This window comes from Somniosus microcephalus, chromosome 2, assembly GCF_052327205.1.
Source record: "Somniosus microcephalus isolate GS21.2 chromosome 2, FLI_Smic_1.0, whole genome shotgun sequence".
Classification (NCBI taxonomy): Eukaryota; Metazoa; Chordata; class Chondrichthyes; order Squaliformes; family Somniosidae; genus Somniosus; species Somniosus microcephalus.
In genome coordinates, this window is record NC_140988.1 from 41,951,607 (window position 1) to 42,095,785 (window position 144,179).

General features: G+C 44.9%; 2 protein-coding genes across 16 annotated transcripts; one reads left to right on the forward strand and one right to left on the reverse strand.

Moving 5' to 3' along the window:
- Positions 1-10,820: 10,820 nt before the first annotated feature.
- LOC147122671 (short coiled-coil protein) lies at positions 10,821-33,331 on the forward strand. Of its 11 annotated transcripts, none has more exons than XM_086008787.1 (5): positions 10,821-10,835; positions 16,136-16,207; positions 28,056-28,113; positions 31,186-31,269; positions 32,571-33,331. In XM_086008787.1, the coding sequence occupies exons 2-5, from the start codon at positions 16,193-16,195 to the stop codon at positions 32,711-32,713; spliced, it is 300 nt and encodes a 99-aa protein (XP_085864913.1). In that variant the 5' UTR covers positions 10,821-10,835; positions 16,136-16,192; the 3' UTR covers positions 32,714-33,331. The 11 variants fall into 11 exon arrangements, with proteins under 11 accessions (XP_085864913.1, XP_085864867.1, XP_085864895.1 ...); XM_086008769.1 differs by lacking the exon at positions 10,821-10,835 and adding an exon at positions 11,831-11,902; XM_086008759.1 differs by lacking the exon at positions 10,821-10,835 and adding an exon at positions 12,026-12,115.
- Positions 33,332-53,240: 19,909 nt separating this feature from the next.
- Positions 53,241-100,563, reverse strand: LOC147122672 (calnexin-like). 5 transcript variants are annotated; one of them, XM_086008852.1, is made up of 16 exons: positions 100,372-100,516; positions 95,884-96,047; positions 93,525-93,696; positions 92,469-92,542; positions 92,249-92,307; positions 89,265-89,406; positions 87,350-87,431; positions 72,641-72,833; positions 70,798-70,987; positions 70,501-70,614; positions 69,440-69,596; positions 67,388-67,603; positions 61,964-62,083; positions 60,423-60,552; positions 58,432-58,532; positions 53,241-54,467 (listed from the first exon to the last, which is right to left on the reverse strand). In XM_086008852.1, the coding sequence occupies exons 3-16, from the start codon at positions 93,681-93,683 to the stop codon at positions 54,387-54,389; spliced, it is 1,818 nt and encodes a 605-aa protein (XP_085864978.1). In that variant the 5' UTR covers positions 93,684-93,696; positions 95,884-96,047; positions 100,372-100,516; the 3' UTR covers positions 53,241-54,386. The 5 variants fall into 5 exon arrangements, with proteins under 5 accessions (XP_085864978.1, XP_085864983.1, XP_085864986.1 ...); XM_086008857.1 differs by lacking the exon at positions 95,884-96,047 and having other exon boundaries at positions 100,468-100,563; XM_086008860.1 differs by lacking the exon at positions 95,884-96,047 and having other exon boundaries at positions 58,432-58,529; positions 100,372-100,517.
- Between the last annotated feature and the right edge of the window lie 43,616 nt (positions 100,564-144,179).

Genomic DNA, 144,179 nt, shown 5'->3' on the forward strand with positions numbered 1-144,179 from the left:
TAGGCATTATGGGCTGTCGCTGTACCATGTGTACTCCTGTCACTTCAATACCGAGGGGCTCAAACCAATCTCTGCCCAGCAGGCTTGTGCCCTGCCCCACCACCACATAAAGTGGAAGTGTGTCCTTGACTGCCTGATACTTAACTTCCACATGAATCATACCCAGCACCTGGAGTTGAGCTTGGGACCACTGCCGTAGCACGCCACTGACCTGAGCCATCGCCGGGGGTTCACTTGGCCACAGCCTATTGTAAGTCTCTTCATTTATCAATGAACATGCTGAGCCTGAATCCACCTCCATGCAGAGTGGTGCCCCATTCATGATCACATTTGCCATGTATCCCCACCGTCTGTGGGGTAGCTGCTCAGCTTCCGTGGTATACACTGTGTACTCATCGTTGTCCTCCAGTGTCAGGGTGTGTGTCTGCGATGCTTGTGTTGGCTCTGCTGCAGCAGCCTGAGCTTTCTTTATGCAGACACGAGCTATGTGTCCTCTTTTCTTACAGAAATGGCATACCGCTGACACAAATTTGCATGTAGTGGAACCACGGAGAGCCCCACAGCGGAAACATTTTCTTCCTGTCTCTTTAGTTGCCTCCATGTCTCTCGCAGCAGCAGCTGCATGTGTGGTCTTGTGCACCTCCTCGGCGGCCTGAGATGGTGCTGCCTCTGTACGGAGCATACGTGTGTGTTCATCGATGCAGCCTCTGCTGCTAAAGCCTTCTCCTCGGCCAGTCGGAACGTCAGGGCCTTCTCCGCTAACAGCTGTCTCTGCAATGCCGAGTCCAGCACTCCACACACAATCCGATCACGGAGCATATTGTCTAAATGGTCACCAAAATTACAATGTAATGAGCGTTTCCTCAACTCAGCAATGTAACTTGAAATAGATTGTCCAGGCTGTTGTTTACAATTGTGAAAATGGAAACGCTGCACAATCTCTGAAGGTTTTTGGTTAAAATGTTTCTGCAGCTTCTCAAATCAGCATAATCCACCTCACTAGGTTTATGAGGAGCCACCAATGAACGCAGGACGGAGTAAGTAGCAGCTCCGCATACACTTAGCAACACTGAGCGCTTCTTCTCTTCTTTGTCAATATTATTGGCCTCAAAGAAACACCCCAGTCTTTCTGCGTATTCCTCCCATGAACTGTCCTTATCCCCAGAGAACTCTTCAATACGTCCCAAGGTCATCATAGTTTTAATGTGCACTGTCCCTTTAAGATCCACGGACTTTTTTCTTTTTTAAAAAAATTCTTTTTCTCCTCCGGCCAGAGTTACGGTAGCTACACCCACGGTAGTTGCCTGGCCCACACAATACTCTGTCCGCCGTCTACGTCGCAGCTAGCCAACTATCAAAATGCCGTTGATGTTGCTAGCTGAGTGGCCCGCTCGTCGCAATTTCCAATATCACGGCTGTAGGTTCGCATGTCTATCTCCGTCCTTCTAGAGAGTTCAACAGCCGCCTCGTCGCCAGTATTGCATCTTGACCGAACAGTAATGAATAGAGGAGACGGAATGTACCTTTTACTATTTACTGAGTAAGTGGGTGGACATTACAGCACATTGTCTGCATGCAGAACCTGAAACTGGAAGTGAAAGACAAAGTAAAACCGAGCCCCCCAGCACCCCCTTCAGGTAACACCCGGGAACTGGGACAAAATTAATTGAAGCAAAACTCAAAACACAACAATCTCATTGTAACATACAAAATTCTTACAGGGCTCGATAGGGTAGATGCAGGGAGGATGTTTCCCCTGGTTGGGGAGTCTAGAACCAGGGTTCAAAGTCTCAGAATAAGGGGTCGGCCATTTAGGACTGAGATGAGGAGAAATTTCTTCACTCAGAGGGTGGTGAATCCTTGGAATTCTCTACCCCAGAGGGCTGTGGAGGCTCAGTCATTGAGTATATTCAAGACAGAGATCGATAGATTTTTGGATATTAAGGGAATCAAGGGATATGGGGATAGTGCAGGAAAGTGGAGATGAGGTAGAAGATCAGCCATGATTTTATTGAATGGCAAAGCAGGCTCCAAGGGCCAAATGGCCTACTCCTGCTCCTATTTCTTATGTTCCTATGTGAAGAGGAACTGAGCAGGCAAGACAGTTTTTTCATCTTCTCTGCTGGACTTCGGGCCTTGTGGCTCCTGCTGGAGATCAACAGCTAGAAGGCTCTGAGACTTCTGGCCTGTCAGACCAACAATTACGCTCCTGATTCTTTTCCAGTTCCCGGTGCAAGGCCCTGCCGCCTACGGAGGAGTGGACCTGTGACAGGGGTGCACTCAGGCCATGGCTATGGCCTGGCACAGCAAAATTGGGCACAGAGGAGCCTTTGCTAAACACGTTCTTCACCTGGCATGAGGGGTGTGAGACAAGATCAGCTCTTCAGTTTCAAGATGGTTTATGCAGTCATGGAGTAGCTTTTGAACCACAATAAAAAAGGGTGTGAGTCTATTCTTAGTGCAATAGCTCAACCCTTACACCTTCATGCCCAGTGCTAGCTGGCAACTGCATCTGCGTTGTGCTGTATATTTATATCTCAATGCAAACCTTTCCCCAAAGGCTGTAATATATACTGGACAGTGCTCCCTTTATTACCTGACAGATGCATCAAGAGGCATTAATTTGGGATGAGACCAATGTTCCCTCTAATCTGAGCGGCTGCGCGGCCTCGCAGTAATGGGAAAGGTCCCGCGCAGGCCGCTCACTGGCTTTTTAATTGTAAGTACTGTGAGAGCGCAGAAATTTAAAGGGACCGTGCAGTAAAAGAAACAGGCTGTGCAGAACAAAGCGTAGCTTTCGGGGATCACTGTGTGCGACTCACTGATTTTGGTTCAAAAGTAAATGTAGCTTTCGGGGATCACTGTGTGCGACTCACTGATTTTGGTTCAAAAGTAAATGTAGCTTTCGGGGATCACTGTGTGCGACTCACTGATTTTGGTTCAAAAGTAAATGTAGCTTTCGGGGATCACTGTGTGCGACTCACTGATTGTGGTTCAAAAGTAAATGTAACTGTTATGTTTCAGGCACAGGGTACCAGGGCAGTCCCCTCAGAAGCCTATCTTAAGTCCTTCGTTCACTTCTGGGTCAAAATCTCAAGAGAAAGACTGCAAAGTATTGCACTGCATAATTGGCAGATGTTTGTTAAGTAAATATACATATGAAGTACATTTGCCTGTATTATATTTTCTACTAAAATTAGTGCATGCGGCTAAAGCGGTGTCACCATAGCTACGCTTGTGCCTGGTCAGTGATTTTTATTGGACAACATTGTGCTAGGAAAGCTATTACAAAACCTTAGTCCAGATTTTCCACTTGACTTATGCAGACTCCATCAAAGTACTGATTGCCTGTTCCTGTGCCAACAGTAAAGCAGTCGCTTGGCTTGGAACTGGAGCCGGTGCAGCCATCTAACGACATGTTCCTGATGGGAGATATCCAGTTTCTGCTCCATAGCAGGAGATGGGATTTAACTAGTCCTTTTATGATCAAGTGCTGTTTGTTTTTTTGATGGGCAGAATTCATCACAAAATTATTTTGAGAGAAGCTGCACTGGTTCCCCACTTCTGGCAATTTGCATAGTAAGTGACTTCATGGATATATGATGTTTTTCCAGGGAGGAAGGGGCACAGCCAGAAGTTGTGGTCTATGTGGGAACCAATGACATAGGAAGGAAAAGGGTTGAGGTCCTGCAGCCAGAGTTTCAGGAGCTAGGGAGGAATTTAAAAAGCAGGAGTTCCAAGATTGTGATCTCTGGATTACTCCCAGTGCCACACACTAGTGAGTATAGGAATAGTAGGATAAAACAGGTTAACGCATGGCTGGAGAAATGGTACAGGAGGGAGGGCTTCAGATTTCTTGGGCATTGGGACCAGTTCTGGGGCAGGAGGGACCTGTTCAAGGTGTATGGATTGCACCTCAACAGAGCTAGGACCAATATCCTCACAGGAAGGTTAACTAGCATTGTGGGGGGGGGGGGTGTTAAACTAATTTGGCAGGGGAATGGGAACCAGGATGAAACATTAGAGAGGAGAAACGAGGTACACAGAGTCAGCAGCCTTCCACCAGCCATGCTGCAACCACTGGGGTAGCACTGTGTTACATCACTAGGATAGACAACAGCAGACGCAAGACACTCACTAAGGGAATGCACAAGGGAGATTAGTTGATTTTTTGATGTAATATTGGATGCATATATGGATAATGTTGGATTGTAAATTTTGCTTTGTGGTGGCTTTTATTTCAGCATTGTGGCCAAGAGGATGCTATGATGATCAGTAACAGAGGGAAGGTAAGGTGTGGGACAAATGTTGAAATAGGAATTGGGGTTGTGTTCACTGGTACCGCAGCCGGATGATTTGATCCCGCATATCCCGGCCAGAAAGGGGCCGTTTGGGTTGCCTCCTTCCCTCCGCTTCCTCCTCTTCTGCTTTTTCCTCTTCTGCTTCTTCCTCTTCCCTCTGCGAGCAGCTTGTCCCCTTTGCTGCCTCTGCTTCATCTCCATGTGATGTTGCAGCTCAAGGAGGACGGCAACTAGAGCCCCCGGGATTGTGAGCAAGTGGTGTTCTCAGAGGTCTTCCTTTAACATCCAAAGCCTTGCAAGCATCCAGCAGCACTCCCTGCACTCCTTGCACACTTTTAACAACTTTTTTAATGTATTGCACCAAGCCACTATGCCAATAAAATGTAAATACAAGTCCAAAAGCTGAAATTGAAACTTATCTGAAAGATGTGTGTTTCCCTTTAAGAAGTGCTGGCAGTGTCTCTATAGTACTGTAGCATGCATGTTCTTCTGTGCGTAGTTTGGAGAGGGCGGTATGGAGAGTGGTGGCGTCCAAAATCGCTGTCGTGCGTCAATTCAGGCATTGCACACCAATTGACGTTACAATCTGTATATTTATGTGTGAGAGGTGAGCGCAGGCAACGGCAGCACTAATGACCTGTACAAAATGGTGGCCGCCATGTTCCGTGCTGGAAGCAGGCGGAAGTGAGGCGGCGACCAATTTTTCAACAAAACCGGCCTTAATGGCCAAGCTACACCCCTGAATTTCACGGCCATTAATAGTAAAAGGGTAGTCAAAGGAAGGGTAGGGCCGATTAGGGTCCAAAAAGGAGATCATCTTGTGGAAGCAGAGAGCAAGGCTGATGTACTAAATGAATACTTTGCATTTGTCTTCACTAGAGAAGAAGTTGCTGCCAATGTAGCAGTAAAGGAGGCAGTAGTGATATTGGATAGGATAAAAATAAAGAGGATGTATGTAAAAGTTTGGCAGTCCTCAAAGTAGAAAAGCCACCAGATGGGATGCATCGTAGGTTACTGAGGGTGAAAATTGCTAAGGCTCTGGCCACAATCTTCCAATCCTCCTTGGATATGGGGGTGGTGCTGGAGAACCGGAGGATTGCAAATATTACACCGCTGTTCAAAAAAGAGGAGAGGGAGAAACCTGGCAACTACAGGCCAATCTGCCTAACATCATTGGTGGGGAAACCTTTAGAGACAATAATTCGGGACAAAATTAATTGGCATTTGGGTCAATAAATGAAAGTCAGCACGATTTGTTAAAGGCAAATCGTGTTTGACTAACTTGATCAAGTTCTTTGATGAAATAATGGAGAGGGTTGATTAGGATAGTGCGGTCAATGTTGTGAATATGGACTTTCAAATGGCATTTGACAAAGTACCACATAATAGACTTGTTAGCAAAATTAAAGCCCATGGGGGGATTAAAGGGTCAGTGCCAGCATGGATACAAAATTGGCTAAGGGATAGAAAGCAGAGAGTAGTGGTGAACAGTTGTTTTTCAGACTGGAGTAAAGTATACACTGGGGTCGGTATTTGGACCACTACTCTTTTTGATATATATTAATGACCTGGACTTGGGTATACAGGACATAATTTTAAAGTTTGCTGATGATATGAAACTCGGAAATGTAGCAAACAATGAGGAGGGTAGTAACAAACTTCAGGAGGACATAGACAGACTGGTAAAATGGGCAGACATGTGGCGGATGAAATTCATCGCAGAGAAGTGTGAAGTGATAAATTTTGCTAGGAAGAACGAGGAAAGGCAATATAAACTAAATGGTACAATTTTAAAGGGGGTGCAGGAATAGAGAGACTTGGGGTTGTATGTACACAAATCATTGAAGCTGGCAGGACAAGTTGAGAAGGCTGTTTAAAAAGCCTATGGGATCCTTGGCTTTATTAACAGAGGCGTAGGGCTCGATTTTAATTCCAGAGGCGGGTTGGAGTCGGGTTGCATGGTGGGCAGGTTCGGGAGCCGCTTCCGGTGGGAACAGCTGCAGAGTTGCAATTTTTATTCAAGTACCTTGTTAATTTCATGGAGGCGCGCTGACCGGTCCAATGAGTGGGATCGGGTCGGCTGGCCGCCTCTGATGACGTCACAATAGCTGCTCCTTTTAAAGCTGCCTTTCCATTGTGGTTTCCTACACTTCTTTTCACAGCTATGACTTCTTCCAGAGGCAAGGCAGCTCCTCGGTTTAATGATGAGTCCCTCCAAGTTCTGTTGATTCTGTCAGAGCGCGCGGGGAGATTCTCTTCCCTCCTGATGGCCGGAGGAAGCCTCCTCAGCAGAGCAAGGCAGCCTGGATGCGCATTGCTCAGGAGGTGAGCGTAAGGTGCATTTATGCACACTCATGGATCCAGTGCTGCAAAAGGTTTAATGATCTTGTGAGAACATCAAAAGTGAGTATCCCATCTCACTTGCCTTCACTCTGCTTCCCTTCTCTTCTCATCACCTGCACGCTGCTTTGGAAGCCTCCCCCTTCACATCTCACCTTACACTTACTTCCCTTGCACCCTTTCCTATTCATCTCTGTCTCTGCACTGAATCACTTCAGCATCCTGCCTGTGCACCCTTTAGACTCACACTCACTGTCATGCAGTGACAACAACTAACAATGCACAGGGAGCTAGCTTCCTCTTGGCACCTTACCCTATCTTCGTCTCACTCAAATCTCCTATGGTAGGGATTAATCACACTCACTCCATCACTGTGGCTGAAACACCGCTTGTGTCTCTCCTTGCTGGAAAAGATAGCCCACAATAAGGAGAGAGCAATGACTGGAGGAGGAACATCTACCCTAACAACATTGACCAGTGCTGAGGAGGCTGCAAACGAGATTGTTGGAGGTGGCGAGGACCTGGAAGTAGGTGATGGAGAGACGGGCACACTAGAGGAAGCTGGTGACATAATAGAGTTTCATCCCTCTCAGAATGCAATGGTATATGATGTTCATAGAGAATCGCTTTGTATCATCTGCTCAAAAGAATGTGTTTGCTACATCAATATCAGATGTCTAATTCAAGCCTTTACTCTCCCACAGGACCATCGAGCGCCCCCCTCCCCACGATCCAGGATGAAGACCCGAACATCTCCTCAGAGGAACCTGAAGCCTCTGAGGGACCAGCATCACCAGAACTCAGCGCACCCAGCACCAGCGCAGCAACGCACACCTCGGTAGGGCCATCGCAAGTTAGAGTAGTGTTGCCACCTGGTCTATCACAGCACACAAGTGAGCATCAGCAGATGGTGGAGACAGCGACAGCAGTGGAGAGTCCTCGTTGGAGGTCGCAGGACTCTCCTAGCTCTGCTGAGCTGCATGCAGACGCTGTGCCTCTGGGGCCATCCAGAAAAAGAGCAGTTCGTGAAATACAGGAACAAGTGCAGGTGTCTATGGAAGGGTTTGCCTCCAGGGTTAGTGCAAGTGTGGAGAGAATGTAGGAGTCCATCTCTAACATCAGCACTGCAGGGGTGGAGGCAATGGTGCATGAACGCACCACCATGGATAGGATGGCAACCTCCGTGGAAAGGATGGCTACCTCAGTGGAAAGGATGGCTACGGCCATGGAGGAAATAAGTCGTCAGTGTTAGGAAAACATGGTGACTGTTCAGAATAGACTGATATCTCTGGAGGAGCGATGGGCAGCTATTGAGCAGAGAGACCAAAGTTTCATGGACGTCCTTTTGAGGAGGACTGCCAGTGCAGATATGGGTCCTCATGGCCCCCCTGAAGTGCATCAAGGTGCTCTCCTGCCACTTGCCAGCACTGAGGTGCGGCTGACCCATGAGAGGGATGTTGTTGTCAGGACAGAAGGAAGTGTGGGCTCCTCTCAAAGCACTCGCAGGCCATGCCACTACGGAGCCCTCGGTCAGAGACCCACTTTGCAGAGACAACTGAGATGGTCGTTTCAGCCCCTGCATAGCCGCAGGAAGAGCAGACTGTTGAAGAGCCCTCCCAGGCTCCCAAACCCAGAGGACGCCCGCCAAAGGCGTCTAAGCAGGAGCAACATGCTAGTCAGCAAGGTGCCTCTACATCTGCTGAAGCCACAGGGGAAGCACCACGTAGAAGCATGTGTAAGAGAAAAGGTAAGCACCTATAGTCACAAGGGGACTCACTTGGGTGATGTTTCTTTTTTTTCTGCATGTTGTTGGTATATTTTGTCATGTGTTAAAGAGAAATTATGGCAAACAGTTGATTGTGTGGCCTATGTTAACTGCCGTACCTACCTGTCCCACCGGTTGGAGATGGGTCAGTTTGGGAGCAGTTAAACAGACACTCAGGAAAATTGGGTGGGGGCGGGATGGAGGTGGGATTTTTCCAACAGACCTGCCTCCAAACCCACCCCCTCAGGGCTATTAAAATCGAGCCCATAGAGTACAAAGCAAGGAAGTTATGCTAAACCTTTATAAATCACTGGTTAGGCCTCAGCTGGATTATTGTGTTCAATTCTGGGCACCACACTTTAGGAAGGATGTCAAGGCCTTAGAGAGGGTGCAGGAGAGATTTACTGGAGTGGTACCAAGGATGAGGGACGTCCGTTATGTGGAGAGACTGGAGAATCTGTGGCTGTTCTCCTTAGAGCAGAGAAGATTAAGAGATTTGATAGAGGTGTTCAAAATCATGAACGGTTTTGATCGAGTAAATAAGGAGAAATTGTTTCCATTGGCAGAAGGGTCGGTAACCAGAGGACAGAGATTTCAAGTGATTTGCAAAAGAACCAGAGGTGACATGAGGAAACATTATTTTACATAGTGAGTTGTTGTGATCTGGAATGCCCTGTCTGAAAGGGTGGTGGAAGCTGATTCAATAGTAACATTCAAAAGAGAATTGTATAAATACTTGAAGGGTAAAAATTTACAGGGCTGTGGGGATAGAGCAGGGGACTGGGATTAATTGGATAGTTCTCCCAAAGAGCCTCCTTCTGTGCTGTATCATTCTATAATTCTCTGATATTAAAATTAAAGAGAAATGATGGGAATATATCAGACAACACATTTACCACCATTTGCTCCTTAGCAATGCTGGGCACAAGGGGTGCAATTGATTAAACTCCACAGACCCACAACATGGAATTACAAAAAAAATTCTGTCCATTTTCGGCTGACCCAGAGGCCACTGGTTGTGTGCAGCCATTTTCTGAGCTGCTCCCAGTCGGGCTTTGCAGTAGATGCATGGGTGTCTGCCAAAATTATTTAATTGACTTTAAATTTGGTTGTGTTCAGAGTTGCGTCCTTGAGGCAGACAGAACTCCGTCCCCACCTTATTTCCCCTGGTATCATAGCCGAGCAGGAAATTATTCCAAAGATTAATTGGCTTACTGCCTTCAAAGGCTCTTCAGCCTACTTGATGTGTATGTGCCCAGTGCCATGCCATCTGCAGTAGAGTCATTTTGTATGTGACTCTGTTAGTCTTGCAGGCTTCTGCCCCCTAAGGGGAAAAATAGGTCAAAAACATGGCCCCAAATCAATCTGATGGTTGGGAAAAGTAATTCCAGAGGGTGATGTCAAGAGTAATATGTTTATCTCATCTTAACATTTTTATTTTAATAATTGTCTGCTTGGCTGACCACAAATCTAAAATGCTATTTTATGTCTTTATTCCCCTTACATCTTATTATGCCCCTGGGCTAGTACTTATTAGCGTTAAATTGAAGTAGAACAATAAATGAGCATCAAAATTAAGAAAATAATTATGATTAATATTTTTGCAGGCAGAATAGTCTGATGACAGAATGTCATCTAGTAAGGGCAGAAGCTGATCTGAGAAGTCACTGATTACTGTTTTCATGGAAAAATGGATGAAAGTGTGGAATTTGATTTGCAAAACAAATTCCCAAATTTCATGTAATAAAAACACAGTATGACTTGTCAGTGTAAACCAGTGGCCCTGCTGATGGGGTTGGCACCATAGCTTTTGAAACTAGCCTATCTATGACAGCAGAATAGTCACTTGTGTTTCAAAATGCTGCTCTTTTTCATGTTAATAAGTAACTATATCATAAAATCTAATATTTAAAGGAATGAATAGAAGCAAGAATATTTCAACACAATATATGCATTGTTCAGGTAGGGTCTGGTTGAAACAAATGTGATTAAAGGGATATGTGAACTGAGCAGGCACATGGGATTGGGACTACTGTTGCTGTGGAGGATAAATATCAACAGACTGGTCGGGCTGTTTCCATGTAGTCATTTCGATGTAAAATAACCAACTATTTAGTGTTTATGATGGCATATTCCCCGAGTTTTAACTTTTAATTTTGTTTTACTTTACCAAAAGATCATTTTTGGAGTAAATAAATTCGTACAAAATGAATACTTGTTTATCATGAATTTTAAATTACCAGTGTCAATTATCCAACTTAATAAAGACAGGGGGAATGAACGCTAAGGGAGGAGACCAAATGTTTAAAGTACAGTTTTTTTGCTTAGTTAAGCATTTTCTAAGTCATTAACTTTATGCTTTATCCTTAAACAATTTCCGGAAGAGCTAAACCCCGTGCAGAAGATCAGGTATCAAGTAAAGGGAGCAGGTTAGGTTTCAATTATTCAGTTCTAAACACCCATTCGGTTGAAATAAGACCGGCAGATCTTTAGCAAGTCATTTCTGGCTCGGGTTTAGTGGTTAGAACATTGTTCGCTGTCCGGTCAAACTTTGGAAGAGTGATATGGATCAAGCTGAGAGTCCAGAAGAGGACGGCGCGTTCACCACCATTTCTTTAGCTGATGATTCGGGTAAAGTCGAGTTAATGAGTAACTGGTAACTCAAAGTATAGGGGAAATGGATCAGCTTTAGTGGTTGTTTACATTTTCTTTCTGATGCTTCGAAAATTAATTAATATGTGGTTTGGTGGTTTTTTTTAATCGGTCCATTTTGCTTGCATTAGATATAGGGCGGTCTGCACATTTAGTGTAGAAATCATTAGTTCCAAGAATCAGATCAAAAATGACAAGAAAAATAAATTAAAAATGCATCGTATTCTCTTGTAACCACCTGTTTCTGTAACAATTTTGATGCAGTTAAGTGTGCTTCTCCTTGTATTGGTGACCCAGATGATGATGATGAGACTGTGTTTAGGCCTCACTTTAGCTGCTCTTGGTATTTAACCGAGCAGCAATGCTCATGACAACCTTTTGACTTAAGTCAACTGTCCTTCCCCCCCCCCCCCCCCAAAATTATATTCACACGACTTTAATTGTGAAGATATAGGTGGAAAATTATTTAGTTTGTTGGGGGGAAATATTGTCTTTTTTTAGTGTGGGTTAGTTGGGAGAAATGTTTGGGGTGTTGCAGTCGTGACGTGATAATGTATTTGTCTAACTTTGGTTCCAAACTGTAACCGGGTTGAGTTAACTTGATGGGAGGGGAAAAAATGTTGCTTTTTCATTTAAAAACAATTAAAATCAAAATTAATAGTTTGTAAACTCATGAGCTGTGTTTCTTTTTTAAAAAAAAGTGGCATCCAGTTAATCATCTCTGAGTAAGTTTGGCTTTTCAATGTAAAGTATGCTTGTGCCACGTTTTTCATTACAGTTGGACTTTACTGGCTAGAAGAAAAGTTTCCGAAAAGCGTGCTCTGTTTTTCTGGCTGAGTATCTGGTGCGTTTTGCAGTGAAGAGGAAGCCTGTCTCTTACCCAGATGAATGTGTGTGTGTGTGTCTGCCTTTGCCTTCCTGTTTGTGCGACTCTCCCTCTGGTGGCCAGTCCCTGGAAATCTTTCGCTTTCTCAATCTGTACCGACTCGACATTTTATTTTTCCACACCCCTCCCATTCGAACACCGATCCGGCAATACCTGGTGCCCCCCCAGAAGGTAAGCGTCCGCTTCGTGTCGCCCTCCCGGCTAGGCAGCAGTAGGCCCTCACTGTTCGCTCCCGACCTAAACGCATCCCTCTCCTCTTCCTCCTCCTTCCCCCGCCTTCTGCAGGAGCGGCTCTTTAAAAATGCCGGTAGTGCTGTGGGTAGGGTAGGCCTTATTCAGCCTGCAGACCCAGAGGGAAAATCCGATACAGGCAAACCTCCTAGAAGGATATGGGTTATGTAGAATGCAAGACCCGCCTGCGATCTCTAAAGAGAGAGAGCAGTCCTGTCGGATCTGAACAGTGGCTGAGGATTTAAACTGGTTGCTGTGTGTCTTCCCCAAATACCTATGTTTTATGTATGTTCTAGTTTCAATGGTTATGTAAAAGGAAAACCATGTCTGGTTTTAAAAACCTGGTACAGTTAAATCCTGGCCCTATTTTATTTTAAATTTAACAAAAAAAAATACATGTTCTTGCTGACAGTTTGAACACCTGATAGTGTGTAGTGTTTTATTAAAACCTGGAAATTGGGTGTTCAGTCAGCTTATCCAGTGAGCAGCTGAGCCATACAGACCAAATAAGGCCCCAGGCTCCATTCTCTGTCTGTGCTGTGAGTTGATCTCGGCCAAGTCAATACAATTGGTCTCAACTCCTGGGACAGGGAGGAAAAATCGGCCATTGCTAGTGCCTGGAAGTGCATTTGGACAAGAGCCTCCAACACTCACTTACCTTAAAGGCACACGTAAGTAACTGTGCAGGAGGCACCCAGTGCCTATAGAGCACCATCCCCATCAAGAGTTCATACTATCATGAGTGGTGGGAGGTGGGGTGGGGCTGGTGGCGGGGCAGAGAGAGAGAGGAAAAGGGGATCCAAAAAAAATCATACTGGAAATTTTACAGGGATATGTGTAGTATGCTAGCTTTGCCACCTGTGGTGTTGGGATTAGAAAGAGCAAGAAATTCCTGAGATCCTTTGAAATTTCCAGTGCCCAACTAGGAACTTTCAGCGTCGACTCGTCCTCCATGTGGCCCTCCATGGCTGACATGTTCTAGCCAAATGTATGATTATACAGTCGAACATTGCAAATCTGAAAGCTAATCTGAACAGACCAGTAATCTGCCCCCTGCTGACTTTATGCCCAGTACATCCCTTCCCAATGGTGGCTGGTTCCTGCTAGTTTTTTGGGCTGTTATACTTTCCTAATATTCCCTCATTGCCCACTCCCTCAAATGTCCAATTCTGGCTGTAAATTTTTCAAACTATCTTCCTCCACTGTCATTCTGGTTCTAGAATTTGTGGCAAGCAGAAACATATCAGGACTCAATCGATCTATTCCTTAAGGATTGAAGGGAACCGTCTCCTGAGTATTCTCTTCAGAATAAACAGAAAATAGGCATTTTCTCAGCAAATCAGTTATTTTCATGCTTCCTATATGTTTGTAGTACAAAATAAATGCTTTGCAAGTTATATGTTCAAGATAATCAACAAACTTAAGCAGTCTAATCCATCAAGCTAGAGGGTGTGTTTTATGCTAAATTAATAATTCAAAATGAAATTAGTTTTCAATATTTTTGCAACATGCTTTAGTACTGAAGAACTCCTGTACCATATATAAATGCTAGACTTTATATACAGACCTCCCCATCTTCCTTGCATGTAGTACTGTACAGTCTTTCCAAGATTTCTCCATTTTAAGTTGTTAACTCTGTGTTTTCTCTGATACTCCTACCGATGAATGAATTAACCTAATCACCCTATTCTAAAATAAACAAGCAATGCAAAGTTTCACTTGTCACACATTCTATAATGGAAACTTGACATTTCTAATTGGCAGCTAATTAGGTGTTAGCTCTCTACATAAATGCATTTGAACAGATTTAACATTAGCAGAGGTTCCATTTTAAAAACCAGGACTCCTGTGTTCCTGGATGACCCCGAGCTTCCGGTCGCCTGTCATTTTAATTCACCGCCCCATTCCCACTCAGACCTCACCGTACTCGGGCTCTTACATTGTTCCACGGAAACCCAGCGTAAGCTCGAGGAACAGCACCTCATCTTCCGATTAGGCACTTTACAGCCTTCCGGACTCAATATCAAGTTCAACAATTTCAGATCATAACCTCAGCCCTTATTACATTTTTGCATATTTTTTTATCCACATCTTTGTTTTGGCCCTTCACCCCCCCCCCCCTTTCTCTCTCCCACATGGCAGCTGTCTCTCATTCTGCCAGCGCATTTCACACCTAATCTAGAGCCGTCTTTTGTCTCCACTAGTCCTATCACCATCTCGTCTCGTTTTGAATACCTCTTAATGTCTCTTCACTTCTCTTTTGTTCTCTCATCCCCATTTCCCAGCCCCCAAACTGGCCTCTTAATCTGTTTCATTTCCTGTGCTTTTTCAGTCTTGACGAAGGGTTTCGACCGGAAACATTGACTCTGTTTCTCTCTCCACGGATGTTGCCTGGCCTGCTGAGCTTTTCCAGCATTTTCTGTTGTTATTTCGGATTTCCAGTATCCGCAGTATTTTGCTATCCTCCTGTGTTCCTGTCAGCTTACTGACCTGATTTTGTTTTATACTAGGGGGGAATAGCGCCACTGAATACTACTTTCTTTCCAGTGTGAACTTGTGGGCAATGGTTTCCCTGACTGTCTGAGCTGTTGCCTGGCAGGAGAGGCATTAAAATTACTACTGATTTTTTTTTTTTTAAAGGTTTTCGCAACCAGTTTTGGTGGAGCAGCTAGCGAAGGGATTAACATTGTTTTATGGAGGAGGACAGAGAGGCGTTTGCGAGACACATGTGGGAGGGTGGAAGCAGTGGTCAGTTTCCTAGCAGCAGAATGTGGGAATGGTAGCTGTTCAGTGACTCAGACAAACGGCTCAATGATATGGATTCAAGCGGACTCAAATTTCAGGCAAAATTAGCATTTAAGTTTGATGTCCATGTCACTTTTGGATAGTTGCTGTAATAGCTTTTCCAGTTGTATTTCTAAACTTGTGATACTATTTTTGTAGATAACATAATCTCTACACAAAACCCCAATCTGATTCCAGAAGAGTAAATGTAACATTTATATAAATATTATTTTGCTATGTGTTGTTTTTTGTTTAAAACTTGTACCTGTGAGGAGGAATCATAACTTTAATCAGTTGACCAGCCTATTCTGCCCTGCTGTGTCAGATCCTGAAGCTGGAATAGCCACTTGCTGGCAGTTCTGCTGCAGGCATCAGCAGAACAACTTTCTTTTCCGTGTAAGAGCTGATGTAGTCGATCTCTAGTAGGCAGTTGGTGAGCAATTTTAAAAAGTTGTGATTTTTCTTTTACTTCACTGCTAGTTGATTCACTTTACTCTCCCATCTGAGAGAAGTATTTTATAAAATACTTTTATTACCTTCTGAATAGATTAGGTTTCTGTTGCCACTTTGCTTATAGAGCCAAGGAGCTATATTGATTAGCACTTGTATGATTTCAGCTCCTATTTGGTTTTGAAAAGTGAATTTTTGAATAAGCAAAATCCACTATTTATATTTTATTTTTAAAAATAACATTTTCCCACCCCTTTTTTTGTGGAGGTGTTGACTCATGTCGGTATGGCTCCCTGAGAGATGGCAGACTTTTGGTAACTTCCCAGCTGGCATTCTTCATGGTTTGAGCCTAGGCAGAGTGTGTTGACAGGCTTTTTGACGTTAGCTGAATAATCCTGTTGTCACCCGATACCTCTAAACACACACTTTCCAGCAGGAGTCATTGGGTAGTGATCAGGAGTGGGGACTGTTGTTAATTCTTTCCCCTCCCTAATTTATGGGTGCTCGCTTCAACTGCTGTTCCAACTGATACTGGGTAACGGCACTCCCACCACTGCTTAGTGCAGAGATCTGATAATTTAGCAGAGACTAGGGATTAAACCTGGGACTTTCCTCCTCTGTATGGCCTGTAGCTATACACGGTGGTATATTTACCAACTGAGCATTTAGAGGAGCTGATGTAAAATCATTTGTATCCAAAAAGATTTTTTTTTTCTTTCCTTTTAGTGGATTCTGGATCAACCATCTCTGATTCAAAACTCGACAGTGAACTGTTCACAATGAATGCAGATATGGAAGGTATGATATAAAGTCTACATTGGGCTGCTATTGTTTTCAAAGTGCAATCCTCTCCTCTTGTAATTTACTTCCCCAATGAGAAATGCATTTACTAGTGATTCATTCATCCATGCATATTCTTGCAAGGGTGAAAGGAGAGGGGGGAAAGGAAATTCATTCAAAGCCAGCTGATATCCTGTGGCATTCACTGACAAAAAAAAATTACCTTTCTGTGACCGCGTCATCAATCTGACCCCAGCATGGACACTGATCCATGGAGTTGTCGGTGGAGGGAAAGATTGAGTGGGAAGTCAGAACTAGCAGCTAGCTAGTGAACCTGTGGGCAGTTACAGTGAGCGGAAGAGGTCAGCGAGAGAGAAAGAGACTGGTGACCTTGAGCTCCCAAAGCCAACAACACCTATGACTTTGAGCCAGTGAGTTCCAGGCAGAAGCAAGCCTCTAGATCATCTACCTCTGTAGGGGGTGGCTAAAGGTTCTTATTGATCAATTGGTACAAGTGTAATGGTGCCATGATGATTGGTCCAATCAGATCACTAGAAGGCAACATACCTGAATGGGCCGATGGAAGAAAAACAGACTTGCATTTATATTTTATCTCCTAGAAATGTCTCTGTGATTGACATACTATTCATTACTTTGCAGTGGCTGTTATGTAGACCAACACAGTAAGGAATTTTGCACTTCACAGGATCAGATAAACAGCAATGTTGGTTGAAGGAGGAATTTTGCCAAGACACTCCTTGCTCTACATAAGAAATAGGAGGAGGAGGTGAAATAGGAGGAAGTGTAGGCCATATGGCTTCTGGTGCCTATGCCACCATTCAGTAAGATCATGGCTGATCTTCTACATCAACTCAATTTTCCTGCCCTATCCCTTGGTTCCCTTAGTGTCCAAAAATCTATTGAGCTCAGTCTTGAATATACTCAACGACTGAGCATCCACAGCCCTCTAGGGTAGAGAATTCCAAAGATTCACAACCCTCTGAGTGAAGACATTTCTTCTCATCTTGGTCCTAAATGGTTGACCCCGTATCCTGAGACTACAACCCCTAGTTCCAGACTCTCCAGCCAGAGGAAACAGCCTCTCGGAATCTACCCTGTCAAGCTCGCTTAAGAACTTTATATATTTCAATGAGTTCATCTCTCATTCTTCTGAACCCCATAGAATATAGGTCCATTCTACTCAATCTCTCCTCATAGAACAACTCTCTCATCCCAGGAATCAATCTAGTAAACCTTTGTTGCACCCCTTCCTAAGGCAAATATATCCTTTCTTGGGTAAGGAGACCAAAACATAGTGTGGTCTCACCAAAGCTCTATATAATTGTAGCAAGACTTCCTTACTCTTATACTCCAAACCCTTGCAATAAAGGCTAACATACCATTTGTCTTCCTAATTGCTTGCTGTACCTGCATATTAACTTTCTGTGATTTGTGTACAAGAACACCCAAATCCCTCTGAATACCAACATTTACTAGTCTCTCAACTTTTATTTAAAAAAATTCTGCTTTTCTATTCTTCCTACCAAAGTGAATAATTTAATATTCCCCCACATTATATTCCATCTGCCAGCTTTTTGTCCAATCACTTAACTGGTCTCTATCCCTTGGCAGCCTTTTTGCATCCTCCTCATAGCTTACTTTCCCACCTAGCTTTGTATCATCAGCATACTTGAATATATTCCACTCAGTCCCCTCACCTAAGTAATTGATTTAGATTTGTAAATAGCTGAGGCGCAAGCACTGATCCTTGTGGCACTCCACTAGTTACAACCTCCCAACCTGAAAATAACCCGTTTATTCCTACTCTCTGTTTTCTGTCTGTAAACCAATTCTCAATCCATGTTAATATATTACCCCCAATCCCACGAGCACTTAATCTTGTGTTAAAATCGCCCTGGCTCTTAACTGTCCGAAAGCTGCCATGATCGCAACATCTGCAATTTTTGTGTAGCACCTTCTGAAAATCCAAATATACTACATCCACTGGTTCCCCCTTATCTACCCTGTCAGTTACACTTTCAAAAAAATTCTTAATCGATATTTCAAACATGATTTCCTTTTCATAAAACTGTGTTACTTTGCCTAATATGATTTTCTAAGTGTCCTGTTATCACATCCCTAATAATAATAGATTTTAGCATTTTCCCTACTATTGATGTCAGGCTAATTGGCCTATAGTTCCCTGTTTTCTCTCTCCCTCTTTTCTTGAACAGTGGGGTTACATTTGCTACCTCCCAATCCATGTGGACTGATCTAGATCTAGAATCTAGGGAATTCTGGAAGATCAAAACCAATGCATTCACTATCTCTGTACCTACCTCTTAAAACCCTAGGATGTAGGCCACCAGGTTCAGGGGATTTGTCACCTTTTAGTCCCAATAATTTCTCAAGTATTATTTCTTTACTAATAATTACTTTACTAATAATTACTTTAAGTTCCTCACTCTCATTAGACCCTTGGTTACCCACTATTTCCAGTATGTTTTTTGTGTCTTCTACTGTGAAGACAGATACAAAATATTTGTTTAACATCTGTGCCATTTCCTTATTCACCATTGTAATTTCTCATGTTTCTGCCTCTAAGGGACCCAAGTTTACTTTCGCTAATCTCTTCCTTTTTACATACTTGTAGAAGCTCTTACAATCTGTTTTTATATTTCTTGCTAGTTTACTCTCATTCGATTTTTCTCCCTCTTTATCAATTTCTTGGTCATCCGTTGCTGATTTTTAAAGCCCTCCCAATCCTTAGGCTTGCTACTCGCCCCCCCCCCCCCCCCCACGCGAATAGGCTGCCTCCAATTCCATGTGCTCTCATAGGACATAGAAACAGGAGTAGGGTATTCAACCCTTCAAGCTTGTTCCGCCATACAATGAGATCATGGCTGATCTGCGACCTAACTCCATATACCTGCCTTTGGCCCATATCCCTTAATACCTTTGGTTAACAAAATGCTGTCAGTCTCAGATTTTAAATTAACAATTGATCTATTGCCATTTACGGAAGAGAGTTTCAAGCTTCTACCACCCTTTGTGTGTAGAAGTGTTTCCTTATTTCACTCCTGAAATATCTGGCTCTAATTTTTAGACTATGCCCCCTAGTCCTAGAATCCCCAACCAGCGGAAATAGTTTCTCTCTATCTACCCTATCTGTTCCCCTTAATATCTTGAGAACTTCGATCAGTTCACCCCTTAACCTTCTAAAATCTAGGGATTATAACCCTGATTTGTGTAATCTCTCCTCGTAACTTAACCCTTGAAGTCTGGGTATCATTCTGGTAAACCTACGCTGTACTCCCTCCAAGGCCAGTATATTCTTCCTAAGGTGTGGTGCCCAGAACTGCTCGCAGTACTCCAGGTGTGGTCTAACCAGGGTTTTGTATAGCTGCAGCATAACTTCTACCCCCTTGTATTCTAGGCCTCTAGATATATAGGCCAGCATTCCATTAGCCTTTTTGATTATTTTCTGTACCTGTTCATGACATTTTAATGGACCTCCACTGTTTTTAGCTTTTCACCATTTAGAAAGTACCCTGTTCTATCCTTTTTAGGTCCAAAGTGGATGGCCTCACATTTGCCTATATTGAAATCCATTTGCCACAGTTTTGCCCATTCACTTAGTCTATCAATATCCCTTTGTAATTTTATGCTTTCATCCACACTGTCTACAATGCCGCCTATCATTGTGTCATCGGTAAATTTGGATATATGACTTTCTATGCCATCATCTAAGTCATTAATAAATACTGTGAATAGTTGAGGCCCCAACACAGATCCCTGTGGGACACCACTAGTCAGAACCTGTCAATTATCCCTACTGCCTGTCTCCTGGGACTAAAAGCTGATAAATCCACAGGGCCTGATAATCTGCATCCCAGAGTACTAAAAGTGGTAGCCATGGAAATAGTGGATGCATTGGTTGTCATCTTCCAAAATTCTATAGATTATGGAACAGTTCTTGCAGACTGGAGGGTGGCAAATGTAATCCCACTATTTAAAAAAGGAGGGAGAGAGAAAACAGGGAACTACAGACCGGTTAGCCTAACATCAGTAGTAGGGAAAATGCTAGAGTCTATTATAAAGGATGTGATAACAGGACACTTAGAAAATATCAACGGGATTAGACAAAGTCAACATGGATTTATGAAAGGAAAATCGTGTTTGACAAACCTACTGGAGTTTTTTGAGGATGTAACTGGTAGAATAGATAAGGGAGAACCAGTGGATGTGGTATATTTGGATTTTCAGAAGGCCTTTGATAAAGTCCCACATAAGAGGTTAGTGTGCACAATTAAAGCACATGGGATTGGGGGTAATATACTGGCATGGATTGAAAATTGGTTAACAGACAGGAAACAGAGTAGGAATAAATGGGTCTTATTTGGGGTGGCAGGCGGTGACTAGTGGGGTACCGCAGGGATCAGTGCTTGGGCCCCAGCTATTCACAATATATATCAATGATTTGGATGAGGGAACCAAATGTAATGTTTCCAAGTTTGCTGACGACATGAAACTAGGTGGGATTGTTAGTTGTGAGGAGGATGCAAAGAGGCTTCAAGGCGATTTAGACAAGTTGAGTGAGTGAGCAAATACATGGCAGATGCAGTATAACGTGGATAAATGTGAAGTTATCTACTTCGGTAGGAAAAACAGAAAGGTAGAGTATTATTTAAATGGTGATAGATTAGGAAATGTTGATGTACAAAGGGATCTGGGTGTCCTTGTACACCAATCACTGAAAGCAAACATGCAGGTGCAGCAAGCAGTTAGGAAGGCAAATGGTATGTTGGCCTTCGTTGGAGAATGAAGTAGTTGACTCCGAGACTAGGGTCCTGAATTTAAATAAAGGAAACTACGATGGTCTGAGGCGCGAGTTGGGTAGGAATGATTGGGGAATGTCACTCAAAGGGTTGATGGTGGATAGGCAATGGCAAACATTCAAAGACCGCATGGATGAACTACAGAATTTGTTCATCCCAGGTTGGCATAAAAATAAAACAAAAAAGGTGACTCAACCGTGGCTAACAAGGGAAATTAGGGATAGCATAAGATCCAAGGAGAGGACTTTTAAATTGGCCAGAAAAAGCAGTAAACCTGAGGATTGGGAGCAGTTTAGGATTCAACAAAGGAGGACAAGGGGATTAATTAAGAAGGGGAAAATAGAATATGAGAGTAAGCTTGCAGGGAACATAAAAACTGACTGTAAAAGCTTTTATAGATATGTGAAGAGAAAAAGATTGGTGAAGTCAAGCGTAGGTCCCTTGCAGTCAGAATCAGGGAAATTTATAATGGGGAACAAAGAAATGGCAGACCAATTAAATACATATTTTAGTTCTGTCTTCACAAAGGAGGACACAAATAACCTCCCAGAGATGTCGAGGAACATAGGGCCTGATGAAAGGGAGGAACTGAAAGAAATCAGTATTTGTAGGGAAATGGTGTTAGGGAAATTGATGGGATTGAAGGCCGATAAATCCCCAGGGCCTGATAATCTACATCCTAGGGTATTTAAGGAAGTGGCCCTAGAAATAGTAGATGCATTGCTGATCATCTTCCAACATTCGATGGAATCTAGAACAGTACCCATGGATTGGAGGGTAGCTAATGTTACCCCACTATTCAAAAAAGGTGGTAGAGAGAAAACGGGGAATTACAGACTGGTAAGCCTGACATCGGTAGTGGGGAAAATGCTAGAGTCCATTATAAAAGATGTAATAGCAGAGCACTTGGAAAACAATGACAGGATCGGACAAAGTTAACATGGATTTACAAAAGGTAAATCGTGCTTGACTAATCTACTGGAATTTTTTGAGGATGTAACTGGTAAAATAGATGAGGGAGAACCAGTGGATGTGGTGTATTTGGACTTTCAGAAGGCTTTCGATAAGGTCCCGCATAAGAGATTAGCATGTAAAGTTAAGGCACATGGGATTGGGGGCATGGTGTTGACTTGGATGGAGAACTGGTTGGCAGAGAGAAAGCAAAGAGTTGGAATAAACGGGTCTTTTTCCGAGTGGCAGGCAGTGACTAGTGGGGTACCGCAGGGATCGGTCCTTGGACCCCAGCTATTCACAATATAAATGATCTAGACAAGGGAACTAGATGTAATATCTCCAAATTTGCAGACGACACAAAGCTGGGTGGGCGTGTGTGCTGTGAGGAGGATGCCGAGAAACTCCAGGATGATTTGGACAGGTTGGGTGATTGGGCAGAAGCATGGCAGATGCAATATAATGTGGATAAATGCGAGGCTATCCACTTTGGTTTCAAAAACAGGAAGGTAGATTATTATCTGAATGGCAATAGATTGGGAGAAGGGGAAATGCAACGAGACCTGGGTGTCCTTGTGCACCAGTCGCTGAAGGTAAGCATGCAGGTGCAGCAAGTGGTTAAGAAGGCAAATGGTATGTTGGCCTTTGTAGCGAGAGGGTTTGAGTACAGGAACAAGGATGTCTTGCTCCAGTTGTACAGGGCCTTGGTGAGACCACACCTTGAGTATTGTGTGCAGTTTTGGTCGCCTTATCTGAGGAAGGATGTTCTTGCCATGGAAGGAGTTCAGCAAAGATTCACCAGGCTGATACCTGGGATGGCAGGAATGACGTATGAGGAGAGATTGGGTCGATTGGGCTTGTACTCGCTGGAGTTTAGAAGAATGAGAGGGGATCTCATTGAAACTTATAAAATTCTGACAGGACTGGACAGACTAGATGCAGGAAGGATGTTCCCGATGGTTGGGGAGTCCAGAACCAGGGGTCACAGTCTAAGGATAAGGGGTAGGCCATTTAGGACAGAAATGAGGAGGAATTTCTTCACCCAGAGAGTGGTGAACCTGTGGGATTCTCTACCACAGAAGGCAGTAGAGGCCAATTCATTAAATATATTCAAGAAGGAGTTGGATATATTTCTTAAGGCTAAAGGGATCAAGGGGTATGGGGAGAAAGCAGGGACCGGGTACTGAATTTGGATGATCAGCCATGATCGCATTGAATGGCGGAGCAGGCTCGAGGGACCGAATGGCCTACTCCTGCTCCTATCTTCTATATTTCTAAGTTACAAGAGGATTTGAGTACAGGAGCAAGGATGTCTTACTACAGTTATACAGGGCCTTGGCGAGACCACACCTGGAGTACTGTGTAGTTTTGGTCTCCTTACCTAAGAAAGGATATACTTGCCATAGAGGGAGTGCAGCAACGGTTCACCAGACTGATTCCTGGGATGGCAGGACTGTCGTATGAGGAGAGATTGGGTCGACTAGGCCTGTATTCACTAGAGTTTAGAAGAATGAGAGGGGATCTCATTGAAACGTATAAAATTCTGACAGGGCTAGACAGACTGGATGCAGGGAGGATGTTTCCCCTGGCTGGGGGGGGGTCTAGAACGAGGGGTCACAGTCTCAGGATACAGAGTAGGACATTTAGGACTGAGATGAGGAGAAATTTCTTCACTCAGTGTGGTGAACCTGTGGAATTCTCTACCACAGAAGGCTGTGGAGGCCAAGTCACTGAATATATTTAAGAAGGAGATAGATAGATTTCTAGATGCAAAAGGCATCAAGGGGTATGGGGAGAGAGTGGGAATATGGTATTGAGATAGAGGATCAACCATGATCATATTGAATGGCGGAGCAGGCTCGAAGGGCCGAATGGCCTACTCCTGCTCCTGTTTTTCTAAGATTTTATGTTTCTATGCTCAGCCAATTCCCTAACCAGGTCAATGATTTGCCCTCAGTTCTGTGGGCTTCTACCTTAGTTAGCAGTCTCTTATGTGGGACTTTATCAAATGCCTTCTGGAAGTCCATATAAATAACATCCATAGACGTTCCCCTGTCCACTACTTTAGTCACCTCCTCAAAAAATTCAATGAAGTTTGTCAGGCATGACCTACATTTCACAAATCCGTGCTGGCTCTCTCTGATCAACTGAGAATTTTTGGTGTTCAGTCACCCTATCATTAATTATAGACTCTAGCAATTTCCCGACAACAGATGTTCGGCTAATTGGTCAAGAATTCCCTGGTTTCCCCCTCTCACCATTAAATAGCAGAGTGACATGCACCATTCTCCAATCTAAAGGAATGGTTCCTGAATCAAGAGAACTTTGCAGATGCCCTAACTATAATCTTCCAATGTGCTTACCTACTTCCTTTAAAACCCTGGGATGGAAACCATCTGGTACTGGGGATTTGTCACTCTTTAGTGCAATTACTTTCTTCATTACTTGCGTTAATTTTATTGAGTCCCTGTCCCTGATTCAATATTAGTTTCCTTGGGATTTCCAGCATGCTATCCTCTTTTACTGTAAATACTGACACAAAGTAACTATTCAACATGTCCACCATTTCCTTATTATCATTGACAATATCACCAATATCAGTTTTTAAGGGGCCCACATTGCTCCTGACTACCCTCTTTTTCCTAATATAATTGTAAAAATTCTTGGTATTGATTTTGATATCCCTTACAAGTTTCCTTTCATACTCCCTTTTTGTAGCTCTTACTATCTGTTTTGTGACCCTTTGCTGTTCTTTATATCTTTCCCATTTGCCAGGATCTGTGCTACGTTTTGCATTTTTGGATGCTTTTTCCTTTAGTTTTATTTTGTCCCTCACCTCTTTAGTCGTCCATGGCTGGGTTTTCTTGGCAAGTAAAGCCCTTGCGCCTCAGGGGTATAAACTGGTTCTGTATCACATTAAATTCTTTTTGGAACAACTCCCACTGATCTTCTGTCATTTTACCCATTCACAGAGTTGCCCAGTTTACTGTGGACAGTCTCTGCCTCATCCCATTGAAGTCGGCTGTACCTAAATCTAGAATCTTAGCTGTTTCGCGTTTCTCCCTTTCAAGTGCTATTTTGAACGTGACCGTGTTATTGGATAAATGTTCACGCACTGTTAGGTTGTTAACTAAATCTGGCTCATTACTAAATCTAATATGGCTTGCCCCCTTGTTGCCTCTGGGACATATTGTTGTAGAAAACTATCCCGGACACACTCAAGAAATTCACTACCTTTCTGACAGGTGCTAGTCTGTTTATCCCAATCTATATGAAAGTTAAAACCACTCTGCTGTTGCTACACGCTTGTCTAATCTCTGCATTTATACAATCTAGCACTTCACAGCTGCTACCAGGGGGCCTATACATAGCTCCCACTACAGTCTTAAATCCTTTCCTGTTTCTTAATTCTACCCATAAATTCTACCCATAAAGTCTCCACTGCCTGTTTACCTCTCTTTATATCCTCTCTTCTCATTGAAGTGATTTCATCCTTAAACACTAAGGCTACTCCTCCCACTCTGCCATTTTCCCTATCTTTCCTGTAGACCTTACAACCTGGCACAGGAAACTCTTTTTTACCCGGGACCGGCGTGGTGCCGGTTGATCAAAAAGTCCGGATTACAGAGAGGTATACTTACTAAGGTACGAGAGCCCCGTACACGGCCACAGATCCAGGCGTCCCTGTTGCATGGCAACAGTTGCAGGAACCCCGGTTACATGGCCACAGATCCAGGAACCCCGGTTACACAGCCACTAATATGAAGTAAAACTTACCTGAACCTACTCCTGAATTTTGACGGTTAAGAGATTTCCGGTTATTTAGGTGCCGGTAAAAAGAGAGTTTCCTGTATATTTAATTCCCAGTCCTGACCGTCTTCCAGCCATGTCTCAGTAATGGCTACCATGTCATACCCTCCAATTTGAATTCGCGCCTGCAGTTCATTCAATTTATTCCTTATACTCTGTGCGTTTGTACAAAGAACGCTTACTTGGGCCACACACCCTAGCCTGTCCTTCAGCTCTAATGTTTTACTCGCTTGTTTCTTACTTCTCTCTCCTGGTTTAATTGCTTTACATCTTTCAGTTTTCCCTTTAGCTGTAGTGCCTAAAGCACAATTTCTGACTGTTACTCTACTCTCTTTTTGTTTGTTTTTGAACTACTATTTGTACTACAATTTCCAACTGAGCCCTCCCCCCTCCATTTACTAGTTTAAAGCTCTTGTGACTGCCCTGTTTATCCTTTCCGCTAGGACCTTGGTCCCAGACCGGTTCAGTGGAGCCTGTCCCAACGGTACAGTTCCTTTCTGTCCCAAAACTGGTGCCAGTGCCCCATGAAATGGAACCCCTCTTTCCCACTCCACTCCTTTAGCCACGTGTTCCATTCCCTAATCAGTTTATTCCTATACCAATTTGCACATGGCTCAGGTAATAATCCGGATATTATAACCCTTGAGGTCCTGTTCTTTAATTTAGCTCCTAGTTCCTGGTACTCCCTAAACAGGACCTCTTGTCTACTCTTCCCTATGTTGTTGGTCCCAACATGGACCACAACGATCAGATCCTCCTCCTCCCTCTCCAATATTCTTTCAAGCTGGTTCAAGATGTCCCTCACCCTGGCACCAGGTAGGCAACATACCATGTGGGACTCTCGATTCTGCTTATAAAGGATGCTATCTGTCCCCCTAATCATAGCATCCCCTACACTACATTATGCTTCCTCTCCTCCTCCTCCTCCCCTCCTGCTCCAAAGTGCTTCTGACAGTCTTTATCCTTATCCTCACAGGTAGCAAGTACATTGTACTTGTTGAATAGGATCAGTTTCTGTGGATCCTCGTTCCCTTTCTTACCTGGGTTCCCCTTACTCTGCACACTATCGGGCACACCAACCCCGTTCTGATCCTGCATCTCTCTACGAGGTGTGACCGTGGTCTGGAGCAAACTGTCCAGCTACTCCTCCTCCTCCTCCATTATGTGTCAGTGTCTCCAACTGTCACTCTAGCTCAATGACTCTGAGCTGGAGAGATTCAAGACAGAGACATCTGCTGCAGACATGTTCACTTGGACAGTCTCGCTGTCCACAATCTCCCACATATTGCAGTCTAGACACACAATCTGCTCTGCCATATCTTAGTCTAACCTTATTTTATTTATTTAATTGGTTAAAGTCTTTATTCAAGATTATTTATAGTTAATTAGTTTAACTAGTTAATTTATTAGTTTAATAAAGTGTGTTATAGTTTCCCGCTCTTAATTTAAGCCACTGTCCTAGCTTAGAGAGAAGGAAAAAAAAGTGTGGAATGCCTTCTGGAAGTTCAAAGACACTCCCTTATCTACCACATTAGTTACCTCCTCCAAAAATTCAACTAGGTTCATTAGACATGACTTGCCCTTTACAAATCTACGCTGGCTCTCTGATCAGTTCATGTTTTTTCAAGTGCTAAGTCACTCTGACCCTAATAACAGATTCTAGTAACTTCCCCAAAACTGATGTTGGATTAATAGGCCTATAATTTTGTAGCTCACCTCTCTTACCCTTCTTAAATTTAATGGAGTGACATTTGTCAATTTTCCAATCCAAGAGGACAATTCCTAAATCGAGAGAGTTTTGGCAGATCGTGACTACAGCATCTACAATTTTCTCACCTTTTTTTAATACTCAGGTCCTGGAGTTTTGTCTTTCTTTAGTCTCATTATTTTCTCCATTACCATTTTTTAAACTTGTATTAAATCTAGTGAGATCCTTCCCTTGATGTATTTTTACTTTTCCTCGTATCTCTGGTATTGTATCCTCATCCTCTACTGTGAAGACCGACACCAAGTATTTAGCAAGTCTGCCATTTCTTGACTTTTTTCAAATACAAAATCGGACCTTTCCCCGATGTGTACAGTTATGTTAATGCTCTATTTTCCAGAACTATTAATGGGGCACAGATGACAGCAAGGGAACCAGCACGTATTACAGATCTACTTCCAATGGAAGCAGTTCTGTAATATAAATGGAGTATAAGGCTTATGACCAAGTGAGCTTGATAAGATCCAACGTTTTTGGCTATTTATTTTGGTGTCTTTTATAGTTCCTTTTGGATAGCTGTATAGTGTGGATGGAGCCTATGGAATACTATCAAATTGGAGGTAGGAGCCTCAAATAGAGTTTTAAGTACTATTAATTACCCTAATTCAACTATTTTACTTGGAAACATTAATGAGAATAGGATATCTGAATTCATAATCAAAAACATGTGGAGTACCTATGGAAGAATAATTCCTAAAATATTTTGAACGAGATGTATCACGGGATTGGGGGTAATATTCTGGCATGGGTGGAGGATTGGCTCTCTAACAGAAAGCAGAGAGTTGGGATAAATGGTTCGTTCTCAGATTGGCAACCAGTAACTAGTGGTGTTCCGCAGGGGTCAGTGCTGGGTCCCCAACTCTTTACAATCTATATTAACGATTTGGAGGAGGGGACCGAGTGTAACATATCAAAGTTTGCAGATGATACAAAGATGGGACGGAAAGTAGTGAGTGAGGGGGACATAAAAAACCTGCAAAGGGACATAGACAGGCTAAGTAAGTGGGCAGAGATTTGGCAGATGGAATACAATACTGGAAAGTGTGAGGTTATGCACTTTGGCAGGAAAAATCATAGAGCAAGTTATTATCTTAATGGCAAGAAACTGGAAAGTACTGAAGTACAAAGGGATCTGGGGGTCCTGGTGCACGAAACTCAAAAAGTTAGTATGCAGGTGCAGCAAGTGATCAAGAAGGTCAATGGAATGTTGGCTTTTATTGCTAGGGGGATGGAATATAAAAACAGGGAGGTATTGCTGCAGTTGTACAAGGTATTGGTGAGACCGCACCTGGAATACTGCATACAGTTTTGGTGTCCATACTTAAGAAAAGACATACTTGCTCTCGAGTCAGTACAAAGAAGGTTCACTCGGTTAATCCCAGGGATGAGGGGGTGGTCATATGAGGAGAGGTTGAGTAGATTGGGACTCTACTCATTGGAGTTCAGAAGAATGAGAGGCGATCTTATTGAAACATATAAGATTGTGAAGGGGCTTGATCGGGTGGATGCGGTGAGGATGTTCCCAATGATGAGTGAAACTAGAACTAGGGGGCATAATCTTAGAATAAGGGGCTGCTCTTTCAAAACTGAGATGAGGAGAAACTTCTTCACTCAGAGGGTGGTAGGTTTGTGGAATTTGCTGCCCCAGAAAGCTGTGGAAGCTACATCATTAAATAAATTTAAAACAGAAATAGATAGTTTCCTAGAAGTAAAGGGAATTAAGGGTTACGGGGAGCGGGCAGGAAATTGGACATGAGTCTAGGTTCGGAATGGTCATGGCCCTGTGGGTAGTGGAGTGGGCCCAGGGGCCGTGTAGCCTGGTTCTGCTCCTACTGTGTTCTAATTCTGTGTTAGATTTCAGGAGATGGTTTTATTCCTGTTCCTGGCTGGGGTGGAGATCGCCTTTACAGAAGGTAAGTACTGTAGAAAATATAGGGACAGAGTGATCTCCTGGAAGAATTTCGATCGCCTAGATGGGTCGGAGAGGAATTTCCCAGATTTTTTTCTCCCAAATTGGCCATTGGGTCTTTATCTGATTTTTCGCCTCTCCCGGGAGATCACATGGGTTCGGGTGGATGCACAGTGATAGAAGATTTGAGGTTAGGATCAGATCAGCCATGATCTTATTGAATGGTGGAGCAGGCTCGAGGGGCCGATTGGCCTACTCCTGCTCCTATTTCTTATGTTCTTATGTAAAAAGGCATCTAAATGAAAAGTGCTACACCTGTTTGAGCAGGCCAACCGCCAATCTGCTGTGAGGCCTCTGCTATTGCTGTTGTAGAGCTGACTGTTAAGATGTGTGTGAGAGCAGCCCAGAGTGACTCTCTTTACTTTCCCTTTCTGTGGGGAAAATTTTAACTTCTTCCTTCTCCACCTCAAATGGCATTCTTGAGAATGGAAGCTTATAGTTGACATGAACTTATGTGCTGGACCCTAATTTTAAACTCTTCTTGTAGCTTTACAAATTCCTTCATCAGAAAAATAAATTCTTAGATACAACACAGAAGTAGATGTGCTGTAGGCACTGAACCTAGTGTAAAATAAATAAGGTCTGAGAATGTGGCACAAGGCTATAACACTTTGTGTGGGGTTTGAATGATTGATTGAGGAATCATCTGAGTGTTGCAGCCTTCAACACACTTCCAAATTTTTATATAACCTTTTTTTAATATAAAAATGTCATGACATGACCACTAAAGTGTAGTGTGGGTCCTTGTGTGATGGAGTATGTGTGGATGCCATTGTTGCATTGTGATCTTTTTAATGGGGTTAATTGACTCGTACAGTACTGCTGTAACAACTAAAGTATTCATTTTGACTTTAAATAAACGTGGCGAGGAAGTGTTGTAACTTTTAATGTCATAGCTATGAAGGTCAGTGCTTCAGTCTTTCTATTAATAGGGCCAATTGATGTCTGAGCACCTCTGCTCCCAGTGAATTTGAAATTGTAGCCATGTATTCAGGGAGGTATGTAAGAGAATACTGACCAGAAAGCAGGTACTTCTAATTGTGAGGGAAATTTGGAATAAGTCACACGGGGTCATTCTTGCACACATCTTAATGTCCAGACCAAGAGCTGCATTCTTGGGAATCCTTTCATCCAGTCAGTACTTGAAACCTATCACCTCATGTGCAGTGATTGTTGCTATGTGGGCAAAAGAAGTGTGGGAGAAAACTTCAACTTTTTTTGAGGCAGTGCAACCCAGTAATTAATGCTCGGCCTCGTCCACTTCAAGCAATCTCGTCTATGCTGAGGAATGTATGATACATAGGCCCAAATAATTAGCAATTGTTCACTTAGTATAAGTGAAGTTTTTCTCCAAACCTGCCACAGTAGTATCATCTATACGAAGGAATGTAGCTAACGGCTAATAGCTACCATTTACACTTATTAGCTGCCTCTTGGCCTAGCATATTATAAGACTTTGGCTTTCACCTTGAAAGCATCCTAACTGATAGCTATAGAGTTGTTCATAATTAAAAAGGGGGGAGGAAAAGAATGAAGGCAACATTTATTTTTAAACTGGCTTTTAATGTGTTGGACAGTGGTTTTTTGAGCCTGTTCTACTTCATGTTTTCAGAGTCATGTGTTTTTGATTTTTAACGTTATGTAATCTTTCCATCAATTCTAGTAATTGACCCCGAGAACCAAGTGGAATTAGAAGAGAAAACACGACTGATTAATCAGGTTTTGGAACTTCAACACACTTTAGAAGGTAAATGAATTTGTTTAAATGCTGAAGTGAATGCTTTTTATACCTATGGATAGGTGCTACCTATCTGCTTGTAATCGGCAGGAGTCTTGTGTGTAAAGTTTTGTTCTCTCACCTTGCCGTCTCAGGATTGTGATCTCTGGCCTCTGTGATTTTTGGCCTTTCTATTACTTTCTGTTCCTCTCCAGCAAGACAAAGTGAGACAAGAGACTACACGTGCAAAAACCACAATCAAGTGGTCTGTAAAGAAAAAGGGGGTAAACTGGATAAGAGAAGAATATTTTAACGCCACTTGGCTATCTCTAGCTTGTGCGTCAATGTTTGTAACCATTTGTTCTTAATGCAAAGGAACACCTCCAATATACAGCTTGAGACTTTGTCACATCTGAGGATTTATCCAATGTAGGTGGTTGTGATTATGGTACAAAATTGACATTCCAAGATAAATGTAGAAATATTTCTACTTGTGCATCCTTTGGTAAAATAGAAGGCACTGTGGCGGAGCCACCAAGAGACTCAGGGCAATTAGTAATAATCCCTTTAACTACAGTGTAGTGCAGCTGTGGACTGCACCTTTAAACTGTCTGTTAACTATACTGTATGTACTCCTGCACTCTGTGTGATGATGTCATGACGCCGATCACGTGACCGCCAGTGGCGCGAAGAACGCGATGACGTCAGCTTCCAGAACCTTCCAGCAGTCGTCGAGTGCCTTGCAACCTGAACAGACCTGTGTACATCTTCTCCTGTAGTTTACTAGCTAACTTCATTGTTTATTAAACTTTGTTATTTTGATTCACTGAGTCGAACTCCATTATTTGGATAGGAACCTCCGTTCCTACAGCACTGTATTTGACAGAGCTCCAATGGACAGTTGATATTGCAGTGAGTCTGACTGTGTGTTTTACTAATGTTCTTTGGCAGCCAAATGGAGAGCAAAATTCACAGTTAACTGTTGACATCACCTGAGACTAGTGGAAATTGGAGACCACAAAATGGAGAAACCATATGAATGGAGTGACTTGGGGGTTTCTCTTTTTCTTTTTTGGAAAAAGAAGAACCTTTGGCATTGTTGCTTTCATTTTTATTCTTGCCTTTCTCTTCCTTCCCTTCCTAGCTGAAATGTGAAAAATACTGGTTTCATTTTATAATCTGTGTAGTTTGGCTGGGTAGAATTGGCAAAGTTTACTTCTGTACCAGTTTAAAAATATCGGTTGGTACTGTTGAACTGAGATTCCATAATTTACTGTGTTTTATATTCCAGTGATCAAGTAAGCCTTAGTATTGTTCTTTTGCTTACTCAGAGTTGTCTGCACGTGTGGATGCTGTAAAAGAAGAGAATCTGAAACTAAAGTCTGAAAATCAAGTTCTTGGACAGTACATAGAAAATCTCATGTCCGCTTCTAGTGTTTTCCAGACAACAGACACAAAAAGCAAACGAAAGTAAGGACCAGTTTGATTTGGTCATCAGATTTGGCAGTATGTCCATTAAATGTTCTCTTTCTAGAATGCCATGATCTGCTTCAGTTTCTTGGATGTTATGATTAGTAAAACATGACTGGCCTGGAATAAACACTTGTTAAAACTGTTGCATCTTTTTTTCCTTTTTAAATTGACCTCCATGGCCTGAATTCATCCAAAGATACATTTTAGAAAACTTTATTGAACATAGCTTGTTGCCCCTTGTTAACATGTTTACACTTGGTAATGTGTTGTAACGTAATCCTTCAAACCCAGTAACCTCAAAATGGTTCCATGATTAACTTGACATTTGTTTGGAGGGGCAGTCTATAAAGGGCTGCTGCAGCTTTAATACTGATTCCAGGATTTCCGTACAATTTGTATGTTGCTGTTGCCCCTAGTTTTAACTTGACCTAGACGCAAGGTATATAGTTTAAGAAAAAAGTGCAATATAATAACACTAGAAAAGTGAATTGTCTTAACTTTGTATATGCTGATCAGCAAATGCCTTCTTTGTGTATAGTGATATGCCTATAATCCTACATTTTCCGATATGTATTTGACATAATAAAACATTAGCTTATTTTTTTAAGCTACAAGGTTACGGTGTCTATTTGAATTCAAACTAAATGCATGATGTTGTTCCCAAGAGGTGCTGTTTAAAATTTCTTTTGCCCCCTTTTTCCAACTTCCCACCACCACCAAAGGGAAAAACCCTGAACAATTAAACGTTTCATTGTTTCTGGCTGAATTTGAGGCAGATATCTTTTACTGCATCACCAAGTTAAAGTTTGAGGAATGCAATAGTTTATTAAACAATCTAGTGGATCCCCTGTGGTATTTCCCTGGAGAGGGTGCACAAAAGATTTACAAGGATGTTACCAGAGCTGCGAAGTTATACCATTAGGAAAGGATGAACCGGCTGCGACTCTTTTTTTCTTGAAATGAGAAGGCTGAGGGGGTGACCTAATAGAGGTCTTTAAAATGATGACGGTTTTGACAAAGTAGACACAGTTTGAGTGTTTCCACTTGTGGTGAAGAGCAAAACTAGAGGTTGTCAATATAAAATAGTCACCAAGAAATTAAATCATGAATTTAGAAGAAACTTCTTTACCCAGAGAGTGGTGAGAATGTGGAACTCGCTACCGCAGGGAGTGGTTGAAGTGAATAGTATAGATGTATTTAAGGGGAAGCTATCTCCGCATATGAGGGAGAAGGGAATAGAGGGTTATGTTGATAGAGTTGGATGGGAGGGGGCTCGAGTGGAGCATAAATGCTGGCATGGACTGCTTTGGCTGAATGGCCTGTTTCTGTGCTGTATATTTATCTGACCTTGAGGCTACGGCTTCTCACACAGGCCTCCAATGGAAAACATTTATCACCGGTATTTCAAACATCGAAATGCAATTATATAGGCAAATTTAATAATTTTCTTGTAAATTTGTGCCTTTCACACCAACTGTTACAAATCATATTTCCAATAATAAGTGCTCAGTGGAGAAGCCAAGATGGCGGCCAAAAAAGTATTTGGTGGGAGTTGATTGGTTTGTCTTGTTTTTGATGTATTGGTAGCTATTGCTGACTGCCCGTTTTTAATTTTGTCGTTTTTCAGTTTCATAGTTTTGTGGCTTCCATTCCTGTTTGCCATTTGTTTGGTAGATTTCCTACTTGTTCAGTTGCAATTTGTTGCTGTTTTATGATTGATGCAATGTGACAAATTTGCATATAGACATGTGATGTATATTATTTCACAGCTGGGACTTTGGTTTGTAGCCATGTCTGACCTGCCCACCTTAAATGAACTGAGTTTAGGACATCCGAATTCAGTTACTGCCAGCTGTTGTTTAAAGCTCAAAGTTGCACTAAATTAGCAAACCCACTCAATGAACGACAAGGATTGAGAAATTAAAGAGATAGGCCTTGAATTTCCGCTTTGGGTGCAGTTGGGAAATTGCATCCAAAATGCATTTGAAATGGTGCTGTTTTTCCGATTTGAAGTTATGGTTCAAGTTTCTACCCAAACTCATTTGCATACTGCCGAAGGTAAAATTTCCCATGAATCAGCGGAACAGAGCAGTGTAAACCAGCATGATCGATTAGTGACTGAGAGCACTGGGGGAGGGGGTCATATAAAAGCCACTCTATTTTCTTCAGTGTGAGGCTGAAGACTAAAAGGTAAGAGGACACTCCTCTCTCTTTCACTCTCTGTAAAAAAATGCCATGTGGCCTGACTTATCTGATTTGATTTTTAATGCATTAGTTTTAAGAGCCATAGTGAGTGATTTCAATTTGAGCAGGGTGCAAATTAATTTACTTTCTCTGCATTGGCTACTTTACTGAACTATATATGCCAAGCAGTCTGAAAGTATATTATAATTTTCGCGTCCTGCAGATGACTGACACAGGATGGTCACGAGGGCATATAACTGTGGATGGGGACCTCCAGACCCTAATCGATGAGATCAAGGCATAGCGAGGGAGCCTGGTTGCCTTGTCTGGGGTCCAGCTCTCACTGGCATTGAGGAGGCATGTCTGGTAGGAGGTGGCGGAGGCACCGAGTGGGTCCACGGTGATCCCCAGGACGGCAGACTAATGCCGAAAGAAATTTAATGACCTGACCAGGTCAGGGAAGGTGTGAAATTTATTTCCATTCCTTCTGCCATGCCTGATCTGGAAGACTGTAGTGAAGTGACCAGACCAACAATCTGTTGGAGAGGACTGAACCCTTATTCCAATTATGTGCACAGCAGTAGCTTGCTGGAATTACTTGTTGCACATTTGATCTTTTCCTTTTTGTATTTGCAAGCCAAGCAAGCGCACAATGCCCAGGAAAAGACAGAGTGGCATCCCAAGCCTCAGGGTGTTGATTCTTCTCTCCCATCGCCGCCGCCCCCCCCCCCACCCACCCCACCCCCCCCCCCACACCCCACCCCCCCACCCACCCACACCCCACCCCCCACCACACCCCCACCACCCCACCACACCCCTACCCCCCCCACCACACCCCTACCCCCCTGTGGTCCATTATCAGAGCAGATCTGCTCTGGCAAACCGTTTCTGGCAAATATGGTCCGTAGGACTGCAATCGTTTTCTCTGTAGTGGTTGAAGACATCTTTATCACCTCAGGCCACTTTGAATGAGCATCCACTGCTATTAAGAACATTGAGTCCATGAATGGACCAGCAAAATCAATGTGCACCCGTTGCCATGGAGAGGAGGGCCACTCCCATGGGTGTAGAGGGGCATGTGGTGGTGCATTTTGGACCTTCTGACATCCTAAGCAGCTCTTAGTTAGGTCTTCGATTTGTTGATTGATTCCCGGTTTCACACATAAGCCCTAGCAAGGCTTTTCATTTTCACTCCCCCCAGATGACCTTCATGTAGCTCCTTTAGTACTTTCTCCCTTAACTTGGGTGGAATCACCACTCTGGATCCACACATCACTGTCCCCTGGCATACTGACAGCTGTTCTCTTCTGGATGAGAATGCTGGCAACAGTGAGTCGCCATGTGTTGGCCATCCCCTCACCGTCAATTCATATACCCGTGACAGCATCGGATCATTGCGGGTCTCCTCTATATCCGCGTTTGTTACTGGCAATCGTTCAATTATCGACGAATAAAATATCTCGATAGGGTCCACTGCTGGTGCTTCCTCCACCGTAGGCAGTGGCAGGCGCGATAGCCCATCAGCGTTCCCATGCTGTTTCGTGCCTTTATATTCTATTTCATATTGGTTCGCCCCTAGAAACAGGGACCATCTTTGTAACCGCTGTGCAGTCATTACTGGCACGCCCTTCTTAGGATTAAAGATGGAGACAAGTGGTTGTTGGTCAGTCAGCAAAGTGAACTTCTGCCCATGCAGATAATGGTTGAATTTTTTTACTCCCCATACTAGGCTGAGGGCCTCCCTGTCAATCTGGGCGCAGTTGCGCTCGGCTGAGGTTAGTGACTGAGACGCAAAGGCCACTGGCCTCTCCAACCCGTCTGGGAATTTGTGCGACAGCACCGCTCCAATGCCATAGGGTGATGCATCACATGCCAAACGAATTGGTAGTGCTGGGTTGAAATGGGCCAACACCTCCTTTGATGTGATCAATTCTTTACACTTCTGGAAAGCTCGTCTACGTTCGTCATCCCACTTCCATGGTACCCCTATTTGCAGTAGGGTGTTTAGCGGGTGTAGTACCGTAGACAAATTTGGTAAGAACTTGTGGTAATAGTTTACCAGCCTGAGGAACGACCTCAGTTGTGACACATTTTCGGGTGCTGGAGCCTTGACTACTGCCTCAATCTTGTCAGGGGACTTATGTAACCCCTCTTCATCGATGACGTGGCCGCAATACGAGATCTGTTTCTGGAAAAACTCGCACTTGTGGCGATTAGCTCGTAGCCCATATTCCTTTTAATCTGGCGAGCACCTTCTCCAAGTTAGCGAGGTGATCACCGTCATTTTCGCCCGTGACCAAGATGTCGTCCAAATAACACTGGGTCCCTGGAATCCCTTGCAGGACCTGATCCATCGCCCTTTGCCAGATAGCCGGAGCCGAGGCTACTCCAAACACCAGCCTGTTGTATTGATAGAGACCTTTATGGGTGTTGATCGTAAGGTAATGTTTCGAAGCTTCTACCTCCATTTGCAAGTACGCCTGGGCTAGATCAATTTTGGTGAAGCGTTTACCACCAGATAGCGAGGCGAAAATATCCTCAATTCGTGGAAGCAAATATTGCACCGTGTGAAGGACTGGGTTCAGTGTCACCTTAAAATCCCCACAGATGCGGATCTTCTTTGGTTCCCCAGGCGTATTACTCAACGACCTCTTCATTACAGGGATGATGGGTGTAGCCCACTCACTCCAGTCCACTTTGGACAGTACTCCTGAACGTTCCAACCCTTCCAGCTCTGCTTCAACCGCTGGTCTGATCGCATAAGGCACTGGTCTGGCCTTCAGAAACTTTGGGCTTGCATTATCCTCTATTTTAATTGTTGCTGTTATTCCTTTTAGTGTTCCTAGTCCCTCCTGGAACACTTCTTTTGCATCAGTTAGCATTTTTGACAGTCGTCCAGGTGTGACGTCGTCATCCTTTTTGGCCTCCACCTTCAATGCCTGTATGGAATGCCAATCTAAATGTATCTTCCGGATCCACTCACGTCCTAGCAGTGGTGGTCCTCCATTTGGCAATACATATATATCCATTTTAGGTATTTCCTGACCTTTATATGTCACTTTCACCCTTATTTTTCCTTTGGGGTAGACTTTTTGCCCCGTATATGTCTTCAAGACAATCTCTGTAGCTTTCAAGGGTATGTGTGAAAATAGCCGCTTGTAGTCTCTTTGATTTATGACTAAGAGCTGACCCTGTGTCCAATTCCATTTCCACTTGGACTCCGTCTATCTTGAGTGTAACCCAGATAGTCTGGTGATCCTCTATTTCGGTTACATTATGTAGTTTCAGACAACCCAGTTCCTTGCTTCCGGAGTCTGTGTCACTTTTCTGTTCGTCTGAACCACTGTCCATCACCTGGTGTACCTTTTTGTACTTCTCCTATGGAGATTTCTTACTGTTGGTTTTCTTCCCAGACCTGCAGACTCTTGCTATGTGTCCTGCTTTCCCACACTGTCTGCACACTTAGTCCTTGAACCAACAATCTTTCTGGTCATGTGTTCTGCCGCAGCGATAGCACTTCCCTGTTCCATAGGTCCATTTCGTTGGTGCCGTATTCTTGCGGTCTCCGTTGTATCTCTGCAGCGCCCCTTGCGGCTGCTTCGTGTGATACTGCCATATTGAAAGCTTTGTCCAGCGTAAGGTCCTTTTCGGATAGAAGCCGTTTCTGGGTTCCTTCACTTTGTAGCCCACACACAAACTTGTCCCTTAACGTGTCTGCTAGTCCTGCTCCAAACTGGCAGTATTTCGATAGCTTGCGCAGTTCTGTTAGGTACTCAGCATTGCTTTCGTCTTTGTGTTGGTTCCTTTTATGGAACTTAAATCATTCTGCTATCAGCAGCGGTGTGGGGCTTAAGTGGTCCTGTAGGATTTCTACTATGCTTCCAAAATCCTTGTTTACTGGCTCTCTGAGGTTATTAGATTTCGCAGTAACCCATAAGTTTTTGCACCCATGGAATTTAACAGAACCAGTGCTTTATTAGCATCTGGCACTTCATTCGCCCTGCAGTACACCTCAATACGTTCCACATATGTCGCCCAATCTTCGACTTCATTGTCGAACGTAGAGATACTGCCACTCTTCGGCATCCTTGGTTGTGCGTTAACTATCCCCAATGGCGCCTCCCGCGCTTCCCCTTCTTCTCCGCTGACACAAAATGGCGTCTCCCGCACTTTCCTTCCTTCCCGCGCTCGCCCGTCTTCTCCGCTGCAACTTTGCAAAATGGCGTCTCCCGCGTTCTTCCTTCTTCGCGGCTCAATGGCGTCTCCCCTTGCTTCGGCCCGCGGACCCTGATCAGCCCGTGATCCCTGGCTGTGCTCTGCGCGTTCTTCTCTTGATATTTGTCGACGGCGCTCGGTCTCGAACCCGGCTGTTTCTTACCCTCTCTCTCTCTCTGGTTTGCAGTATTTTTCCTCGATGCTGCTCGGTGATCAATCCCCGGCTGCGCCCTGCTCTCTTCACCCTCTTACCCCATCGACGCTGCCCGGCTCTCTCTCTTTGCCGTCGGTCGGCTCCAGCCGCCGCTGCTTGGGAAGGGTCTGCTCTGGACCTGTCGTTGGTCTCTTACTGCTCGTTGTGGCTGGGGAACCAAGCCCGGCTCTCCACAGCCTCCCCAGCGAAGTTGGATCTCTGCCTGACTGCTGGGCGGTTGCTTGCGGTCGACGCCCGTGTTCCTGGACTCGACTATTTTTTGTTTTTTTTTTGTTTAATGTTGCAGGTAGATTCGCATCAATACTCGTCGCCACTGTTAGATCCGTGGTTCAGTGGCTAAAGAATTACACGGATGCTGTACAGAAACAAACAACAGGTCTTTACTGCAGGAGAGTCATCTCTAGACTGGAGTACAGAGGCATACGCACAGCTTATATACCGGTGTGGTTACTGCCGGTACTACAGTATACAGGAGCTGTAAAAAGTAGTTCTGACAAGGGGAGGGGAGGAGAGAGGGGAGGGGAGGAGGGGGGAGGGAGGGGGGAGGGAGAGGGGGAGGGAGAGGGGGAGGGAGAGGGGGAGGGAGAGGGGGAGGGAGAGGGGGAGGGAGAGGGGGAGGGAGAGGGGGAGGGAGGGGAGAGGGAAGAGGGGAGGGGGGGGGGAAGAGGGAAGAGGGGAAGAGGGGAGGGGGGGGGAAGAGGGAAGAGGGGAGGGGGGAAGAGGGGAAGAGGGGAGGGGGGGGGAAGAGGGGAGGGGGGATAGGGAAGAGGGGGGGAGAGGGGAGAGGGGAGGGGGGGGAGGGGGGAGGGAGAGGGGAGGGGGGGAGGGGGGAGGGAGGGGAGGGGGGAGGGGGGAGGGGGGAGGGAGGGAGGGGGGGGGGAGGGGAGAGGAGAGAGGGAGAGGGGGAGAGGAGAGGAGGGGGGGAGAGGGGGGAAGAGGGGAGGAGGGGGGAGGGAGAGGAGGGGGAGGGGGAGGGAGAGGAGGGGGGAGGGGAGGGGGGGGAGAGAGGGGAGGGGAGGGGGGGGGAGAGAGGGGGGGAGAGGGGAGGGGAGGGGGGAGAGGGGGAGGGGGAGGAGGAGGGGGAGGGAGGGGGAGGGGGAGGGAGGGGAGGAGGGGGAGGGGGCGGAGAGGGGAGGGGAGAGAGGGGAGGGGAGAGGGGGAGAGGGGGAGGAGAGGGAGGGGGAAGAGGGAGAGGGGGGAGAGTGGAGGGGGAGGGAGGGGGGAGAGGGGAGGGGAGAGGGGAGGGGAGGGGGGAGGAGGGGGGGGGGAGAGGGGAGGGGGGGGAGGGGGGGGAGGAGGAGCGGAGGGGAGGAGGAGAGGGGGAGGAGGAGGGGGGGAGGGGAGAGGGCAGGGGGGAGGGGAGAGAGAGGAGGGGAGGGGGGAGAGAGAGGAGGGAGGGGGGAGAGAGAGGAGGGGAGGGGGGAGGGGGGAGAGAGGGTGAGAGGGGGGGTGAGAGGGGGGGAGAGAGGGGGGGAGAGAGGGGGGGAGGGGAGTTGGGAGCAATGTTCCCCTTTTTTTTTGGGGTGCGCGGCCCATTCAGTTTTGCACATGTGCAGACTTCAACATTGCAAAAGCCGATCCCGTGCTGCATGGGACCGGCAGAGAGCCGCGTGGCCACGCAGCTTATCGGAAACATTGGTCGGGGGTGGGAAGAGTCGGAGATCAGGGGGGGTCGGAGATGGGGGTGGCGGTGATCGTGATCGTGGGGAGAGTGTCAGTGATTTGGTGGGGCGGGGGGGGAAGATCGTGGAGTTGGGAGGATTGTTTACAGGTTGGCCTGCAGGAAACACTCCTGCTCCTCCTGGCCCATAAACAGTGCTGTAAAGGTACTTGCCTGATGGATCCAGCCCTCCTTTTATCTGTCGAGTTCCCCAAGGCCCCATAGTTTAATTTTATTGTTTGCACGTTTATAATATTTTTGAATAATTGTTAGCTATTTGTTTGCACTTTTCTAAAGTTATTTTTTGAATGGCTGGGAGTTTCTTGTTTGCATAATTGTTGAAGTTTCATCTTTGCACACTCGAGGCTAAAATTTTTGACTCATCGTTGAAGTTTCATCTTTGCAATTTCTTAATGTTGAATAATTTTTGAACACTAAAATAATCCTGGCCACTCTGTGGGGAGTACTGCAGTATGCCCCCAGATCTGTCCACGCTCTTCACGACCTGCCTGGAAGAGACATGGGCCTCATTTAAATTTCAACTCCGCCTCAGTATGTGGCACCTGAAATAGTGTCATCAGCCATGGCAGTAGGGATAGGACTTATTCTCAGCTAGCCAACCATCAGGTCGATCACCTTTCCTGAATATGCGGGCTATGTTGGAGTTCATCACTATGAAGGTATCGTGGGTTGATCCTGCACGTGCATGACATTCATGTGCAGGATTTGCAGACGGTTTATCACACACTACCCGAACATTAAAGGAATGGAACCCCTTCCCGTTCAGTAGCTCTGAGTCCTGTGACCTTCAGGAAGGCTGAAATCACATGACTATATGGGTGCATGTGCACCAAAAGAGAGTGCAATTTGACGACCCTCCTCAAATGGGCGCAAGCGGCAGAAACATGTCTACCTTGCACTCAACAATTCCCCATAGCAGCATAGCCAAGATCAGAAGCTCACCACCTTTGGTAATGGGGTGCAGGATTCCAAGTATGCAAGTGGTACAGTTGGAAGACTGCATAGAAAATTTAAAATCTGACTTGGTGTGTGAAACAAGAGTGTTCAGTTCCTCCAGCACTGGTATCTATCACATCTCTGAACACAGTTGCCCAAACTTTCAAATGTTATAGTGGCGGGGGGGGGGTTAAGATGATAACAAAACACAGACAAAAAACATTTTGTTTTTCATACAGACCCCAGCATCTGCAACATTTGACCCCTTGTGACCCCACCTCATTGTTCTTTGATGTAATGTTTTCCTGACTGACCTGTTTGGACACCATTCACACCTTTGATTGCTGTGATTATCTCTCTGCCGAGGTGTGATAAATGGCAGTTGGAAAGATTACCTGTAAACATGACATTATTTTCTGACTATATAAGCTGTGTCTTTATGCATTTCTCCACTTCACCTGACGAAGGAGCAGCGCTCCGAAAGCTTGTGATTTCAAATAAAGCTGTTGGACTATAACCTGGCGGTGTGACTTCTTACATTTATCCATTTACACCTCAAAGTATAATACTTTTAAGTTACAAAGTTACCCTGGGTATTTCCTAAAGCAAACGATTTACACAGAAAGTTCTGTTGTGATTTCGTTGGCTGCATCAGTCTGATTGCAACATTTGCTTGCTGTGGTGTTGAACAAATATCTTATAAGATAGCCTATGTACTTGAACTTGATTAAAAGATTTTTTTTAAATTTAAACGAGGAAGCTGCTGCACAAGAGGTTTAAAGAGGATTTTAAATTTGGTCTGGAGCTGGGAAGTGTGACCTTCTTTACGATATGCTTATGGCACAACATGCAGTTACATCATAATGTAAAGACATTAAAAATACTGGCGAGTTTTGATTCCTGGACCTCCAGACTTTCTGGTAGCAAACTCGAGGCTCAGCTACAGTAAACTCAGTGTAGACCAGTAGGTTTACACTTGTAGTACCATTGACTCCATCAGGAGTTGACAGAACTACTGCACCTCTAAATGTACCATTCCCAGTTGTAGCTGTGTAACCAGCACAATTGTGAATTTTCCCCTGTGCCACGTACTATTTTCCAACCACGCAGACAGGCACATGGTCTGCTACCTGGCTACTAGAAGGTAGGCGAGTGTATACAGAAGGGACTTGCCCTCCATTTTATAAGTAGGTGGATGGTACTGTACATTAGGTCAGTGTTGCAGAGCATGGACAAATGCAGTATTTGAATCCCACTCTGTTTAGTTTTCATGGTGTGAATTGCTTCAGGTACAGCCTGGGAATAGACAATTCACCTATTCTTGAGTCTAGGCATAAGAGCAGGTGGATGAATATTTTGGAACAAGATACAAAATGTATTGTGGGAATCCTACCTAAATAGCTTTATAAACAATTAAACAAATTGCATCCCTCGTTCACCCGTGTTGAAGTCTTGAATGAATGCTTTCTTTTGCCTCCTTCGGTAAGATTGGACTACGAGTGCCTTTCATGTCCGCAGGATGTCACAAAGCACTTTACAACAAATGAATTCATTTTGAAGTATGGTTACTTCTTTTTCAGGGAAATGTGGCATCTCAATTTGCACGCAGAAAATTCCCACAAACAGCAATGAAATAACTGACTGTTTAGTCTTTATGGTGTTAGTTGAAGGATAAATTTTTGGCCAGGACACCAGAAGAACTCCCCTGCTCTTTAAATAATGTTAAGGGGTCTTTTTACATCCACTTGAGCAGGTGGTTGGGGTCTTAGTTGAATGTCTCGTCCAAAAGAAGGTACTTCTGATGATGTAACATCAACAATTTGCATTTATGTAGTGCCTTTAACATAGTAGAATGTCCCAAGGCGCTTCACACTAGTATTATTTGACAGAGCCACGTAAGATATTAAGACAGATGACCAAAAGCTTGGTCGAAGAGGCAGGTTTTAAGGAGCATCGTAAAAGGAGGGTAGAGAGGGATTTACCGAGTTTAGGGCCTACTCAGCTGAAAGCACGGCCAATGGTGGAGCAATTAAAATTGTGGATGAGCAAGAGGCCAGAATTGGAGGAGCACAGAGATCTGGGAGGGTTGTAGGGCTTGAGGAGATTAGAGATAGGAATGAGGCCAATGCGTGCTTTGAAAACAAGGATGAGAATTTTAAAATTGAGGCGGTACCCGACAGGTCACGAAGGATGAAGAGGGATAGTTTACCACGGGTACAGTTGCATAGGATTTCATTGGTGACTTTGAGAAGGGCTGCTTCAATGCTGTGGCAGGAGCAGAAACCTGATTAGAGGGGTTCAAACATGGAGTTGCGGGAAAGATGGGTATGGATTTGGAGGTATCAACACGTTCAAGGACTTGAGGGAAAAGTGAGGTTGGAGAGGAAGGCGAGGTTGGAGATGGGGTGGTACACTGTTGCACTGAAGGGTCAGCCTAGATTATGTGCTCACGTGCTGGAGTGGGGCTTAAAACCATGACCTGTTGACAGAGGCAAGAGTGCTACCAGTGAGCCAAGGCAGAGAGAGCCCAGGATATAGAGAATTGTGGGTGTAGTACATGCCCTATCATTTCATAATGTGAACACATCATTAACCTCTAGACGAGAAGAATTAATGCAATGACCCTCAGTAGGACATTCTCTGAAGGCTTCATCCACTGTGGGTCTCAAATCATTCTGAAGAAATTAATCAGTTTGCAACTATTATGTGATAATTCACAAATGAATCTCTTATATTCACTAGTGTAAATCTGCTCCTGCTCTGTGCAATTCTGTTTTTACCCATAGAATACATAATTGATTACAGGAAACTTTCGATTTACCGGCACCTAAATAACCGGAAATCTCGGTTAACCGGCAAAATTCAGGAGTAGGTTCAGGTAACTTTTATTACTTGCCTTCCTCCATCTGTTGCTGTGCAAGGGTGTGGCTGCAGCTGTTGCTAAGCTACAGAGATGCTTGCAACTTGTGGCCATTGTTCTGAACCTGTTGCTAAGCAACAGGGTTTGTTGCTTTATACGGAGCGCTCAGCTCTATCTTTTACTATAGCTTTCGGTTATCCGGAATTTTTGATGAACCGGCACGTCGGTCCCATCCGTGCCGGATAAAAAAAAAGTTTCCTGTAGTTAACTAATATGGAAAGCCTTATAAAATCACATCACTGCACATGGTGAAATTGTGATAGGGCAACAAATTGTTAAGATTGCACCAAGTCTTACAAAAATCATTTTGTATTATGACTGACACTATATGCAGGATTTAATTATGCAGCTCCCCCAGAGCCTTCAGCCATCGCTCTGGAATTCTCTTCCTAAACCCCTCCATCTTGCATCTTGAACTATGTCTTGAGTAATCACCCTGATTTATTCCAAATGCTTGCCTCCATTGGCAGGCAGTTGAAGTGATCACTTTGGAATACATGCAACCAGTTGAATATAGCACCCAATTAAATATAGTAAATTGAGAAGTTATTTTTACTGGCCTATGTAGTTCTCCTCTTCCTGTGTTATAATACAGCTGCTTTTCCAATTAGAAAAATTTGTTGCCAAGCTGTGGATATTTTTACACTTTCAGAACTACCAAAGATTCCAAGAAAAAAAAACTAGGGTATTTCTATGCTAATAAAAATAAAACCCTTCAGTAATTGTGTAAATATTGCTACAGACTGGTCTCATAGTATTATTTAAAGTGGCTAAACTCTTGGCATTTCCAGCCACAGTATCCTCTTAATAATCTTGAACCATGAGCACTACTGAAGAGATCATTTAAACATGCTGCTTCTAAACAAAAAAAAACCTGACCTTGTTTAGATTGGCAAACATTTACATTTATTTTTTAGTTTGGAGACCTTTTGCTCAACAGAAAAAATACTTTTATTGTTTTGTGATTTGTTAAATAAACAAAAACAGACTGTTCATTAAAAAAAAAGTTTTAAATGTTTAGAGTGTCAGGGAAAGAGGCAACCAGCAGTCACTTTCCTAATCAATAGCTCAGAACAGCTTTGGCAGACACCTGGGAGCAGGACTGTAACTCACCTCCAGCCACAGATGGTACATGGTCTGGGGACAAAAAAAGGGCAAAATAGTACTTCATAAATGCATTTAAATTAAGCCAACCAGTTATTGCAGCCAAACTTGGAGATTGCTTTTTCCTCAAACTGTTAGCCAGTAATTGTCAGATTTGTTTTGCTTCCATGCAGTGCTGCAGGTTGGTAATTTAGTGGGTAAATTTAATCAGTGTGAAATATGACATTTCTGAATTAGAAAATTTTAAGTGCAGCAAAAATACAATGGGCCAGAACTTCGGGTCCCCATGGGCGAGTACGCGCTGGGTGCTCATGCATAGGCCCAACGAAAGTGCCGGTTTCGTGCATGCACGGGAAACCGGAACTTCCGTTCCCTTACAGGAAGGGGTTCACAGGTCGAACGCGCGTGCCAGAGAGGCAGCACGTACGCCTGGAACTTACGTTTTTTTTTTAAAGCAGGTTTCTCCGGAAGGGTAAGTCTCCAGGAGCTACGCTTCTAAAAAGCAGGCGCAAGGTTTATTATTTTTAAATACTTTAAAGAAAGGCAAGTTTATTTTTAGCCCCGTTAGGAACTGTAATTAATTTTCAAAAATTTAAATTGTTTAAAAGTTTTTATATAATTCAGTTATTTTAAGTGATTTTTTTGGTAATTTATTTGAAATTTGTTATGTTTTGGGGCTGAATTGTATTCATAGATTTGACAGGTCTTCCTGTCAAATCTATGAATACAGATTCACTGCTGCCATTGGCTCTCCGTGGCCCACGTGATCCCAGGGGACGCTTCGAACTAACTGCGCCCCTGGATACGCAAGCACTGCGCGCTGGCAGTTGGAGCAGGCCCAGGATCGGAATCCCACGCGGGCCCACAGCACAACGGCCGGCGCGCTAGGTAAGTGTAGGTCGGAGGCTTGCACCCGCGGGAAGCCTCCGACCCGAATTTCTGGGCCAATAACCACAATTTAATAAATTTAAAAATCCCTATACATCAAGATCAAACAGAAAAAGGGAACAGGAGGACAAGAGCTTGATTTGTAGAGGATTTATTCTAAAAAGAGATAATTCTATTAACAAGGTAAGGAATCAGGCTTTCTTCTGAAGTCAGTTATTTTTCACCCAACAGAATACTCGAACAGTACCAATCTAGAAATGTATACGTTTTGGTGTGGTGCAGACTTGCAAACAGAACCGTCTTCTGATGCGTGCGCCATCCATGACTTATAAATCTGAACAATAACATTTGATTTTTAAAAAAGTATTGCTCCAGATAGCAACATTACAAATGCTTTACAAGGTAAATGCTCCTTCAATCCACACAAGGAATTATGCATAGTGCTGGATGTCAGAAAATCAATAGTATTCGGAGATAGAAAGAATTCCAATATTAAAGTAGGAATATGTGGTGAGCCAAAGAATGTGCTATTCTTAGATCATGTAAGATTGATCTAGTCCTATAACTTGCTCTATTGTTGATACCAAGACTACTGCAAATTAAAAACTTGTCACTAGAAGTTATGCTTTCAAACTACAGGTACATCAGCATTTGTTCACATCAATCTGAAATTACATAGTGACAATGGGTAAATATCCTAGGGACTGACATTAAGTTAAAAGGGAAAGCCCTATAGTGACAGCTGTTCCCCATGATGCAAATATATGCAATGGTGAGGGCTATGGCTGTCAACCTCACAAATACAATGTAGATTATTGAGGCATTACCATCTTGAACATTTCCTTTTGTCATAATGTGCTTAGGTATCTTATACCTCACTTACTTTATAGTGCTTCCTTCAGTAGGAGGATCACGGTCAAGGAGCAACTCTGCAAAGCATGCCAATGTTAGCAGAGACATCAGGACTCCCTTGGGGGTGGGGAGGCATTTGCCCTTGATGCCCCTGAACACTGGGAACTGCCAACTGCAGATCTAAACCTCACCCATTATGTAGGTTGCTTCTACTTTGATTCTGACTGGGTGGACAGCTTTCAGATCAATGTGGTTTTCATCTCGTTTATCCTCTTAACCGAATGTACAAGAAACACACATGGGTAGTGGAAGAAGTTCTCTAACATTAGTGGAATTTCATATCCAAGTAGAACATGAAACCTCCTGCCCTTTGGAAACCCAACAGGAATAGAAAACTTCCTTACCTTAAAGTCTGATTACGTTCACAAGCCACCTCCTTTGGTTGTGTTGGTAATAAGATATTCAGATGAGACAGTTAAGGAGTGCAGGAAAACCAACATGCAGCACCACAGTAGTTGTAGTTTTGATTTCACAACTCTGCGGAGTTGCTGAGGTGTTGATTATAATAGTTTTCCCCATAAAGGAACCAGGATGTGTTGATACTTTGCTGAATGGCCTCCACTGCATGATCCAATTTTCAGTTTAGGCCAAAAGGTGTGTAACAAGTTGTTTAACCTCTATATAATTAAAAGTGGTATGTGTGTCTCCATGTTTAAAGATTGTAAGGAATCAAATATGTTGCTGTTTGGTCCACACAAACTATATAGTATAAACCAATCAGATCCCCATTGATCCAAGCTAGCTATATGACATTAGAGTAAATTAGGTCATGCAAAATTATCCCCCTACCCCCACAAGTTGTTAGCAATGATTCCAAACAGGCCAGCAACAACTTGTATTTATATAGCGCCTTTAACGTAGGAAAGAGTCCCAAGGCACTTCACAGGAGTATTGCAAGACAAAAAAATTTGGCACCGAGCCACATCAGGAGAAATTAGAGCAGGACCAAAAGCTTGGTCAAAGTAGGAGGTTTTAAGGAGCATCTTAAAAGGAGGAAAGAAAGGTGGAGAGGTTTAGGCAGGGAATTTCAGAGCTTAGGGCCTAGGCAACAGAAGGCACGGCCACCAATGGTTGAGTGATTATAATCAGGTATGCTCAAGAGGGCAGAATTAGTGGCGTGCAGATAGCTCTGGCTGGGTGGGGGGGGGCAGGGGGTTGTGGGGCTGAAGGAGATTAGAGATAGGGAGGGGTGAGGCCATGGAGGGATTTGAAAACAAGGATGAGAATTTTGAAATCGAGGCGATGCTTAACCAGGAGCCAATGTAGGTCAGCGAGCACAGGGGTGATGGGTGAACCGGACTTGGAGAGAGTTAGGACGCGGGCAGCCGAGTTTTGGATGACTTCAAGTTTACATACGGTGGAACGTGGGAGGCCAGCCTGGAGTGCGTTGAAGTCAAGTCTAGAGGTAACAAAGGCATGGATGAGCATTTGAGCAGCGGATGAGCGGAGGCAAGGGCAGAGGTGGATATAGGCGGTCTTAGTTATGCTGCGGATATGTGGTCGGAAGCTCATTTCAGGGTCAATTATGACACCAAGGTTGTGAACAGTGTGGTTCAGCCTCAGACAGACGTTGGGGAGAGGGATGGAGTCAGTGGCTAGGGAACAGAGTTTGTGGCAGGGACCGAAAACAATGGCTTCAGTCTTCCCAATATGGAGAACATTTCTGCTCATCCAAAATTGGATGTCGGACAAGCAGATTGACAATTTAGAGACCATGGAGGGGTCGAGAGAAGTGGTGGTGAGGTAGAGCTGGGCATCGTCAGAGTACATGTGGAAACTGACGCTGTGTTTTCAGATGATGTCGCCAAGGGGCAACATGTAGACGAGAAATAGGAGGGGCCAAAATACATCCTTGGGGGACACCAGAGGTAACGATGCGGGAGCGGGAAGAGAAGCCATTGCAGGTGATTCTCTGGCTACGATTAGATAGATAAGAATGGAACCAGGCGAGTACAGTCCCACCCAGCTGGACGACGGTGGAGAGGCGTTGGAGTGGTCAACCGTGTCAAAGGCTGCAGACGAGTCAAGGAGGACGAGGAGGGGTAGTTTACTTTTGTCACAGTCACAAAGGATGTCATTTGTAACTTTAGAGAGCGCTGCTTTGGTACTGTGGCAGGGGCGGAAACCTGATTGGAGGGATTCAAACATGGAGTTGCGGGAAAGATGGGCACTGATTTGGGAGGCGACAACACATTGAAGAACTTGAGAGGAAAGGGAGGTTGAAGATGGGGCAGTAGTTTGCAAGGATGGAGGGGTCAAGGGTTGTTGTTGTTGTTTTTTTTTTTTTTTTTTTTTAAAAAGGGGGGGGGGGGGGGGGGTGACAACAGCAGATTTGAGGGAAGGGGGACAGTACCTAAGGAGAACCGTTAACAATGTCAGCTAACATGGGAGCCAGAAACAGAAGTTGGGTGGGAATAGGGTCGAGGGAGCAGGAAGTGGGTCTCATGGACAAGATAAGCGCAGAGATGTCATGAGGGGAGATCAGAGAACGATGAGAGTTCAGGGCTAGGGCAAGGAAGGGAAGGGAAGGGAAGTGGCAGAGGCAGCTGAATGGATTTTCTCAATCTTAGAGACAAAGAAGTCCATGAGCTCCTCACACTTGTTGTTAGAGGTGGGGGTGGAAGAGACAGGGGAGATGGATTTAAGAAGTTAGTAGTGGAGAATAGAAGCCGGGGTTTATCTTTGCATTCCAGAATGATTCTGGAATAGTGAGCAATTTTGGCAGACGAGCAGGACCTGATAATGCTTTAAATGGTCTAGCTAGATCTGGTGGTGAATGGCTAAACCAGTTGTCCACCATATCCGTTCAAGTCTGCGTCCCTTGGACTTAAGGAAGCGAAGAGGAGAGCCGTACCGGGGGAACGGCCAGGGTGAAAGTAATTGTTTTAATAGGGACTAGGGCATCAAAGGGGGTGGTGAGGGTGTGGTTGACAAGATCAGTAGCTGCAGAAATGTCATGAATGGAGGGCAAAAGGCTGGACAGTTGGGATTTCATAAGTGCAGTTGTAAGAGGTGGGAGAGAATTTTTTTCAGGGGTGGACACAGAAGGAAGTAGGGTTGTGGGGGAGTGCAATGCAGAAGTGGTCAGATGGCCTCATCTGTGATAGATACAATGGGAGTAGCGAGGCCACGAGAGATGGCAAGGTTGAGGGGGGTGGCCGCGAATATGCTTTGACATCGTAAAAGCTTTCCCACCCAAAATCTTTCTTCCACCTATGACCTTCAGTTGCCACAGAACTTCCTCCCTTTTCCAGCTGCAGGCCTCACCCTGGAACTCCCTACCAAATAGCATCGGCAGTGTACCTTCACCACATGGACTGCCATGGTGCAAGACGAAGGCTCACCAACACTTTCTCAAGGACAAATAGGGATGGGCAATAAATGCCAGCCTTGCTAGTGACACCCATATCCCGAGAATGAATTAAAAAAAACCACTGTACTCCATCCCTCTTCACCTACATGTCACTCAAAGGGTTGACGGTGGATAGGCAATGGCAAACATTCAAAGATCACATGGATGAACTACAGAATTTGTTCATCCCAGTTTGGCATAAAAATAAAACAAAAAAGGTGACTCAACCGTGGCTAACAAGGGAAATTAGGGATAGCATAAGATCCAAGGAGAGGACATAAATTGGCCAGAAAAAGCAGTAAACTTGAAGATTGGGAGCAGTTTAGGATTCAACAAAGGGATTAATTAAGGGGAAAATAGAATATGAGAGTAAGCTTTCAGGGAACATAAAAACTGACTGTAAAAGCTTTTATAGATATGTGAAGAGAAAAAGATTGGTGAAGTCAAGCGTAGGTCCCTTGCAGTCAGAATCAGGGGAATTTATAATGGGGAACAAAGAAATGGCAGACCTCCCAGAGGTGTCGGGGAACATAGGGTCTGATGAAAGGGAGGAACTGAAAGAAATCAGTATTTGTAGGGAAATGGTGTTAGGGAAATTGATGGGATTGAAGGCCGATAAATCCCCAGGGCCTGATAATCTACATCCTAGGGTACTTAAGGAAGTGGCCCTAGAAATAGTAGATGCATTGCTGATCATCTTCCAACATTCGATGGAATCTGGAACGGTACCCATGGATTGGAGGGTAGCTAATGTTACCCCACTATTCAAAAAAGGTGGTAGAGAGAAAACAGGGAATTACAGACCGGTAAGCCCGACATCGGTAGTGGGGAAAATGCTAGAGTCCATTATAAAAGATGTAATGGCAGAGCTCTTGGAAAACAGTGACAGGATCAGACAAAGTCAACATGGATTTACAAAAGGTAAATCATGCTTGACTAATCTACTGGAATTTTGAGGATGTAACTGGTAAAATAGATAAGGGAGAACCAGTGGATGCGGTGTATTTGGACTTTCAGGTGGCTTTCGAGAAGGTCCCGCATAAGAGATTAGCGTGTAAAGTTAAGGCACATGGGATTGGGGGCAAGGTACTGACTTGGATAGAGAACTGGTTGGCAGACAGAAAGCAAAAAGAGTTGGAATAAACAGGTCTTTTTCCGAGTGGCAGGCAGTGACTAGTGGGGTACCGCAGGGATCGGTCCTTGGACCCCAGCTATTCACAATATATATTAATGATCTAGACAAGGGAACTAGATGTAATGTCTCCAAATTTGCAGATGACACAAAGCTGGGTGGGCGTGTGCTGTGAGGAGGATGCCGAGAAACTCCAGGATGATTTGGACAGGTTGGGTGATTATATTGCATTTGCCATGCTTCTGCCCAATGTGGATAAATGTGAGGTTATCCACTTTGATGCCAAAAACAGGAAGGCAGATTATCTGAATGGCAATAGGTTGGGAGAAGGGGAAGTGCAACGAGACCTGGGTGTCCTTGTGCACCAGTCGCTGAAGGTAAGCATGCAGGTGCAGCAGGCGGTTAAGAAGGCAAATAGTATGTTGGCCTTCGTAGCGAGGGTTTGAGTACAGGAACAAGGATGTCCTGCTGCAGTTGTACAGGGCCTTGGCGAGACCACATCTTAAGTATTGTGTGCAGTTTTGGTCACCTTATCGGAGGAAGGATGTTCTTGCCATGGAAGGAGTTCAGCGAAGATTCACCAGGCTGATACCTAGGATGGCAGGCATGACGTATGAGGAGAGATTGGGTCGATTGGGCTTGTACTCGTTCGAGTTTAGATGAGAGGGGATCTCATTGAAACTTATAAAATTAACCATCACTCATCAAAAGTTTACTGGAGGAAGTAAATCTAAAGAAAGGAATCAAATGCAACTTACAGATAGGCATCAACTAGGCAGGTGTGCAACAGGGAGTTGTAACAGGGCATTAAGGAATGGGTGCAGCAAGAAAACACAATGAAGGATTAGAAATGCAAGAAAAAAAGATAGTACTTGCAAGTTGGATTCCAGGTGAGATTTCTGCATCAGCTCCTTATTCCACAATGCCAGATTCACAAAATACAAGTCAGTCATTACACTTGAGGATTTAATACTTAGTCAACACAGAAACTTCCATTATATTAAATATTTATTTCAAAGAGCAATTGTACATTTTGCAAACATCAGTGTAAACAGGGATTATGCTAACCCAGAGTAACATTAAAACTATAAAACTCCAGAAAATTCAGTACACTCCACACCATTCATCTCCTGAATTGCAGCCATTTGGTTCGTTAAATCATTCATCTCTGCATTCATAATAATGAAACTCAGACAGAAGATGACTTAGGAATGTCACTGCACTGTAATACAAATTATTTACCAAACACACACATGCACACACAAAAATCATCCCATCAGGGAAGAGAGAATTTCTCACCATTAAACTGACAATATGGAGTGCAGATCATACGAGATGTTTTAAGTTGGTGGTAAACTTAAAATGCAATACAGCTATTTGAACCACATTGGAAAGGGAAAAAAAAAATACACCACCCGTGTGTGTACCTGAACAATAATATATAATGTACAAAGAAATTCAGTGCATCTTTTTGTTTTGCTACAACAATACAATCCGGTAGAGACCTATTTCGGGAAGAAAGCATTGGCACCAATGAAAAAAGAGTTGTGCTAAAAGCTGCATCATTTGAATTAATTTATATATGTACATTGGAATTATCTTCAGTATTGTGTTTTATCATACTAATTTTTCCTTCCCCCATACTGGGGCTGAAAACTTGAACTGAATAACAACAAATATCACAGTCATAAAACATGCCAATGCTTCTCCCCTTTCAATACAAATGTCACCATATAACTGTAATTAGCTTTCATTTTATAATATTTGTACTTTTACCCTGGTTAACACTTCTTTCACAAAAGTTATCAAATACTTGCTACAACTTTCCTTGCAATACTAGAATATGCCTTCACAACGGGTCATTTGGTGTTAGGACGCATTCTGATACTCCTAAAGTTAAAAACCAACAACATCTTCAAAGCGATTTTTTTTTCTTGCCAGGAAGACTAAGAGGTTTGTAAATGAAGCAGGGAAGAGAAGAGTAGTATGGAGGCGAAGATTAGATAGGTACTTGGAATAGAGGTTGATTATCACCTCAGCCATCAGCGGAGTAATCTGCATGCTGTCAGGAAGTACAGAGGGTGGTACGCCCACCTGGAAAAGGAGAATGCCTCCGTTTGATCGGTATTAGGGAATTTACTCCTTTCTCACTTTTTTCTTACGGATCAGTTTTGTGGGGCAGTCACCCGAGCCAGCACCTTCATCAGCTTCTTTCATCTGAAAAATAAAAGCAGAACTTATTACAAAAGGAGCAAGTGGTTGTTTTGGTAGACACCATCATCTAGTATCGTGCACCTCCTCTCGGCTCAACATACAGCAGTACTGGCATCAGAATCAGTACTGTACCCCCAAGTACTTATTTAAAAAAACACAATGTTCTTTTCCACCTCTATATACACCAAGGATGTGTCCTAGCTTTTAAATAGGGGATAGGATTAGGTGATGACACAAAATAATATTTATTCACTTCATTATTATAGTTTTAACCAGTGTGCTGGAGAGATCGAATACACATTTTTCTTCCTTCACTAGTCCTCCTTCAAGCCACATGCAACTGCAGCTAGCATACTCCAAAGTGAAGCCATCTTCCCGATTGCAAACTCCCATACTGTTTGTGGACCGATTTCAGATGTGCTTTGTTTGTTCTAACTTTCTTATCCTAGATCATTTCTCATATTCTAGATCACTCATGGATGAATCGCAACTCAACACACCTTCTAGAGACAATGTTTATCCTTGCCTTGAGATCAAAGTAAACTTTTGGTAATGCACATGGGAAGGGGACAGCAAATCCCTTCTGCCAATTGGGTTTAGCTACTTCATGCCTTCACAAGGTGTCACTCCAGTCTTCAAAACCAATAGAAAATCAAGATACAGCTGGTTTCAAATTTAATATATCGAATGAATTTATTTTAAAAAATGAAGCAAAGTGGTAATATAAATGCAAACTGTATATAGAAATCAGAGGTCATTCAACTGGAGCAGTATCTATATCACAGACCGAGAAGGTGGTCACCATAAACATCATTTACCACCTCCTACCAACTTTCACTTTTTCATTTTTCATTTTTTGGATATTTCAGGCAAGCAGATCTGAAATTTTGGGTGACCAAGGCAGACTCCTTTAAGTAGGCATTGCTGGATCAGCATTCACACACCAAAATCCCATCCACTCAGAAGCCCCTCCACATCTTAACCCCATAAAACATGATTAATGTTGGTTGGGACACTATATAAAATAATCCAGTTACAGAAAGTCATGTACTCATTGGAAGCTGAAATCAGGAGAATTTAAAAAAAGAATCAGAGTTCCCTTCCTGGCCTTCTGCCAGTCACTGGCCAGAACATAAACAAAACTCTCCATATAATAGGCAGCACAAAAGAAAACACACTTCACCGTAACTAAATATAGTAACTCAAAACTAGTGACACAACCAAAGCCTACTGGATTATGACTCAGTGGGCAACTGCAGTACACCCAAACACTACTGCCATTCCCAGAAACAAGCCTTTATATAGCACCTTTAATTAATGTAGTAAAACGACTCAAAGCGTTTCTCAAGACCACTCACATGCCAAGCCACACTCGTTAGCATATTTCACAACCCACACTGCACTCTGTATACTACATAGTCATTCCTCACTTTTGTTTGCATACACATTAAAATTGACCTAGATAGTTGGTATTTTTCTTCCCCACATGTCAAGACTAAACTTTTTCCAAAATCCTGACATGCATCCTGAATATAATGTGCTGTGAAGGCAGATACAAATAATTTAGTTTTAAACCTTGTCTTATCAGATCCAAATGGGCAGATTTTAATGGGCCAGAAATTCCAGGCCAGAAGCGTGAGTGCGGTCGGCTTACTCACGCTTCTGGCTGTTGGAAATGCCGGCATTCAGCATGAACAGCGCATGCGGGGAACGCCGGCATTTCCAGACCTCGAGCGCGTGCGACTGCACAGGCAGCGCTTGCGCAGTGAACTTCGTGGATTTCATTCATGAAATCCGTGAGGTTAAGTCCTTAGAAGTTACACTGAAAAAAAGCAAGTGTAAAGTGGTTCATTGGCTGCGGAGGAAGATATATTTTATCGTGGAGCTTTTGAAATGCAATATTTTTGTTTGGGAAAGGGAGGGAAGTTATTTTAAGAAATTTTAAGTAAGTTTTAAAGTTAAAAATTTTTTTTTTTTTTTTTTTAAAAAAAAGGGTTTTCAGAACGGTAGGTAGAAGGAGCAATTGTGGCTGTGTGAATGGAATGTGAGAATGAGTTATGTATGTATGTCCACATATATTCCTTTACGTATATGTATGTATGTTTTATATTCCTTTACTATGAATGTATGTTTTTAATTATGATTTTCCAGTAAGTTACTTTCTCTGAAAGTCATAATTAAATACATTCATACACATAAGTAAAGGAATATATACATAACACGCAAAGGAATATATACAGACATACATACTTTCAGAAGCTCCACGATAAGAAATATCTTCCTCTGCAGCCTCTGTAGCAACTGTACCCATGCTTTTTTCATGTGTAAGTTGTAATGACTGGACCTCACTGAAAGCATTAATGAAAGCGGCGAATTATACTGCGCACGCGCTGCCTGTGCAGTCGCACGCGTTCTGCCTCTGAACCCCTTCATTCAGAGGACAGGAAATGCCGGTTTTCCCCACATGCACTGTGCATGCTGAAAACCGGCATTTCATCCGGCCAGATGCGTAAGTACCCCGACCGTACTAGCGCATTTGGAAGGGAATTATTGGGCCAACATTTCACATGTCAATAAAATAAAAAATTTAACACTTGCACGACTTGCCCCCTCGCATCTGCGACTGAGGGTCCAAGGAGGTGCATTGCGCAAGAGGTCATCATCGCACGTATCCTCACACTGTTCCCTTTGGGGAACTGTATGAAGTGGTGGAAGGATTTATGGCCGTGATTGACGCTCATTCCGTGACCGTAACCATCTTTGAACCAGCCATTAGGGTGGTTAGTCCTATGGCGGGAGGGTTTTACGGGCTCCCACAACCCATCTGAGGGGGGGGGGGGGGGGGCCCACCAACACCCACGGACGCAAGTATCCCGCTGGATGTCCACCCAGAGTTTAAAGTTGGAGCTCCGACTCCACTTGCCGGGACTGTCTGGAGTGGGGTTCAAAACCCTACTCCTTCTGGCCCAGCGGCGGGGATGCTTACTGCTACGCAAAAGGCCCACTCCGCACAAAAGGTGACACCCATACGTTTCCTGCGCCTTTTCCCTCCCCGTGACTGGAGCCCTATGCTGCCATTTCACGTAGCTAATCGGATTGGGCGTTTGTCATAGCGGTAGGATCCCCGCCGCTGGGCCAGATCAGGGTAGGGTTTCGAACCCCGCTCCAGACAGTCCCGGCAAGTGGAGTCGGAGCTCCGGCTCTAAATTCTGGGTTGACATCCAGTGGGATATTTGCGTCCGTGGGTGTGGGTGGCCCCCCCTCCTTGTATAGCTTGTGGGAGCCCGTAAAACCCTCCCGCCATAGGACTAACCGCCCTAATGGCTGGTTCAAAGATGGTTACGGTCACGGAATGAGCGTTAATCACGGCCATAAATCCTTCCACCACTTCATACAGTTCCCCAAAGGGAACAGTGTGAAGACACGTATGACGACGACATTGCTAAATAAATAAATGGAATTAAAAAAATTCTTTTAGGGCTTTTAAAAGTCTTTAAATTGCTTTAATTCTCTTTAAAACTACTTCAGATTACTCAAAATAATGTAAACATTTTAAAAAGTTTATAAAAGTTACCAAAATCTTCAAAAAACTTCCAAAAACCTATTTAAACTGCCGCTTTGCATGTAAAAAAGCAAAGCAGCTTGACAGAAACATTGGGGGCGTGTCCAGTGAAACTGAGACCTCAAGGGGCGTGTCTCACTTACACTGCACGCTCCTGGGTCCGCGCTGGCTGCACTCCTGGGCGGCGTGACGTCATACGCTGCCCGGGAATGTGCTTTCAATTTCTCCAAGTTCAGGCGTCCCAGAAGCTGATCGGCAGGAGCGCGGGGTAAGTGCAAATACAGGGCTTGCACGCGCTGCAAGCCCCGTTCTGGAATTTCTGGCCCAATAAATAGTTACTTACTCTTCAGAGCATCATGTACTCATCAAAAAAAGACAGCATTCATTTGAACAAAAAATATTAACCTCATCCTCCGAAGCAGATTTTGATTTATTGGCCTCTTCATCCTCCTCATCTTCTTGACTGCCTTCTCCAATGTTATCATCTCCACTTGCTTTCTCATCTTCTATACAAAAAAGTAGAGAGTTAAATTAAAAGCCAGTAGACCGGTACAAAAAGTAATAAAAAAGGCTAATGGAATGTTGACTTTTCTCTCAAGGGGGGGCTGAAGTACAAAGGGGAGGAAATTATGCTTCAATTGTGGAGACTCTTGGTCAGACCCTATCTGGAGTACTGCGTTCAGTTTTGGGTATCACACTACAGGCCTTGGGGGGGGGGGGGGGGGGGGGGGGTGTATTGTAGATTTACAAGAATTAAACCAGGGTTTAGAGAGTTAAATTAGGAGGACAGGTTGCATAAACTTAGCTTGTACTCCCTCGAATATAGGAGATTGAGGAGTGACCTGGTCGGGGGCTTAAAATGTTAAAAGGATTGGATAGGGTAGATACGGAGAATCTATTTCCTCATGTGGGGGTAATCAAGATCAAGAACATAATCTTAAAATTAGAGCTAGACCGTACAGGAGTGAAGTTAGGAAGCACTTTTTCCACACAAGGGATAGTAGAAATTTTGAACTCAGTTTGTCTGAAATTCATCTGTATTAGCAGATACTTTAATAAGTTTAAAATAAATAAGTCAACACCATAACTAAAACATGGAGAGGCATTTCAGTTGAGTGCATTAAATATTTTTATATACAGTGTCTTTTTTTGTTGTTTTTTGCACTGATCCAGCAGATGGCCAGGCCTGTTTTACCATTATCTAGAGGGACACTGGAGGCAGATCATGTTGGCAAATACAAAAATAGGAGCCAGATATCTTTTTTTGTAAAGAAGCAGATTATACATGATATTTTTTGAACTCTGGAACTAGTCAGATGGTTCTGTCTTGTTCTGCATGTTCTTGATTAAAAATTGTGAAAACAAAATCAGAAATAGATCATCTATTCCCTTTTCTCATTAGTGAGCTTTCGTACTGAAGTTTGTCTCTTTAGTTCCCGTCAACAATCCATGTTAAAAGGAAGTGTACTGTGTAACAGGAAAAAGGCTCAACACATGAGGGCAGACCTCCGAATTATAGTCCCGAAATTGCAAAGTGAGGTGATGCTGCCCATAATGGAGATGGAGATGGAGGGGGGGTTTAAGGGAGGGAATTCCAGAGTGGCTGAAAGCACAGCCACCATTGGTGGGACAAAGGGAGCATGGGATACACGAGGCTAGTCAGAGGAAATGCAGAGATTGAGTGGTGGGGCGGGCATTGTAGGGCTGGAGGAGGTTACGGAGATAGGGAGGGGTGAAGCCATGGAAGGATTTGATTAAGAATTTTAAATTTGAGGCACTTTATAATGTAGCTCAGTGAGAAAAGGGGAGATGGAGGAGCAGGACTTGTTGTAGGTTCGGATGTGGGCAGCAGAGTTTTAGATGAGCTAAAGTTTAAGGGTGGTGCAGGTTTGAAGGCCATCCAGGAGAACATTGGAACAGTCAACAAGTACAGATGTGGATTTCAGCAGCAGATGGGTTGAGGCAAGGGTGGAGACAGGCAATGTTAGAGGTGGAAGTAGGCGGTGTTTATGATAGAGGGATAGGTCAGAAGCTCAGCTCCAATAGGATGTAGAAGTTGCAAACAGCCTATTTCAATCTGATAGTGCCCACGGAGGGTATAGAATCGGTGGCGTGAATTGAAGAAAATGGCTTTGGTGTTCCCAATCTTTAACTGGAGGAAAATGCAGCCCATCCAAGAATGGATGTTGGACAGGCAATCTGACAACACAGAAGCAGTGGAAGAGCTGAGAGGTGATGGAGAGATAGAACTGTGTGTCGTTAGTGTATGCATGGAAGCAGATATTGGAGGATCCACTGTAATGCCAAATCTATGTGATGTCCCCATTAGGAATCCTATCGGAAATTATTCCCCTCATACAACTTAAAAAGAAAGGAAATAGAGATGCTGTTTTTACCTTTTGTAAGATTACATTCTTCCTTCTCATCCATCACTTCCTCCTGCTCTTCATCCTCCTGATCCTGCTCTTCTCTGACATCAGGTTGCATAGCATCAGTCTTCTTATACTCAGCTGCATCATCAGGTTTCTAAAGCAGTGTTGTATAATTTATGTTACAGCTTGGTATCTCTTAAATTAAGATCAAACTCAGAAACCTTTGTATTTCTTGCATAAATCCAGTTCAGTCATATTTAGTCAGTTGGAGAGACAACATTCAGGAGGACATGGCCAAAACTGCTGAATACTCAAGGAGAGTTCCAAAAGGTGGCCCAGATATATACAATACTATGAGGTTTTGAGAAAATTCTTTACTATAAACACAATGGCCCAGTAATTCCGGTCCCAACGCGAGAGTACGGATGGGGTACTCGCGCGTGGGCCCGTTGGAAGTGCCGGATTTCAGCATGCGCAGAAAACCGGCATTTCCTCTCCTCTGAACCAAGGGGTTAAGAGGCGATTCCCTTGCGACGTTTGAGGCAGCGCGTACGCGTTGAACTTCGTTTTTTTTGACAGGTTTGTCCGTGCGCGAAGGCCTCCACTTTTTACGAATGTAAAAAGCAGACGTAAGGACTTCGTTTTAAAAGGTAAGTGGTTTAATAATTAAAGTTAGAAATTTTTTTCCACAGGTTATTATTTTTAAAGAATTTACAGTAAGGTAAGTGTATTTTTGGACCCGATTTCTTGAAAAAAATGTTTTGGCAGAAATTTGAATAATTGTTTAAAGTAGTTTTTTAAAGTTATTAATAGTTAATTTAATTATTGGAATGTTTAACTTTTATTTAAAGTTTAAGTAGTGTTTTGGACTTTGAGTTTGACAGGTCTTATGTCTAACTCATGAATGGACTTTTGTAAACTCCCATTGGTTGCCCAGTGCTCACGTGATCCCAGCCGGCTCATCGCACTAAGTACGCCGCTGGATCACGCACGCACGCCGGGAGCTGAACCGGGCCACAGACCGGAAATCCACGCAGGCCCAGTCTTCAAATGTCAGCGCGATATGTAAGTGTAGGTCGGGGGCTTGCACCCGCGGGAAGCCCCCGACCCGAATTTCTGGGCCATTGAAAACATTATATTTCATTACATTTTGATATTCGTCCTCCAGTTTTCTCTCTTCAGAAGACCTTTCCCTTGTAAAGTTAGAGTTCCACACATGGCAGGCACATTTTAGCATTTGCCCAATTGGGCAGAGACAGCAAGTGGTGGCAGACTATATGACCGTGGGGCCATTGCAACAGATGCTTATGCACATTTCCAGCAGGGCTTCCTGGGTAACAAAATTGGGAGTGGGAACCCTGTCCAATTTTTCTTTCATAATCCAGTGAGCGTGAGGGTTGCCGAGATGAAGCCTAATACCTCACCCAGGCAGAGACCAGCTAAGTCAGCAGTATCCAGGGATCAAACTTGGGGCCTTCCTAATCTGCGAAGCTTAGCTACTCACTGCCTGAAATCAGACGAATCACCGGAGAGCAAACTACAAAAGCTTTCAAGCATTTTCTTACCTTGCTTGGCCAGCAGAACAGCACAATTAGCCCTAAAGGTAAAACAGCGGTCAGGATGTAAATAATCCAGAGCCAAGGACGCTCTTCTGCAGCAGTTGTCAACTGACCCAACACACCAGGCTGAAAAGAAAGTGATAAATCTCCTCAATCAGACCAAGCCAGCTTCAGTATTTCAACCTGATATACATGAGGAATGACTTATGGAAATATCAGGATCACTGCAGGTAAACTACACCACATGGTTATACCTCCATGCAAATATGTAGTAAGGATTAACCTGGTTGCATCTGTGGTGCAGTCAGGTCAATTCAGTTTTAAAGTAGCCTTTAAAACGGATTTGTTTTACCAGTGGCACGCGCTTTAAAAAAAACTTGCCTCCAAAATGGATGGTGGGAGGCAGGAGAAAGAAATAGAAAAGTAAAAACACGTTAGATTAGGCAGGGAAAAAAAGTAAAATTTAAAAAAAAAACTAAGGGGGGAAAAAAACCTAAAAATTGTTTAGTTGTATAGTTAGTATTAGAATAATAAAACTACCCCTGATGAGTGCCTTTAACATTGGGATTTTGTTTTTGAGTTCATACAGTGCGACACAAAGTAAATAATAGATATACCAGTTGAACTCAGACAGGAATTTCCCTGACCCATCAACAATCCAAGAGTTAAAAATGCTGTCATTTGATGCATTTAAGAGAAAACAAAAATTGGAACATAAGAAAATCTTGAAATGCAATTGAGAAGATAGTGGGCATCCATGAAAAGCAGTCAACAGCTCATAAATGAATAAATACAAGAACATTGTAATCAATAAAGCTGCAAAAATAAATTGTTACTACAAAAAAATTTGGGTATCATTCTGTGGCACCACATCATTTTGTATTATTTTAATGATTGACTATATCTTAAACATATGGAATTAAAATGTGAAGCACTTAAGCTGAACCTCAAGGTGAGAAGGTAGATTAATGTTATTGTGCTTTATTATCCAGAACCATCTACTTGTAGCTGAAGAGTGCACTGAAACAGCCACTGGTGATCAGGAAAACCAAGACATGACGATCACAACTAATGACTTACATTTGCACTATAAAAAAATACACAGTATAAAATATTTATGTAAGGAAAATGATTTTTCCACCCACTTTTCAAAGCCTGACCCTTTAATAACAATGTTTCTTCCCCAGACACACGCACTCATTTAAAGTATGTGCCACATTTTCAGGCGTTGACAATCCACAGATGCCAATGAGATTGATCAGGAAATACTCACTCCAGCTGCATATTTCAAGCGTTTTTGGGAGTTTTACATTATGTATCGGCTAGGATTTTTTTATTTTCTCTGCTAACCAACACCAAATATGAGCTGGTACATATTTACAAGTAGAACCACAGCTCCCATGTAATGCACAGAATTGGAGCAAAAATTAAATAATTTCTGCTTCAGGCTAATTTTAGGCTTTACTGTCTACTTGTTTGTGCAAATCTAGCAGAGAACAGCATGCTTACTGCCTGCCCACAGTTTTACAGGGTCAGATCATTTGAGTAATTAAATCATAGCTAGCTGCACAACTTTAGCTTGTGTAAGAAGCTAGTCTAATAGGAATGTGCAAAATCTAGTCAGCAGCTCAAATTTTAAAAAGGTATGGGCACAATGAAACATAAAAAGTTACATATGGGTATAAATATTATTTCAGCCTGGATAAAGCTTCAAATTGAATTTTAAAGATTGGCCAGCTTTTGCCAAGGATCAGGTTGGGATGGGAAAGAAGTGAGTCAAAACCCAAAGTGAAAGCTCAAAACAGGTTCAACTGGGGGAAAAAATTGAGCATTACAGTAGCCAACACCTGCTCAGCAAAATGGAATTGCTGCTGTATGAAGTGGGTGCGAGGAGGGTTACTCATTTTGGCACTTCAGGGCACCCTACCCAGAAGACAGCAGTGCACAATTCCTGGGAGCATGTGGTCACAAAGTTTAACACGGGGTGCGTTACCTGCAGAACCTGGGAATAGACGCAGAAAACATGTACATTGAGGAATCTAGCAAGGAAAGATGACCACAGACAGCATCATATATTGGGCAGCTGACACAGGATTGGATGCCACAAAGTGTTGTCCAACTTGCAAATTTACAGCTGACTCAGAGACCACTCGTAGCTCTTTCATTGCATCTCATACATACCCATACATCAGTAGGGCACACCTTCAAGTGGCAATGTACAATTGAAAGAATTGATCACGCACATCCAAGGATATCACACCAGAAGCTGTTGTATCACAACCTAGTTGCATCCAGGTTGGCCTGCAGGTTTTGCGCATCGGTCACTGCTTGGTCAACTGGTATGTCGGATCACAAAATTTAATCTAATATTTCTACTACACTGATGCATTTATGGGGTGATCTCATTGAAATATAAAATTCTTAAAGGGCTAGACAGGGTGAATGCTTCCCCTGGCTGGGGAGTCTAGAACTAGGGGTCAGCCATTTAGGACCAAGATGAGAAGAAATTTAAAGGATTATGAATCTTTGGAATTCTCTACTCCAGAGAGCTGTGGAGGCTCAGGTCATTGAGTATATTCAAGACAGAGGTCGATAGATTTTGGATACTAAGGGAATAAGGGATATGGGAAAACAGATTAAAGTGTAGGACGGTACAAGAGCAGTGGTCTACATTCAAGGAGACATTTCACATCTTTCAAGATAAATATATTCCACTGAGGAAAAAGGGGAGTAAAAGAAAAGACAGCCATCCGTGGCTTAGCAAAGTAATAAAGGATAGTATTCGACTGAAAACAAGGGCATATAAATTAGCCAAATCTAGTGGGAGGATAGAAGATTGGGAAGCATTTAAAAGCCAGCAAACAATAACTAAAAGATTAATTGAGAAAGGGAAGATAGATTATGAAAGTAAACTAGCAAAAAATATAAAAACAGATAGCAAGAGTTTGTACAGCTATATAAAAAGAAAAAGGGTGGCTAAAGTGAACGTTGGTCCCTTAGAGGATGGGACTGGGAAACTAGTGGTGGGGAACATGGAGATGGCAAAGACGCTGAACAAATATTTTGTCTCAGTCTTTACAGTAGAGGACACTAAAAATATCCCAACACTGGACAAACAGGGGGCAAGGGGGGGGGGGGGGGGCTGGAAGGGAGCTAAACACGATTAAAATCACTAAGGAGATGGTACTCAGTAAAATAATGGGACTTAAGGCGGATAAATCCCCCGGACCTGATGGCCTACATCCTAGGGTCTTGAGAGAAGTGGCGGTAGGGATTGTGGATGCATTGGTGATCATTTTCCAGAACTCCCTGGACTCAGGAAAGGTCCCGGCAGATTGGAAAACTGTTAGATTAACACCCTTATTTAAGAAGGGAAGTAGACAAAAAGCTGGAAACTATAGACCAGCTAGCCTAACATCTGTGGTTGGCAAAATGTTGGAGTCCATTATTAAGGAAACAGTAACAGAGCATTTGGATAAACATAATTTAATAGGACAGAGTCAGCATGGTTTTACGAAGGGGAAGTCATGTTTGACAAATTTGCTCGAATTCTTTGAGGATGTAACATACAGGGTGGATAAAGGGGAACCAGTGGATGTAGTGTATTTGGACTTCCAAAAGGCATTTGACAAGGTTCCACACAAAAGATTACTGATCAAGATAAAATATCACGGGATTGGGGGTAATATACTGGCATGGGTGGAAGATTGGCTATCTAACAGAAAACAAGAGTTGGGGTAAATGGTTCATTCTCGGGCTGGCAATCAGTAACTAGTGGTGTTCCGCAGGGGTCAGTGCTGGGACCCCAACTCTTTACAATCTATATTAACGATTTGGAGGAAGGGACCGAGTGCAACATATCCAAGTTTGCTGACGATACAAAGATGGGAGGGAAAGCAGTGAGTGAGGAGGACATAAAAAACCTGCAAAAGGACATAGACAGGCTAAGTGAGTGGGCAGAGATTTGGCAGATGCAATATAATGTTGGAAAGTGTGAGGTTATGCACTTTGGCAGAAAAAATCAAAGAGCAAGTTATATCTAAATGGAGAGAAACTGCAAAGTGCTACAGTACAAAGGGATCTGGGGGTCCTGGTGCATGAAACACAAAAAGTTAGTATGCAGGTGATCAGGAAGGCCAATGGAATCTTGGCTTTTATTGCAAGGGGGATGGAGTATAAAAACAGGGAAGTCTTGCTGCAGTTATACAGGGTATTAGTGAGGCCACACCTGGAATACTGCGTGCAGTTTTGGTTTCCATATTTAAGAAAAGATATACAGGTAGACTATCCTTTATCCGAAAACCTCGGGACCAGCCGTGTTTCGGTTTTTGGAGAATTTCGGAAGGTGGGTCGGCGGGGGGTGGGGGGGGGGGGGGGGGGGGGGAGGGGGAGGGGGTCGGCGCTGGCGGCGGGGGTCGGGGCCGGCGGTCCGCGGGGGGTCGTGCGCACGACTTACGCTGACGCTCAGCGTAAGTCGGGGCCGGCGGGGGGGGGGGGGGGGGTCGTGCGCACGACTTACGCTGAACGAAAAAACCTTCGGTTTTTAGAGGGTTTCGGTTTTCGGAAGTTCGGATAAAGGGTAGTCTACCTGTACTTGCTCTCGAGGCGGTTCAGAGAAGGTTCACTCGGTTGATTCCAGAGATGAGGGGGTTGATGTATGAGGAAAGGTTGAGTAGGTTGGGACTCTACTCATTGGAGTTCAGAAGAATGAGAGGCGATCTTATCGAAACATAAGATTGTGAGGGGGCTTGATCGGGTGGATGTGGTGAGGATGTTTCCACTGATGGGGTTGGTGAGGATGTTTCCACTGATGGGTGAGGCTAGAACTAGGGGGCATAATCTTAGAATAAGGGGCTGCCCTTTCAAAACTGAGATAAGGAGAAACTTCTTCACTCAGAGGGTAGTAAATCTATGGAATTTGCTACCCCAGAGAGCTGTGGAAGCTGCAACATTAAATAAATTTAAAATGGAGATAGACATTTTCCTAGCAGATAAGGGAATTAGGGGTTACGGGGAGAGGGCAGGGAAGTGGACGCGAGTCTAGATTCAGATCAGCCATGATCCTATTGAATGGCGGAGCAGGCCCAAGGGGCTGTATGGCCTACTCCTGCTCCTATTTCTTATGTTCTTATGTAGTGCGGGAAGGTGGAGTTGGGGTAAAAGATCAGCCATAATCTTATTAAATGGAGGAGCAGGCTCAAGGGAGACGAATGGCCTACTCCTGCTCCTATTTCTTATGTCATGTTCTACCTAGCCTTGATAGCATCAGTCAGTATCCTCTCTCCCGAAATGAAAATCTGTGATGCAGGAGGTTTCGAAAGCTGTGGTTGTACAAAGAATGGGAGTGTAAGTAAAAAGTTAATTACTTTACAATGAATGTACCTCTCAATAACCCAAGTTAACATATTTCATAACGTATTGGCAAGATACCTCATTTGCAGTAGCCACCATCTTCTTCAGCCCCCATCCATCAGCTGCCCACTGATCAGACACTTTCCTCTCGGCACAGATGATAAAGTTATCAAATAAGATGTCAGAAGTCATGGACCATAGTTCCAGACCAAGAGCAACGATTGGAGTCATCGCGTAAGGTTGCAAATCCTCAAAATAATTAGGATTTTGGATTTTCCTTGGATTCCATACACCCTGTGCAAAAAAAAAATACAAAAAGGCTATCCAAGCTGTTCTTTTACCTCCACATTTATCTTATGTTGTTATCCCGTGTCCCTTCATCTTATTCTTTAGAATAGTGAAACAGGGTAGTGAAGCTTTCCTTCTTACTATCTGCAGAGATGGCAAGAAGGACAATCCAGTTTGCCTTGTACTCGTGCCAGATCCAATTCCACACCTAAAGTAGGGTACTCCTTAAACCAGACTTTCAACTGGGAAACTGCTAGAGTTATAACTTTCCTATTCTTGTGGCAGTGTTCATATCCCTGCAACAACAACTTTGGCTTCTTCCCACACCACAAGTAGGTCCATCCAATCTTCAAACCAAGTTTGTTGAAATAATCCTACAATTTCCTCTCTCAAGCTGCCACTCAGCAATGAGACATTGGCCTCAATTTTCACAGGTGGGCCTGGTAGGGCCAGTGCAAAACTCCCCCTGCATTGATGCTAATATTACATCACAGTGCCGATAAAGTCCTTAAGTAGGCCCCTGCCGGCTTTTAGCAGGAGCCTCATCAAGGGCCTGAACTGGTGTCATTAATATTATGGTGTCCGGGAACGCGGAGGGTTGTAGGCGTGATTTTGAATTAAGATTTTTATTCCTTCGCTTGACCCTTTACTGCCGATCTGGGCCGGGGGGGGGGGGGGGTGTAAAAATGGATGCCATTGAGTCTCTAGGACCCAAAACACTGAAGCAGATGTGGGATTTTCAGGCTATAGCTATACATTAACTGGTCAGAGTGTGAAGTGCAGGTAAAAAGATAAGACATACTGTGCAGAGCTTTCTCCCCAGCTTTTTAAAAAAAATATATAAAATGTTGAGGGTCTCAGTATTCACTTTCTTATAACATTAAAAAAAATATAATGCCTTGGAGAACCAATGGGCTTTCTGAACATTGTGTTTAAAATGTGGTTTCCCAATGGACTAGAGTTATACTTTGTTGATGCAAAACCCAAATTGTGTGAAACAGCCTTCTAGAGGTGGTCTCACACTGTTTGACTTTAGTGCTCTCAAAATCAAAATCCTGGTCTGACTCCCAAGAGGCTGATCATTTTGTACACCTAATCTGTTTTGACCAGTTTGTTTTGCATGGACACAAAAGTGGTTGTACAACTGCAGCCTTAGATACAGGGTTATGATGCAATATACATAAATGGGTGAATTTTGGCAGAAGAGTCACAAAAACCCTGTAAACTGAAATTCATACCCATAGAGTCAAATAGATGACATCAACTACATAGATTAAGATTAGGCAACATTAAAAATAAAATTCTAGCCTGGCCCTGCTCCCTAGGAGGCCGTGAAAAGTAGAAAAAGAATCAAAGAAAATGGCAATTCTTCCCATCATCTCAAAACTGGTGCTAGCTTTTGCATAGGAGCTATCTACTCAGAATTAGAGTAAGGGAATAAGATAAGTATTTGCAAAGGAATATAAAATACAGAGAAAGGAGCAGGCAAATTGAATTATTTTCTGTATTTTTTACATTATTTTCCAAATACTTATCCTATTCCTTTTTATGTTATACTTTTTGCCACAATTGATACTTGTGGTAAAGCATTCCATGGCAGGAGTTTAGATATAGAACAAGAGGGGATTACATAATAGGGTGCAACCATCCTTCCAGCAGCACATATCCAACATCCTAATTCATCACAGCCCCAGTTCCCCTTCTCCATGCCATTCTGTCCATATAAATGAATGCCTCTTACTACTTCACCTCCCCAGCTACATTATTAACTTTAATACTCAGGTTTCATGGTTACAAGTACTTGCTGTAGTGCCAGACAACCTGAAGACTTCCTTTGAGTACCTGGTAGTTGGGATTTTCAATCATAGGTGGCTTCCATTTTCCTTTGTATTTAGGATTGCTCATCATAGGTGGTTCCCATACTCCACACCCAGGTGCAGTTTCACACTTTGGATTGGGAATCTGGGGAGCTTCCCACTCACCGTCCATTTCTTCATCCCTGAAAAGGAAATGACATTCTGAATGCATTACCCATACACATTACTGTAATTCCATGTTAATTTGCCAACTTCAAAAATAACAGAACTGAAGAAAAAAAGTACAGGTCTACACATCAAAAATAGTGCACAAAACCTTTAACCATCATGGGATTGCATCACGGGCCGCAAGTTCTGGATTTCGCACATATGCAACCGCATGCGGAAATCCGGAACTTGCAGGGCATTTCAAAGGGATTACGATGGCCATCACAGACACTGCAATTTCAGGGCCAATAACTTTAATCTATTCCTAAAGCTCTAAAGACTGCAGAAAATTAGTTCACTAAAGAATTCTCCTGGAAAAACCCACATTTCTTCCTAGATGTTACTATACACTGGCAGTCACCAAAACTATTGTGCTGCAATATATATGCATTGTTTCTAATGTCTGAACAACAGTCATGTTTATATCAATGGTATCAGCAGTAAACACCTGCTGGATAGGATATTTGACCAACAGGTAATCATATACATGATCCCATCATTTGTATTTCAGTCATTAAGTCAGCTGACCATATTTAATTGGCACCCATCTATGCAGCCTGCATATTTATTGGCTGGCTATATATTATGTTTAAAAGCAAGATTTATATCACTTTTCATGGCAGATACTCTCAATTACTTTTAAATAAATAGTATACAAAACAAAAAAAAACACAAGTTCAACCCATATTTTCACAAACATACATAAATTCACTACATTATTAATGAACTAGTTATTTTAAATCAAACAGAACATGGAAGTGGAAGGGCCACAACTTTAAGTGCTTGATCACTTTGGAAAAACATATATGATTATAAATGTGTACAACAGGACCTACACTTTCAGAATTAATAATCCAAACAAAACTTTAAAAAAATTACCAGTCCTCTGGTTTCTCTGCACTGGGATCAGGGACATACTCTGCTTCATCATGAAGCCATCCCTCTGGTTTAACAGCATCTGGATCAATTATCTTTGCTGGAGCATCTTCATCCCTGAAAGAAGATCCTTTATTTTGAAGTTGTAACTGTAGAAGTATTCAAAATTATGAAATATATAATACAAGTCCGCATTGATAAAATGCAGATAGTTTATGACACCACGTATTCCAAACTAAAGATATCAAAATAAACATTAAATGAAAGCATTGCAAAAGTTCCCCGTAAGATGGTACTCACCAGTCTTCAGGCTTGAGTGCATCAGGGTCAGGGATCTTTGGTTTTTCATCCCAGTCTTCAGGCTTACTGTCATTAGGGTCATCTATTTCTTTAGGTGGATTAATAGGTGGAGTCATATCCTCCAGCAAATTCCCTTTACTAACAAGAGTTTGGTCAATCAGCATCTCAAAGCTGTTATCTGGATTCAGCACTGACAGAAAATAAAAAAAGGCTGTTGTTAATTTAAAGAGGTGGTACCCTAGGCTCATTCAACAATGATCATGTAATGCTCCAAGCACATTCTTCTCCATAGCTGCAGTCAACATTTCAGAACCATATCTAAAAAAAGATTTGCTTGGGCAATAAATCATTACACGAGAGATATTTTTATGTACCATTTTTGATACTTTATGATGCAGACATCAAGGTAAAAATACTCAACGCATTGCCATTTTTGAAATGTGTGCATGTTCCGCTGCCAATGTCCATTTCCTTGGCCACAGGGACACGCACAAAACAATTATCTTCAATTTGACCTTTCTCTTCCTAGGCAACAATCTCTCCTCTGTTGGGCTCTTGGCCACCTCAACTGCCCAGTTTGGATCAGAAGCTCACGGAGCACAATTAGTATGCATATCATAAATTAACAAACCACATTCATCTTTGGGAAATTTGGAGACACATTTAAATGATTTAAAATCAATTTCTTTAGATTGCCAGAATGTACAGGAAACTTTCTGGTATCCGGCACTGACGGGACCAAGCTGGTGCTGTCCCATCAAAACTGCCGTAGAAACCAGCGCTAATGTTAAAACATACAGAGCTTCTGAGCTCCGTGTGAAGCAACAAACCCTGTTGCTTAGCAACAGCTTCAAAACAGTCGGCGCAGCTTGCAAGCATCTCTGTAGTGAAGCAACAGCTTCAGCTAGACGCTTGCAGAGCCAGGACTGCAGAAGAAAAGCTATGAAAAGTAAAAAAAACTTCTAAACATACTCCTGAATTTTGCCGGTGGATAGAGCTTTCCAGACATTTAACCCCGGTTAAACGAAAGTTTCCTGTATATCTAAAAGGCTATGATTCAATCAGCCTGCAAAACTATTGTACTTCATTTTTGTTGCTGAAATTATGCACATGCAGAGCATGCTGCACTTCATCAGAACATGGACTACACAGGAAGCATCAGAAGGTACATCAAACAGCATAATTTCTTTAAAAAAATCATCTAGCATGTGAAGTTCAGTGAATGCTGTATCTTTCAAGTGAAGCTTCAACTGGAGTACTTTGTGAAGTTTCATAATGGAGAAAGATTAATTCGGTATGGCACCCACAATGAATGGATTATGATTTTGTCACGTGTAGATCATCAATAAATCCTCTCAATATTCCTACTGTATCTTGGTCATCAAATGGTCTACTTACTTTTGACACATTTGCAACAGAATACATATTAAAAGATACACAACTACAAATACCAAAGAGAATATTTTGCTGAATCAAAAGGTAACAATATCTGGAAATTTCAGATGAGGTGGTCAGCTATTTCAGTGTCCCAGATGATCGTTTAGTTAAATGTATGTAGCACACATCGTGCAGTGATGCACGATCATAGTAAAAAGCATAATACAAAGTCTTTATGAATACAATAAAACTGATGATCTGCAATACTCCATTCATGTTTTGTAGGGCAATAAAGTCAATTAGTTAAATACTCAAGTTTCCTTTACATTTTTTCCCAAACACCACTCTGTCTATTCAATTTCAAAAATGTGCAATTTAAATTCTGATCTAGACAAGATAGGAGAAAAATGATTATGGAGAAAATGCTTGGATAATCAGTGCAAGTCAGCAAAACTGAATACAATACCTAGAGTATACAAATGCGTGATCTTGTCTGTGTAGAACTTCTTGAGGTCTACATCAGGGCGTTTAGCATGCTTTTCCTCATACTCTCCAGTTACAGGGTTCTTGTGTCGGAAGATGAAGTGCAGTTTGTAGTCTTCACCACATTTGTCTGGCCCAAACATAATGGAGTAAGGAGTTTTGTCAAAGAATTCTTCCTGGAAAAGATAAAAGTGCTGATGTTGTAACAGTGGCTATTAATATTGCAACCCTTCCTCCATACTGGCATAGACTGTTAACTGGATCTGATATGACCGATGTTAACACAGAGCCCCACCTCCCACTACATCACCCTCAAAATATTAGATAAAGTACTGGTGCCCACTGGCCTTTAGTAAATCAGGAACTCCGCACCCTATGTTAAAGATGTGAGAAAGAACATCGTACAGTGACCAGTTCTTTAAATTGTGAAGTATTTTGGTAACAAAATGAACATTAACATTTTCAATACAATATTACTGTTGCCACTTTACAGGCTGACCAAACTAGCATCTTATGAAACACTAGCTGGTTGTTTTGCCACAGTTGGTAGATAGTTATACATAGAATATATATTACTGGAATATCACATTTAGAACCAAGATATTCTCATGTTGTAAATACCTTGCTCAAAAGCCAAAACAAAATAATTCACTGGAGTACAATAAAGACAAGTTTAATGTAGAAATAGTAGTCAAAGTTTTATATGGTAGACAGGATGTTTTTATTGCTAATTATAAAAATATCAATATGGCTATTTCCAAGGACATGGAGAGAAATAAGAATATTGAACAACTGCAGAAAGCCTGGATTAGAGAGTAGTGTAACCAGATAAGACATTAGACAGCTTTGAGATAAAAGTTGCAAAGAGAACATATACAATTGATTTATGGTAGTTTGTGTAGAATCTGGTGGCATGTTTAGGTGACTTAAAAAAAAAAAATGGGCCGGAATTCGCTGAAAAAAAATAACGGCATTAGAACAACGCATGTTGTTATTGGCGTGCAAATCGGCCAGCAACTTGTGGCCAGATGAGATACCCAGTGAATTTCAAATCGCCACAAGTTGGTGGACAACTCGCGCTGCTCTGCTTTCAGCTTCGCAAAAACAGCATCTCGCCCTTAACCTCTGCGAGTTTCATGAAATTGCTGCATTTGCACATTAATTGCCCATTAAACCCACCACAGAAAGTTAAGTCAAGTCTAGTAATTAATAGCGCAAGCATTTAACGACTGTCATTCAACCTCTCTGGTCCAGAAAGTGAAGCGTGGAGTCTCATTCCTTCAGGTAGTGAATTGTTGTTGGAGATTTGAGTCAAGTTTTACATTTTTCTTGTTTTTCCTTTGTCTTCCCCCCGCCTCTCAATCGAATCTCTCTTTCCTTCTCTACCTGTACTTGATTTGACATTTAATTCACTCTCCTTCTCAGTGCTACCTATAGTTATTTCTCAATCTTTAAATCTCATTGGTTATACACGGTTAGTTCCATCATTCACCAAGATCCCAGATGCCCTGTTGCAGTTATCAGCTTGCACTTCCAGGTCAACAAAATTGAGCTGACAGGTGCAGGAAAAAGTCCCACTTAACTGGGCACGAGATGCCCTGTTCCAGCAAACTCTGGCCCAATGTCTTATTACATTTGATATTGAGCAACTGTAGGTAGCCAAAATGAGAATACAGTGTAACCAGATCCTATGATAATGTAAATGTACTCTTCAGGCATAATACATGGACCAGAACAGCACAAGGTTTTAGATAAATAGAAATTGATAACAGTACTGTGTGTCAGAATTTCAGGATATGGTATATGAGCAGTGTGGCAATTAAGCCAGGAAGAGGGGAGATACAAAGTAGACTGAATGGTGATACTATTAAGAAATTCTAAACTGACCAGTAACACCATGTCAGAGAGTAAAATGATACAGAATCTTCATGCTTTGAACAGCTGTATTCACATTCCACTAAAAGTAAACCCATGTCACCACCCTATCAGGCAGTGCATTCCAAATCCTAACCACTCAATTGTGCAAGAAGTTTTTCCCCTCATATTACCTCTGGTTCTTTTGCCAATCACCTTAAATCTGTGCCCGCTGGTTATTGAACCTTCAACCATTGGAAACAGTTTCTCATTATTTACTCTATCTAAACCCTTCATGATTTTGAACAGCTCTATCAAATCTCCTCTTAGCCTTCTCTGCTCCAAGGAGAACAACCCCAGCTTCTCTTGTCTATCCACATAACTGTAATCCCTCATCCTTGGGACCATTCTAGTAAAGCTCTTTTGCACCCTCTCCAAAGCATTCACGTCCTTCCTAAAGCGTGGTGCCCTGAATTGAACACAACACTCAAGCTGGGGCCGAACTACTGTTTTATATAAGTTTATATTAGAAAAACTACCTGGCTTTTGTACTCTATGCCTTCTATTTATAAAGCCCAGGATCGCATCGGCTAGAAATTCGATTGCCCTGAAAACAGGAGCAGGGATCGCGATGCAGGATCAACCCATGCCTGTTCAAAGTAATGCAGGCAGCATGCCAACTTTGCACTGCCTGCTGATTAGAATCAGAGAATGGCTACAGCACAGAAGGAGGCCATTCGGCCGGCTCTCTGCAAGAGCACTTCAGCTAGTCCCACTCCCCCACCCTTTCCCTGTAGCCCTGCAAATTTTTTCCTTCAGGTACCTGTCCAATTCCCTTTTGAAAGCCACAATTGAGTCTGCCTCCACCACCCTTTCAGGCAGTGCATTCCAGATCCTAACCGCTCGCTGTGTAAAAAAAAAAATTAAAAATTTTTTTTTCCTCATGTCCCCTTTGGTTCTTTTACCAATCACCTTGAATCTGTGTCCTCTGGTTCTCGACCCTTCCGCCAATGGGAACAGTTTCTCTCTCTATTCTGTCTGGACCCCTCATGATTTTGAATACCTCTATCAAATCTCCTCTCAACCTCCTCTGCTCAAAGGAGAACAGCCCCAGCTTCTCCAGTCTATCCACGTAACTGAAGTCCCTCATCCCTGGAATCATTCTCGTAAATCTTTTCTGCACCCTCTCCAAGGCCTTCACATCCTTCCTAAAGTGTGGTGCTCAGAATTGGACACAATACTCCAGTTGAGGCCAAACCAATGTTTTATAAAAGGTTCATCATAACTTCCTTGTTTTTGTACTCTATGCCTCTATTTATGAAGCCAAGGATCCCATATGCTTTTTTAACCGCTTTCTCAACCTGCCCTGCCAGCTTCAACGATTTGTGCCCATATACCCCCAGGTCTCTGTTCATGCACCCCCTTTAGAATTGTACCTTTAAGTTTATACTGCCTCTCCTCGTTCTTCCTACCAAAATGTATCACTTCGCACTTTTCTGCATTAAATTTCACCAACCTGTCTATGACTGCTTGAAGTCTATCACTATCCTCCTCACTGTTCACTATACTGCAAAGTTTTGGGTCATCTGCAAAATTATGAAATTGTGCCCTGTACACCAAAGTCCAAGTCATTAATATATATCAAAAAAAGCAGTGGTCCTAGTACCGATCCCTGAGGAACACCACTTCCTCCAGTCTGAAAAACAACCGTTCACCACTACTCTGTTTCCTGTCACTTAGCCAACTTTGTATCCATGCTGCCACTGTCCCTTTTATTTCATGGGCTTCAACTATGCTGGTAAGCCTATTACGTGGCACTTTATCAAATGCCTTTTGGAAGTCCGTATACACCATGTCAACCGCATTGCCCTCTTCAAAAAAACTCGATCAAGTTAGTTAAACACGATTTGCCTTTAACAAATCCGTGCTGGCTTTCCTTAATTAATCCACACTTGTCCAAGTGACTATTGACTCCTTCCAGGTGAAACAGCGATTTACTTTTACTTCTTGCAATTTAGTATACTGTATTTGCTGCTCACGATGCGGTCTCCTCTACATTGGGGAGACCAAATGCAGATTGGGTGACCGCTTTGCGGAACACCTCCGAGCTTCCGGTTGCCTGTCACTTTAATTCTCCGCTCCACTCCCACTTAGACCTCACCGTCCTCGGCCCCTTACACTGTTCCAGTGAAGCTCAGCGTAAGCTCGAAAAACAGTACCTCATCTTTCAATTAGGCACTTTACAACCTTCTGGACTCGACATCGAGTTCAACAATTTCAGACCACAACCTCTGCCCCGATCTTTTTTTTCCTCTCCCTCACATGGCAGCTGTCGATCATTCTGCCATCGCCATTTACACTTCATCTAGAGCCATCTTTTGTTTCTTAACTTGTCCCATTACCATAATTCCTTTTGTCCCTTAATCTCTCCAGCCTTCCATTCCTATCACAGACCTTCCCTTTTGTTCTTTCCTCCTCTCCCCCCTTTCCCTGCCCCTACACTTGCTTAAAAACTTGTTCCATCTCCAGCTTTTCCCAGTTCTGATGAAGGGTCATCGACCTGAAACATTAACTCTGTTTCTCTCTCCACAGATGCTGCCTGACCTGCTGAGTATTTCCAGCATTTTCTGTTTTTATTTCAGATTTCCAGCATCTGCAGTATTTTGCTTTAAATTTTTTACTATCAACTTTGTCCCCGATTATCATTTCCAAAAACTTCCCCACTACAGAGGTTGAACTGACTGGCCTATAGTTGCTGGGTTTATCCTTACACCATTTTTTGAACAAGGATGTAACATTTGCAATTCTCCAGTCCTCTGGCACTACCCAAGTATCTAAGGAGGATTGGAAGGTTATGGCCAGTACCTCCGCGATTTCCTCCTTAACCTCCCTCATCATCCTTGGATGCAAACCATCCAGTCCTGGTGACTTATCTACTTTAAGTTCAGACAGCCTTTCTAGTACCTCCTCTATATCAATTTTTCTCTCATCCAGTATCTCCACTACCTCCTCTTTCACTAGGACTTCGGCAGCATCTTCTTCCTTGGTAAAGACAGATGCAAAGTACTCATTTAGTACCTCAGCCATGCCCACTGCCTCCATGCGTAGGTCTCCTTTTTGGGCCCTAATCAGCCCCACCCCTCCTCTTACTGCCCGTTTATTACTTATATATGCCTATTAGAAGACTTTTGAATTCCCTTTTATATGTTAGCTGCCAATCTATTCTCATACTCTCTCTTTGCCCCTCTTATTTTCTTTCACTTCCCTTCTGAACTTTCTATATTCAGCCAGATTTTCACTTGTATTCTCAACCTGACATTTATCATACACGCCTCTTTCTGCTTCATCTTACTCTCTATCTCTTTCGTCATCCAGGGAGCTCTGGCTTTAGTAGTCCTACTTTTCCCCCTCATGGGAATGTACCTCGACTGTACCTGAACCATCTCCTCTTTAAAAAGCAGCCCATTGTTCGATGACAGTTTTGCCTGCCAATCTTGGATTCCAATTTACCTGGGCCAGATCCGTTCAACCCACTGAAATTTGCCTTCTTCCAATTAAGTATTTTTACTCTAGCTTGCTCCATCCTTTTCCATAGCTAATCTAAACCTTATGATACAATGATCACTGTTCCCTAAATGTTCTCCTACTGACACTTGCTCCACCCCATTCCCCAGAATCAGATCCAGCAACGCCTGCTTCCTTGTTGGGCCGGAAACATACTGATCAAGTTCTCCTGAACACTTCAAAATTGCTTCCCCATCTCTGCCCTTTACACTATTATTATCGCAGTCTATATTAGGATCATTGAAGTCCCCCATTACTACTAATCTATAGTTCTATAAATTAACATATGGCATGCAGCCTAGCGCTGAATGCGCTGCTGAGTGGCTACACGCTCAGCAGGGAACCCAAGTTTGTGCGAGGCTAGCACCAATTAAAGCTAGCCTGCACTTCTTAAGGCAGTCTGCACCTCTTAAAAGGGAGATGCATTCTGGCTGTAGCAGGTGATTCAACTGCCTGGGCAACAGAATCGGAACAGGAAAAAGAACTATTTTTGGCACAACAGGGGAGAGAGCAGGCTACAAGGTTCTCGGATGCAGCACTGGAGGCCTTGGTGCAGGAGGTGGACAGAAGGAGTGGTCTGGTTCCCACAGGGAGCTAGGAGGCCCTCCAGGCAAATTCAGAAAAGGCAATGGGAGCAGACTGCCATTGGGGTCAATGGCAGCAGTGTAGCCCCGAGGGCCTGGATGCAGTACAGGAGAAGTTTAATGACCTCACACGAGTGGTCAACGTCAGTGAATTCATCTTCAAATGCCATATCCCACCAACTTCACCACTAACCTTACACACTGCTCAATGCACTACACCCTCATTACTCACCTACCAACAATCTCTACCAAACACAGCTCATACCTCACATTCATAGCTTCACCTCACCCACTTACCACTGCTGCAAGCCTCACACCCACATCTCACAGCCTGCACCCAGTCAGCTATTCAACCATGACAGACACATCGCCCAAACACATTGCACCACACTCACAGCCCTTTCTCTTGCAGGACAAGGTGGCTAACAACCGGAGGCAACGGGACCTAACCAGCTGGGGGCAGGCGTGCCTGCATAACCTTACCCCGATGGAGGAGACAGTGCTGGCCATTATTGGCCACAGGCTCAGCGATGGCCCTCCTATCGGTGGGGCTGAAACAATAGAAGATGGTATCCTCATACATAACCCTCCTTCTCACATCCCATTTCCTCCTCATCCCACAATCGCTTATGATTTACAAGCTTTGCACCCCCCCCCCCATTTCCCTTACCACAACCGTACCCATGTTCCTTCACATAGCCAAGAATTGCCACCTGGCCAGGCACTAGAAGAGCAGGAAACTGAAGAGCAACAAGACACTGATGAAAACACAGCACCGTCACGTGATTTCACACTTGCAGCACCAGCTCAGATACGGACACTCCGCGTACGTTAGAGGAGGCATCTGCACGTGGTAGTCACCGGGCACGAGTGGCCTGCAGCCAGGGGAGGGGGGCAAAAAGGGTAGTGCAGGTGTCAGCTCCCCGGAGGGCGAGGTGATACGAGTTCTGCTGCAGAGGAGTCCTCAATGGGGTGGCTTTCAGAAGAAGGCTGATGGGTATGCACAACGAAATGCTTGTTGTATTGCCAGAAAGCCCGAGTGCATTGTCAAGGAGCATGGAGGAGTCCGGCAGCAACTTAGCACAGGGCTTTGTGCAGAGCTTGGAGCCCATGATTTCCAGCATGGAAGTGATAGGCAACTCCATTAGCTAGCACATTTGTAGACTCAACCATCATGCAGCGTCTGATGGCCAATGTCTCAGCTTCCATTGCAGCACAAGCAGAACTCACCCAACCTCCGAGTACTGCAGTGGAAGCTCAGACTTTTGTCATGCAAGCTCAGATTGCTCTCATGCATGGTCAGCTTGCTGCCTCGCAAGCTCAGACTGCTGCCATCGTGGCTGTACTTAGTGTGGAAAGTGGCTTGTAGGGTGTCACAGCAATCCAGCAATCTGTCCTCCAACAGATTACTAGGATTGCTGAGGCGCCGTCCCAGGGGAGTGGCATGGCTCCGTGGAGCATGAACCTGCTGTCATCTCTCAGGATAACGGCATTCGTCCTTCCACCATTGCCACTCTGCCAGTGCCCTTGCTGTTGCCCGTCAGCCAGCTCAGACTGCTGCCGCTTGAGGTCGTCCTCCAAGGCCATCTGCAGTTTTCCCCACTGGAAGTCAGCAGACTTCCACCAGCCATGTTGCAGCCACTGAGGTAGCATTCGTAGGAGCACTAGGATAGGCTAAGGCACACTGGGAATGCACAACAGTCATTAGTTGACTTTGTTATGTAATATTGGATGAATTGATGTATAAAGTTGGTTTGGAACGTTTCTTTTGGCTTTTATTTTAGCCTTGTGGCCAAGAGGACGCTGTGATGGTCCAGAACAGAGAGATGGCAAGGTGTGTGACTGTTGTACAATGGGGATTTGGGGTCGTGTGCAGTAGAACTGTAGTTGAACGAGGCAATCACGGACAGCTCGGCTGGAGACAGGATGTGCTGGTTGCCTCCTCCTCTACGAGCAGTCATCCTCTTCTTTGCTGCCTCTGCTCCATCACCCTGTCATGCTACAGACCAAGGCGGATGGCAACGACAGCACCCATGACTGGGAGCAAGTGGTCTGACCAGAACCCTTGAAGTCAGAACCAAGGCCTTCTCCACTTGCAGCACCACTTCCTGTCGCCTCACCAACATTAAACAACTCTGGAAAGCACCAAACATTTCTACAAACTTACACAGAACCAGTAGAAATTGATCAGCAACTAACCAGAGAGTGGTTGATGATCCCTTTAAATATTGCTGGTGTGGGGTCCTTGCCGCTGAACACATGTTCAGCTGTGCGAGGTTAAGACAGGGTGTTAGCTCCAGCGTGGAGGACGAAAATGGCAGTGCTGGTGTCCAATCTCAGCGTCACAATCTGCCTACTCTACATACTTCTGGCACCCACTCCCAATGCCCGCCCTAACCAAAATGGCATCTGGTGCAGCCCGCACCAGAAGTGTGCGTGCGCGGACACCATTTGACATAGAATGGCACCCGTAGTGCTAAGAAAAACAGGCGCCATGGAGACAAATTTTTAGCCCTATATGCTTTATTAACCTGTCTTGCCACCTTCAAAGATTTGGGCACAAACACCCTCAGGTCTCTGTCCCTGCACCCCCTTTAAAACTACCATTTAGCTTGTATTGTCTCTCCTCATCCTGCCTACCAAAATGCATCACCTCACACTTTTCTGCACTGAATTTTATCTACCATGTGTCCGCCCATTCCAACAGCCTGTCTATGTACTCTTGAAGTCTACTACTATCTTCCTCACTGTTTGCCACAATTCCAAGTTTTGTCTCATCTGCAAATATCAAAATTGTGCCCTGTACCCCCAGGTACAAGTCATTAATGTATATCAAAAACAGCAGTGGTCCTAGTACTGAACCCTGGGGATCACCACTGTATACCTCCCTCCAGTCCAAAAAACAGCCAGTCACCAGAACTCTGTTTTCTATCCCTTAGCCAATTTTTGATCCATGCTGCTACTGCCCCTTTATCCCATGGGCTTCAATTTTGCTAACAAGCCTATTGTGTGGTACTTTATCAAACGTTATTTGAAAGTCCATATACACAACATCAACTGCATAGCCCTCATCCACCATGTTTGTTACTTCATCAAAAAACTCAAATCAAGTTAATCAAACATGATTTGCCCTTAACAAATTTGTGCTGGCTCTCCTTTATTTGTCCATAATACTTGTCCAAGTGGCTGTTAATTTTCTCCCAGATTACTGTTCCTAAAAGCTTCCCCAGCACTGACAGTAAACTGACTGTCCTGTAATTGCTAGGTTTATCCTTTCCCCCTTTTTTAAAAAAAAGTGTAACATTTGCAATCCTCCAGCACCACCTTTATATTGAAGGGTGATTGGCAGAATGTGGCCAGCAAACTCCACAATTTTACCTCGACTCCCCTCAGCAACCTAGGAAGCATCCATCCGGATTGGGTGACTTATCCACCAAGTATTTGTGGAAACAGTTTAATTAGTAGCTTTCTTGACCGCCTTCATCTATTTTTATTATCTCATCCAATATCCCAACAACCTCCTTGTTTACCGTAGCTTTGGCAAAGTCCTTTTCTTGGTAAACACTGATGCAAAGTACTCATTTAATATCTCAGCCATGTCTTCTGCTTCCACCAATAGATCTCCATTTTGATCCCTGATCAGCCCCACTGCTCCTCTCTCAACCCTTTTACTGTTAATATTCCTATAGAAGACCTTTTTATTCCCTTTTAGTTGCCAATCTATTCTCGTACTGGCTCTTTGCCCCTCATTCCTTTTTTACTTCTCCCCTGTACTTTTTATATTAAGCCCGATTGTCACTTGTATTCTCAACCTGACATCTGTCATACATCCCCTTGTTCTACTTCAATTCCAGCCAATGACTGGTAAAGACGATCCATGACTAAATTGTACAGTCCAGATTGCAACAGTATGCTGCAGTATCAACAAATGGATTATCCACTTCCGCCAATAAGCAATCTGCCGAGTCACTGCAAAGGTCAACACCAAGGCAAGGAATACATCTTGGTACAGTTTCAGCATCAGCAGTTCAGATTTAACAGAATCCGACAAAATACAGATACATCACTGATGAGGTGAAATTTGTAATACTGTATGCATTAATTACATCCTATCTTCAAATAACAATATCAGTGTTGAAAAGGGTTCAGAAAGAATTAAGACAACACTGGAATTAAAATTCTTCAGTAATGGAGATTGAGGCCTCCTTCCGATCATTTTTCCATTGCTATCTGGATTAGATAGGACCACTACAACATTTTTCAGTAGCTGTCTTCCCTAACCATCATCTAAGGGCTCTACAAGATTTCACACAGGGTACCAGTTGTGCATGTTCTTTCTGTAAATCTTTTAGTGGTGCCCAATCAAATTATGCACTATCTTGAAAATACAAACCATTAGTGTCTACATGCACGGTCTATAAATAATTTTAATTTTGACAGATTCACAAAAAACAAAGGGGGTGAAAAGTGTTCTCTTCTGGCTTATTGCATACGTGGTATAGTACCGAGGGGAGTCAGCTTTTTTTGTATTCATTCGAGTTGTGGGTGTTGTGTATGTAATATGTGTGCTACTTTGAACCTATGGACAGGACTGCACTACTTGTAGGGCGTAGTGATACGCAGTACCACTCCTGGCCATAGGGGTATAAATAGTACTGTGGGTACTGATCTCCCCTCAGTTCCCGCCTGTGGGCCTGAAGTAAAGACCTACGTGTAGTCCCTACCTCCAACCAGTAAAGACCTGTTTTATTGTTACTGATTAAGTCTGAGTATTAATTACTTGAACTCACAGACTTAACACTGGCGACGAGTCAGGTTCTTACCCTGCGGCAGTTATTCCACGGCGGTTGAAGAGAGGTTTCAAACCTCACCACCCCACTGGAAGCGACAGGCATTAGGACCCTGAAGCCTCCATCAGCTTGTGAACCGGAGTAGAAGACAGGACTGGGGAAGAGAGGTGTACAGGGCGATAGCGATCGGCAGATAAGGGCCGGGCCGCTTTCAAGTGCGAGGCGCAGCCGGGCCATCGATCGCATCCGCTGATAAGGACCGCACTCGGGCGATCGCGGCGAAGATAAGGGCCGCACTCGGGGGCTGAAGGGAGACGGCGTCGGGGGACGGGTGAAGACCGCCAAGCGCGGGAAAACCGCCATTTTGTGGGCGGAGGACGACGGCAAGAGCGGGAAGCCGCCATCTTTGATAACAAGTAAAGAAAATAAAATCTGAGAAATTGCAAATCTACAATGCCTAAACACGGGAATATTAGCACCTTTGATAGTGACCTCGAAGATTGGGCCATATATGTTGAAAGAGTAAAAAATTATTGTAAGGCCAATAAAATTCGTGACCAAGATAAAGCTCTAACATTATTAAATTTAATGGGTGCGAAGACATACGGGCAATTGAAACACCTGTTATCACCAGATGAACCGGCGGATATGACGTTCGATGATATTGTTACTGTCCTGAAAGATCATCTAAACCCCACGCCGCTGATGCTAGCGGAACGATTTAAATTTTACGACAGAAGGCAGCTACAGCATGAAAGCAATGCTGAATATTTGCTGGAATTGTGTAAATTAGCGAAATATTGCCAGTTTGGAACGGGACTGACAGATGCACTACGAGACAAATTTGTGTGTGGTTTATTTAAACAGGATACACAAAAGCGACTGCTCGAGGAGAATGAGCTGACGCTTGAGAAGGCGGTCACTATGGCAGCAGCACACGAAGCCGCAGCGAGAGGCACGGCAGTAATGCAGCTACGGTCACCGGAGCTCAGTGCACACAAATTGGGTGTGAGTTCTGTTAAATGTTATCGTTGTGGAAAGACAACGCATGATCAGAACCAGTGTTGGTTTAAAAACCAAGAATGCAGAACATGTGGTAAGCTTGGACATATAGCTAGAGTATGCAGGTCAGGGAAGAAGACCAGCAACAAGAAGTCACCGCAAGGAAAATACGCAAAGGTACACAAGGTGACCGAACAGGAGTCCGATTCAGACGCTAGCAGTAATGAACTGGCTAGCTTAAGAGTACTCAACGCTGGTAAGGGTGCAGACCTCCAGACAATTTGGGTTACTCTTCAGATAGAAGGAGTCCAAGTAAAAATGGAATTGGACACTGGATCGGCATTGTCGGTCATGAATAAGAAAGATTACAGAAGGTTATTCCAACATATTCCCCTACAGGATACGGAGAATATATTGACAACCTACACGGGGCAGAGAGTGCACCCCATCGGGACAATAAAGGTTGCAGTGGCCAACAAGGGCGAAGGAAGTCAAATAATGGACTTATATGTGCTACCGGAGGGAGGTCCACCACTACTAGGCCGGGAGTGGTTTAGAAACATAAATATGGACTGGCATTCGCTAAAAGCCATAAAGAGTGAGAACTCGGTGCAGATAATCAGCCCAGACTCTAGAACTGATGATGGTAAGACCAACCCATGTGCAAAAGACAAAGTTTCAGCACAGAATTCCACTGAGCAACAACAACATAGTTTAACAGAGAATTCTGAGTCTGTCAAGTCTACTGATATGCACATTTTTGAGGGACACTGGGCTCGAACTCAACTCCATTTCAAACTACAACAGCAATTAGAACAAATGATTCGCCGTTTTGAGCAAGAGATGAATGAAATAAAAAAGTTCTTTGTTACAGAGTGGGAGAATCTGGAAAGGCAACAGAAGCAACTGATGGAGAAAATGGAGCAGGAGCACACCAACCATCTGCGCGAGGAGGCCGAACGAATCAAAGCTGATTCAGGTTCTGAAGGTGCGTGCCATAATCTGGTGTCAGAAGAGTTAACGGTCAGCCAACTCCTTCATATGCTGAGGGACAAGACTCTGAAATGGGAAAAACTTGAACACGAGCTGCGATCTTCAAAGGAAAAGGGTTCGGAGCTCTCAAAAGTCATTGAGATGGCTGATGTGATGACACAGACTGAAACGACTGCAACAGAGCAGCCATTGGATGCCAAAAGTATGCTGACTCACGTCAATGTAGAACAACAGACCGCTGAAACAGCTGCTCCGGTAGAGGGATTGCATAGTCCGATCAGTCAATCTCCAAAGGAAGTTGAAGTATTAAAATCACAAATGAGGTCACTAGTAAACGACTTGCTGAAAGCCCAGAAAAAGCTGGATGCAGAGGTACACATGAAGAAGTCTCTTCAGGAAAGGTGTCTGGATTTGGAACAAGAGCTGGCTAACGTCCAGCTGGGTATGGAGGAAATAGACGACCCTCTCACTGGTCCAGCTCAGGACGACACCGAATATTACCATGACCTGGTGGACGACACCGAATATTACGATGTCCTGTCCTGCCCAGCTTGTAACTTCGACTCCCAAAGTGCAGAAATCATGGAGGAGCACCAAAAGTCTACGGAACATCGGGAGAAGCTGGCTCTACGACGGAAACAGGAGGAAGAGAAGGAGGAACTGCGCATGCAGCTGGCAGCTGTGGCAGCTGACAATGGAGCCCAGAGAGTCTCCAAGAAGCAGAAAAGGAAAAGTAAAAACAGAAGATGACCCATCTGAACCATTATCACCTCTACCAGATCACACACGTGGTCCCTCCGAACGGAGCCAATTCAGTTTGGAAGTTCAAACTGTTAAATCCATGGAAGGACTATTGAATGAGTCACTCCAGCAACGTGAACCGACTACACCACAGAGATTGAATCTGTGAACTGTTTTCCGCAGAGACTGAATCTGTGATCTGTTTTGACATGAAGTTATCTATGTTATTCTGTTATGTAAACCTGAAGTTATATATGTATATATGTTATTACGTTATGTTAAATGGGGAGATGACTATAAAGCTAAGAAGGGAGGAATGTTGTGTATGTAATATGTGTGCTACTTTGAACCTATGGACAGGACTGCACTACTTGTAGGGCGTAGTGATACGCAGTACCACTCCTGGCCATAGGGGTATAAATAGTACTGTGGGTACTGATCTCCCCTCAGTTCCCACCTGTGGGCCTGAAGTAAAGACCTACGTGTAGTCCCTACCTCCAACCAGTAAAGACCTGTTTTATTGTTACTGATTAAGTCTGAGTATTAATTACTTGAACAACTCACAGACTTAACAGTGGGTGTCGCTGGCAAGGCTAGCATTTATTGCCCAATAGTTGCCCTCGAGTTTGATGCAACGGAGTGGTTTGCTCGGCCACGGCAGAGGGAAGTTTAGTCAGCCATCTTGGTGTGGGACTGTAGTCATGCACAGGCCAGACCGGGTAAGAACGGCAGGTTTCCTTCCCTAACTGGACATTAGTGATGGTGGGATTTGAACTCATGTTCTCTGGATTATTCATCCAGGCCTCTGGCTACTAGTTAAGTATCATCGCTACACTACTGTACCCTTGGGTTAATCTCAGCCACAACAGTGCAGGGGGGATAGGGTCACTAAGCTGAGGAAGGAAGAAAAATTAAAAGGAAAAGCTAGGGTTCCTGCTAGTCATCATTAACTAGTGACCCCATTGAAAAGTGCATATTGATGTTAGCAGAGGAGAGGATCATGCTCAGCTATGATGCTTCCCATCAGTCACCATCTAAGCACATACAGGAAAAGGTAGTCAAGGACTGCTATTGTCCATAGAACTGTACTCCAGCAGGACTCACCACCTTTTAAGAAACAACACGAGGAGAAAAAAAAAGCCCTTCAGACATTGAAATACTTACTAGCTTCAGGTCTTCGGTATGAGAAAGCAACTTTAGGTACGCACCACCACAATCAATGCCGTTTTGGAAGTTCACTTCATACCTGGGAAACAAATTCACAGAACAATTACACATAGTCAGCCATCTCCTTCTGACTTTTCAATCAGGGAACAGTTCAGAGCTGTGTATTTTGCACTTGCTAAACCAGAAGACTCTTACTCTGGCCCTGTGTTTCATGGTATTGGCAAGTGTTTGTTTATTTGATAAACAAACCATGCTCTATTTTGTTGCAGAACAAGCACATCCAAAACACAGGTCAGAAAGTTACTGCTCTTCACTTTCTAGTTCTAAACAGCAACAGCTCTGCCACCATCTACCCAAACTACCCATCCCTTCCTCTAGTGCCTCAGCTGCCTACTGGCAGTTACTCCCTCTGAACATCTTGCCACTGAGAGCCGATTAAACTTAAATTGCTTAGGAGTAGCACTGGCTGAACAGCACGGGGGGGGGGGGGGCCACAGGGACCATCCTACCCGCTAGTTCAGTGCTTGAATTGTAAACATGATCAATGCACGGCACTTTCTTTCCTGCCAAACTTCCTACTGTATTTAGTTTACATATATTATAGTGTAACATTATAGTAGCAATGGTATTATTGTAGGGAATTTGATTTTACAGCATGCAAGTTGAAACTCTAAAAAAAAAACACAGGAATCCTTGTAGCTGCCGACAGGCTAAATCTGCTTTTACGCTGACCTTAGATGGGTACTGCGCTGTCAATTTATGACTGTGGGCCGTGTGCACCCATTAGCAGCTCCAATGCAGATTCATTGGGTCTTCCTGGTAAACTATCCATTGGGGTTTCTGGCCTGTGCACATTGAGAACCAGAGGTACAAATACCCCTCTCAGGCCAACGCAAAAACAGCTTCTGGGTTACACACATCAAAATTGCAGCAACAGTCCCCTTCCATACCACTTATATAACCATAATAAAGGTGCTCCTTGATCAGGTGAGCACAAGAATTAATTGAGTGAACACATGAACTATATTATATGTTAGACACACACACACTTTGGGCTGGATTTTGTCAATGGAGGAGAGTTGGAAGTGGGACTGCTGCTTGTCGTGTCAATGTCCCACCTCCATCCTTGCCTGACCAATCAGAGGGATTTTCCCCTGATTGAGCTCGTTAAGCCCGCCCTGCGGATCAGAGGATCCAACAGCCATTATGTGAAATTGACAAGGAGAATATCGGCTCTCCCCACTCAGCGCGGCTAAAGGCTGTAGAAAGAAAACAAGGCAAGTGCACACTTTTTTTAAACTGATCACTCACCTTACATACTTACCACTCCACACTTGCACCCATCACTCACCTCTACACCTTACTTCCAGGTGCCTCCGACCAGCACAGACCTCCTCCACATCTCCTCCAACCAGGCGGGGTTCTCAGAGGTCAGGAAGCCTTCACCTGTGAAGGTAAAAATGGCACTAATCCTTTTTTTTTTTGCCTGTTAACAGGCAGTTAAAAAGATTAAATGCCTTTCCTGCCTCCAGGAGACAGGACCCAGAGCTGCACATCTTCCTGCCTCCTGGCAAAAGGGCACGGAGGTGGGATGGGGGCGGGTTTGCCATCTGCCCCCACTTTCTCGGATTTTACCGGCTGTCCCACCTCCTCAGGGCTTGGAAAATCCAGCCCTTTATTTCCCCCCCAAAATTTTTAGGTTTACAATTTTGTATATATTTGATTATTTTTCCAATTTTGGCCAGATGTAAAATAGCAAAACTGCAAGACTTTATATTTTTCAGTTTCAGCTCATGGCTCTTGTGCAATATATACAAATAAAATCAAATATAGCTCAGACGTAGAATACATGATTAACTTGATAAATTAGCTTGTAATTCCATCTCAAAGATGACCAAAAATAGGTACTTACTGGACAATTAAAGGTTCACCTTTGAACACAAAAGGTTTCTTCAGTGGAGCTGAAATTGCATGGTGCTTTGCTTTTGACTTCAGCACCAAACCTTTGTCACCAGACACTTTGTTTTCCATCAACTCTTCTACTGCCCATTTTCCTACAAAAGGCAACAGATAATAAATTTATTGACAGGCCAGACTGATACAAATTAACTAAAAATGTAACAATCTGCTTTGAATTTAGCATAGTGTTCTGATTTTGAGATAGCTACTTTAAACCTTGTCCTGCTAAATAAGGGGACGTGTAAATACAACATGTAATTAACTCTTGCAGGCTCAAGTTACAGAATGTGAATTTTCTCTAATTTAAGGGTGAATTAATGGAGCAGAAATTCCTATCCCTACGGGTGTATACGCGCTGTGTACTCACCCATAGGGACATCAGAAATGCTGGTTTCAGGCATGCACTGCACGTGCGCTGGAAACCGGCATTTCCGATCTGTCAAGAAAGCTCGACAGATCCTCCGGCTGCGCTGCGGCAGAGCCTCTGCGGATGGAGAGTTCAGTTTTTTGGAGACCCACCACCCGCAGAAAACACTTACAATTCTTGTGCCTGGTAAAAGCAGGCACAAGGCCTGCTTTTACCAGGCTAAGAGTTGAAAAAAGTAAAAACAAAAATTTTCCACTGATTTGTCATTTAAAAATACTTTAAAGAAAGTAAGTTTATTTTTAGCCCAGTTAAAAACTTTAATAATTTTTTCAAAAATTTAAATTTTTGTTTAAAATAGCTAATTTATGTAATTTCAAGTCATCTTAAAAATGTGATTAAAAAAAATTATTTAAAGTTTTATTATGTTTTGGGGGTGATCACCATTCATCTATTTGACAGGTCTTCCTGTCAAATGTATGAATGGAGATTCCCTTCTCCGATTGGCTCCCCATGGCCCACGTGATCCCAGGGACGCTGCGAACTGCCTGCGCCTCGGATACGTGGGCCCTGCGCACCGGCAGTTTGGAGAGGCCCAGGAATGGAACTCTGCGCCTCCCGGGAGCCCTCCGCCCACGGGAGGCCTGCGAACAGAATTTTTGGGCCAATAAAATGTGAATTCATGGATATGAGGACTCAAGACAGCCAAGTCTTTAATCTCAGGTGCACCCTGGTAGGGAAGTATAGAACACAGGAAAGTTGCAGCCGTACTGGCAGGTGATCTGCTCCAAGTTACCTGCTGTAGCCTCTCTGGACAGGCCAGGAGAAGATACACAAAATCACAGTGTACCTCGGTCAATTTTCTATCTTTTTCTGTGTTCTACGCTTTCTCAATGTGACACAGCCAAGACCAGGAACCTAACTGTCCAGGTCCTTGCAGACATGAATCCATAATATATTGCTTCACCCTTAAATTACAGAGATTACAAATTTTCTGTAACTTGAGCCTACAAGAGCTACTTACATACTGTATTTGTATTAAGTTCCCCTTAGTTCAGCAGGATAAGACTTAAATTGAAGCAAACAGTGTACTTGGATTATAAATCACAAATTCCAAATACTGTAACTATGCTTTTAAAAAAAAACTTTCCCAGTGTCACATACAGGAAGAAAAAAAAAAGCACATTAGAAGTCTGATTTAGCCGATTAAAAGGTTTCATTCTTCAATACCCAAGAGCTGAAATTAATCATTCGGTGTGTGAAATGACCATCAATATGCACTATAAATACCTCGCTGAACCAACTGTGTACTTCATACACCAAAGACCAAGTTTTATTCTTAAAAGATTATTGACTGCGGTTTCAGATACTCCAAACCACCATTCTTACACATGGATGATCAAAACAAAACCAGCTTTGTACTTAATATTAATAAAACAACCATTAAGAGTCAAAAAACAGATGGCATACGTAGACTGTTCATAAGAAATAGGAGCAGGAGTAGGCCATACGGCCCATTCAATAAGATCATGGCTAAACTGCTACATCATCTTCACTTTCCCACCCTATTCCTCGATTTTCTTAGTGTCCAAAAATCTACTCGACCCCAGTCTTGAATATATTCATCGACTGAGCATCCACAGCTCTCTGGGGTAGAGAATTTCAAAGATTCACAACCCTCCGAGCGAAGAAATTTCTCCTCATCTCAGTCCCAAGTAGCCGACCCTTTATCCCAAGACTATGCCCCCTAGTTCTAGACTCTGCAGTCAGGGGAAACAGCCTCTCAGCATCTACCCGGTCAAGCCCTCAAGAGTTTTAGAAGTTCCAATGGAAAAAAAACAAGCAGTGTACAATATGTGGAACAAACAGACTCAAGGCTAAACAGAGAACAGTTATTTATGCAATAAAGATTACATAAATGGTCATGAGTGGAGATGTTTTAAAATGAGAGAATACTTAAGTACAGTGCCATATGCTAGCGTACACCTTAAAGTACTGCACAGCAGAAGAAGGTGTTATTTTAATTTGGCCAAGTTATTTTATTCCCTCTTTTAGGTATCCATGGGCCACAGGAAGGTAGGTGACATATTCCCACATCTCTTTATACATGTATACATATACATAATCATTTTAGTGGCATGGCACACCACATCACTATGCCACTAAACTGAATTTAAGCTTATGCATGTATTATACACTGACCATTGCTTCAATTATTCCAGCTGATCTGGTGCAAGGTGGGATTAGTTAAAATGTTAGAAAGTTTTCAAGACTCCACATTGATTATACACACTTTTCTCTCCCTTACAATTTCACCAAAATCAGCTCAGTACTTTAATGCAGCTTGCTCATGGCTCCCAATTTTACAACAGGCTGAACTTCACTGAGGCTATGTTATGCAAGAGTGGCCCCTCATTATTCCAACAATTACTGGTAAACAATGTAAAGTCATAGAACATAGAATCTCACAATTACACATCCATCCACTTTCAGAACTTGGCTGCTCATGCAGCACTAAACAGCGACGTTACGTTATGACAAAAAAAACTGCACGTAGTCTAAATGATTCTTACCATCATATTTTGCAATACCTTCATCTGCATCATCTTTCTTTGTTTTGGACAAAACCCATCTTTAATGAGAACAAAAAAAAGAGTGGAAAGACATTTGTATCGAGATGATTTTTATCCAATGCTACTATCAGTGTATTGGCTCAGCCATGAAAAATGCTAAATGTAAACATCTTAATGAATTGAATCTCTCAATAAGCTTGGTGCAAAAAGGACATCTTACCCATCTAAATTTCCTCGATCAAATGTGTCAGCAAAGTATACCTCTTCACTGGGCACTGGTGTCTTGTATGTTACCTGCAAGTTCAGGTCAATTTCAATAACTTGCATACAATAAATAAAAACTTTATCTGTAGGGACAAAGGATTTTGTTTATATTGGAAATATACTTTCCATAAAGTTTAAATTTGGCCTCTGCATTTTCTAATCATATCCCAATTCAGAAAGTAAATAGTTATTTAAATAGTCTGCCATGCTGAAAATAAACACATTTTTAATTTGCCACAAAACTGACTAAAAAAAAAAACTGGATCCAGATTACCCACTCACTGGCTGAATCTCAAGTTGTCCATCCTAGATACAGGTTATGATGATATTTGTATGTTGCAAACATATACGTAGGTTTCACAATGAAAGGAAATTCAGACATATGATTTGAATAGGTGGCAGAGGGTTCAAACAGACTTTTAACCTTTTGGAACCTTGACTGGAACAGAGTCCAGACTGATGGGATGGAAAACTCTTCTTTCTACTAGTTGAAAAACAATACCATACCAGTTTGGCTAGCATTAATTCAGGTCCCAGTAGACCCACCTCCACACTAAAGTTACTCAGAGATCATTAAAAGGCGAGAGAAATGGAAACGTCACAGTAGAGGATGCTACTCTTAGACTAGACTTGGGGCTTACTGTTGGGCCATTCTGCATATTGCCATGTTATGCCTAACTTGCTCAATGCTGACATATGCCCAAAAGGGAAATATTCCCATTCCTCTGCACAGTCATCTATGTTAAGCACAAAAATGAACAATTAGCCATAGTTTCTGTTAACCCAATATTTTCAGACTGGATATCTCGAATGCTCAGCCAGGTTGTCTAACATTAGGAAGGGCAGAGATTTTAAATTTAAAATAGGGCTATATTTTAATTACTAGAATTCCACAAAACCTATTCTTCATTCCCCTCTCCCTTAATTACAAGCAGCATTAAAACAGGCCTATTTTTCTCACTGAAGCATCCCATGAGTCACCTTTGGTAAAGTATAGAAAGTAAATCTTCACCTGAACTGTAGGTTTGCTATCCTTAGTTTTACTGTCAGTGTTGGTTTCTTCCATCTCCAAGACATCCACCTCTGCATCATCATCATCATTATTTTCAGCCCAGACTACTGCTACTACGAGCAAAAGCCCAAGAAAAAACTGCTCCCATTTCAGCCTCATATCGAATCCTTGCCTGTGTGGAAGATACAGAACTAATGACCATCATATATATATAATTTTTTTAATTTAAATTGCACCAATTTTCTTCCCTCCCCTCCAGAAGGCACCAACTCCTTTTTAGCACTCTCCAGTAAGTGAGCATTCGTGCAGGAGCAGGCTATTCAACTATAAAAAGAGAGAGGGGGAAAAAAATCTGAACTTTATTCGGTCCTCACCCAACACCCACTCATGTCTAGCAGTGGGGTCACTGCAGCAGAACAGATTTTGTGTTTCCTAGCCCAGAAGAATTGAAGTCAATTTCAAGGCAGCTACTACCGCCCCAGCGGAGATTAAACAGCCCAATGCAGACCAGGATTAAATCTGGGACTTTCCTGGCCAGTCTGTATGGCTCAGTCATTCATCAAGTTATAATTTGAAATGGAGTTAATGAACTATTGTACCAATGCTGCTTTGGAACAAGTTCCAAAGGAAATTTGGGGGATAAATTGGGTGAGTAGCGCCACCTGTTAGCACCTAAAGAGGCAGGCAGTGGCTGTAGCGCCACTGGCTGCGCCTCCCGCGATATTCAGGAGGGGCGCTAATGGTGGTGGTGCAGTGCAACCGGCTGACGTCATCAGTGTGCGCAGCGCCCCATTCGCGATATTTGGTAGCGAACGCCGCAGTTGTGCCATTCGCTACCCATGCCCGGTTCACGGGGCCTTACTGTGCCGGCAGCGGCGCAAGTTAAGGTGGAGGTGCGGGGCGGCCGCTTTTTTCGGCAGCCGCCTGCCAGCACCTCCGTCCCCGGCCTCCTAACCCCCCCACCCCCGCGGCATTGCCGGCTGTTTCCCGAGAGCCCGGCACTTCTCCTTGGTGCCGGGCTCATTTGCCGGCACTCTCGAGCGGGGATCGCGCTGTTGCAGGCACCTCCCCCTTAACAGTGGGAGGAAGGCCTGCAGTACCGCAGCGTGCCGTGCCGCAGCGTGTGGCGCTGCGGCACGTTGCGCTGCGATAATCAGTTTCAGCGCCCTGAGGGGGACGCGGAGCGCCTCGAGCCTCGCCCAGTGTCCCTCGAGGGGTACTGAAACTGAATTTCTGGTGATCGGTATTACTCCGATCGCTGCGCTAAATCCTGCGCTCAGGCGACTTTTGCGGCACTTTGGCGCCCCAACCCAATTTCTAGGCCTTTGTATCCTTAATTAATAATTAAAAACACTAAGCAAAAAATGTATTAAAAAAAAGTCATAACTCACACTAAACCACATACCAAGTATAGAGCTAATGCTATTTCTAACTAACTAGTCTAGTAAGGCTACAGATTTACACAACAGCAGGGGACAGAGTCAATTATAACAAAAAATAAAAGATTAGTTGCAATAACATTCTTACTTTAACACTGAACATGCCAAAGTAGTATAATAATTAATATAAAAAGTTTTGAATATCATGCCAACATACGATGTTAGAATGTTGTGGGGCATTACCTCCTTTGAATGTTTCCCTCCTACCCAATTGACCGAGTTGCTGATATCAGCCAAAATGTTGTGAAGTACAATTTTTCAGCAAAGTCTCTAAACAGGTTATAATATGCACTGTTAAATTTCCCATTATTACCAACAACCAAAAAAATAAGACTGGGTTAATACTACAAATTACTATTTTACAGTATTGGATTCACTGGAAATAGTGGTACCAATTTTCAAAATGACACTAAATACAAAATTATAATTCAAAATTTAATGACGTTTCCCCCTTACAGACTACTTCTACCAGCTGTGGCACTCTCGTCTGAGTTAGAAGGTTGTGGGTTCAAGTCCCACTTCAGAGACTTGAGCACAAAAATCCAGGCCGACACTCCTGTGCAGTGCTGAGGGAGTGCTGCACTGTCGGAGGTGCCGTCTTTCAGATGAGCTGTTAAACTGAGGCCCCATCTGCTCTCTCAGGTGGGTATAAAAGATCCCATGGCACTATAATCGAAGAAGAGCAGGGGAGTTCTTCCCGGTGTTCTGGCCAATATTTATCCCTCAAACAACACCACAAACAGATTATCTGGTCATTATGACTTTGAGGGAGCCTGCTGTGCACAAATTGGCTGCCGGTTTCCTACATGACATTTTCAACAGTGCTACACTTCAAAAAGTACTTAATTGGCTGTAAAACGCTTTGGGACATCCTGAGGTTGTGAAAGGCGCTATATAAATACAAGTCTTTCTTTACTTGCCACAATATATTCTCCTCCAACTAAGAGTGCAGAACAGTATGGGTTTTCAGGAACATCCTCAAGTACAGTTCATGAATTATGCAGTGGATGGCATAATTCAAACAGGGCCAGGCCTCCCCTCCTTCGCTCCCTCATAAGTAGTAGAAAGAGGCAAAATATTTTATCTGTACATTTGGCACAGAATGAAAGAGTTACTGAATTCATCAAAGCCAAGCAACTTCAAATGACGTGCACAAAACACTGCAATTGATGTGATCCATCTGTAAAAAGTGAATTTTGTATGATCACACAACCAATCTTAGATTAGAAAATCCACCTGGAAAAAAATATAGGCATGGTAAAATTTATAAATGCTATTAGACATTTCACTTTTCATTAGTCAAAGATATAATGGGGATCCCAACGCTTTATACCATTTTCTTTAAGGTGTCCTATAAATGCACATTCTTTTAAACAGAAAAATATTTCAAGGCATCTCACTCCTTTCTCGTCCTATGTGAGGAGAAAACAAGGGAAGAAAATGCTTAAACACCTTACTATAACTATGATCAGCAACTACCAACACCCCACCCATGATTCCTCAAGTGGCGAGATCCAACTTCAGAAATACCACTGGCAAATGCCCAGAATAGAGGTTAGGCATTTTCTCTCTGGAAATGTGCACATATATCTGAAGAACAGCATGAGCCACCAGGAGCATTTCTGAATATCTTCAATTACTGAGTGTCACTGTGGGTTATGATGGTAGCATTGCTCTCTCAAATTTAATGGAGAGTTGTGCTGTTTACCATGTCACTCAAGGAGGAGTTCCTGGTACCTACCTACTATCCATCTAGTGAGCGATCATACCCATGCCCTGGAGGGGCAGACCTGCCACAGAAGGCTCAGGGGTTAAGAATTTCTGTCTGGGTTCTCCTGATCGTCTGCCGATCTTACATCAAAGTTACGATGGATGATTGGGAAAACCCCCACAGAAATTCCAGGCTTGGTAATCTTTCCAGTAAGCGCCAGATAACCCTGTAACCCAATGTCCTAACTGGGAATCCCAGCTGGACAAGCAACAGGAAGCTCACTAGTGCTTTATACTGCGCTTGGTTTTAGCAAGTTAAGCTCCAGCAGTGGTCCTGTGCTCAAATGGGGGAAATCTATAAACCTTGATTCTGCCAACTTGTACTTAAGTTTTTTTCAAATTAGGCAAGTGGGCTCTGCTCCCATGATGACAACTTTCATTTATATAGCACCTTTAACATAGAAAAACATCCCATGATGCTTCATAAACATGTAATCAGACAAGCCAAAGGAGAGATATTAGGAATGGCAAAGCTTGGTGAAAGAGTTGGGTTTTAAGGACAATCTTAAAAAGGAGGTAGGTAGAGAATCCCAGAGCGTAGGGCGAAGATGGCCGAAGGCATGGATACCAATGGTGAAACAAGGAGAGTGCACAAGAGGTCATAGTTCTAGGAGGGTTATAGGGCTGGAGAAGGTTACTTAGATAGAGCGGGGGGGGGGGGGGGGGGGGGCGGGGGAGAGAGACCATGAAGCGATTTAAGCACAAGGAAGCTAATTTTAAAATTTGAAGCACTGGGATACTGGGAGCCAATGTAGTTCAAAGAGCACAAAGGTGATGGGTGAGCTGGACTTGGTGCAGGACAGGATATGGGCAGCAGATTTTCAGATGAGTTGAAGTTAATGGAGGGTGGAGGACGAGAGGCCGGCCAAGAGAGCATCGGAATAGTTGAGCCTGGAGGTGACAAAGGTTTCAGCAGCTGGCCGAGGCAGGTGGTGTTAGAGGCTGTCTTTGTAATGGAGCGGATATGGGATTGGATGCTCAGCTTGGGGTCAAATAAGATGCCGAGGTTGTTGATGCCGAGGTTGTTAACAGTCTATTTCAACATGGAACAGTGGCTGGCGGAGTGGGGTGGAATCAGTCTCAGGGGTACGAAGTTTGTGGCGGGAGCTGAAGACGATGGCTTTGGTAAGACATTGGGAATACTGAAGGAAATTGTAGTTCATCTAGGATTGGATGTTGGACAAGCACTCCGACAACACAGATGCAGTGCAGGGATTGAGAAATAAAACTGGATGTTGCCAGCGTACATGTGGAACCTGACTCCATTAGATGATGTCACTAAGGGGCAGCATCTAGATGAGGAAGAGGAGGGGGGCGAAGGATAGATCCTTGATGCACGCCAGAGGTAATGGTGTGGGGGGCAGGAAGAGAAGCCATTGCTGGAGAGCTCTGGCTACAAGTAGATAGAATAAAAATGCAATTTCTTTTTTTTAAGCACCTTTCACAACCTCAGGGCACCCCAAAGCTCTTCGCAGCCAACAATGTACTTTTGAAGTGTAGTCACTGTAGTAATGTAGGAATCACAGCAGCCAAATTGCTCACAACAAGGTTATAAATGGCCAGATAATCTGTTTTTGGTGATGTTGGATGTGGGATAAATATTGGCCTGGACACCGGGAGAACACTCCTGCTCTACTTCTTGAATAGTGCCACAGTATCTTTTATGTCCATCAGAGAGGGTAGATGGGGGCCTTGGTTTAAATGACTCATCCAAAAGACAGCACCTCTGACAATGCAGTACTCCCTCAGTACTGCACTGGAGTGTCAGCCTAGTATACTCAAGTCTCTGGAGTGGAGCTTTAACCCACGACCTTCGATTCAGAGGAGAGTGCGCTACCACTGCGCGAAGGCTGACACTCGAATGGTGCAAGTGAGAGCAGGCCCACTGAGCTGGTCAACAGGAGAGAGGCATTGGGAGGAAAATGGGTGTGGTTGACCTCATCAAAAATGGGGCCTTGGTTTAATGCCTCATCCAAAAGACAGCACCTCTGACAACAGAGAGAGGTCGAGAAGGTATAGTGCACCATGATCACATCACAGGGTGTCATTGGTGACTTTGATTAGCAGTTGCAGAAACCTGAATGGAGATTCAAACATAAGAGTTGCAGGAAAAATGGGCACATATTTGGGAGGCCACAAGTTCTTGGATGGAGAGAGGATGTGCACTGTATCTGGCAAATAGAATTTCTACTGGGGTAATTTCTCAGTAGCTTGGTTTGGCAACTCAAAAACATGGTGTTGGATTCCTGTCCACATCAGATACCTATCTGACCAAAGACTAGGAGATGCAATTCAATAGATCTTTGCAAAATAATTAAGTTATTTTTAACAAAAAAAGTTTCAATTAACATTGAAGGTTTTTTGTGTACAAACAAGTACTCCAATTTTGTTAGTACATTTTGAGAATCCAATCAGTAGATGAAAATACTTCATACCTAAATACATTACATTTTTAGTTCACAAAAAACCAAAAACACAAGTACAATGCTTTATCATCCACACCTAGTTGGATTGTAGATTACATTAACTGAAAAATTATACAGCAACAATTATTCTAAAGTTGACAGTTAAGATGATCAATGTTAGCTAGAGATCACAGTACCACAAAGGCAAAATATTATAAACAGAAAATGCTGGAAATACTCAGCAGGTCAGGCAGCATCTATGGAGAGAGAAACAGAGTGCTCACTGACTTGAAACGTTAACTCTGTTCCTCTCTCCGCAGATGCTGCCTGACCTGCTGAATATTTCCAGAATTTTCTGTTTATAGATCACAGTACCAACTGGCTAAGCTAAGTATATAGTGCGTGCAAACAATTAAAGCGAACACCTTAACCAAAATGTCCTACATTGCTATATTAGCAGATTGGAAATTTTAATTTAGTCAATTTGTCAAGTAATATTATAACTAGCAGGTAAAGGATAAATATTAGTCATTTCACTTGGATTTAATCACCAACAGGACTGGACTGGACTAAATAATCTGACCAATTATATTAACTCTACGGTCATGCAGTGGTTGAATCTTAATTACAAACCAGGTTTAGTTTGTATTTACTGGCATTTTTGTTTGCTTAACATATACAGCCACTATGGACTATGAAATGAAATACAGTATAAAGAGGCCCAAGGCCTTTGACAACAGTCTACTGAAGAGCGGTTAACGCTTCCAGAGGCACATTTTCACCTTCATGAAACATGTACTGTACTATTAACTTGCATTATTTTCCCCTAGTTATACCTACTTCACTCAAAAATACCTGAAACTTAGAATTCTGCAGAAATGCCCCTGCAATAAATGTTAACACTGGCCGCATTATTTTTTTTAAATATATACATCACGAACTAGCTGTATCACTTGCAACAACAAAAAAAACCTGCGATCAGTAAATAAGGAAAAGCGACCCTAAACACGAGGGGTTTTAATTTTTTTTGTGTGCAGACTGTACCTTGCACACTCCAGTCCTGTAATGAATGGAGATGGAGTAACTGCGGATCTGCTGCTAGCACTGCAGAAAACCCTCAGCAAGAGCAGCTGGAAAGCGAGACCATTCACCTCAAGATAACAAGTGCCCCCTCTGCTCAGGGCTTTTTTGTTAACACCCCGTCTCTCTCTCTGCCTTGCTTGCTTTACTTACAAGGTCTGTCAGTGCGTATCTGCGAGCTCGTCGCCGTGTTAGTCCGACATACACCAGCTGCCTAATTCTAATTCTTCGCCCCTCTACTTTGCTCACCCGCTTTCCCGTTAGCTCTGTGGCCTCTTGTTCACATTTATAACCGCCAGACTACTCTGCGCACGCGCCGTGCCGTGCCGAGCCGACGCAGGACAATGAGAGGCGTCACGCTAAAAGCCGCTCCCGCCGTCAGATTCAAACGGCAACGTAAAGAGGGGCAAGAAAAGGAGAGCCGAGCTTGAGAATCGGCAGCTGAACCGAGAGCTCGAGCGGCCTCCCCCCGCCCCGCACGAGGATGGGCCTCGCGCACCAGGCCGGCCGAGAGAAAGCACAGGAAGCGAGAACCGTTAGAGGGCTCGGCGCAAACGCGCAGAGTGGACGTCAGGAATGGATGGGGCTCAATAAATGGAGAGGAGAGGGCCCCAGTTATAGAGAGGAGGGCCAGTAATAGAGAGATACGGGAAGTAGCTTCAAAACAAAATGTGGAAAGTGCAATAAAATCGGAGAATACCATTCAATAGCTTGCCACTACGCCAAATGTGTAGGCAAGGGAGTGCCTAATACTGATGGTGTTTTCCCCTGTGAAGAATGTGAACTGAAATTTACTACTAAAAGGGGGCTCAGCCAACATGAGCGGCATAACCACCCAACCCTGAGGAATAGGAAGCGTATTGCAGCGGCTATTCCAAAGAAAAGAGTAGGTAGGCAATCGATTTGGACGAAAACAGAAACCGAACTATTAATTAAATTAGAACAAAAGTTCGAAGGTCAAAGAAATATTAACATACTTATTGCTGAAGAGATGGAAACAAAAACTAATAGGCAAATTTCTGACAAGCGTAGAGCACTACGAAAAGATAGAGAAAACGCTGCGACCGAGGTTCCTAACACGGGCAATGGCGGGGCATTGGACGATGATTCGGATCTCTCGGAAGCTGGGGAGTCGATTGCCACCAATCCAATAAGTAGTATACCCGATGTTCGAACCTGGAATCTCCCTTCCACTCTCCCTAAACACCGTGAGTTATCAGATCTACTCGCTATGGCGGAAGAGCTTCTCCAAAAGACTGAAAACCAGGAAGTGAGAGCCCTGTTAATAGGTCTTGTAGAGAACATTACAGAGATGGTGCTGGAAAAATTTACAACAAACTCCCAAAGTAAAAAAGGGAAAAGGCCGGGCAAGAACATTAAACAGAAACAAAGTATAGCGATAGCCCAAAACTCTGGCACCAAGAAGAGATGGGCCTCAAAAAAGGCCAAATTCAAACATACCCAGACTCTCTATAATAACGACAGAAAAAGACTTGCAAGACAAATTATGGGTGCTCCAGCAATAAAAAATTGTCCCCTCACTAAAGATGAACTTGAAAATTGTTTCAGGGCAAAATTGTCACAATCAAACAATAAAGCGAACATCAAGAGTTCGGCACCATATAACGGGATTACCAATCAAGATATATTAACTGAGGTTATTAAGGCGGAAGAAGTCGCAGAGGCCTTGAATAAGATGAAAGTTAAGAGCGCAGCAGGACCTGAGGGTATGAAGGTAGAGGATCTTCAGGACATCATGGGAGAGGACGAAAATCTACTTCCCCGCCTCTTCACCATATGGGTGAAAGCATCCATTGTCCCACAGGTTCTAAAACAAAATAGAACGGTACTTATCCCTAAGACCGAAGAGACAGAATTATTAAAAGACATCGAAAACTGGCGGCCAATTTCAATCGGGCCAATATTGCTGCGCCTCTTCACAAAAATTATGGCAAAGAGATTGTCTACTGCAGTGGAAATCAATCCGCGGCAGAAAGGTTTTATAGCCGAGACCCCCGGATGCAATGAAAACATTGCTATCCTTCAAAATATAATCAAAGGGGCGAAGGAAAATAAAAAAGAATTGGCCATAGTGTTCGTGGATCTGGCAAAAGCATTTGATTCGGTCGGCCATAAGATGCTGTCCACAGGTCTTAAAAGGATGCGAGTGGCGGAAAGGTTTATCTACCTAATAGAAAGCCTCTATACTAATAACACGACGGTGGTTGAAGGAGATAAAACCAAAACAGAACCCATCCTTATCAAAAGAGGCGTCAAACAAGGCGACCCATTAGCACCATTACTCTTTAACATCACGATGGACCCTCTTATTTGTTCGCTAGAAAGCGCAAAGAATGGGGTCGAAATGAAATACAACAATAGAATAATTAACTGTTCATCACTTGCTTTTGCAGATGACATCGCAATCCTTAGTGACTCCCACTCCGGAATGGCTGCTAAGCTAAGGATTTTGCAGACATTTTGCAAGAATACTGGTCTTAATATTAATATAAAGAAGACTGCTGGATTCCATTTCAGTTATTTCAGGAAGACCTTTTTATATAACCATAAAGAAAATTGGAATATTAACGAGAGTCCAGTGAGCTATATTCCCCCTGGTGATATCGAAAAATATCTGGGTGCGCGAATAGACCCGTGGGTGGGAGTCACCGAAGACAATTGGTCTGCTAAACTCAATACCTGGGTGGAAAACCTAAAGAAAAAAGAATTAAAACCAACACAAAAGATCGAAATTCTGAAAACCCATATGATCCCACGAATCTATTATCATTTGATATTAACTGAAGTATCTCAGAATACATTAATTAATTTGGATTTAACGATTAAAAAGGCAATAAAGGAGATTCTTCATCTCCCAACAGAAATTACGGATGGGATATTATACGCGCGATGCAGAGACGGAGGCCTGGGGCTCCCCAAGCTGGAAATCCAAATCCCCTCTGCAACAATTAGAAAGCTTGATTCCCTCGAAAATTCCGAAGATATAATCATCAAAGCATCCTTCCAATATTGCGGAAAAAACAATCAAGAAAACATCGGAAGACTTAGAAATTTGAATGTCCTTACGGAGATCGAAAGGTTTTTGGAACCCGTTTCATCTCAACCTCCACAAGATAACCATCATTTCGGATTACCAAGTATTCCTGAGGAGACGAATGAAGAGTCGTCGAACCAGGATACGCAGGGATCCGGATCTAAGGAACCAACGTTGGACGAGATGATGAGGGCTATCTGCGGAACAAAAGCCGATAAACCAGTCAATCGATACGCCGATTGGAGGAAATGGGAATTCGAGAGGTGGTCAAGACTTCAATGCCAGGGATCCGGCATTCGTTACTATAGAGACGACAGAATATCAAACTCCTGGATGAATTCTGGGTACATCCGAAAACAATCTCAATACATTAGCGGACTGTTGCTGAAGTGTAACCTATATCCTACGAGGTTAACTTTATCATATGGTCGTAAACATATGATTAAAATTTGCAGACGTTGCTCATTGGCGAGCAAGTCACTGGCGCACATATCAGGAAGATGCCCCTCGGTGAAGAACGCGAGAATAAAACGCCATAATAAGATCCAGGAAAAGCTACAAGAATTCGTGTCCAAATATGGGTGGAAGATACATTCGGAGCCCAGATTCATAACACCAGACGGACAATTGTGGAAACCAGACATCATTTTCACAAAAAACGATAAAGTGGCAGTGGTGGACGTGACCGTACGTTTTGAGGATAACAACCAGGCGCTCGAAAAAGCGTGGGCCGAGAAAGTAAGAAAATATAAACATCTCGAATCATTGATCAGAGAAACGACGAAGGGTGCATCAATCGAATTTTTCGGCTTTGTTATGGGAGCCAGAGGCAAATGGCTCGAATTAAATAATTCGTTTATGCAGTTTCTGAAGATCGAAAGGTCTACTACCTTCTCAAAGCAGACATCCAGCTTAACATTAGCACTAACACTGGAAATGCTACAAATATTTAACGATATTTGATCCTTGGTGTATTGCCCATACGTTATAATTGGTGCACATTTTGGTTTTTGGATATTTTGTTATTCACGTTAAAAGGGGCTAGTGACACGGTGTCGTTCAGCTATGGCTATGAGCGAGAATGCCATTTCAAGGGTATGAAGTTAAGATCCCTAACCAGTGACACCTGACCCTATTTTTGTGGTGAAAGCAACGCTTGGTAATTCATTAGCCAGTGGTCACCGATCTATGACATAGAGATTTCCCCGTCTATTTAACATCTGAGTACCCGGCCTTTCGCTGGTCTGTGTGTAGTCGCTAGATATGAATCCGTGGACGAGCCACGTAAAGACTCGGAACAGTCACTCAATTAATGGGGTCTAGGCCTCACGAGTGTAATCAAAAATAGCAGGAAGGGCATGTTGCACAATGAGGCTTTAAATAGGAGGAGGAGAGTCAGGTAAGTAAGCAAGCAAGCAGAAAGGAGCAGAGTAAATAACAGGAGGAGGCACATAACAGAGTGGGCAGGGGAGGAAGGTATTAACGGGGAGAGGAGCAGGGCAAATATCAGGAGGAGGGTACATAATGGAGTGGGCAGACGAGGAGGGTACATACAGCAACAACAACAACCTGTATTTACAGGGAGAGGAGCAGGGCAAATAACAGGAGGAGGGTACATAATGGAGAGCTGCAGGGTAAATAATAAAGGGTACATAATAGGAAGGAGAGTACATAACGGAGTGGGCGGGGGATGAGGGTGCATAGCAGTGGAAGGTGAATAACAAAGGGTATGGGATGGGGTCAACAAGCGAGGAGGAGGATGATTAAGTGAGAGAGGGTAGGAGAGGAGGGTAAATAATAGGAAGGGCAGAAGAGGAAGGTTAAATAACAGAGCAGAGGAGGATGAATGACAGAGGTTGGGATGGCATGGTGAACTGAGAGTAACTAAGTGAGAGTGGGAGATGCAGGCCATGTGTCTCCTTATTTATGACACTGCCCCTGCAATTTCGAACAGGGTCAACATTGATCTCTGCCGGCAGACAGGTATCTGCACTGCCACGCTTCTGGCGATGGAGCAGTGACCCTGGAATTTTGTTGCCCTTATATTTGCTTGCACTTTGTATCTTTAACTTCCTATGTCCACATTTATAATGGAACTTGCCTAAGTAAACTTGTCACGTTGTAACTACACCCTGCTGCTAGTGGTGGAACTGTTGCACCTCTGTCTGTACTGCAACAACAACAACTCGTATTTATATAGCACCTTTAACAGTATAACAACCAAAGGTGCTTCACGGGAGCATTATAAATCAAAATTTGACACCGAACCACAAAAGGAGCTATTAAGACAGATGACCAAAAGCTTGGTCAAAGAGTTTTAAGGAGTGTCTTAAAGGGGGAAAGAGAGGTGGGGAAGTTTAGGGAGGGAATTCCAGAGCTTAGGGCCTTGGCAGCTGAAGGCACGGCCACCAATGGTGAGATGATTGAAATCGGGGATGCTCAAATGGCCAGAATTAGAGGAGCGCAGATATCTTAGAACATAAGAAATAGGAGCAGGAGTAGGCCATTTGGTCCCTCGAGCCTGCTCCGCTATTCGATAAGATCATGGCTGATCTGGTCTTGGTGTCAACTCCACTTTCCTGCCCGCTCTCCGTAACCCTTGACTCCCTTATCGTTCAAAAATCTGTCTATCTCCACATTAAATATATTCAATGACCGAGCCTCCACCGCTCTCGGGTAAAGAATTCCAAATATCCAAGACCCTCTGAGAGAAGAAATTCCTCCTCATCTCCGTCTTAAATGGGCGACCCCTTATCCTGAAACTAAGCCCTCTAGTTCTAGATTCCCCCACGAGGGGAAACATCCTCTCTACATCTACCCTGTAAGAAGTCACACACCAGGTTATAGTCCAACAGTTTTATTTGAAATCACAAGCTTTCGGAGCGCTGCTCCTTCGTCAGGTGAAGTGGAGAGATGCATAAAGACACAGCTTATATAGCCAGAGAATAGTGCCAGATGATTACAGGTAATCTTTCTAACTGCCATTTATCACACCTCGGCAGAGAGATAATCACAGTGATCAAAGGTGTGAATGGTGTCCAAACAGGTCAGTCAGGAAAACATTACATCAAAGAACAATGAGGTGGGGTCACAAGGGGTCAAATGTTGCAGATGCTGGGGTCTGTATGAAAAACAAAAAACACAAAAAATTTTTTTTTTCTTTGCTGGAAATCACAGCAGGTCCGGCCGCATCTGTGTAGAGAGAAGAAGCCAACGACAACTCGAGTCTGGGTGACCCTACATCAGGTGGGGTTACGTGTAGCGTGAAATGAACCCAAGATCGCAGTTGAGGCCGTCCTCATGAGTGCGGAACTTGGCTATCAGTTTCTGCTCGACGATTTTGCATTGTGTGTCTCGAAGGCCGCCTTGGAGAATGCTTACCCGAAGATTGGAGGCTGAATGTCCTTGACTGCTGAAGTGTTCCCCGACTGGGAGGGAACACTCCTGCCTGGCGATTGTTGCGCAGTGTGTCTGCATGGTCTCGCCGATGTACCATGCTCCGAGGCATCCTTTCCTGCAACGTATGAGGTAGACAACATTGGCCGAGTCACATGAGTATGTACCATGTACCTGGTGGGTGGTGTCCTCACGTGTGATGATGGTGTCTGTGTTGATGATCTGGCATGTCTTGCAGAGGTTGCCGTGGCAGGGTTGTGTGGTGTTGTGGTCGCTGTTCTCCTGAAAGCTGGGTAATTTGCTGCGAACGATGGCCTGTTTGAGGTTAGGCGGCTGTTTGAAGACGAGTAGTGGAGGCGTGGGGATGGCCTTAGCGAGGTGTTCGTCGTCATTGATGACATGTTGAAGGCTGCGAAGAACATGGCATAGTTTCTCCGCTCTGGGGAAGTACTGGACGACGAAGGGTACTCTGTTGGTTGTGGGTTGTGTCCCGTGTTTGTCTTCTGAGGAGGTCTATGCGATTTTTCACTGTGGCCCGTCGGAACTGTCGATCGATGAGTCGAGCGTCATATCCCGTTCTTACGAGGGCGTCTTTCAGCGTCTGTAGGTGTCCATCGTGTTCCTCCTCGTCTGAGCAACATGTCATCGATGACGACGAACACCTCGCTAAAGCTATCCCCATGCCTCCACTACTCGCCTTCAAACAGCCACCTAACCTCAAACAGACCATCGTTCGCAGCAAATTACCCAGCTTTCAGGAGAACAGCGACCACGACACCACACAACCCTGCCACAGCAACCTCTGCAAGACATGCCAGATCATCAACACAGACACCATCATCACACGTGAGGACGCCACCCACCAGGTACATGGTACATACTCATGTGACTCGGCCAACGTTGTCTACCTCATACGTTGCAGGAAAGGATGCCCCGGAGCATGGTACATTGGCGAGACCATGCAGACACTGCGACAACGGATGAACGGACACCGCGCAACAATCGCCAGGCAGGAGTGTTCCCTCCCAGTCGGGGAACAGTTCAGCAGTCAAGGACATTCAGCCTCCGATCTTCGGGTAAGCATTCTCCAAGGTGGCCTTCGAGACACACGACAACGCAAAATCGTCGAGCAGAAACTGATAGCCAAGTTCCGCACTCATGAGGACGGCCTCAACCGCGATCTTGGGTTCATGTCACGCTACATGTAACCCCACCTGACATAGGGTCACCCAGACTCGAGTCGTCGTTGGCTTGTTCTCTCTACAAAGATGCAGCCGGACCTGCTGTGATTTCCAGCAAAAAAAAAAATGTTTTTTTGTCTGTTTTTTGTTTTTCATACAGACCCCAGCATCTGCAACATTTGACCCCTTGTGACCCCACCTCATTGTTCTTTGATGTAATGTTTTCCTGACTAACCTGTTTGGACACCATTCACACCTTTGATCGCTGTGATTACTCTGCCGAGGTGTGATAAATGGCAGTTAGAAAGATTACCTGTAATCATCTGGCATTATTCTCTGACTATATAAGCTGTGTCTTTATGCATCTCTCCACTTCACCTGACGAAGGAGCAGCGCTCCGAAAGCTTGTGATTTCAAATAAAACTGTTGGACTATAACCTGGTGTTGTGTGACTTCTTACATTTGCCCACCCCAGTCCAACTCTGGCATCTCCACACCATGGGCAGCACGGTGGCATAGTGGTTAGCACTGTTGCCTCACAGCGCCAGGGACCCGGGTTCGAATCCGGCCTCGGGTGACTGTCTGTGTGGAGTTTGCACATTCTCCCCGTGTTTGCGTGGGTTTTCTCCGGGTGCTCTGGTTTCCTCCCACAGTCCAAAGATGTGCGGGTTAGGTTCATTGGCTATGATAAATTGACCCTTAGTGTTAGGGGGATTACATACGTGGGGTTACGGGGATCGGGTGGGATATGTGTCGGTGCAGGCTCGATGGGCTGAAATGGCCTCTATCTGCACTGTGGGGTTTCTGTGATGGCTACATCTACCCTGTCAAGCCCCCTCAGAATCTTATACGTTTCAATAAGATCACCTCTCATTCTTCTAAATTCCAATGAGTGAAGCCCGTCCCAATGGAACAACTCCCTCTTTCCTCAGTAATGGTGCCAGTGCCCCATGAATCGAAAACCCATTTCTCCCACACCAATCTTTGAGCTGCCACTCCGGTTCCATCCAGGTCTGCTGGCTCTGCGGACCTGGGCGGAACCAGTTGTGGGGCTGGAGGAGATGACAGCGATAGGGCGGGCGAGGCCATGGAGGGATTTGAAAACAAGGGTGAGAATTTTAAAGTCGATGTGTTGCTTAACCGGGAGCCAATGTAGGTCAGGGAGCACAGGGGTGATGGGTGAATGGAACTTGCTGCGAGTTAGGACACGGGCAGCAGAGTTTTGAATGACCTCAAGTTTACGGAGGGTAGAATGTGGGAGGTTGTGAGAGTGCTTTGGAATATTCAAGTTTTGATGTAACAAAGGCATGGATGAGGGTTTCAGCAGCAGATGAGCTGAGGCAGGGATGGAGTCGGGTAATTTTCTGGCGGTGGAAATAGGCGGTCTTAGTGATGGCGCAGATATGTGGTCGGAAGTTCATCTCGGTCAAATGTGACACCAAGGTTGCAAACAGTCTGGTTCAGAGTCAGACAATTGCCAGGGAGAGGGATGGATTTAGTGGCTGGGGAACGGAGTTTGTGGCCGGGTACAAAGACAAGGGGTGGAATTTTTACCTTCGAGGCGCGTGGGTGCAGGCCGGGTAGCGGGTCGGGAGCCCAAAGAAGTGAACAGCGTGTTCTCCACTGCAACTTTCAGTTAATGGCCCCTATTAAACTAGTCATGCGCATTTGCCGGCCCCTATTAAATGGTGCGGGTCTGATGACATCATCGATGACTCATTTCCAGCAGGGATATTTAAAGCAGCCTTGGCCACATCGCATTTGAAGGTTCATGTAGGATTGTGGAGGGTGTATATTGGAGAGGAGTGTGTTGTTGCTGAGAATTATAAAAATGAGCTCACAAAGACAGAGGGATGCACCCCGGTTTTTGGATGAATCCCTACATATTCTTGTGCAGGGAGTCAGAGCATGCAGGGATGGGTGGAAGAGACCTCCCCAAGAGACCAAAAGGGCATGGCTCCAAATTGCTGAGGTCAACAACAGGGATGTCATCAGGAGGACATGGGTACAATGCAGGAAAAGATTCAATGATCTAATGAGATCAGGAAAGGTAAGGGCAAAGCCACACTCACCTTCAATCTGATGTGCCTGTCACCACATCCCAATCACACTGCCTTCCCAAGCCTACTCCTGCACATCATTACTCACACCCAACATACCTTGCATGCCCACCCACCCCTCTCTCTATGTACATACTAACATCCCCATCTGACTAACCACCCCTCACACTCGCCCTCATCCTAATGTAATCATGCCAAGTAACATCACAGAAAGAGGTCATTTGGCATTGGCACCACACTCCCTCATAGTCACCCTCTACAGATGTAACACACACATTCCTGACAGTCATTCCATCAGTTTCACTCAAACTTCTCTTCTTTCCCTCCTTGCAGGAGAAGAGAGCCCACAACAACAGGGAGAGGGAGTGAACCAGAGGTGACCCTCCATCCTTCAGCACTTTAACTCCAGCAGAGGAGGTGGCCCTGGAGGTGTCGAGAGTTGCAGAGCTGCTGGCGGTGGGAGACGGAGAGAGGGGGACCTCTCAGCAACCTGGTGACAGAATTACATCTCACACAGCCACATGGCATACAGCAGTGAATGATGTCAACAGCCAGTGAATATTAATCATGCGCATAATGGTATTGTTACTGTGGTAAACCACTGTTAACCTGTACATGCCTGTGTGGTAAACCACTGTTAACCCTGTACAAGTCCAGGCATGTCTCAGCCCCTGGCTCCACCCCTAAGCCCGGGTATAAAGGTGACTCACCACCCTTCCCCCGGGAGCTCTTTGGATGGATTCACTAGCAGAGGCATGCTCTAGTTCTTAGTCAATAAAAGCCTACTTCATATAAGTCCATTCCGTAGTCTTTGGTAGTGTTGATAGCGCATCAGTTACCAATTCTTAATATAACATTTCTAAATCACCTCTTTACTCTCCCACAGGTCCATCAAGAGCATCCCACCGCTCCCCCCACCCCCCCGCCACTGTCCAGCCGGAGGAGGAAGACGACTCCTCAGAGGAGCCTCCAGCCTCTGAGGGTGCACTGTCAGCAGACTCAATCGCACCCAGCACCAACGCAGATATGCACACCTCGGTGGGTCCTATGCGAGATAGAGTAATGTTGTCACCTGGTGTCTCAAACTTCACAAGTGAGCAAGAGCAGATGGTGTTGACAGGGACAGCAGTGGAGCCTCTTCACCGGAGGGCGCAGGATGCTCCAAGCTCTGCTCGGCTGCATGCAGATGCTGAACCTCAGGGGCCATCGAGAAAGAGGGTGATCCTGGAGGGGCAGCAAGAAATGCAGGAGGCTCTGGCAGGTTTTAAGAACATAAGAAATAGGAGCAGGAGTAGGCCATACGGCCTCTCAAGCCTGCTCCACTATTCAGTAAGATCATGCCTGATCAACAACCTCAACTCCACTTTCCTGCTCGACCGTCTTTTGGATGAGACGTTAAACTGAGGCCCTGTCTGCTCTCTCAGGTGGACCTAAAAGATCCCACGGCACTATTTTGAAGAAAAGCAGGGGAATTATCCCCAGTGTCCTGGCCAATAGTTATCCCTCAATCCACATAACAAAAAAAAACAGATTAGCACATTGCTGTTTGTGGGAGCTTGCTGTATGCAAATTGGCTGCCACGTTTCCCACATTACAACAGTGACTACACTCCAGGTACTTAATTGGCTGTAAAGCACTTTGAGACGTCCGGTGGTTGTGAAAGGCGCTATATAAATGCAAGTCTTTCTTTCTACTTATATTAATTACGTTAAGTTCCTCACCCTCATTAGACCCTTGGTTCCCCACCATTTTTGGTATGCTTATTGTGTCTTCTACTGTGAAGACAGATAATATATACAAAATATTTGTTTAACGTTTCTGCCATTTCCTTATTCCCATAATAATTTCTCCTGTCATAGCCTCTAAGGGACCAATGTTTACTTTTGCTACTCTCTTCCTTTTTACATACTTGGCACATTGGATCCAAAATTGGCTTAGTGGCAGGAGGCAGAGGGTGATGGTCGAAGGTTGTTATTGTAACTGGAAGCCTGTGTCCAGTGGTGTACCGCAGGGATCGGTGCTGGATCCTTTGCTGTTTGTAGTGTACATTAATGATTTAGATATGAATGTAGGAGGTATGATCAGTAAGTTCGCAGATGGCACGAAAATTGGTGGAGTGGTAAATAGCGAGGAGGTAAGCCTCAGGCAACAGGACGATATAGACGGATTGGTTAGATGGGCTGAACAGTGGCAAATGGAATTTAACCCTGAATAGTGTGAGGTGATGCATTTTGGGAGGACTAACAAGGCAAGGGAATACACAATGAATGGTAGGATCCTAGGAAGGACAGAGGATTGAGGGACCTTGGTGTGCATGTACACAGATCCCTGAAGGCAGCAGGACAGGTAGATAAGGTGGTTAAAAAGGCATATGGGATACTTGCCTTCATTAGCCGAGGCATAGAATATAAGAGCAGGGAGGTTATGATGGAGCTGTACAAAATGCTAGTTAGGCCACAGCTGGAATACTGTGTGCAGTTCTGGTCGCCACACTATAGGAGGGATGTGATTGCATTGGAGAGGGTGCAGAGGAGATTCACCAGGATATTACCTGGGCTGGAGCGCTTCAGCTATGAAGAGAGACTGGACAGGCTGGGGTTGTTTTCCTTAGAGCAGAGAAGGCTGAGGGGGGGACCTGATTGAGGTGTACAAAATTATGAGGGGCATAGATAGGGTAGATAGAAAGGAACTTTTCCCCTTAGTAGAGGGGTCAATAACCAGGGGGCATAGTTTCAAGGTAAGGGGCAGGAGGTTTAGAGGGGATTTGAGGAAAACTTTTTCACCCAGAGGGTGGTTCGAATCTGGAACTCACTGCCTGAAAGGGTGGTAGAGGCAGGAACCCTCACAACATTCGAGACGCGTTTAGATGAGCACTTGAAACGCCATAGCATACAAGGCTACGGACCAAGTGCTGGAAAATGGGATTAGAATAGACAGGGCTTGATGGCCGGCGTGGACACAATGGGCCGAAGGGCCTCTTTCTGTGCTGTATAACTCTATGGCCCCGATTTTCGGCTTGTGTGGGAAATGGTTGGGTTTCCCCGAATGTGGGGTTTCTGACACACATAAAAAAGTGTCAGCCAGCTCCACGCAATTTTCCCTCAAGTGGCCAATTAATTCCCAGCATGTGGGAAGCCTTGCTAATTGTCCAATTCGAGTCAGAAATCCCCACACTATGATGTCATCATTCGTGGTGCTTTCAAGGTCCATAGCAAGCACTACATCCTCTGAAGGCTTCCAAATGAACCATACAGGATGGCAGAGGAGCCTGCAGCAGCTGTGGCCAGTGCCAGACCCCGAGCTGTCTCCAAATTCGACGAGGCTTCACTGCAGGCATTATTGGACGGGGTTAGGGCCCACAAGGAGGTCCTCTTCCCTAGGTCAGGGAGGAAGAGGCCTCCCACTGAGACCAATGCTGCATGGATGCAGGTGTCAGCAGATGCCAACTCGCTGTGAGTCACCAGAAGAACCTTGGCATTACATCTCTAACTCCTTCCTTTACTCCCCCACAGTACCATCCAGAGCCCCCGCCCTCACTGTGGAGGAGGAAGAGGCTGTGCAGCCAGACTCCTCAGAGGAAGCTCCAACCTCTGAGGGTGCAGCATCAGCAGAAGTAAGCGCACCCAGCACCAGCGCAGACACTCACACCTCGGGGGGACCTTCGGGACATAGAGTAGTGTTGTCACCTGGTGTTTCACAGCTCACAAGTGCGCCTCAGCAGATTCTGGAGACAGGGACAGCAGTGGAGAGTCCTCGTCGGAGGGCGCAGGACTCTGCCAGCTCAGCTCAGCTGCGCTGCATGTCGACCCTCTGCCTCTGGGTCCATCCGCAAGCGAAGAGGTGATGGATCTCCATGCACAGATGCAGGAGTCTTTGGCAAGTTTTGTCTCCAGGGTTGCTGCGAGTGTGTAGCGAATGGAGGAGTCCATAGCGACCATGAGCAGAGCCTTTGTGGACTCATTGGCGCATGAACGTATCACCATGGAAAGGTTGGCAACCTCCATGGAGGAGATAACTTGCCAGGGTACGGAAAACATGGTGACTGCTCATAAGAGAATGACATCTCTTGAGGAGCGTTGGCCATCCGTTGAACAGAGAAACCAGATCTTCATGGAAGTCCTTCTGAGTAGGACTGCCAGTGCAGAAACGGGTCCCCATGGCCCCCTAAAGCGCAGCAAGGTGCTCTCAAGCCACTTCCAAGCACTGGCCCCTTCTGGCCTGTGCAGCTTCAGGTGAGTGAGCAGCAGCCTGGTGCTCCTGGTGCTCATCCTGCTGTTCCTGGTTCTGCGGCTGCCACCTCTGATGCTGGAGATCCTCTAATGGCAAGAAGGGAAGGAAAAAAAGGCATCCCATGCTTCTCGTAGATGCCTCTGCTGAGGAAGTGCTGAGTGAGGGTGGCGAGAGGGGCTTCCCAGGAGATTGCATTGGAGAAGTGTGTGAGGCTCCAACCTTCCACAGCTGTGTCTAAGCCTTGAAGAAGTAGCCCCAAACCTGCAACAACAAGGTCCTTCAGCATATAAGTGCTGTCCCTTTAAATCGCAGCTTCTCCGATTGACCTGCAGCTGACAGCAAGCAAGCCGGCAAGCTTCACGCCAGGTCTCAGCAGCGGGGTTCCCCGCAGGCGGGTTTGATGTGGGGAAAGCCCCAAAGTTACAACAGCCCCGGAATAACTACCTCAACAAGCTGATAATTGGTAATTAGTGTGCCGACGACCAGTCCCGCCAGCGGCGGCCGGGACTGAAGCAGGTCGCGGGGAAACAGCGGTCCAAAAGTCGGACGGAGCGGGGAATCAGGCGGGGGGGGATTCCCGACCCGCTTTTTCGCCGATTTTCGGCCCCCGGCCACATGAAATCTGCCCGACAGCGGCCAGAAAATTGACCTCTATGACTAAGCTCTTACAATCTGGTTTTATATTTCTTGCTAGTTTTCTCTCATTCTATTTTTTTCCCTTTTTATCAATTTTTTGTTCATCCTTTGCAGGTTTCTGAAACTCTCCCAATCCTCAGGCTTACTACTATTCTTCACAAAATTATAAGTTTCTTCTTTCAATCTAATGCTATCCTTAACTTCTTTAGTTAGCCATGGTTGGATCACTTTTCCCGTGGAGTTCTTGTTTTTTAATGGAATGTATTTTCTTTGAGAATTATGAAATACTTCCTGATCTTCCGAGCCAAGAATCTCTCTACTGTCCTTATGTCATCCTTTATTATCAGGGATACTCCCCCTCCTTTTCCATTCTGCCTGTCTTTTTGAAACGTCAAGTATCCTGGAACATTTAGTTCCCAACCTTGGTCACCTTGCAACCACGTCGCTGTAATGGCTGTTAAATCAAACCTATTTATCTCTATTTGTGCCACTAGTTCATCTATCTTGTTACGAATGCATCGTGCATTCAGATAAAAAGTCTTTAATTTAAATTTTTCACCATTATTTCCTGCTTTGACCTTATTCTCTGCTGCACTGCTACCGTTAAACTCTCTGTTCCTTCCTGCCGCACTCTGCTTGTCTGCGATGTCTGCAAATATGCCGCAGAGCCCCAGATGCTTCCTTGGATCACGATGGCCGAGTCTGCCTTTGCACAGTCGTAGGAGGAGCAGTCTCCCGCGGGGCCCTCACAGGCCAAAAGTGCATACACAGTGCAGTAGGGAAGTGAGCAGCCTGCCTCTACCTCTGCTGAAGCCACAGGGGTTGCACTTCATAGAAGCACGCGTAAAAGAAAAAAAATACAATCCTAATTGTACAAGGGTATGCACATGGGTGTATAAAGAAGTGTTATTGTTAAGGCTCTGTTACTGTTATCACACATAAAAGTATTTACTTTCACCACTTTTCAGTCATGCCCATTTGTGTCGGCTACCTTGGAAGTGGCTTTGTGAGTTGGAGTGAATGGTGTGACATTATGTAACCTCCAGCAATGGGGGTCAGTGTGAAAGGAATGGCTTTGTCATTGTAGGGATGCTTTATAGTGTGGGGGAGAATTTGGCACAGCACGTGGCAGCCATATGGGTGCAATGCAGGAAGTTAAGTAAACCAGGCCATCCCTGGCCTCCCGGGCAGCAATGTGCTCTGCTGCTGGTGCCATCTGGACCTTAGGTTCCTGCTGCTCTTCCTCCTCATCTTCCAGCCGATGCTCCTCCTCCTCCTCTGAAGAGGCTGTGCACTCTGCACCTTGCTCGTCATGCAGCGCTAATCCTCTCTGCTGCACTATATTATGCAGCGTGCAGCAGATAACGACGATTCTGGAGACCCTGGCTGGTGCATACTGAAGGGCTTCTCCAGACCTGTCAAGGCATCTGAAGCGTATCTTCAGCATGCCTATTGTTTGCTCTATGACACATCTGGTGAGCTTGTGGCTTTCATTATAATGCTCCTCGGCCTCATTCCTTGGCCTCCTCAAGGGTGTCATGAACCACGTCTTTAGTGGATAGCCTTTGTCTCCAAGTAGCCAGCCAGTAAGTGTGTTTGACATGATAGCTGCCAGGGAATTTGGCACACACATGCATGATAATCTTCCTGTGGTTGGAGACCAGCTGCACATTGAGGAAGTGGAAGCTCTTGCAGTTCACAAACACTCCTGGGTGATGTTGGGGTGCCCTGATGGCCATGTGTGCAGTCGATGATGCGCTGCACCAGTGGGAAGCCAGCCAGAGCTGCAAAGCTGAGTGCATGCTCAGTAACACTGGCTTCATCAGTGGCAATGTTCACATAATTGGCTGCCTTGTTAAACATCACATCAGTGACCTGTATGATGCATCTGTGGGTGGCCGACTGCGAGATTCCTCAAATGTCTGCTACAGATCCCTGGAAGGAGCCTGAGGCAAAGAAGTTGAGGGCACTGGTGACTTTGACAGCCAGTGGTAAGGAGTGTCCACCAGGCCCTCTGGGCTGCAGGTCTTGCTCCAGCAAGTTGCAAATGTCTGCGATGACCTGGCTCAATAGTCTGACCCTCTTTTGGCACTGCTGCTCAGTCATGTTGAAGAAGCTCCTCCTCTGCCTGTAAACCCTGTGTTGGGGGTATCGCCTCTGGCACAGTGCAGCCCTGCACTGATGCCCTCTGTCCTGTGCAGCATCAGGTGGTTGAGGAGACAGTTGGTGGTGGTGTTGCTGCTGCTGCTGGTGTGCCTGCTGCTGCTGGTGGTGGGGCTCATCGTAGTCAGATTCTGAGGACCAAGGTGAGACAGTATAAGTGGCACCCATGCTGATGTAATAGATGGCAGGTCAAGTGGAGATCAGAGGACCAATCTGGCAATATTGTGATAGTTACTAGCAATGTGGTGAGAGTGGCTTCCGAGGTTGCAGAAAAGACATGAGAACTCTAGATACCTAAATCTGTGCTCAAAATGGAGTCAGCAAGAGCCTTTCCCTTAGGCAAGTAAGCAGACATCATGTGGGAGTATTTATTTGAATTTCCAAGCTCTCCAGTAATGGCCTCGTTCAATGGCCACTAAGCTTCTGCCCCATGTTGACAGTCGTGTTTCCCGAGCTGCATGATTCCCGTGGGTCATCCAGTAAAAATCAAAAGGTCTGGTTAAAAACCCTGTTAAAGGTCTCACAACAAGGATAAGCTTAATTATCCAATCCAGTCCGTGGCGTGCTGGCAAACGCACCCGAGTTAAATGCTCGAGGAGGTGGGATGACGGTGGGTTCCCGACATGCTTGCAATTTCGGCAACGTTTGCTGCTGACCCACACGCCCGGCAGTGGGAAAATTCCTGCCAATGGCTTCGGTCTTCCCAATATTTAGTTGGAGGAAATTTCTGCTCATCCAGAACTGGATGCCGGACCAGCAGTCTGACAATTTAGATACTGTGGAGTGGATTGAGAGGAGTGGTGGTGAGGTAGAGCTGGATGTCGTTGGCATACATGTGGAAACGGATGCTGTGTTTTCGGAATATAACGCCGCAGGACAGCATGTAGATGAGAAATAGATGGAGACCAAGGATAGATCCTTGGGGGACATCAGAGGTAACGGTGCGGGAGCGGGAAGAGAAGCCATTGTAGGTGATTCTCCGGCTATGATTAGATAGATAAAAATGGAACCAGGTGAGTGCAGTCCCATCCAGCTGGATGACAGTGGAGAGGCATTGGAGGAGAATGGAGTGGTCAACTGTCAAAGGTTGCAAACAGGTCGAGAAGGACAGGGAGGGATAGTTGACCTTTTCCACAGTCACATAGGATGTTTGGCCCCATTAGCTAGGGGAAGGGAGGGCAGTGGCAGAGGCAGCTGACCGGATGGTCTCAATCTTAGTGACAACAGTCCATGAGCTCGCACCTGTTGAAGGTGAGGGTGGAGGAGACAGGAGAGAGGGGTTGACGAAGACGGTTTGCAGTAGAGAAAAGAAGCCAGGGGTTATCTTTCCATTCCAGGATGATCCTGGAATAGTGACAGTTTTGGCAGAGGAGAGCAGGACCCGATAGTACTTTATGTGGTCCAGCCAGATCTGGCGGTGAATGGCTAAACCAGTTGTCCGCCATATCCATTCAAATCTGCACCCCTTGGACTTAAGGGAGCGGGGATGAGGACTGTACCGGGGGAATGGCCAAGGTGAGAGAGAGCAATTGTTTTAATGGGGACTACGGCATCAAAGGTGGAGGTGAGGGTGTGGTTGAACAGATCGGCAGCTGCAGAAATGTGATGAATGGAGGGCCAAAGGCTAGACAGTTGGGATTTTCAAAGTGCAGTTATAAGTGAATTGGGAGAGAGTTTTTTCCAGGGGCAGACACAGAAGGAAGTAGGGTTGGGAGGGCGAAGGGGATGTGGGTGGAGAGTAATATAAGGAAGTGATCAGAGATGGCTTTATCTGTGATTGATACAATGGTAGTAGCGAGGCTGCATGAGATGGCAAGGTCAACTGGGTGACTGTGAATATGGGTAGGGGAGTTTACGTAGAGGGAGATATTAAGGGAGGATAAGAGGGTAGTGAACTCAGAGGAGAGAGAGTATGATGAATTGAGATGGAGGTTGAATTCACCGAGAATGAGAAGTCACTTGGTGCAGATTTTGCGGGAGGAAAGCAGTGAAGATACCTTGGTGAGAAAATATTTATCGTACTTGAGTGGGCGGTCGAGAACGAGGATTTTAAATGAAAGGTGAAGGGTGGAATAAGGTGAGATGCTCAAAGGAGGAGAAAGTGCCAGAGAGGTAGGGTGACAGACCAAGGTATGATTTGGTGAAGAGGAGCCATATGCTACCATGGCAGTATGGGCAGGGCAAGTGCTAGAAGGTAGAGCCGAGCGGTGAAGCTTTATTTCAGGGGAAGGTGTCATCACTCCTCAGCCAGGTTTCTGTAAAGTCCGCGCCTCAATAATACACGGACTTTGGGAGAACAGTTTAACAGGTACTTTACTGAACAAGAGGCAGCTTGAAACTGAAACTACAGAAGCCTGCTAGGGCCTTTTATACAGGGGTGGTCACTGCCGGTACTGCAGTCTAAGACCAGTTATTCCCTCAAAGGTACATACACAACAATTCCTCCCCTTTTAGATAAACAGTACATAACATTCATTTAACAACTAAATAATAACTAATTACAATTACAATTTTCTCAGTAATATATACATCAACTGAAATAGTCATTTATAAGTTCAGCCTTTGAGGAGGCTTCCTGATCCGGACTGGATAGCGTCTTTCTCGAGTATCCTGTTCTGGCGGTGGAGTCAATTCTGGCTCATTGTCATTGGTTGGTTCGTCAGCTTCCAATACCCCTGCTTCTGAGGTAGACGCAATCTGTACTTCGGGCTCATTACCCGGTGCACATGCTTGTGGTACAGGTTTGGCTTGTTCCTGTGACTCTAGAATCTGGTCAGCATGGCGTCTCACGATGCTCTCTCCAACGTCCACTGTGTACATTAGTGGTCCCTGCTGTGTGCATATCGTGCCTGGCTGCCATTTTTCTGTTCGGTAGTTGCGGGCCAAGACTGGTTGCCCTATCTTGAAGCTCCTGGTTGGCTTCTCATTTATGTGCTGGAACTGCTTATCCTCAACATCTCGTCTTATGTTTGGTTTGAGCAAATCCAAGTGACATCTTAGTCTCCGGTTGAAAAACAGTACGGCTGGAGTTTGGTTGGTTACTGCATGTGTCGCATTCCAGTAAGCAAACAGGAAGTTATCCACCTTGTGTTGCAGTGGTATGTCGTCATTATACATTGCCTTTATGGCCTTTTTAAAGGTCTGAACAAACCTCTCAGCCAATCCATTTGTGGCTGGATGATATGGGGCAGATGTGTAATGTTTCACCCCATTATTCTTCAGGAACCTCCGGAAATCCTCAGACACAAACTGTGGGCCATTGTCGGAACAGATCTGTTCTGGCAACCCATTCCTGGCGAAGATGGCCCTTAGGACTGCAATAGTTTTCTCCGTGGTGGTGGAGGACATTTTAATGACCTCTGGCCATTTCGAATGGGCGTCCACAGCGATTAGAAACATTGAGTCCATAAATGGACCAGCGAAATCAATGTGTACCCGTTGCCATGGAGATGAGGGCCACTCCCATGGATGTAGCGGGGCCTGTGGTGGAGCGTTTTGGACCTTCTGGCATCCTGTGCCTCTCTTGGTCATATCCTCGATTTCTTTATCGATTCCCGGCCACCACACAAATGCCCTGGCTAGGCTCTTCATTTTTACCCCTCCCAGATGACTCTCGTGAAGCTCATTGAGTACTCTATCTCTAAACTTGGGTGGAATTACCACTCGGGATCCACACATCAAGGTTCCCCGGCACACTGACAGCTGTTCCCTCCTTGGCGAGAATGCTGGCAACAGTGAGTCGCCATATGCTGGCCATCCCTTCACCGTCAAATCATAGACCCGAGAGAGTGTCGGGTCATTTCGGGTTTCCTTCTCAATACTTGCGGCTGTAACAGGCAAACATTCGACTATGGTCGCATGGAATATCTCCACAGGGTCCACTGCAGGTGCTTCTTCCGCCATAGGCAACGGTAGGTGCGACAGCCCATCAGCGTTTCCATGTTGTTTCGTACCTTTGTACTCTATGTCATACTGATGTGCCCCTAGAAAAAGTGACCATCTTTGCAGCCGTTGCGCCGTCATCACCGGAACGTCCTTCTTTGGGTTAAAAATTGAGACCAGGGGTTGATGATCAGTCAGTAGGGTGAATTTCTGCCCGTGCAGATAGTGATTGAACTTCTTCACCCCCCACACCAGGCTGAGGGCCTCCCTGTCAATCTGGGCGTAGTTACGCTCGGCTGAGGTTAGCGAGCGCGATGCAAAGGCTATTGGCCTCTCTGAACCGTCACGAAATTTGTGTGAAAACACCGCTCCAATGCCGTAAGGTGACGCATCACATGCCAACCAAATCGGTAGTGTTGGGTTGTAGTGGGCCAATACTTCTTTTGAAGTGAAATAACAACAGAAAATGCTGGAAAAACTCAGCAGGTCAGGCAACATCCGTGGAGAGAAATTTGAGTTGACGTTTCGGGTTTGACCCTTCTTCTATTCTTTTGTCCGATCGCAGCCCTGCCTTCGATCTAGTTCCTTTTCTCTCCAGTTTTGAAGAAGGGTCAAACCCGAAACGTCAACTCAAATTTCTCTCCACGGATGTTGCCTGACCTGCTGAGTTTTTCCAGCATTTTCTGTTGTTATTTCGGATTTCCAACATCTGCAGTATTTTGCTATCGTTCTTTTGAAGTGATTTGGCATTTACATTCCTGAAAGGCACACTTACACTCATCACTCCATTTCCATGTTACACCAGTTTGAAGGAGGGCGTTCAGTGGGTGCAGAATTGTAGATAAATTCGGCAAGAACTTATGGTAGTAGTTCACCAACCCGAGGAACGACCTCAGTTGCGACACATTTTCTGGTGCTGGAGCCTTGACTACAGCCTCAATCTTGTCCGGCGACTTATGCAACCCTTCCTCATCAATCATGTGGCCACAATACGAGATTTGTCTCCTGAAGAACTCGCATTTGGGACGGTTGGCTCATAGCCCATATTCCTGCAATCTCGTGAGCACCTGTTCCAGGTTGGCAAGGTGTTCCTGTAAGATATGAACAATCTCCTCAAAACTTTTCTCCATTGGTTTAGCTGGGGTAATTAAATTCCGCAATAGGCCGTACGTATTCGCACCCATCAGATTTAATAATACCGACGCCCTCTTTCCATCGGCCACCTCATTTGCCTTGCAGTACACTTTGATTCTTTCTACATACGTGGTCCAGTCTTCTACCTCGTTGTCGAAAGCAGTGATACTGCCACTTTTCGGCATCTTGGGCGATTTAAAATGGCGCCTACCGCGCTTTTGCTTCTTCCCCAATGGAATAAAATGGCGCCTCCCGCGCTTTTGCTTCTTCCCCTTACTGCCACGCTGCTCCTAGCGTTCTACGGGGTAATGGCAGCGACCCGCAGCTTCGGCGCGTCTCGCTTTCCTCCCCCCCCCGTTTAGTTTCTCTCCGCTGTCCTGTTCTCGAGCACCGACCGCGCCCTGTGCGCTCCACCCTCTCTCTCTTGTTTTCTTTTCCCGGCGACGCTGCGCGGCCCGATTTGTAGAGCCGCTCGATCGAGCTTGAGCCCGCCGCAGTCCGGAAGGGTCAGCGCGCTACCTGCTACCAGCACGATTCGCTGGAACCACAGTCTCTCCCGCAATTCTCCAAACACCGATGGATTCTTTGGGCGGTTGCCCTCAGTCGACGCCCGTTGCTCAGACTACGACCTTCCTTTCAGGTGAGATCCCCGTGAGATGATGCCACACTGCAGGTGAGTTCGAACTTACTCGTCGCCACTGTAAAGTCCGCGCCTCAATAATACACAGACTTCGGGAGAACAGTTTAACAGGTACTTTACTGAACAAGAGGCAGCTTGAAACTGAAACTACAGAAGCCTGCTAGGGCCTTTTATACAGGGGTGGTCACTGCCGGTACTGCAGTCTAAGACCAGTTATTCCCTTAAAGGTACATACACAACAGTTTCCATCAAGGCCATGATGTTGATGTAATCCACAATAAGCTCATGGATGGCAAGGGCCTTGTTCACAGTGAACTGACATTCTGGAAGGTGATGTGGAGAGGGGCGGTGATAGCTAATCCGCTGGCAGGGTCAGCACTGGGAGGGGTGAGTTGGATGGGGAGGAGATTGCAAGATTAGCCCCCAGCGGGCGCACCGGGCAGGAAGATCGCGAGACAGTAGGATGAGGCAGTTAGGGTTGCTGCTCCTAAGGAGGCAGCGACGAGTGCCTTGATGGGGCCCTTTGGAGGATGCCTGGCAGGAGAGTAGGAAGGTTGAGGACTACTGAAGGGTTGGGGGTAGGGATATGGGAGCCAGAGTACCCGAGAGGGGAGAAATGAAAGGAGGCATGTTGACAGGAGAGAGGGTTCTGGGAGGTAAAGAGAAAAGAAGTAGAAAAAAGTGGAAATAAAACTGATGGGCTCAGGTCCAGAGGGGCAGACAAAATGCGTACGCAAATGGACACAGGGAAAACTCAAGTTACATAGGCCTGGTTATGGAGCAATTATTAGGATACATATATCCTGGTAGTAACAGGGAATAGATAGGAGACAGTAGGAGGGATTCCAGAGTTAAAGTCAGAGTCCTGGTGGTGGGATAAAGTTGACTTAGGTAGGGTGGAATCGGCATGGAGCATCAACGAACTGTTGTCCAAGTTCGGAGACAGGTGTGGTGGGCAAAAACTACAACAACAACTTGTATTTATATAACACCTTTAACGTAGTAAAACATCCCAAGGCACTGCACAGGAGTATTTTAAGATAAATTTGACACAGATCCACATAAGGGTAAATTAGGGCAGGTGACCAAAAGCTTGGTCAAAGAGGTAGGTTTTAAGGAGCGTCTTAAAGGAGGAAAGAGAGGTAGAAAGGCTGAGAGGTTTAGGGAGGGAATTCCAGAGCTTAGGGCCTAGGCAACAGAAGGCACGACCACCAAAGGTTGAGCGATTATAATCAGGGATGCTCAAGAGGGCAGAATTAGAGGAGCACAGATATCTTGAGGGGGTTGTGGGGCTGAAGGAGACTACAGAGATGGGAGGGGCGAGGCCATGGAGGGATTGGAAAACAAGGATGAGAATTTTGAAATCGAGGCGCTGCTTAACCGGGAGCCAATGTAGGTCAGCGAGCACAGGGGTGATGGGCAAACGGGACTTGGTGCGAGTTAGGACACGGGCAGCCGAGTTTTGGATGACCTCAAGTTTACGTAGGGTGGAACGTGGGAGGCCAGCCAGGAGTGCATTGGAATAGTCAAGTCTAGAGGTAACAAAGGCATGGATGAGGGTTTCAGCAGCGGATGAGCTGAGGCAAGGGCAGAGACGGGCGATGTTACGGAGGTGGAAGTAGGCGGTCTTTGTTATGCTACAAGTGAAGATAGAAGAGTGATTGTTATGGGCAAGTGAAGACAGAAGCTAATTGAAGGGTAGAGTATCTGAAGATGCACTGATGGAGGTATTTCCATGGGAATGAAGATCCAGGAGATGTGCAGAATCGGTTGTGGGGCAGAAAGATGATGGCAAAGTTGAAGGCCACTGTAAGATCCAGGAGAAATGTACTTCAGCCCAGGAGAGTGAAACGCTAGCCAGGAACCAAACTAGCTGAAGCTGAAAAACCAGTAGGCCAGAAACTCCTCTGTTCCAACCAACTCTATTTGTCTTTTTTGCAAATTGATTCCCCATGTAATGCCACAGGTGATTGATTAGTGAAAGGGGGACTATATAAAAGCGGAAAGGGCAGTTATTCTTTTCATTCCTGTATGGCTTGTACAGATTATAACTGGAAAAATAGGGTGTTTGCATATATAAAGTTAGATGAGCTCTACTTTGCTACTTTCACAAGGTTATCTGTGTACCATCATATGCATAATGATGATGCTCTTGTCATTTTGACCTGGTGCCACAGGAAATGAGCCTAAGCAATTGGAGACATTCACAACCAAATTTGCTCCAGTCACTTTCACTGCATGTTCTAGCAGAAAGAATGCAGATCACTTGATAATGGTGGTACACCATAAGATTAGGAAATGCATCCAGGGCAGTTTTTATAGAGAACAGAAAGATCTTTATGGATGTCCATGTTGTTGCCACTCTTGTGCTGCCTAACAATGGAGGCATCTATGCAAATACCTTGTAATGGAGGATGCTTGAATATTTTGTGGCTGCTGAAAAGACTTTTAGCTCTGTAGAGCACAGTTTGAGTGAACATCATCTCTGTTCAGGAGTGCATCCATCAAAATAGACCAACTGCCTAGAACCATGAAGCAGAGGTTCTCCTAGAAGCACTTTCACATGGTACGCATTCCATCATCAATCCCTGAGACCATAGCTGCAATGTGTGCAAGGTTGATACATAGCTGCTCTTGATTTGTTCAGCTCTATGGTGACTAGAGTGGAGATCCTGAGAGGAAGTACAAGAGCTGATGCATCCACAAAGGTCCTTGCTCACACAGGCCCAAGTACTGACTGAGACGCTGTACTCTGGTTTGCAGCGCAGTACTCACATACAAGATATCACAGTTAGCACACCTGTTGATGATGATGACAACTCCTGTGCAGCTACAGAATTCTGAGTGAATAGATTTCACAGCTCTGAATCCTTGCAAGGAGGGCAACAACATCTCTAGCTAGTCCTATTACTGCTGCAGGTTCTACAAGGCTCTCTTTGTGCGCAAAGGTAGCACACTTTCTTCATCCAGAAGTTCTTGGGCTGCAGCATATACGGCATTGTTTGTGGCTATAGACAATTGGGCTGGGAAACACATAGCGAGAGTGGTAGAGTCAAAAAGACTCAACTTAAAAAGTGAATATTTGCCACAGTAACTAAGTGCATTAAAAGCAATGGCCTGGATTTTGCGGTCAGCGGTGAAGTGACGGTGCTCGCCGCTGACCTCGAAGAAAACTGCCCACAAAGATCTAGTGATTTCTGTGGCTTGGATTTCACCTTTCCCAGTGTTAATTTCATTCTGGCACCATCTATAGGGGATCGCTGGCATCCAGCAACAGTGATGTCATCAAGCAGGCTAAGCAGTCAATCACATTGAAAAATTCTCAGACAGCAAACCAGAAAGTAAAAAGTGTTGATTATCCTTCAATTTTTAATCATTTTACAGAGAGTGAAATAAAGATTGGGACATACACATGGGATTAAGGTAGAAGCTGAAATTTACTTTAGCGCAGCATTGACTTAGAGGCGACTTGACAGGTCCATAAAATAATTAAAGGTTTGGATAGTGTGCCTATTGAGAGATTTTTCCCAGTTTAACAGATTGGGGAATTTAAACTATCCAAGAGTAGGAATATACTGGATGTTAGGCAGTTCTTTTCACAGAGAGTAGTGAGCCTTTGGAATACATTGGGTGCTGACTCCCTGCATGCCTTCAAGAAGGAACTGGACAAGTTCTTGACTGGGGCAGAGATCACATCATATGGAAGTTAAGTGTCTTTGACTGGGGCAGAGATCACATCATATAGACAACACTTGATCCATGTGATCTGGACTGGTTTCGATCACCTGTGGGGGTAGGAGAGGAATTTTTCAGAGTATTATTTTCCTTTATTTACCCTAGATTTTTTCTCGTTTTTGCCTCTCCCAGGAGATTACATGTGGTGGGAAAGAGGGGGTGGGAAGTGTCTATACATGATGCTCAAGTCATCATGAGGTGTGGGGCAGGCTTGATGGACCAGCTGGTCTTTTCTTGCCCATCAATTTCATATGCTGGTATAAAAAACAGGGGAGTGAGGAAAATAATAGAGATAGGATCAGTGTAAATAATGCAGAGAGAGGGGTGGGGGTAAATAAGGGACAGAGTGGAAGAAATAATGTGAGAATTGGGTTAACTAATAGAAGAGTGGGTTAAATGACAGGATGTGAAGTGGGGTTAATAAAATACAGAACAAGGAGATTGGAGGCATATATAATGGGAGAGCAGGGTATTTAATGAAGTGAAGAATGGGGTAAATAATATACAGAGGGTGGGGAGCAGCAGAGTAAATGATGCACAAAGTAAGGAGTGGGGTAAATACTAGACATAGCAAGGTAGAAGTAGGGTACACAATGTAGAGAAGAAATGTGATTAGTGAGAAAGTGGGGAAAATAGAGAGTAGAGTGAAGGGGAGCAAAAAGTAGGAAAGGGAAATAGAACAGATAGGACAAGAGGGAAGAAAGAAGAGGAAATAATGTGAAGACTAAGGATCAGAAAAAAAGTGAAGCTGGGAAGAGGAATAAACAAAGGGCAAATTGAAGAAGGCAATGCACTTAAACTTATATCCTTCATGTACAATCTGACTGTTAGAAATAGCGTCACAGAGTTCCTGCTAGGCTCACTAGATAAATGAATGAGATGTAACAACAAGGACAATTTTATTTTAGATCTCTGGTCATGCAGATTTAGCTGAGCTCAACTGGGGCATCAGTGCTGCAGAAGCACCTGGAGCTGTAGGACATACATATGAAAATGCTGGGTAAAGATCTGGTCCATGAAACCTGCTCCAATCAGACATGTACATGATTGGCCCAGCCCCTTATATCTTGCAATCCACTGAGAGAGGCAGAAAAACACCCAAGGTCAATTTAGGAAAAACTCTAGGAAATCCCTCTGTCTCAAGACCATCAAGCAAAGCACCAGGAGATTGCTGAGATCTTTTGATGACATAATAAAGGACTATATAATTGCAATTAGTTCTTAGTGTCTTGCTTAGACAGAGTAAAAATAATCCAGGCTTCCAGCCCTGATCTTATCCAGGTGACCCCCTGAAAAGCATGTATGGCAGATGAGAACAGGACCAGGTTCAGCTACCTTACCTGCTCCCATTCCAGTTTAATAGCTTGTTATGATTTACTGTTCAGGCTCACAAATGAAGAATAACTATTTAGGTGAGGAACCTGAGGGATGCCAGCACTTGTGGAGCATAAGTTGCTGTCTTCTGAATAGAAGAGGAGAGAAATTGAAAGCAGGAGGGGAACTGGGTTTGAAACAGTGGGTTAAGAAATCTCTTTACAATAAAGAACAACAACTGAATGTGAGAAGCATAAATAACAAGCAGAGGGAGCGGAACAGGATTATTTTTCAACACAATTGGGTTAAGGGCTTTTTAAAAAAACCAAGAGAGGATGGTGCTCCCAAATCTTTATTCATGCTTAGCGTAAAAGGTAGCTTCCGTAAGTAGACCCATGCCACTTACGAACTGAAATTTAACCTCATGAGTACAGTGAATGGGGAGTAGCCATGCATGCCATCTGTCAGCGTTTCTCACGGGCAGCATTTTTGGGGCTCACTCCATGGCCGCGATTTCGCCTACCTGGGCGGCTTCAAGGCGGGAGAGGGCGGTGGCGGGGGGGGGGGGGGGGGGGGCGACCCCGCTGCTGCGTTGATCCCAGCGAAAAAGAAGATCTTCCCCTAATGGGCCTTGTTAGGCACACCTTGCGTGTTTCCCGGCCCAATTCAAAGGTGCGGGTCTGGTGACGACAACGGATGACACGATTCTTACCGATATATTTAAAGGGGCCTTGGCCCCATTTGCTGTCACTTGCAATTTCAGACAATTCAGCGCTGGCAGTGTGTGCAGGTCTGAAGTATGAGCTCCCAGCACCAAAGAGCAGCGCCTCGCTTCTCTGATGACTCCCTCCATCATCTTGTGGAGGGGGTGAGAGCACGTAGGGAGGTTTTCTTCCCTATGAACGGTAGGAAGAGGCCTCCCCAGCAGATGAAGGCAGCGTGGCTGGAGATAGCGCAGGAGGTAACGGGGATGTCAGTGGTGGTTCATACCTGGGTGCAGTGCCAGAAGAGGTTCAATGATCTTCTAAGATCAGGAAAAGTGAGTATAAAGCCACACTTACCTTGATGCTGCTGTGCCTGTCATATCATCCCCACTACTCTGCATTGCTAACCCTACTCCTGCACAACGCTACTCACCCCAACATCCCTTGGAACTTCATCCATTCCTCTCTCTCTATCTACAGTATCAGGTCCCCATCTTACTATGCAGCCCTCACACTCAACTTCATCGTAATGCAATAACAACAATTAACAACACAAAAGGAGGCAACTTGGTATAGGCAACCCACTCCATCAAAGTCTCCCTGTAAAGCTCTATCCCATTCCATTCCTTACACTCATTCCATCACTATCACTGAACTTTCTCTTCTTTCCCTCCTTGCAGGAAAAGATAGCCCACAATGAGAGGGAGAGAACGGGAGGAGGCCCTCAACAAGCCATGGCATATTTGACCATTTGCAGAGGAGGCAGCACTGGAGATTGCTGGAGTGGTGCACCTGCTGGAAGTGGGGAACGGAGCGAGGGGCTCATTAGAAAAAGCTGGTGACAGAATTATTTTCCATACACTTGCATGCCTTTCATCAGTCACTCATATGGGGTTTGATGTCAACAGAAAATGAATGCTCATCATGTGGATAATGGTATGTGTCTGCAGTCGACATCTCATATATGTAACTGATGTCTTTACTCTCCCACAGGTCCATCAAAATCTCCCCCTTCCGTGTTGTGTCTGTGTATAATAAGACACAGACTGCAGGAGAACGGTATAACAGGTGTTTACTCAACGTGGCTCACACGGGAACTGATCTGTACAGATTACTACTCAGTGCTATATACAGGTGTGGTCACTGCCGGTACTGCAGTATACATGAGCTGTAAAAGATAGTTCCCCCCTTAAAGGTATACACATTACAATTCCTCACCTTTTAGATTAACAGTACCATAACACTCACTTAACAATTAAATATCAAACTAATTACAATTAACACTTTTAACATGCAACATTAGCTGAAAATAGTCTATTTATATATTCAGTCTTTGGGGAGGCTTCCTGATCCTTTCTGGATAGCGCCTTTCCCAAGTGTCTTGCTCTTGGGGCGGAGGCGATTCTGGCCCCCTGTCGTCGGTTGGTTCATCAGCTTCCGATGCTACTGTTTCTGGGGTAGATGCGACCTGTACGTCGGGTTCATCACCAGGTACGTATGGGCGAGGCATGGGGTTGACTTGTTCCTGTGACTCTAGGATCTGGTCAGCATGGCGTCTCACGATGCTCTCCCCAACGTCCACTGTGTACATTAGTGGGCCCTGCCGTGTGCATATCATTCCTGGCTGCCATTTTTCTGTTCGGTAGTCGTGGGCCAAGACTGGTTGCCCTACATTGAAGCTCCTTGTTGGCTTCTCATGGATGTGCTGAAATTGCTTACTCTCAACATCTCTTCGTACGTTTGGTCTGAGCAAATCCAGGCGAGATCTTAACCTTCGGTTGAAGAACATCATGGCTGGGGCCTGGTTGGTGACTGCATGTGTCGCATTCCGGTAGGCGAACAGGAAATTGTCCACCTTGTGCTGCAGCAGAATGTTGTCATTGTACATAGCCTTTATTGCCTTCTTAAAGGTTTGTACGAACCTCTCAGCCAATCCATTTGTGGCTGGATGATACGGGGCGGATGTGTAATGCCTTACCCCATTCTTTTTCAAGAACCTCCGGAACTCTTCGGACACAAACTGTGGTCCGTTGTCGGAGCAAATCTGTTCTGGCAAGCCATTCCTGGCAAAAATGGTCCGTAGGACTGCAATAGTTTTCTCCGTGGTGGTGGAGGACATTTTGATGACCTCAGGCCATTTTGAGTGCGCATCCACGGCTATTAAAACATTGAGTCCATGAATGGACCAGCAAAATCAATATGCACCCATTGCCATGGAGATGAGGGCCACTCCCATGGGCGTAGAGGGGCCTGTGGTGGTGCATTTTGGACTTTCTGGCATCCTGAGCAGCTCTTGGTCAGGTCCTCGATTTATTTATCGATTCCCGGCCACCACACAAAAGCCCTGGCTAGGCTTTTCATATTTACCCCTCCCAGATGACCCTCATGAAGCTCATTGAGCACTCTATCCCTTAACTTGGGTGGAATTACCACTCGGGATCCACACATCAAGGTCCCCCGGCACACTGACAGCTGTTCTCTCCTTGTTGAGAATGCTGGCAACAGTGAGTCACCATGTGCTGGCCATCCATCCCTTCACCGTCAAATCATATACCCGAGACAGTGTCGGGTCTCCTTTTCGATACAAGCGTTAGTTACTGGTAGGTATTCAACTATAGTCGAGTGGAATATTTCGACAGGATCCACTGCTGGTGCTTCCTCCGCAGTAGGCAGTGGCAGGCGTGATAGCCCATCAGCATTTCCATGCTGTTTCGTGCCCTTATATTCAATCTCATAGTGGTGCGCCCCTAGAAAAAGTGACCATCTTTGTAGTCGTTGCGCAGTCATCACCAGAACGCCCTTCTTCGGATTAAAAATGGAGACAAGAGGCTGGTGATCAGTCAGCAAGGTGAATTTCTGCCCGTGCAGATAGTGATTGAACTTTTTCACTCCCCACACTAGGCTGAGGGCCTCCCTGTCAATCTGGGCGTAGTTACGCTCAGCTGAGGTTAGTGATTGTGACGCAAAGGCTATTGGCCTCTCTGAGCCGTCCGAGAATTTGTGCGACAGCACCGCTCCAATGCCGTAGGGTGACGCATCACATGCCAACCGAATTGGTAATGCCGGGTTGTAATGGGCCAATACCTCTTTCGATGTGATTAGTGTTTTGCTCTTCTGGAAAGCTTGTCTACATTCATCACTCCACTTCCATGGCACCCCAGTTTGCAGTAGGGTGCTCAGTGGGTGTAGTATTGTAGACAAATTTGGCAAGAACTTATGGTAGTAGTTTACCAGCCTGAGGAACGACCTCAGTTGTGACACATTTTCCAGTGCTGGAGCCTTGACTACTGCCTGAATCTTCTCTGGGGACTTATGTAACCCCTCTTTGTCGATAACGTGGCCACAATACGAGATCTGTTTTCTAAAAAACTCGCATTTGGGACGGTTAGCTCGGAGCCCATATTCCTGCAATCTAGTGAGCACCTGCTCCAGGTTGGCAAGGTGATCACTGTCATTTTCGCCCGTGACCAGGATGTCGTCTAAATAACACTGGGTCCCTGGGATCCCTTGCAGGACTTGTTCCATTGCCCCCTGCCAAATAGCCAGAGCTGATGCTACCCTGAATATCAGCCGGTTGTATTGGTAGAGACCTTTATGGGTGTTGATTGTGAGGTATTTTTTTGATGCTTCTTCTACCTCCATTTGCAGATACGCCTGGGCCAGATCAATCTTAGTGAAGCGTTTCCCTCCAGATAGCGAGGCAAAAATATCTTCAATCCGCGGAAGTGGATATTGTACGGTGTGAAGGACCGGGTTCACTGTCACCTTAAAGTCCCCACAGGTGCGAACCTTCCTTGGTTCCCCAGGCGTGCTGCTGAATGACTTTTTCATCACAGGGACAATGGGTGTAGCCCACTCGCTCCAGTCTACCTTGGACAGTACACCTGAACGTTCCAGACTCTCCAGCTCTGCTTCGACGGCTGGGCGGATTGCATAAGGTACCGGTCTGGCTTAAAAAATTTTGGGCTTGCGTTTTCTTCAAATTTAATCATCGCTGTCATGCCTTTTAGTGTTCCGAGTCCTTGCTGGAACACTTCTTTCACGTCAGTTAAGATCTTTGATAGTCGCCCAGGTGTGACGTCGTCATCCTTTTTGTCAGCCACAGTCAGTGCCTGTATGGAATGCCAATCCAGTTGTATTTTCCGGATCCATTCACGTCCCAGTAATGGTGGTCCTCCATCTTGCAATACATACAGGTCTAGTTTTGGTGTTTCCTTACCGTTATATATAACGGTCACCCTTATTTTTCCTTTGGGGTAGACTTTTTGCCCCGTGTACATCTTCAAAATAATTTTTGTGCCTCTCAAGGGTATGTGTAAGAATAGCCGCTCGTAGTCCTGTCGGTTTATGACTGTTAGGGCTGATCCTGTGTCCAATTCCATCTTTACCTGGACTCCTGCTATCTTGAGAGTGACCCAAATGGTTCGGTGATCCTCCGTTGTGATCACATTATATAGTTTCAGACAACTCAGTTCCCCGCTTTCGGAGTCGTTATCACTCTTTTGTTCGTCTGAACTATTCTCCGTCATCTTATGTACCTTCTTGTACTTTCCTTTGGTAGGTTTTTTATTGCTGGTTTTCTTTCCCGACCTGCAGACTCGTGCTATGTGTCCTACTTTTCCACACTGTCTGCACACTTTGTCTTTGAACCAGCAATCATTCTGGTCGTGTGTTGTTCTGCCGCAGCGATAGCACTTCTCTGTTCTATATGACATTTCGTTTGTGCCATATTCTTGCGGTCTCTGTTGTATCTCTGCAGCGCCCCGTGCTGCTGCTTCATATGATACCTGTGGTGAAATAAGTCTTATAAGTATATACCTTATTCTACCTGTGTATAGTTTCCTATTGTAATCTATTGTAACCCAGCTGTTTTCTTGGTTGGCCAGGAATGCTGATGTACTGTATACCACTCTGCTGTGCCATTGATTGTCCTGATCTGTTACTTCGCCCCTGGCTCCGCCTCCTAGTTCACTTCTGAGAAGCTGGTCAGAAGGCTAACATGTGTGTTCTGTTCTGTCCAGTTCTAAGCTATTAAAAGCCAACTGTTTGAGTTATAACTACCAGTCTCTGTAGCTATTTAAGGTATATCAATTTTAATAGCTTATTACTTCCAGGGATGGACAGACTCCTGAAGCCGGAGCGTCTAGACAGTGATCCACATTCGGCGGACACATCAAAGAAATTCGCACATTGGCTCCGGTGTTTCAAACATTTCATTGCATCGCTCGATGATGGGGCCAACAAACTGGGCCTACTGACTAACCTAGTAAGTCATCGGACTTACTCGCTAATCGAGGATGCTTCTACATACGAGGATGCACTCGCGACTCTCAAGGCCCAATACCTGAAGCCTGTTAACGAGGCGTATGCCAGGCATCTCTTGGCTACCCGCAGGCAACTACCGGAGGAATCGCTGGATGATTTTCTACAGAATCTAAAGGCCCTGGCGAAGGACTGCAACTACAAGGCCGTGACGGCCATTTTGTACCAGGAAGAAGCGGTTCGCGATTCGTTTATATCGGGCCTTCGATCGAATTACATTAGGCAGAGGTTGCTTGAAAGGGACACTCTGGATCTAAAGATGGCCGTGGCTACAGCTCGATCGCTGGATGTGGCGCAGAAGAACTCCGAGGCCTATGCGTCAGGCCATGCGGCCCTCTCAGCCTCGTGCGCGCCGAGCGAGGAGGCGCCATCCTCTCCGCCTGGGCCTCGGACCAGCCCTACACCATGGGAGTCTCCACCCAGCCCCACCACTGCAGCGATGTCCCACGGACCAAGATGCTACTTCTGCGGCCAGCTCAAGCACCCCAGACACCGATGTCCTGCAAGAGACGCCACATGTTTCAAGTGCAAGAAACGGGGACATTTCAGCAAGGTATGTAAGGGGAATCCCGTACCTGATACAGTCTCCGCGGCCCTACACGTGGTCCCAGAATTTGATACCGTCTCAGCGGCCGCCTACGGATCTACAATAGCCTCAGTCACGGTTGACCAGTCCAGACCGCATCCACTATCAAAGTCTATGATGGACGTTAAGGTAAACGGACACCCGACGAAGTGTTTAATCGATTGCGGGAGTACTGAGAGTTTTATTCACCCTAGCCTCATCAAACCGTACTCACTAAAGGTGTACCCTACCCGGAGCAAAATCGCGATGGCATCTAAGTCCCTCACTTCGGAGGTAATCGGTTTCTGTAAAGTAACACTGACTGTTAAGGGCACAGAGTATAAAGATTTTAAACTCCTTGTGTTGCCGCAGCTCTGCGTGAAACTAATTCTAGGCCTAGATTTCCAGTGCCACCACGAGAGCGTCACACTTGCATATGGCGGATCCCAGCCCCCGCTCACAGTTTGCGGCCTCTCCACTTTAAAGATAAGCCCGCCATCCCTGTTTGCGAACCTCGCCCCAAACTGTAGACCTATCGCGACCAAAAGTCGACGGTACAGTTCGGAAGATAAAAAATTTATAAAAGAAGAAGTAGGAAGGCTACAGCGGGAGGGTATCATCGAAAATAGTAATAGCCCGTGGCGTGCTCAGGTAGTGGTGGTTAAAACTAACGAAAAGAAACGGCTCGTGGTCGACTACAGCCAGACCATCAACATATATACGCAACTAGACGCTTATCCCTTGCCTCGCATCTCCGAGATGGTGAACCAGATTGCCCAGTATCGTGTGTTTTCCACTATTGACTTAAAGTCTGCCTATCACCAGCTCCCCATAAAAGTAGACGACCGTCCTTATACGGCTTTTGAAGCAAATGGGCGCCTGCACCAATTCCTTAGGGTACCCTTCGGGGTCACGAATGGAGTTTCCGTTTTCCAACGGGAAATGGACCGTATGGTAGATGAGAATGTGTTGGAGGCAACATTTCCGTACCTGGATAATGTTACTATCTGTGGACGCGACCAACAGGAGCATGACCGGAATCTCGCTAAATTTCTAGAGACTGCCCAAAAGCTAAACCTGACCTATAACGAGCACAAATGTACTTTCAACACTACTCATCTGTGTATTCTCGGCTGTGTGGTAGAGAATGGGGTAATCGGGCCAGACCCTGAACGATTACGCCCGCTTAAAGAACTACCACTGCCACATAACCCTAAGGCCTTAAGAAGGTGTCTGGGATTCTTCTCTTATTATGCTCAGTGGGTGGCCAACTATTCGGACAAAGCCCGAGCCCTTATCAAGTCGACGTCCTTCCCTCTATCAGTAGAAGCGCAGGAGGCATTCACCAACATCAAACGGGACATTGAAAAGGCCGTGGTATGTGCTGTAGATGAGAGGATACCCTTCCAGGTAGAGAGCGATGCTTCTGATTTCGCGTTGGCTGCAACCCTCAACCAGGCCGGGAGACCGGTAGCCTTCTTTTCCCGTACACTACAGGGTCCTGAAGTCAGGCATTCTTCCATTGAGAAGGAAGCACAAGCAATTATTGAGGCGGTCAGACATTGGAGACATTATCTCGCCGGCAAACGTTTCACACTCCTCACTGACCAGCGGTCTGTGGCCTTCATGTTTAACACGAAGCAGAGAGGCAAGATAAAAAATGACAAGATCCTAAGATGGCGGATAGAACTGTCCACTTACGACTACGATATTATGTACAGGCCAGGAGCACTCAACGAGCCACCCGATGCCCTATCTCGAGGGGTATGTGCCAGCCTTAGTACTGACAAGCTCCAAAGTCTCCACGACGCACTCTGCCACCCAGGAATCACCCGATTGAATCACTTCATCAAGTCTCGCAACTTACCCTACTCCATTGAGGAGGTCCGAACGATGACCAGAGCCTGCCGCGTTTGTGCGGAATGCAAACCCCACTTCTACAGGCCCGAACAAGCTCACCTCATCAAGGCAACTCGGCCATTCGAGCGCCTAAGCCTTGATTTCAAAGGTCCTCTCCCATCGGTTGATCGTAATGTCTATTTCCTCAACGTTATAGACGAATACTCTCGTTTCCCCTTTGCCATTCCCTGCCCGGACATGACCAGTGCTACGGTAATCAAAAGCCTCTGCAACTTATTCTGTCTGTTCGGTATGCCCAACTATATCCATAGCGACAGAGGGACGTCTTTTATGAGTGATGAGTTACGCCGGTTCTTACTATCAAAAGGGATTGCTACTAGTAGAACCACTAGCTACAACCCCCGGGGCAATGGGCAGGTTGAGAGGGAGAATGCGACAGTGTGGAAGGCAGTCGTTCTGTCTTTAAAATCGAAAGGCCTACCGACCTCTCGCTGGCAGGAAGTTCTTCCCGATGTACCACATTCCATAAGGTCTCTGCTGTGCACCGCAACAAATGCTACTCCTCATGAGAGGATGTTCGGTTTCCCCAGGAAATCTTCCTCAGGTATTTCACTACCCGGGTGGTTGATGTCCCCGGGCACTGTACTGCTACGAAAACATGTGAGAGGTCATAAGACTGATCCCCTAGTGGAGGAAGTACAGCTCCTCCACGCCAATCCTCAGTACGCATATATTCAATACCCTGATGGATGTGAGGATACTGTTTCAATAAAGGACCTGGCTCTGGCAGGAGAAGAGAGAGAGAGCGATGCTGCTAGCGAAGATGCGGGTGTGGAGCACCGTGATGCGCCGCCTGTGGGGGTGGGATGCCCGGAGGTACAAGACGTACAAAACATCGTTTTGGAAAACCCAGCAGATGCCGGGATGGCGGAGGAACCTGAGCAAGTCCCCCAAGAGGTTCCTCGGCCGACGCTACGTCACTCACTACGATATGTAAAACCCCCGGTCAGACTTAACTTATAGGAGGGGTGAATGTGGTGAAATAAGTCTTATAAGTATATACCTTATTCTACCTGTGTATAATTTCCTATTGTAACCTATTGTAACCCTGCTGTTTTCTTGGTTGGCCAGGAATGCTGATGTACTGTATACCACTCTGCTGTGCCATTGATTGTCCTGATCTGTTACTTCGCCCCTGGCTCCGCCTCCTAGTTCACTTCTGAGAAGCTGGTCAGAAGGCTAACATGTGTGTTCTGTTCTGTCCAGTTCTAAGCTATTAAAAGCCAACTGTTTGAGTTATAACTACCAGTCTCTGTAGCTATTTAAGGTATATCAATACCGAAATGCTGAAAGCCTTTTCCAGCGTAAGGTCCTTTTCAGATAAAAGCCGTTTCTGGGTTCCTTCACTTTGAAGCCCACACACAAACTTGTCCCTTAAGGTATCTGCCAGTCCCGCTCCAAACTGGCAGTGTTTCGATAGTTTGCGCAGTTCTGTTAAATAATCAGCATTGCTTTCATCCTTATGCTGGTTCCGTTTGTGAAACTTGAATCTTTCTGCTATCAGCAGCGGTGTGGGGTTTAAATGTTCCTGTAGTATCGTTACTATGTCTTCAAAACTCTTTTCCATTGGCTTCGTTGGGGTTACTAGATTTCGCAATAACCCATATGTCTTTGCACCCATTAAATTCAACAATACTGACGCTTTCTTGTCATCTGACACCTCATTTGCCTTGCAGTACACCTCTATTCATTTGACATATGTAGTCCAATCTTCGACTTCATTGTCAAATGCGGTGATACTGCCACTCTTCGACATTTTGGGTGTGGTTTAAAATGGCGTCTCCCAATGGCTTAAAATGGCGTCTCCCACGCTTTCCTTCCTCCCCCGCTGCTGCCGGTTCTCGTGGCAATGGCGGCGTCCTGTAGATTTCACGCGCTTCTCCTGCGCTGCTGCCAACGCCGCTCTCGGCGGTCCTCGTGGCAATGGCAGCGCCTCGCGGGTTTCTGCGCGTCTCTCTCTCCCTCTCTCCGACGTTGCTCGGCCCCTGAACACCGGCTGCACCCTGTGCGCTCTGCTCTCTCTCTCTCTCCCCCGTCGACGCTGCTCGGCCCTTTGCTGTGCCGCTCGGTCGGGCTCTAGCCCGCCGCTGTCCGGGAAGGGCCTGCGCACTACCTGCTGCCAGCCCGTTTCGCTGGACCACCTCGACTGGAAAGCCAAGCCTGGCTCTCGAAAGCCTCCCCCACAATTCTCGAGTCTCTGCTGGATGACTGGGCGGTTGCCCGTGGTCAACGCCCGAATCTCTGGCCTTGACCTCCAATCCACTGATCTCCAGGAACGAATCCCCGGGAGGTGATGCAGAGTTGCAGGTAGGTTCGAACTTGCCTTGTCGCCAATGTTGTGTCTGTGTATAATAAGACACAGACTGCAGGAGAATGGTATAACAGGTGTTTACTCAACGTGGCTCACACGGGAACTGATCTGTATAGATTACTACTCAGTGCTATATACAGGTGTGGTCACTGCCGGTACTGCAGTATACATGAGCTGTAAAAGATAGTTCCCCCCTTAAAGGTATATACATTACACCCCCCACACTGTCCAGGAGGAACAGCAAGAAGACTCCTCAGAGGAGTCTCCCGCCTCTGAGGGCGCAGCGTCACCTCAGACAACACAACCCAGCACCAGCGCAGAGTCGCACACCTCGGTGTGTTTGTCGTGAGATACTGTTGTCACTTGGCATCTCACAAGTGAGCAAGAGCAGATGGTGGAGACAGTGACAGCAGTGGAGAGTCCTCGTCGGAGGGCGCAAGAGTCTCCTAGATCTGCTCAGCTGCATGCAGACACTGAGCCTCAGGGGGCCATCCAGGATGAGGGGGCGATCCTGGAGCTGCAGGAACAAGTGCAGGAGGCTCTGACTGGTTTCGCGACCGCAGTGACTGCGAGTATGCAGAGAATGGAGGAGCCCATCTCCAACATGAGCAACACCATGGTGCACTCACTGGCAACTATAGCTTCCTCCATGGTTAGGATGGCCACCGGCATGGAGGAAAGACTGCACCAGTCTCATGAGAACTGGTTTCACTTCAAAATATATGGTCATCTATGGAGGATAGATGGGCATCTATGGAGATAGATGGGCATCTATGGAGGAGAGAAAACAGAGGCTCATAGACGTCCTTTGTAGGAGGGATGTCAGTATAGATGTGGGCCTTCATGGCCCCTATGAAGTGCAGCAAGATGCCCTCCAGCTACTTGCTAGCAGGGAAGTGCGGGTGGCCCATGAGAGGGATGATGGTGGGAGGGGACATGGAAGTGGGGGCTCCTCTCCAAGCGCTCAGACTTCCACCCCCTTGCCAACCCCTTGGTCAGAGCCCCAGATGCCTCCCCAGAAAGTGATGGCAGAGTCTGCCCCTGCACAGTTGCAGGAGGAGCAGACTTTGGCAGGGCCCTCACAGGCTCCAAAACCCAGAAGACGACCGCCAAAGGCATCTAAGCAGGCACAGTAGGGAAGTGAGTGGCTGCCTCTACCTCTGCTGAAGCCACAGGGGTAGCACCACGTAGAAGCACCCAGAAAAGAAAGATCCCACACAAATAGTCACAAGGGTAGTCACTCGGGTGTCTTTTTCATTATCACAGTCATCTTTATATATTATGAAATAGTTGCAATAAATCATTTATTTCTCACACTTTGCAGTCGTTACCAAATGTGTGTGCTCAAATGGGAGTGGCAGAGTGAATGGTCAGGGCTCATTTCACATCCAGCAATGGTGGTGAGAGTGAAAACAAGGGACTAGTCATTGTTTGACTCCTCTATAGTGTTGGTGTGGGGTGATGCCAACCTGCGCACACCTGTGGCAGCCACATGTCTGAGCTGCATAAAGTTAGTTAAATCTGGCATTGATTAAGGCATCCCTGGCATGACGGGCAGTAACATGCTCACGTACTGGTCGCAATGGTACCGTCGGCTCCTCCAGGTCTTTGTCATCCTCATTTTCAACCTCATGGTGCTTCTCCTCCTCCTCCTCTGATGAGGCTGTGCGCTCTGTGCCGTCTTCCTCATCCAGTGCTAATCCTCGCTGCTGCGCTATGTTGTGAAGGGCGCAGCAGACCATGACTATTCTGGAGACCCTGACTGGTGAGTACTGAAAGTCTCCTCCAGATCTGTTGAGGCATCTGAAGCGCATTTTCAGCAAGCCTATTGTTTGTTTTATGACACTTCTCGTCTAGATGTGGCTTTGATTATATCATCCCTCAGCCTCGTTTGTTGGCCTCCTCAAAGGTGTCATGAGCCACATCTTCAGGGGATAGCCCTTGTCTCCAAGCAGCCAGCCGGATAGACTGTTTGGCGGAGTGAAGAGCTGAGGGACGGTGGAGTGGCGCAGGACGAGTCATGACAGCCGCCAGGGAACTTGGCACACACATGTATGATAATCTTCCTGTGGTTGTAGACCAGCTGCACGTTGAGGGAGTGGAAGCCCTTGTGGTTAACAAATACCACTGGGTTCTGATGGGGTGCCCTGATGGCCACATGTGTGCAGTTGATGACGCCCTGCACCCGTGGGAAGCCAGCTAGAGTGGCAAAGCCGAGTGCCTACTCATTGACACCGGCTTCATCAGTGGCAAAATGGATATAATTGGCGGACTTGTTAAAGAGGGCATCGGTGAGCTATGTGATGCATCTGTGGGTGGCTGACTGTGAGATGCCGTAAATGTCTGTTGCAGATGCCTGGAAGGAGCCTGAGGTGAAGAAGTTGAGGGCAAGGGTGACTGACAGCCACTGGTAAGGGGTGACCACCCGCTCCTCTGGGCTGCAGGTCTTGCTCAAGCAATCCACAAATGTCGGCGATGACCTGGTACGATAGCCTGAGCCTCCTTTGGCATTGCTGCTCAGTCATGTTGAGGAAGTTCATCCTCTGCCTGTATACCCTGTTTTGTGGGTATGGCCTCCAGTTCTGACGAAGGGTCATCGACCTGAAACGTTAACTCTGTTTCTCTCTCCACAGATGCTGACTGACCTGCTGAGTATTTCCAGCATTTTCTGTTTTTATTTCTGATTTCCAGCATTCTTTTGCTTTTGTAACAGAAATCTGTTTACATTTGTGATTAATATAGTGCTTCCAGACAGGATTGTGTGTATTTGCTTAAAAAATGAATGAAAAGGTATAGGGCAGGATTTTCATTGGGCCGTGGAGGCGGCATTGGAGGCGTGTGGGGGGTTAAAATCCCGAAATCGGGGGGGAACAAACCCATCCCGCCCCCAACCCGCCTCCATGCCAGTTTCAAAGGCGGCGGATACCCGACCCGCACTGGGACCCGCCTCCCCGAGGCGGGAAGGGGATTAGTGCCAATTAACTGCCTGTTAACAGGTAGTTAACAGGCAGTTTTTAGCCTAATCCCTATTTTCATTCTTGAAGTGTGGGATTCCCGACAGCTCCAAACCACGCCAAATTAGCGAGGCGGGCCGTCGGGCTGAAGGGCTTGGAGGGGTCGAGATGTCCGGTGTTCAGGTGAGTGATGGGTGCATGAGTGCAGAGGTAAGTGTGTTTGGTGTGTTTAAAGAAGTTTTACTTACATGTACTTACCTTTACAGCCTTCCTTCCTTCAGGTCTCGGGAGTCCCTCATCTCACCGGCACAGAAAGCAGAATGGCCGCGAGCTGTCAAAAGTTGCAGCATTCAGCTTTCTGTTCCGGAGAGATCTCTAAATCATCCTGAGAGGAAGGAATTAACTTGGAGTACAGATTGTCAATGTTTGACAGCTTCAAACAGCTGTCAAACGCTGATATTTCATCTGTCAAAAGGTCTTGGCAGATGAAATATCAATCTGTGACGTCACCTGTTGCCGGGTGGCCCTTAATTGGCCTGCTGAGCCCGCTGGGCATGCTCAACACGGTCAATCAAGTCATAATCGCGTGGGTTAGCTACAACTCGATGGAGGCGGGACTACAACCCCGAAAGTTGTAGTCCCGCCTCCTCAATGAAAATCCAGCCCATAATATATTTACTGAAAAATAAAGTCTGGCCACACCTGAAAGACAGGCCTGGTTTTTTTTCTTCAAAAATGCAAACATTGAACACTGACTTGTTAGTTCTGATTTTAATCCCCCGTGCCCGCCGAGATTAGGGCTTGCGGGGGGTGAAAATCAGAGCACCATCCGACTCACCGGATCCACGTCCACTTCGTGCCATGCGCTATTTTTCCAGGTACCTTTTGGCCAGCATGCAAGACACTTGCCCCAGGAAGGCGAGGGCATCATTGAAATGCAAAAGTCGGGGCCTGATGTCACTCAGATCCCAAAGCCATTTTTACTACACTTTGTGGGATTGGCGTCCGTTGCCAGCTGTGCCAAGAGCAGCAGGCTGAGAAGAGGCCAGGAATAGAGCACTTGGGATGGTCTTTAAGTGCAATGAAAAGATGCAGGTTGGATATTTAAAGAAGATTTGATCCTTTTCTATGTGGATAATAGTGTACAGCCATTTGCATTCTGGCGAGCAAAATAGGGGAGCTTGTTATTTAGTTTCTCGCATTAGATTACAAATCTATATTGAATTACGAAGTGAGTGGCTGACACAGTGTTGTCAAAAATTAGTTGGAGGCGGGGTGGGATTTACAGCAGGACTTGCAGCAAATAGAGTCTATTTTACAGCAATCAAAGTCTATTTGCTCAGAAAACAGCAAACAGAAGTCAGTGGGGATCAGTGGGAAAACTCTTCATTTACTGGAGTGATACCTAGCACAAAGGTAGATGGCTGTGGTTGTTGGAGGCCAATCATCTCAGCCCCAGGACACCGCTGCAGGAATTCCTCAGGGCAGTGTTCTACACCCAACCATCTTCAGCTGCTTCATCAATGACCTTCCCTGCATCATAAAGTCAGAAGTGGGGATGTTCGCTGATGATTGCACAGTGTTCAGCTCCATTCACAATTACTCAGATAACTAAGCAATCCATGCCCACATGCAGCAAGACCTGGACAACATCCAAGGCAAGTAACATTCATGCCTCAAAAGTGCCAGGCAATGGCCATTCCCAACAAGAGAGAGTCTAGCCACCTCCCCTTGAAATTTAATGGCATTACCATCGTCAAACCCCCCACCATCAACATCCTGTGGGTCACCATTGACCAGAAACTTAACTGGATCAGCCACATACATAATATGACCACAAGAGCAGATCAGGGGATGGGTATTCTGCGGCAAGTGACTCACCTCCCGACTCTCCTAAGTCTTTCCACCATCTACAAGGCAGGAGTGTGATGGAATCCACTCCACTTGCCTGGAGGAGTGCTGCTCCAGCACCACTCAAGAAACTAGGCACCATCCAGCTTGAGCAGTACCCTATCCACCAACAATGCAACGTGGCTGCAGTGTGTACCATCTACAAGATGCACTACAGCAATTTGCCAAGGCTGAGATGATTTGGCAAATATAAATCCATTATTTAAGAAAGGAGGGAGAGAGAAAACGGGGAACTATAAACCAGTTAGCCTGACATCAGTAGTAGGGAAAATGCTAAAACCTAAGGAGGTGGTAACGGGGCACTTAGAAAATAATAATAGGATTGGGCAGAGTCAACACGGATTTATGAAAGGGAAATCATGTTTGACGAATCTGTTAGAGTTTTTTGAGGTTGTAACTGGCAGAATAGATAAGGGGGAACCAGTGGATGTGCTGTATTTGGATTTTCAGAAGGCATTCGATAAGATGCCACACAAAAGGTTATTAAACAAAATTAGGGCTCATGGAATCGGGGGTAATATACTAGCATGAATTGAGGATTGGTTAACGGACAGAAAACAGAGAATAGGAATAAATGGGTCATTTTTGGGTTGTCAGGCTGTAACTAGTGGGGTACCGCAAGGATCAGTGCTTGGGCTTCAGTTATTCACAATCTAGATCAATGACTTGGCCGAGGGGACCAAAAGTAATATATCCAAGTTTGCTGATGATACAAAGCTGGGTGGGAATGTAAGTTGTGAGGAGGATGCAAGGAGGCTTCAAGGGGATATAGACAGGCTAAGTGAGTGGGCAAGAACATGGCAAATGGAATATAATGGGGAGAAATCTGAAGTAATCCACTTTGGTAG

Coding starts and splice junctions, on each gene's coding strand:
- LOC147122672 (XM_086008857.1), bottom strand. CDS start 93,683: ATGAGGCTGAAATGGGAGCAGTTTTTTCTTGGGCTTTTGCTCGTAGTA. Junction 72,834..87,349: donor ATACCGAAGACCTGAAGCTA/GTAAGTATTTCA, acceptor TATCTTTTCCAG/GAAGAATTCTTTGACAAAAC. Junction 67,604..69,439: donor TTGAAAATCCCAACTACCAG/GTACTCAAAGGA, acceptor TTTTTTGCACAG/GGTGTATGGAATCCAAGGAA.
- LOC147122671 (XM_086008731.1), top strand. CDS start 11,947: ATGTGTGTGTGTGTGTCTGCCTTTGCCTTCCTGTTTGTGCGACTCTCC. Junction 16,208..31,185: donor AATGAATGCAGATATGGAAG/GTATGATATAAA, acceptor CATCAATTCTAG/TAATTGACCCCGAGAACCAA. Junction 31,270..31,454: donor ACTTCAACACACTTTAGAAG/GTAAATGAATTT, acceptor GTTCCTCTCCAG/CAAGACAAAGTGAGACAAGA.